This window comes from Castor canadensis, chromosome 8, assembly GCF_047511655.1.
Source record: "Castor canadensis chromosome 8, mCasCan1.hap1v2, whole genome shotgun sequence".
NCBI lineage: Eukaryota > Metazoa > Chordata > Mammalia > Rodentia > Castoridae > Castor > Castor canadensis.
In genome coordinates, this window is record NC_133393.1 from 21,954,732 (window position 1) to 22,076,050 (window position 121,319).

At 43.0% G+C, this 121,319-nt stretch overlaps 4 protein-coding genes, 1 long non-coding RNA gene, 1 other non-coding gene and 2 pseudogenes across 10 annotated transcripts; 5 read left to right on the top strand and 3 right to left on the bottom strand.

Moving 5' to 3' along the window:
* Positions 1 to 18,079: 18,079 nt before the first annotated feature.
* Positions 18,080 to 27,685, bottom strand: LOC109686704 (HLA class II histocompatibility antigen, DP beta 1 chain). Of its 2 annotated transcripts, none has more exons than XM_020164170.2 (6): positions 27,477 to 27,685; positions 23,187 to 23,450; positions 19,609 to 19,890; positions 18,942 to 19,052; positions 18,608 to 18,630; positions 18,080 to 18,246 (listed from the first exon to the last, which is right to left on the bottom strand). In XM_020164170.2, the coding sequence occupies exons 1-5, from the start codon at positions 27,562 to 27,564 to the stop codon at positions 18,611 to 18,613; spliced, it is 765 nt and encodes a 254-aa protein (XP_020019759.2). In that variant the 5' UTR covers positions 27,565 to 27,685; the 3' UTR covers positions 18,080 to 18,246; positions 18,608 to 18,610. The 2 variants fall into 2 exon arrangements, with proteins under 2 accessions (XP_020019759.2, XP_020019758.2); XM_020164169.2 differs by having other exon boundaries at positions 18,080 to 18,311.
* A 2,093-nt stretch (positions 27,686 to 29,778) lies between these two features.
* On the top strand, positions 29,779 to 44,713 carry LOC109686673 (HLA class II histocompatibility antigen, DP alpha 1 chain). Its single transcript, XM_020164115.2, has 5 exons — positions 29,779 to 29,982; positions 36,768 to 37,013; positions 37,323 to 37,604; positions 37,789 to 37,956; positions 44,383 to 44,713. The coding sequence occupies exons 1-4, from the start codon at positions 29,904 to 29,906 to the stop codon at positions 37,941 to 37,943; spliced, it is 762 nt and encodes a 253-aa protein (XP_020019704.1). The 5' UTR covers positions 29,779 to 29,903; the 3' UTR covers positions 37,944 to 37,956; positions 44,383 to 44,713.
* On the bottom strand, positions 43,280 to 75,586 carry LOC141425650 (uncharacterized). Its single transcript, XR_012450680.1, has 5 exons — positions 75,207 to 75,586; positions 74,747 to 74,882; positions 46,808 to 46,879; positions 46,057 to 46,170; positions 43,280 to 43,421 (listed from the first exon to the last, which is right to left on the bottom strand). It is a non-coding gene; the product is annotated as an uncharacterized lncRNA (long non-coding RNA).
* LOC109686674 (small ubiquitin-related modifier 2 pseudogene) lies at positions 49,450 to 50,409 on the top strand (annotated as a pseudogene).
* Positions 75,587 to 77,120: 1,534 nt separating the features above from the next.
* LOC109686713 (CCAAT/enhancer-binding protein gamma-like) lies at positions 77,121 to 77,743 on the top strand (annotated as a pseudogene).
* A 7,535-nt stretch (positions 77,744 to 85,278) lies between these two features.
* Positions 85,279 to 89,896, top strand: LOC109686705 (HLA class II histocompatibility antigen, DO alpha chain). Of its 3 annotated transcripts, XR_012450681.1 has the most exons (6): positions 85,279 to 85,437; positions 86,546 to 86,815; positions 87,200 to 87,481; positions 87,560 to 87,695; positions 87,944 to 88,030; positions 88,602 to 89,896. XR_012450681.1 is itself a non-coding variant. In XM_074082458.1 (5 exons), the coding sequence occupies exons 1-5, from the start codon at positions 85,356 to 85,358 to the stop codon at positions 87,945 to 87,947; spliced, it is 774 nt and encodes a 257-aa protein (XP_073938559.1). In that variant the 5' UTR covers positions 85,279 to 85,355; the 3' UTR covers positions 87,948 to 89,896. The 3 variants fall into 3 exon arrangements, 2 of the variants coding, with proteins under 2 accessions (XP_073938559.1, XP_073938558.1); XM_074082458.1 differs by having other exon boundaries at positions 87,944 to 89,896; XM_074082457.1 differs by lacking the exon at positions 87,944 to 88,030.
* A 5,790-nt stretch (positions 89,897 to 95,686) lies between these two features.
* Trnav-aac (transfer RNA valine (anticodon AAC)) lies at positions 95,687 to 95,758 on the top strand. Its single transcript has one exon. It is a non-coding gene; the product is annotated as a tRNA-Val (tRNA).
* Positions 95,759 to 101,651: 5,893 nt separating this feature from the next.
* Positions 101,652 to 109,943, bottom strand: Brd2 (bromodomain containing 2). 2 transcript variants are annotated; one of them, XM_020164173.2, is made up of 12 exons: positions 109,405 to 109,943; positions 107,662 to 107,965; positions 106,894 to 107,031; positions 106,234 to 106,372; positions 105,926 to 106,140; positions 105,456 to 105,830; positions 104,850 to 104,978; positions 104,423 to 104,674; positions 104,032 to 104,297; positions 103,189 to 103,493; positions 102,832 to 102,954; positions 101,652 to 102,424 (listed from the first exon to the last, which is right to left on the bottom strand). In XM_020164173.2, exons 1-12 carry the CDS (start codon positions 109,428 to 109,430, stop codon positions 102,288 to 102,290), a joined length of 2,409 nt encoding a protein of 802 aa, XP_020019762.1. In that variant the 5' UTR covers positions 109,431 to 109,943; the 3' UTR covers positions 101,652 to 102,287. The 2 variants fall into 2 exon arrangements, with proteins under 2 accessions (XP_020019762.1, XP_020019763.1); XM_020164174.2 differs by lacking the exon at positions 109,405 to 109,943 and adding an exon at positions 107,322 to 107,413 and having other exon boundaries at positions 107,662 to 107,708.
* Positions 109,944 to 121,319: the final 11,376 nt, after the last annotated feature.

The following is a 121,319-nucleotide window of genomic DNA, read 5'->3' on the forward strand; positions in this document are numbered from 1 at the left end:
AGGGAGACTGCAGTCCACTTCCAAGACAATGTTTACTGCGCCTGCACCTCTGTGACAATTCCCGCCCAGGCTTGGGAAGTTCTGGCAGGCTCTCCATACTCAGCAGCTTCATTTCCACTGGGTTAGGTATTGGGGTCAGCCCCTCAGTCCAGGGCAGCTCGGGTTTGGTTGACATCCCTAGCTAGCCTCTCAGTTTCTCTTGGGACCTCCCGTCCTCGTCCTCAAGCAGCGGTGCCTAGCTCTCACCAGTCCTGGTGACACTAAAAACTATCCCAGGGCCTCATCACAATTGGGATGCCCTTCCTCACTGACGGTAGAGGCGGGGAAGGTGACCGTGTACACGTGTGTGCGCATGTCCAGATTTCGCGTCTGCAATCCCCCGGTGGGCGGCTGGGCGATGCCTCGCCGCTCCAACCACAGCCCTGGTATGCGGGGGCCCCGCCTCCTGTTCAATTCCTGACAGCAATCCCTGTCCCCGAGGATGAAACCTGGGGCTTGGAGCCCACTCATTCTTGATTCCAGAAAGATCTCCCGGCGGCGTCTACAAGCCCAGCGCTCCTAGGCCAGCGAGCTGGAAACCCAGAGCAGGTGGAAACCCTCGGGGCTCCCCGCTTCTCTCCCCCTCTGTTGCCCCCGCTGCTGGCGCCGGGACCCCCGCTGGTGCAGGGCAAGGGGACTAATCCCAGTCCCTCACCTTGCCCCTCCTTCTTCATCTGTTGAGCCCTCATTTCCACTCCACCCAAATAGAAGGAGGCCAAATGGACGAAGAAGCTCCCATCTCATCTAGCTGGGGCAGTGGTGGACTGGGTTTCTGGGATTATCTACACCTTCAGTCTCCAACGCCAGGTCCTGAGGGATCATATGCCCTCCTTCATTCCTCTCAGGCCTCAGAACAACAGAAGATCAGACTTAACAGATGCTCCCATCCTCTTCGCCTGTACCAACTCCCTGCCAAGTTGGGCTAGAGCTGAGGTTTCTCTGGAGTTCTCCCTGCAGTTTGTGCAAAACCATGGAGGTCCCCCCCCAGAGCACAAAATGGAGTGTTCCCAAAGGTCACTTTTGGTCAGATGCTCTGAGCCCAGAAGACTTTTTTCTTTATGGAAACAATGCCATACAGTCACTGAAATAACATTTATATGTGGCGGTTAGGTCAGCAGGCCAGTCCACAAAAACCCGTTTAACTGTGTGCCAACCAACCCACCCCACAGTTTCTGAGTGACTCTGTGCCAAGTTGTAGCTGAGGATGACAGGACCATGGCCCTTTCCTTGTAGCTGACCTCACCTTCCACTCCCGAAACTTATGGCTCTAAAAAGAGATGGGAGAAAGTGAAGGGCAGAGCTCCTGAGGTGGGGCTGGGGCTGCATGTGGGTGGTGCAGGTGCCCTGGATCTGGGCATATCGATGCTGGCAGAGGCTCCAGTGGCTTGTGGGCAATGGAGGCTTCTTGATGGGGTGGGTGGGAGGAGATAAAGGAGAGGCAACAAACATAAGAAATGGAATGGGGGAACAGAGGAGAGAGAGAGAGGTTTTGGGGAAACTAGTTTGGGTTTGATTGGGGACAGCACATATAACCTCTTATTGGGAAAGGGCTGCATTCTGAAAAGTTCTGTCTGCCAGTAAAGGAGTTTAACTTAAACCCCCAAATAGAGGGAGTCATTGATGGTGTTGCAAGTGACAGCAAGCAAGATAGCAATCCCACACCTGCTTGGATTGTAGTGTGTGTGTGTGTGTGTGTGTGTGTGTGTGTGTAAGGGGAGGGCCAGAAAACAGTCACAGCCAATGGCCCTGTTAGTGGTGAGGAGAGGAGGACTTGGAAAGAGAAATTATAGAGGGAAGGCTCTCTGGCCTATCACACCTTTGAAGTTTCTTCTTAGCTTTGGGTTCCCATTTTTGGCATCCCTGGTTAAAAAAACAAAAACAAAACCAAAAAAGAACTTGGACCACTTAGGTCACTGTCCCTGAGTGCGCTACACATCCCAGAAGTCCATGGGCTACAGATCTGTTCTCACTTCCTTGGCTGTGTAGCATTTGTAGTTTTGGATGGACCAGGTTAGGTGGGAGAGGAGAGGAGATAGGGAAGGGAGGGTCAAAACAGGGCTCTTCGTGCTTCAGAAAGAAGATCCTGTGTGGTAGCAGGTGGAATCCTATATTTGTGGTGTTTAGCCTGTTCCTGCAAGTTTGGTGTGGGACTGTCAGAGACACATTCAAATTTTTTCCTGGACAGCTGTGCAGATTTCTAAGCCTTCAGAAAGTGAAGTGAGCAGATGTCACCCCTGAGTGCTTGCAATTGTTCTTCTGGTATCTTCTTTCTCATCTTCAGGGTAGTTTCATGGGAGCTGACACTGACAGGAGACTGCATCTCAGGAGGGAACACATGTCCCACTAATCCTTGAATGAGGAATAAGAACATCGGCAGGGGCACCCTGTTTAGGGTCATCCTGAACAGCTGGAGAGGTAGAATGAATATGGTTCTCAGCCTCAGTGAGTGGGTGGTAGAGCACCACCCACCTTCTCTGGATAGGCAGAGGCTGTCAGTCCATTTTGTTTACTCTGGCCTCTCTAATAGTAAAATCTTATTACTTTCAGGCCAAAGGTCTTTCAATTTCTGAGACATACATAGGTTTATGGTTTCCCAAAATATAGCGGATAAAGGCCATGTTGGATTTTCTGGCAGCCCTTGTACAGGTTCATCATTTCATCTGTGAAGAGCTCAGACTCCACAGAGCCAAAGTGTGTGGGTTCTAGAAACATGTTCTTATGCTGTGTTCATACTTTCCCAGGGAGATCAGGTAGAGGATAATTCTTCTCACTAAATAAGCTTTATCTCTATAATTAGTGCGGTAGAGATTTCTTATAAATCTGTAACTTTTCAGTTTTAACTATTGCATTAATATCTGTAGGTTTTTCTTACTTTTCAGATCTGTAAATCTATAGAAATAAACAAAATAAAACAAACAACCCCACTTCCCAACCAACAAACATGTCCTAGCGATATTAGGCTTAGGGAAGAGATGGAATCATGTTATTTGGGACCCTGAGGACAGAGGGACTCAGATACAAAACTCCAAGTGACAGGTAGTCTAGGTTTGGGTATGGCCGAGCCAATTTAGAACCAAGTGTGGCACTGACATTAGCTGGCAGGAGACCTCTCTGTGTTTCTAACATTTGTTTTGGTGGTACCCCAGTACCTCAGGCCTCACGGTTGCTAGGCAAGTGCTCTACCACTTGAGCCATGTCCCCAGCCTCTCTGTGTTTCTAACAAGGGCTTTTCCTTCACTGAGCTTGTCCAGGGTGCTTTGCTTCTAACTGTATTGTACATTAAACTCAAGCACCAGTTTTCTCACCTGCAAAGTGGGATGATACTTGTTCTGTAAGGGAATAACTCCTCCTTTAGTGACAGCTTTGTACTGGAAGGACTGAGGAGGGAAACTGGCCACATTCCCTAGTTTCCATTTCCATGCCTTGGTTATTGCTGACACACAGGGTCTGGGGCATGCTGCTGTCTCTTTATACTGCTGATGTTAATGCTGTCAAGACTTTATAGTGAGAAAGATTAGCGGGACCCATCTCTCCCTGGGACACTGGGGCAGGAGTTAAGCATTGTTAGCACACTGTTAAATACTGTGAAAGTTAATGATAGGTCTTTATTGGAAGCATCCCTTTTTAATGTTTATTTTTCCTTTAAACAAGCTAAGATGTTGAGACTAGGGCAATTTGACTCCCTAGCTGGCAGCTACTAGACCTTTCTCTGGTACTCTGGCTGCTTTGAGTGAAGAACTATCGGCCAAGTGCCAGCTTGACTGCCCTCATTGCCAGCACCAGCTGCTTTGCACACTCTACAGATGCCTTAAGGAAGCTACCCTGCAACCAGGGCTGCTTGCTGCCAAAGCACAGCTGTGTTTCTGGAAGGCGCTATCCCGTCCACCACTGTCTCATATAGCTTGCACTGGACTTTTTGCCAGCTCAAGCCTTGCTGAACTCTAGATGAGCCTGTAGCCATTTTTCACCTAGGCCAGAGGACCTGTGGTTGGTGCACATGTTGTTCTTCATTTGCATGAGGGACTGTGCCTTGATTGGTGCAAACACCTTTGCCACATACCCATTTTGGTGATATAAGTACACCGTTTAACACAGTTTGGGAGCCAGTGGGGAGACACACTCCAGTGATGTCCGCTGGTATTGCAACTTATGCTCAATAAAAGGCTTCTCTTGAGTGGTTGTTTGTTGTTTACTCTTGATCTTTTGTCATTAGTAAAGCAGGTTGAGCTGGTAACACAAAGGAAGGCAGTAGATGTGGCAGAGGTGGCTGAAAATTTCCAGAGAGGGCAGCTGAAGAGTTCTAGAGAGAGCTGAAGCAGAAATGGCAGGGAGCAAAGGTGCCAGAGATAAAGAGGGCTCTGAAGAGCTGAAGATGAGAAATTATGGGCCCTGGTCATGGGAAGAATTCCAGGAAGTTGCCAAAGGGCCAGGGTCTCAGACACCTAGACCTGACAGCCATAACACTTGATACTATAGAGCCCAGGGTCCCAGCATCTGAGGCCTGTATAAGAGCTATACTTCTAGAAGTTGCCATCTGCTGCTACCTGCTGGTGTCTGCCGCCTCCACTCACTGCTGCCAGAAATCAAAGATTACAAAAGCTGCCAAATGCTGGGGCCACTGGTAGTTTGAGCCCAAAGCAAAAAGCCTCCAATCTGAGTGCCTAGACCCATAAGTCTCTGCTTCTAAATCCTAGAGCAATAGGCCCCTAGCCTTCAGGGTTTGAAGCCTTATTCCTCTGGGTCTGTCAGTCCAGCTCCTAGGACTTGGGCATTCAAGGGTCCAGGATTGCCCTTGAGTGTCTCCTCATCTATCCAGACTCCTGTCTGGGTAAAGCAAAAGGATCCCCATCCAGTTGATTGGTAATAATACTTCTTAGATTTTTTTTGTTCCAAATAGCAAATTCTTAAACCTTACAGAGAATTTATTATAAAAATATTGGGGTTTCTCAGGATTTGAAATAAGGGTTGACTCAGTAGGGAAGATTGAGAACAATTCTGGGACCTCAGAGGTTCATAGACTTTGTCCCTGGAATGTAGTCATCAATGCTACTTGACAGAGATGCTCTCAGCCTCTGTATCTCTGGGTTCATGGTTCAGATTCCTACAGAGACGATCTGGATGACTTATCTTCTTCCATCTGTCTCCTTGAGAGCTAGTTTTCTATGGCTGGAGGCTTGGTGTAACAAAAATAGATATGTAGGAATCTTTTGCTGTGTGTGGAGGTTGTTTGGGGCACTGTTCCCAGATGTGCAGGATTACTGAGACATGCAGCAGGTACGTGTTTCCTTCCTTCCCTGACTGCTCTCTTTATTTCCTTTGTCCAGCCCAATTCAACCAGCCCTTCATGACCACACTTACACTCCCCCTCTCCCCCTTCTCTTGGAGGGGATGCTGTAAGTCACATCAGCTGTGTGGCGTGATGAGCTCTTTAACTGCAGAGTCCAGCATCTCTGCCAGTTGGTATTTTGCTATTTTGCTATTCTGCATATAAACTTTCATAAGCATTACATCCAGAGCTGTATTATGACTCCTGGGGGGCTCTAGGCACTTTTGCCTTTCTCGATCTTTCAAAAAATTTTTCAAAAATATATTTATGACTATGTTGGTAAGCAAGTATACATTATCATATATTAAGATATTTTCTTTAACCTAAAAGTTATTTTTTTCTATTTTAAAGGAAATGTAAATATTTTCATAGGCCTCCCAATATTGTGGGCCTTAGGCACTGTCTGCTGACTGTAATGGATAGGTTGTGTCTTCGTTAAAGATTGGACCTTCTAGCTGGACACTGGTGGCCCACGCCTGTGATCGCAGCTCTCAGGAGGCAGAGATCAGGAGGATCGCAGTTTGAATTCAGCCAGGGCAAACAGTCTGTGAGGCTCTATCTCAAAGAAATCCTTTACAAAAAAGGGCTGGTAGAGTGGCTCAAGGTGTAGGCTCTGAGTTCAAACCCCAGTACCACAAAAACAAAACAAAACAAAACAATAAAAAAAGCAAAAAAAAAAAAAAACCCTAAACCAAAACAAAAGATTTCACCTTTTATGAACAATTACATACCTTTTCCTGTTTAATGAATTCTGCCTTGCCTAACTTTAACTGCCTTTTTTCATTTGCATGATCTGCTTTATATATGCTTATTTATTTAAGAACTTTATATCATGGAAAATTTCATAAATCCAAAAGTATAGAAAATAGCAAAATGAATCTTCAGATACCTATTGGCCATGAATTGACACGTTTTCAACTTATTGCCAATCTTACTTCATTTCCGATTTACCTCTTTCGTCTGGATTATTTTGAAGTAATCCCAGATACCAGAAGATTTCATGTGTAAACTTTTCAGTATATTTATCACAGAAAGTAAGGACTCTTAAAAAAATAGGATTGCAAGTCTATTATCACATCTAAAATGTAGTAACCACTCCTGTTATCATCAGATTTCCACTCACTATTCAGAGTTTTCCAGATGGTTACATGATTTTTTTTGTATGTTTGTGTTTGTTTGAACCATGTTCCAAACAAAGGTCTTTTAAGTCCAAAAGTCTATTTTTTTTTTTTTTTGGTATTGGGGTTTGAACTCAGGGCTTCTTTCTTGTTATGCAGACACTACCTCTTGAGCCACTCTGCCAGGCCTTTTATGTGTTGGGTATTTTCTGAGGTGGAATCTCACTTTCATTTTACCCAGGCTGGCCTAGAACCTCAATCTTAAGTAGCTAGGATTACAGGTATGAGCTACCACTGCCTGGCCTATCTTCTTATTTAAACTATTTTTTTTTTTACCTTTTTTTGGTGGGACTGGGTTTGAACTCAGGGCTTTGCGCTTGCAAATCAAGAGCCCTACCACTTGAGCCACACCTCCAGTTCATTTTGCTCTGGTTATTATTTTTTTCTTCATAATGTTTTGTTTATTTTTATTTTTGCTCTGGTTATTTTTAGAGATGGGGAGGGGGCGTGTCTTACGAACTGTTATGGGGGCTGGCCTTGAATCTCCATCTCACCTATCTCAGCTTCCCAAGTAGCTAGGATCACAGCCATGAACCACCAGCACCTGGCTTGTTTACCTTTTTACTATGGAAAAATTTAGACATATATGAAAGTGGCTTATTATTGCTAGTTTGAAAAATAATAAGTTTTTCTAGTTTTAATTTTGAATATAGTAAATGTCAATGACATACATATATGCAAAGCTTTTTTGAGTTCTCAAAGAATTTTAAGTTTATAAAGTGATCCTGAGGTTTAAAAAAAAGTTTGAGAATCAGTAACCTAGATGAATGTGCTTGCCCAACTGTCCTCCACCTCAGCAATGTGGTTCTGTGCATGGGGGCTGGGGGCTGGCAAAGGTACTTTTGTAAGAGTTCCCCTAGTGATTCTAAAATGCACCTGGGATCACAGCCTCTGCCCCAAATTGGAAACACAGCAGAAATAAGAAAAGGAATAGAGTGGGAAAGGCAGCCATTTGCCCTTGGTCATTCAGGAGAAACACCCGAGTAACAACAGGGCTAAAACAAGTAGGAATTAATTTTTCTCACACAAGAAATTTGGGGAAGGCAGTTTCCAGCATTTGTGTGATCACTAAATGATGTCATTAGACTCTGCATATCTTTATGCTCTACTTACTTATAGTGTTACCCTTCCCTTCTCATGCCTGTCACCTCATGGCCTACAACTCCAGATATCACTCAACATTCAAGGCAGAAGAGGTATGTAATCAGCTGCATCTGTGCCTTCAGCAAACCTCTGCTTATTTATTTATTTATTACTTTGCTAGCGGTGCTATGTATTGAATTAGGGTCTGGCTCATGATAAGAACCATTGAGCTACACCACCAGCCTAAACTTCTGCTTCTGAGTCACTCATACAGCCAACCCTAACTGCAAAGAAGACTGAGAAAGAAAAAGGGGATCAGGATGGGTGTGAGTTCAACCAAATCACAGGGCTTGCCTCTTGCTAGTGGTGCCAGTACATAGGAAGTCAATGCCCAGCTTCCTTCCCTAGTAGAACCTACTAAGCTAAGCACTGTGTGTGTTAGAGTTGATTACCAAGTCAATGACATACAGCACCATAAAGAAAATCTTACATGTTTCCTTTGGTTAAACTATAGGCATATTTTTGGTTATAGCTGCTGTTCTGTTTATGTCACTGTTAAACATGACATTTGCCAGCAAAGAACAAATGTGTTTGCTATACCCAACAGCACTTAGCTGCAGAAATGCCTTTCATACTTTGCTGCTTCTTTAAAGAGTCATTTTTGGGCTATTACAATGCTTTGAAGATACTAAGTCTTGTACTCAGCAGAATTGGAGGCAACATGGGAACCTGATTGGTTTATTATGGAAAATAAATCTACACCTAATCATCATCTTTTCCATCTCTCTCTCTCTCTCTCTCTCTTTTTTGGTGGCACTGGAGTTTGGATTCAGGGCCTCATACTTGCTAGGCAGCCCCATTTTTTTTTTTTCGAGATGGGGTCTCCCAAACTATTTGCCAGGAGCTGGCTTCAAAACAAGATCTTCCTCATCTCTGCCTTCTGAGCAGCTAGGATCACAGGTGTGAGCTTCCAGTGCCCGGCTAGGTTCCATCTCTTAAAAAACAGTTGCTTTAAGTATTAAGTTTGCACATAGATCTACCATATGATCCAGCAATACCACTCTTGGGGATATACCCAAAAGACTGTGACACACGTTACTCCAGAGGCACCTGCACACCCATGTTTATTGCAGCACTATTCACAATAGCCAAGTTATGGAAACAGCCAAGATGCCCCACCACTGACGAATGGATCAAGAAAATGTCATATCTATACACAATGGAATTTTATGCAGCCATGAAGAAGAACGAAATGTTATTATTCGCTGGTAAATGGATGGAACTGGAGAACATTATTCTGAATGAGGTTAGCCTGGCCAAAAGACCAAAAATCGTATGTTCTCCCTCATATGTGGACATTAGATCAAGGGCAAACATAACAAAGGGATTGGACTTTGATCACAAGATAAAGCAAGAGCACACAAGGGAGATATGAGGATAGATAAGACACCCAAAAAACTAGATAGCATTTGTTGCCCTCAACACAGAGAAACTAATGCAGATACTTTAAAGCAACAGAGGCCAATAGGAGAAGGGGACCAGGAACTAGAGAAAAGGTTAGTTCGAGAAGAATTAACTTAGAAGGTAACACACATGTATAGGAAAGCAATGCGAGTCAACTTCCTGTATAGCTATCCTTATCTCAACCAGCAAAAACACTTGGTCCTTCCTATTATTGCTTATACTCTCTCTTCAACAAAATTAGAAATAAGGGCAAAATAGTTTCTGCCTGGAAGCGAGGGTGTGGGGGGGAGAGGGAAGGGGTGGGGTGGTTAAGGGAGGGGGCGGGGGGAAGGGGGAAGAAATGACCCAAACATTGTATGTACATATGAATAATAAAAAAAGTATTAAGTTTACACATGAACTTTGGAGGACAAATTCAAAGTATGGCACCACATCTCAGAACGATTTCTTGAGTAGGACCCAGATTTGAGGGGTTCTGTAGTGGGTGGTTTTACCAATGAAATAGTCCCATAATTTGCATAAAATATTTTTTCTTTGACAGGAGGGGATTTCAATGTAATCAAACTACCAGTGAGGCCAGTACTTCTAGGGAAAGTATTCTTATAGCAAGAGACCAAAACCAAATAGGCTATTTGTTTTGTTTTGTCCAACACCAGGGATTGTTAGAGGTATCTGCAAGCTGTTACAGGTGCCTAGCGCCTGTGCCTATGCAGCCGCCTCTGCTCCATGACTCTGCCACAGTTACCTGTGTTTATACGCCTGCCTCGGAGGTGTTAGGATGTCAGAGAGGTCACTGGGAAAGTTAGAGTACCACCAGGCTATATGTACACCACATATTGTCTGAAGCTAATTTTGGCTTGTTAGAAATGTCAGCCAATTGAATTCTCAGACACATATGTCATGTAATCTTGTATTTACTACTCAAATCACTGAACTGTAGTGTTCTATATGGAGTAATGTTCTGCATATCAATGTTTCAGTCAATGAAGAATGACATATTCGATGGAGGTCTCATAAGATTATATTATCTGACATTCTTAGTTTGGGTGAGCACGCCTCCATGCTGTTTGCACAACAGTGAGATCAACTAACAGTGTAGTTCTCTGGAGTGTATCCCCATTCCTCAGGGGCACAATTTGTTCAAATTACCACTCTGGTTAACATGTTGTGTCATTAGTGTGATGACCATTTTTCCTATTAATGTTGCATATCACATTTGTTGATGTATTAAATTGAATTGTCCTTGAATCTCAGAGATGCATCCATTTGATCACAGTGAACGATTCTTTTGATGTGTTGTTGAATTTGCCTGATTAATACTTTTTTATTGTTTTTGCATTTATTCATATGTGTGAACATTGCTTGGGCCACCTCTCCCCCTTGCTCCCCGCCCCCCTCCTCCCTCCCCACTTTCCTCCCAACCTCTCCCTCGCTTCCAGGCAGAACCTGTTCTGCCCTCTTGTTCTCCAATTTTATTGAAGAGAAAGCATAAGAGACAATAAGAACTGCGTATATTTTTTGCTAGCTTGAGATAAGGATATCTATGTAGAGAGATTCCTATAATTCCTCCCATGCAACGCATGTTGGTTCATCTCTACCAGATCTCTTTACTACTTCCTGGTCACCTTCCCATAGTGACCTTGGCCAGTTTAAGATTACTATATTTTCTCCTCTACAGTGAGAACATCAACCACTTTCAAGTTTTAGGTTTCCTTCCCTTTCCCTATTCATCCTGTGTGCATTCTCCCCTTAGTGTGTGACTCATGTCCAGTAATATTACTGCATTTGTTTTAGGTCTATAATCCACATATGAGGGAGAACATACGATTTTTGGCCTTCTGAGCCTGGCTAACTTCTCTTAAGGTGATGCTCTCCTGTTCCATCCATTTACTTGAGAATGTGGCGGAGTAAAATTCCATTGTGTAAAAATACCACATTTTCTTAATCCATTTGTTGGTAGTCGGGCATCTTGGCTGTTTTCATAGCTTGGCTATTGTGAATAGTGCTGCAATAAACATGGGTGTGCAGGTGTTTTTGTAATAACCTGAGTTGCATTCCTTCTGGTATATTCCTATGAGTGGGATTGCTGGATCGTATGGCAGATCTATGTTTAGTTTTTAAAAAAAGCCTCCATATTGTTTTCCAAAGTGGTTGTACTAGCTTACATTCCCACCGGCATCCTTGCCAACATTTGTTGTTGGTGGTGTTCTTGATGGTAGCTATTCTACCAGGAGTGAGGTGGAATCTTAGTGTGGTTTTGATTTGCATTTCATTTATGGCCAGGGACGGTGAGCTGAACATTTTTTTTTTGAGACAGAGTCTCACTGTGTTATCCAAGCTGGTCTCAAACTCTTGTGTTCAGCAATCCTCCTGACTCAGCTTCCTGAGTAGCTGGGACTATAGGCATGCACCACTGCTCCTGGTTTGAAATGAATAATTTTAATATTTGAATTAAGTCATCTGTTTAAATTTTGCTTATTGGATGGTGCTTCAGGATGGCAGTATGAACTGTGGCAAGATAGTAAAGGTGGCTTGTTGGGACTTCCAAGCAACAGCAGACTGTTGGTGAGTGTAACTGATTGGAATTGAAAAGAATATATCAACCAGGTGTATTTGCCAATCAAGGATTGATTAGCGAGATCTAAGGAATGATGTCAGGTGCAGTGCTAACCACATTGTATTTGTTCTTATATAAGGTGCATGTCAAGAATTTAGAACAATCCCTGCCATTTAGTAAGTAAATCCCTGCCAGATCATAGTTCACAACTAACTTCTAAGATCCACCTTCCATTTGACTTGCTAAAAGAGTGCTGTTTATGGGATGGGATTATCCTAAATTTCTCCAAATATTTTATCATACTTTTTATTTTCACGTTTTCCTTGGGACTTGACATTGTTTTATATTTACATTTTTTTTTGGTGGGAAGTGGAGTTCCAGAGGCTTATTTAAGTTAAGAACTTTTGTACTTCCTCAATTTCTGTATCATATCAAATTCAAATATCATCCAAGGGCAGGTGAAACCATCATTGAAACACTCTTGTTTTCTCTATCCCCCATTAATGTTATCACAACCTACCACCTTATGTACTTTCTCCTCCAATACCTCAACATTCAAAATAGTCCTTATTAGATTAGCCTTTCTTAGTTAAAAGATGCCATTGATCTTATATCCAATGTTTCTGGAATTCTTAAATACTGTTGTTTGTCCAAAATGTTTTAACTACAGTGTCTCCAGACACTAATGTGGCAACAGATCTAGAAGAGAGGACACTGGGCTATTTGTCCTGTTCTTTGAGAGGACTTCTCTTTGATTTTTTTTTTGCTACTGGGGTTTGAACTCAGGGCCCCACATTTGCTGGGCAGGTGCTCTACTACTTGAGTCACTCTACCAGCTCAGAGCAAAGCTCTCTGAACTCAGAGGATGAATCAAAGGTGTTGCTGAAGGGTTCATTTTTCTTATGTGCGGACAGAAGTAAAGCTTCTTCAGTCTGTCTCGCTGTTGCCTTGTGGCACTTTCAAACTGCGGCAGCTGAGGGTTTGCTGAGATTATTTCTGTGGCTGTGACTTCTGTGTCTGCTAGAGTGGGGCAGTTTTTGATGCTTCCTTCACTTTGTAATTTAATTAACTTGCTAATGGGCCAATTATGCTATTGGGATTCTAATTTCTTCAAATCTAATCAGTCATGACCAGATACTTTATCTCTACTGCCCTGGCTTCTCAAACTCTCTCCCTCCCTCCCTCCCTTCCTTCTTTGCTTTCAATTCTCTAACACTGTTTTTTTTTTTTTATTTTCCCCATTTCCATTTTTTTTTCATTTTTCTTTTATTATTCATATGTGCATACAAGGCTTGGTTCATTTCTCCCCCTTGCCCCCACCCCCTCCCTTACCACCCACTCCACCCCCTCCCGCTCCCCCTCTCAATACCCCGCAGAAACTATTTTGCCCTTATCTCTAATTTTGTTGTATCTAACACTGTTTTTTGCAGATAGTTCTCTTCCATTAGAAGTCACTGAGAAGGTTGGGGGCGCGGCTCAGGTGGTAAGTGCCTCCTAGCAGAACAAGGCCCTGAGTTCAAACCCTGGAAGAAGATCCCACTCAGAGAGCCTACTTTTTTTAGAGGAAGATTGTAAACTGTACTCTGCCTGTCCAATATGGCAGCCACTCGGCCCATGTGGCTCCAATCATTTAAATGTAAATAATTGAAAACTGAATTAAATAAAAACTTCTGAGCTGGGCATGGTGGTATATTCCTGTAATCCTAGATACTCAGGAGGTAGACCAGAGGATCAAGGTTCAAGGCCAGCTGAACCTTGATCAGTTAGAGTGAGAGCCTATCAGATATAGTGAGACCCTATCTGAAAAACAAAAACAAACTAAAAGCAAAAAGGACTGGGGGGGCCACGGCTCAAGTGGTAGAGTGTTTGCCTAGCAAGTGCCAGGTCTTCAGTTCAAAAACTTCAGCCCCTTAGAGTAGCAGCCACCAGCATATTAAGGCTCAAGAGCTACCTTTGGCCAGTGGCTACTCCATTAGATAGCCAGATATAGGACATATCCATGTTAGCAGAAATTTCTATTAGACAGTGTAATCCCAGTGTTCTCTAATGGTCATGCTCACTATTGTAGTTTGGATCTGGAATGTCCCCAGAGGCTCCTATGTTGGAGACTTGGTGCCCAATGCAGTATGGTCAGAGGTTATTGGATCATGAGGCCTCTAACCTCATCAGTCAATGCATTAATCTACTGATGGATTCAAAGTTCATAGACCATGGGGAAAGGGTGGAAACTGTAAGAGGTAGGTCCTAGTTGGAGGAAGCAGGTCACTGGTGGTGGGCTCTTGAAGGGTGTATCTTATTATCGTCTTTGCTCTTTCTTTCTCTTCCTGCTTCCTGGCCACTACGAAGTGAGCAGCCTTCCTTTGCCATGTTCTTCTTATGCATTGTCTCACCATGGGCCCAGAAACAATGGAGCCAAGTGACCATGGATTGAAACTGTGCCAGAATAAATCTTTCCTTCTTTTCTATTGCTTATCTCTGATATTTTTTCATACTAGCAAAAGATGACTTACACTCACTCTGTATAAGCCAGGACCCTTATGTACAATTTTTTCCTTCCAAAGTTGTTGAAGGCTAGGGGTGTGGATCAAGTGGTACAGCACCTGTCTAGGAAGAATGAGGCCCTGAGTTCAAATCCCCAGAACCACCAAAACCAACAAAGAAAGAAAATTGTGTTGAAGACTTGTCTTCTGTGGGTATGTATACAGTGGTTTTGCTTGTTTGTTTTTGCTTTTTACTTATTTTTGCAGTACTATGGATTAATTCCATAACCCTGGGCATACTAAGCAAGTGCTTTACCACTGAGCTGCATCCCCAAGCTCCTGTAGGAATGTTCAAAAAATATTTTAAAGTGCTTTATTGGGCTGGGGGCAAGGCTCAAGTAGTACAGTACCTGCCTAGCAAGTGCAAGGCCCTGAGTTCAAACCCCAGTATCACCAAAAAAAAAAAAAAAAAAAGAATCTTAAAGCGTTTTCTTGACTACACTCTTATACACTTTTACCACAAAATATGTATACCATTTTATTATTTGTTTTTAACTGACAAAATTATATCTCTATAGTGTATTACAGTGTGTGTGTGTATGCGTGTGTGTGTGTGTGTGTGTATCTCAATGGGTAAATGGATCTAGCTAATAAGTGCATTACTTTACACACTTGTCACTTTTTGTGTTAAAACACTTCAAATCTATTCTCTTAGAAATTTCCAAATATATAATACTGCTGTTATTAACGATCATCACCATGTTGTTCAGTATTTTTAAAAATATGATTGGAGTTATTTGTCTACAGAACATTTTTTCACAGCTGAATTAAAGGTGTAGCCAGGGCTGGGGTAGCTCAAAAAAAAAGGCACAGTCAAATCATGGACGCCTCGGTGCTGCCAAAGTCTAACTATCTTGTTATATTTATTTTGACCCATGTGTTTTCTTAGTCCTTTATCATCTGTTCCAAGTTTAGATTCCAGTACTGGCCACTAGGTGGAGACAGGACTCTACTTTATATTGTCTAGACGGAACTATTTCAATTCAGATCCTTTGCAATGGCTATTCTGGCAGTTTCCTAAAAAACTTTAACACATTTTTTATAAGAATTAAAAACAATCCATAATTTAAATTCCTTGAAATTGTCTAAAATTTGGACATCACATGATGAAATGACTTCCCTTTTGGTATAAAATGTCAATTAAAATGATTAACAAGCATAATCAACTATGTAGCTAGACCCTGACTTATTACAGTTTGACTTACAAGCTTTCAAAATTAGTGTGCATAAGCCATATGCATTCAGTATAAACCATATATATTTTTTGAAACAGAACTATGTAGCCAAGACTGGTCTCAAACTTGCAATCCTCCTGCCTCAACCTCTGGAGTAGCGGGATTACAGGCATGAATCACCACATCTGGCTCAGAAAACATACTTTGAATTTTGATGTCTTCTAGGACAGTGACATGCAATATAATACTCACCTGTGATGCTGGTCAGTTTCAGTGAGATGCTGCTCGCAGTCAGCCACACGATCACGAGTATAAACAACCAATACCCTGCAGTGTACTGTATTCAATAAATCACCTGAGATACTCATAAGCTGGTTATGTCAGAGATGTCTATCTCTGATGGTCCATCATGTTTGATGCCATTTTTCCTGCAACTCTGGGGCTTACCCTGTCTCCTATGCGCTCAGGCCCCCAGAAGCACATATTTTGGATCTGCAATGTGAGTGCAGGAACCACAGTTTCTTATCCCGGTAGGAGGTGGGTCTAAACTGTTTCCTCTGTCCTTGGTACTGCCTTAGCATATAAGGTGGAAGGCAGTAGGCAAGGATGGTTGGGAAAGACTGTGGTTGGATATCAGTTTTAATATTCAGTGCTTGAAGGCTGTAAGGGTGGAATTTATGTGCTCTTTGTCTGGGGATTTAATGTAGGCATATTTTAAGACTTTCCAGAATTCTCAAGACCCTTTTCCATATTTAAGTGACTGGATTATTTTTTCATATTTATTTTCTGTTGCATAGATTTTTTCATGTGTTGGCTCTGAATCCAAAAAGGAAAATGAGAAGGAAAAGGTTATTGCTTGCCTACTGGATACTGTCATCATGTCATTAAGAGACAGTTGAAATTGTTACACAAAGTAAGCAATAGCATTGTCACACATAGATTTAGAGGAAACGAAGCTTATCAGGATTATTATTTTTTTTTCAGTGCTGGGGTTTGAACTCAGAGCCTACACCAGCTCTATTTTTGTGATGGGTTTTTTCAAGATAGGGTCTTGAAAACTATAATGTCTGGGTTGGCTTTGAACCGGGATCCTCCTCATCTTTGTCTCCTGAGTAGCTAGGATTACAGGTGCGAGGCACTGGCGCTATGCTTGAGTATGGTGTTTTAACTGGACAAGGGCCATGTCTCCTCATGGGGTTTGGAAATGAATCTAAATTTGTGTCTTGCCTTGTGATAGCTGTGTGACCCTCCAACACTTAGTTTCCACATTTTGGGGGGATGTTGCTGAGGTTGGGTCTCACTGTGTACCCCAGGCTGGCCTGGTTTTCGAGATCTTCCTAGCCCAGCCTCTCCAGTACTGTGATTACAGGTGTGCACCTGCATGTCAGCTTATACTTCTAGATCAGTGATGTCTGTGTCTGTACCCTCAGCTCTTACTTCTCCTGGAAATGGGACAATCTGGTCTCCAGATGCAGGAGCAATCTGGAAGGGGAACTGTGCTACATGAGCACCTGTAGCTTGTGGGAACTGACCAGGGATCCACAGGCCCAGAAGTTGCTTCTGAGAAACCAGGCAGAGGGAAATCACCACCTTTTGTTAAGAGCCACAGAGCCCTCAGTATGTGCTTGAAGAGGAAATAATCTATATTCTCCACGAAAAGGACAGCTAAACTCGTTCTCCACCTAGACTTAAAGAAAACCTCATATGAAACTCAAAACCATAATCATTTTAGATTATGAAAAAAGACCTGTTTTTAGAAACTGCTACACATATTGCTTTGGTCTTTGAACAATGGAGATGCATTTCACGCTGTGTGAATTATTAGTACTGGAAGGAGGTCTGGGCAGGCTGATGATTACATCGGGTATCTTCTACCTGATGCATTCAAAAGGCTACACTGTATTTAGTCAAGTAGCATTTGATGTATGTGGTTTGTTTTTGTTTGCAGTATGAGGTTTGAACTCAGGGCCTCTCACTTATTAGGCAGGCAATCTACCACCTGAGCCACTCTGTCAGCCTTTTCTCCAGTTGGATAGGGTCTCATTTTATGGCCAGACCAGTCTCTTCTGCAATTCTCCTCTTTATGCTTCCCTGTGTAGCTGGAATGACAGGCACACATCACTGTATCTAGTCTTTGGTTGAGATGGGGTCTTGTGAATTTTTGCTTGGGCTGGCCTTACACCATGATCCTCCCAATCTCTGTCTCCCAAGTAGCTGGAATACAGGTTTAAGCCACCAGGCCCAGCTTAAGAAAATGTTTAAAGTTGATTACATAATATTTGTAATCTTTAATTCTGATATTCATAACACTTCTTTTTTTGTGGCACTCAGGGCCCCCGCTTGCTAGGGGGCCACTAGTGTGGCCACTTGAGCTACACCCCCAGTCCTTCATCACACTTCTTAATGCTAATTGTAAAATAAAGCATGCTCTTAACAAGTTATATGTTGAATCAGTGAATATGAGTCCTATAACTCCGATTCACAGTCTTCTCACCAATGAATATCTAAGAATACTGGTCCCAGACCTGTGTGGATGAAGGGAGCAAACATGACCAGTGACAGTCCAATGAACTGCAGTGAATTCAGAAGAGGTCACATCCAACTGCCAACTGTATGTGTTGTAAGGTTATCCCACTGCTCCACTAGCTCTGACTTTACCAAAACCTTAAAAGCAGCAGTGCAAGAGATGTGCATATGCTTAAAAAGAAGACAGACAATAACATTGGATTTTTATTATTTATGGAGCTAAGGAAAATGGAATTTGGTTGAAGGCCTCATGAAAGAAGCAGTGCATTGAAGCAAAGAGTAGAACTAGACAAACTAGTTTCAGGGCAGCAGCATCCCCTGGAAAGCTGGGGTTTCATGTCAGAACCAGACTCTGGAACTAAAGAAACACAGAAAAATCCTTGTTCCAAGACACATATAGTCTTTTGATTCAGATCAGGAACCCTAGGGAGGTAAAGAAAACGTTATTCCAAGCTGCTGATCCCTCTGCCTCTTAATCCCAGGACAGAAAAATTATGTTTTTTAGGACCGAGTCATGGTGTGGTGAAAAAGTCTCTGTTGGTTTCATTCTCAATGGAGTAAAGCAGTGAATGCTCTCTCTCCACACTCACCCAAGGGCTGAGGTTGAGAGGAAGTTCAGGCCTTCGACTCTTTTCCCCTACAGTCAGAGTCCCAATGCAAAGGACGCGCTTAACAACTTTCTGCAACCCACCCCCTCAAGAAAAACACAGGGATCTTACCGTTTATCTAGATCCTTGCTGAGCTGAAAAGATACGAGGAAAGGAATGTATTCAGTCATCAAAACCTTAGACAATAAGTGACACTTTCCATCCCATCTTCCATTGCCATAGTGACACGGACGCCGCAGGAACCCAAGCACCTGGCATCTGGTTGTGCCAAGACCCCAGCCTGGGCATTCCTCTTTCCCTCCAGGCCGACTTTGCTCTGACATTCTGATGTCAGTGGCCTCCACAGCCCTCCACCAGCATTACTTTTCTATCTCGGTCCCTCATTGTGGAGATGGACAGTATGACAGCGTACGGGGAGCCTCAGCCAGGTGGCAGGCTTGCTCACCTTTCTTGCTTCTCACATGCACGACAACGCCCACTACAAGGAAGATGAGCCCCAGCACGAAGCCCCCAACGCCAGTCAGCTTCTTGTTCCGGGCAGAATCAGACTGTGCCTCTGAGAAAACAGAATCCAGGGTTAATATCACTCCCACTGGCCACACCCCTTCTTGGGTCTTGTCTAAGATCCCGGAGTCAGATGTAAAATAATAGCATGGGGACAGTGAAAGAGATGCACTGTGGAGGAGTAAGTTTATTTTTTGAGATAGGGTCTCACTACATAGGCCAGGCTGGCCTGGAACTCAGGATCCTCCTGCATTCTTCTCCAAATGCTGCAATTCTAGGCATGTACCACACTATTCCCAGAGAGGAGTAGACTTACAAAGAGCCTCTAAGTTCTGTTTTTAAGCTGTCTCTCAAAATAAGGCAGAACAGATTAAAAGCTGGAGGAACAGAATGGTTCCCAAGTGTGAGAGCAATTCAAGAAAATGTGTGATCTGAGGGGGAGATCCTGAATTGTCAGGTCCCCCAGACCAGGGACAGGCCCATCTGTATTGCCTCCAGCTCAGAACCACACTCAGGGGCTTGTACAGGAAGACAAAGGGGCAGATCTGGTCCCAGTGTCCCTGCATTTCAGAGTGTGGGATTTAGAAGGGTCATTGGTGGTAACTCACTCCAGTCCACTGTGATGGGGCTCTGGAGGCTGGGGTGCTCCACATGGCAGGTGTAGACGTCTCCCTGCTGGGGCATCATTTCCAGCATCACCAGGATCTGGAAGGTCCAGTCCCCATCACGGATCAAGTTGGTGGACACCACCCCAGCTGTTTCCTCCTGTCCATTCAGGAACCACCGCACTTGAATGTTGCCTGGGTAGAAATCTGTCACGTGGCAGACAAGCAGGTCGTGGTGCTGCAGGGTCCCCTTCTTGGAGGGTGACACATGTACGTTAGGCTGGACTAGGAGACAGCAGGAAAAGGAGTGACATTTGAGATGGTTATTTCTTACATGCTTTCATTAGGAAAGTGTTTTCTAGATGTTTAAGCTGTAAATACCCTAATTAGGCTAGTGGATATGAGGTTATACTGAAAAAGATGGAGCTGGACCCTCAAATGGAATATACACGAGGTCTAATTACTTAATGAAGATTGGGAAGATTAGGAGTAACACAAAGCAGCACTTTGGGGCACATTTAGTAGAAATTTTCACTATAAACCATCAATTAATAGTCTTTTGACAAAGAATGGAACTACCTATGCTTTAATTGCTTCATCTTGAGAAGATGCAGTGTTTGCTGAAATGAGTTTTTTGCAGTATTGGTGATCAAAACCAGGGCCTTGCCCAGACTAGGCTCTACCACTGAGCTCCAGCTCCTGCCCTCAAATGATTTTTGAAGTTAAGATTAACAGAAAATGGCATTCTCTTAATCTACCAGTCTAATAATTGTATATCATAAAATTAAAAGTACATGAAACAAGTTTGACAATGACTTATTTTTCAAAAAATGTACATATTTTATGGCTTTCCTTACCCACGAAACCCCAGTATTTTCATATTAACAGCAACAGCCTCAAACTGAATATTCTAGCCCCATCTACTTGAGGAGTAGGAATTCCAGTCCATTCTCAAGTGCCTCCCCTGCAGTGCTGTCTGTACACCTTCACCTGTGTTTGATGTACCTTTCTGTCCTCCTTTCCCCACCCATCTGGAAATGCTGCTCAAAGTAAATTTCCATGCAGCTGCCTACCTCTGGTGACCTCCCCACCCTCCCCATAGATGCTACTTTTGAACATCTGTCAGCAGTACCTTCCTCCCCTCCAGAGGCCAGAAAAGATCTATCTGCCTCTAGAGAAAAGCCCATCCACAGGAATTTCCCTCATCAGGGCTTCTGTGTCCTTAATAATGTATTCTTTCTTGTCTATTTTGTACTTCCCAGAGAACACAAAAACCCTGGATGGGACAGGGTCAGCTAAAGCATATTCTTGAACAACACTTGGAACTGTTGTTTATTTTAACAAGTTGGCTTTGTGCCCGGACTTCTTCCACTCAAGGTAATTTATTTTAGGGATGGCTTTTACTTCAGCCAACTTTTCTAAGCTCAGAGTTTACCAGTCGTTCAACTCCTTTCTGAGTTGCATTGTGACTTAGGTTAAATTTCTCTCTGTTAGGATTCCTGGGTCTCAGGTAAATCAGGGCCTGTATCTGGTTGTCTTTTTTAAGGCCAGCACATTCCATAAGGTATTTTGCCTGGAGAATACAGCTGACTTCTAGGGGGCGCTAGAGCTGAGTCAACAGGCCCAGTGGCCTCATTTATCCAGATGAAAATACATTTCACAAAGGCAAAGGATTTCCATGTATTCTAAGGCTGCCTTGTTGAGTGGTCACAAAACATCTGTTCAGTTTCTTCTAGAATTTTGTCATCGATCCACATTAGAAATCCCACAGCTCTCTGTCACTCTCCCTTTCTCTGTTTTCTGCTCCCTTGTCACTCATGCCCTAATTTCCTTGACATATTCTTCTTAAAACACTGGGCATGGAGGCATAGGCCTATAATCCTGTGGAGGCTGAGGCAGGAGGATATGAGTTAGAGGCCAAACTGGGTTTCATAGTGACACACTATATTAACAACAGCAGCAACCATGACCACCACCACCGCAACCATTAGGGTCTGGCAACACTTAGCTGGTTATAGGGAATTTGTAACCATCTGGGGAGATAACTAAAAACATGCATTTCTAGATCTCACCACCTACTGAATGTGGATCTCTGGGCACTGATTTGGGGAATCTGTGCTTTTAAGAATGTCTCCAGGGCTGGGTGCTGGTGGCTCATGCCTGTAATCCTAGCTTCTCAGGAGGCACGGATCAGGAGGATTACAGCTCGAAGCCAGCCGAGGCAAATAGTTCTAGAGACCCTATCTTGAAAAAAGCCATCAGAAAAAGAGCTGGCGGAATGGCTCAAGGTGTAGGCTCTGAGTTCAAACCCCAGAACCAAAAACCAAAAACCAAAACAAAAAAACCTCCAGGGGATTTTTTGCTGAGCAGAGAGCTAGTTTGGGACCCACTAGCCTAGGTGATCTAACCCAAACTTCTCTTTCCAATCTGGCAAGATTAGGATGAAGGAAATGGTACCACATAGCAGATTTGTACCTGTTGTATATTATTAATACAGCCCTACAATCGTGGCCAATCCTATTTCTTGATTTCTTGCCTTTGGACATTGTCTCATCTAATTACTTTGGCAACTTTCTTAAACGCAGGTCACTTTCCTGATTTCTCTCCAATTTGATCTTTTTCTCACTCTTAGCAAATGACCTTGCTTCCTACTTTCTCAAAAAAAAAAAAAAAGAGGAATCAAAATTTTCCCTTCCCTGCCCCCGCCAACCCACAGTGTCTCCCTTTTCTTATTCTTCAGCCTTTTCCTTTTCCCTGTGATGTTTTCCCTCTCTCAGGATGGCATCAGGTCCTCCCACTCTCCAAGCTGAGAGGAAGAAGCCAGGGCTCTTCTGTCCTATCTTCCAAAGTCCTCGTGGTTCTGCACACCTCACCTCTCTTCTCTTTATACTTGGCCTTCCTGAAGGAAGACAATTCAGCTCAAACACTACATAACAGTGACCTGGAGTCCAAGACAAGGTACCACCTCAGTCCCTGAGAGTGGAGCTCCACCCTCAGCCTGGTTCCTGCCCTCGCCTCTCTGCCCATTTGGCCCAGGTCCTGCCTCCACCTGCGGGCAACCTGCCCTCCCTCCAAACCCACCTTTCAACCTCTGTTCACTATCTTTCAAGGTCATGGGTACCACCGTCTGCCGTTCCCATGTCACCTTCCCTCAGCTTCTTTCTATGACACTCTCTGCCCTGATTGTTCTAACACTGACTCTGCTTGCGGGTCACCTTCACAGGCTTTTCTCTTAGCCAGCACCACAAGCGCCCGCGATCCTAGGAGTCAGTCCGTCCGTCTCTCCTCCCTGGATCGGGTCTGCCCCTGTCTCATCAGACCCTGTCCACGAGGCCTCAGCTCTCCTCCGCGACGTCTCTGCCCGACCCCCGCCGGTCCCCTCGTCCCGCGGCCGGCCCGCACCAGGCCTGATGGGCGCCTGCCAGTTTCTCCCTCCACTGCGGGTTCCCTCACTTCACCCTCGCTGCCGTGGACAAATCTGCGGACCGACCCCAAACCCCATCACCCCCAGCTCTGCCGTCCCCTTCCCGGCCCAAGGCCGCCCGGCTGTCCCCGCGGCCCCGTGACCCGCCCGGCCTCACCTCGGCGCTTCAGGGTGAAGCCCTCGTCCAGCTCGTAGTTGTGTCTGCAGAAGGTGTCCACCGCGGCCCGCTCGTCCTCCAGGAGGTCCTTCTGGCTGTTCCAGTACTCGGCGATGGGCCGCCCCAGCTCGGTGACCGCGCGGTACTCCCCGACGTCGCTGTCGAAGCGCACGAACTCCTCCCGGTTGTAGATGTATCTCTCCACGAAGCGCTGCGTCCCGTTGAACGCGTAGCATTCCTGCAGTGCCTGGATCAGGTAATTCTCTGCGGGTGGAGAACTACCTGAGCCGGGGCGCGAACCCGCGACTCACCTCCTCCACCCCGTCCCCGCCCGCACTCGGGGCTCAGCGCCGCCGAGGCGCTCTTCACCCACCGCCCAGTGCAAGGCGGCCGCTGTTCCACCCAGTCCTCCCACTCAGGGCTGGACCTTGAGACACCATTCTCTCTAACAGAGTCTCTAGGCCGCCATTTCTCACTCGTGATGAGAGGGTGTACTGAATTTAATTTAAGGTGACGTTGCTGACCGCGTGACCGGGTGACCTTTGGAAAGGGACAGGCACACTGAGGAGGTCACCAGTTCTGGCAGAGGAGGGGCGACACTTCATGTGGGGTCACCAAAAGAAGCAGAATGTCACCAGAGCACAAAGTCCCCAGGGCAGAGAAACCGCGGGGGCAGGAACTGAGATGGAAAGAGATCCTGTTCTCTCTGTCTGGGTCCCTGTCTGACACTGCCATCCCTGAGGCAGTCTTGGCCCAAATGTCACCTCCTCCAGGAAGCCTTCCCTATTTCCTTCTCTTTCATGTACTTTCATGCTCTCTCTTCTGAGCCAGTGTATTGTTTTGCTTGCTGGAAATGTAAAAAGTTTCCTTAAACTTTGATATAAATAAAGGCTTCCTAGCCTGAAAGTTAATGTATCTTTTCACTTTTCAAACTTGGTGGTGGTCTGGGAATGTAGCTCACTGGCAGACCACCTCCCTAGCCTGGGCAAGGCCCTGGGCTTGATCCCCAGCACAGCAAAACAAACAAATGAACAAACAAACAGTCTCTCAAATTGGCTGTAGGAAGACTTGATCCAAAAGATGTGGAATATTCCTTAATCAGTGAAAATCACCCCAGCAATCAGAGACCTATGTGGGTGGACTCTGATGTTCCTAGAGGCACTGCTGGTGGAGTTTTTATGTAAAGAAACATGGCATGCTGCTCTTCCTACGGCAGGCCACCAGCAGCGTCTGACAAGCACATATCAACAAGGAACTGTGATCTTCCTTATTTATTTGCTTCTATTTGAGTCTGTTTGGGTCAGATCTGTTCTTGGTCACATTGAGGAAATTAGGGTGGTGTGGTTACTTTGCATGTCCGTTTCATCCTCTATAAATTAACATTTCAAGAAAAATAGTTGCTGTTTTCTTTTCATATACCTAACATAGCTCTCAGTAAATTTTTATTAGTCAATCAATGAATCAATAAATAAAATGAATGATGTGCCTGGACCATGAGAGGGAGCTCTAAGCATGTTTATTAAGTGTGTTTTTAAACTAGTAATCTGTTACTTTATTAAAAAGGAGCTGGTAGCTGGTAGCTCACACCTGTAATCCTAGCTACTTAGGAGGCAGAGATGAGGAGGGGTGAGGCTTGAAGCCAGTCTGGGCAAATAGTTCAAAAGACCCTACTTTGAAAAATTCCATCACAAAACAGGGCTGGTAGAGTGGCTCAAGTGGTAGAGCGCCTGCCTAGCAAGTGTGAGGCCATAAGTTCAAACCCCAGAACCATCAAAAACGCCCAAAAGATGTCAGAACTTTAAATGCCAGATGCACTCCATCACACAGCTTCTGAGACCACATTTAACGTATGAGTATGGTGGGGTTGCAAATTGGTTTTTATATATGATGCTTGCCTGCTTTTCACCATGCGAGGGGAAAGCTGAGAGGAACTAGGAAAGCCAAAGACGAGGAGCCCAGAGCCCCAGATGAAGCTGCACTGCCTCCTCCAGCTTCAAATATTGGAGAGCATTTCTTTTTTTTTTTTTTTGTCCTTTTTCTTTTATTATTCATATGTGCATACAAGTCTTGGTTCATTTCTCCCCCCTGCCCCCACCCCCTCCCTTACCACCCACTCCGTCCCCTCCCTCTCCCCCCCCCAATACCCAGCAGAAACTATTTTGCCCTTATTTCTAATTTTGTTGTAGAGAGAGTATAAGCAATAATAGGAAGGAACAAGGGGTTTTGCTGGTTGAGATAAGGATAGCTATACAGGGCATTGACTCACATTGATTTCCTGTGCGTGGGTGTTACCTTCTAGGTTAATTCTTTTTAATCTAACCTTTTCTCTAGTTCCTGGTCCCCTTTTCCTATTGGCCTCAGTTGCTTTAAGGTATCTGCTTTAGTTTCTCTGCGTTAAGGGCAACAAATGCTAGCTAGTTTTTTAGGTGTCTTACCTATCCTCACCCCTCCCTCGTGTGCTCTCGCTTTTATCATGTGCTCATAGTATTGGAGAGCATTTCTGACAACAGAATAGGCCTGAAGTTTCCAGGGGTGATTGTAGAGGTCACTGTAGGGGTGACATGACTGCTGTCTTTGTCCCCACAGTGATAGCTAGAATAACTGACTCATCTGGGGGTTTTGTCCCACCCAAGGCTCAGGAGAAGTTGCACAGGACAAAGGGGAGGGTGTGGCTGGCCTCAAAGGCACCATAAAGCCTTCAGTCCTCAGTGCCAGTGCTTGACTCAGATTCACAGTTGCCTCTTCTGCTGGTCCTCTCATCCTGAGGCCCCAACCCCCTTTCGTGCAGATTCTTGCTCCCTGGGGTGGTCTCAACAAACCTTGTCTTCCCCCAGCCCCCTAGGCTGCTCTTTCACACCTCTTCTGTTCTGGTTTTTTTTTTTGGCAGTACTGGGGTTTGAATTCGGGGCCTCATGCTTGCTAGGTAGGCACAATCCTCATGCCTTTTCTCTTCTGCCTCGTTTGAGGTTGGGGATCTGTGTGGAGTTGGAAGAGTATGAGGGGCATTGGGTAGTGACTACTGAACATTTCTCCAGGCAGGGTGCCCTAGGAACCCCCCTTCAATCCTGTTCACACAAATCTCGATCTCCCCTTTGCCCCTCACCCCCTCGTCATCACACGCATACCTCAGCTCTCTGCCCACCCCACTGCTGGCATTTCCTGACCACTTTCGTTGCCTATTATCCCATGAAGCAACTTCCTACGGTATGCTGGCACAGCCCCCTCACCAGCTGCTGGCCATTTTTCAGTGTCATCCAGATGCATTTCCTGGCTTCTCTTTCCTGCCCCTCTCCAGTTCCTGACACTTTGAAGACACAGTTCCCATGGCTGAGCTGTCCTGCTAGTTGGTTTCAACACCCTTTGTATCAACAAGAGCAAGTTCTCCCTCCCTCCTCAGCAAGTGGACCTGATGTAACAGGAGACGGCCCTGGGGTTTGAGGGTCTGGACTTTGTTCAATACAGTTACCCCAGGAAAATGAGGGAGTGAAATGAGGACAGTATATGAAGGGGTCTATGAAGGAAGGGTGAAAATTAGTGATAAACTAAGTAGCTACTTTATAGCCCTTCTTCTTACACTGTTGGGTATAAATTTGGAATAGACAATTAAGAAGCATCCTGGGAGAGGAAGGTTGGCTCTTAGAAGCCTGGATACTCCACTAGCCTCAGGGAGGTAACATGAGTAAGAGGTCTTTTCTTGGTCATCTCTTCTGTACTGTCTGACCATCTACACATCCTTTCCACATACCTACAGGTCCTCATCTCATCCTTTCCACGAGTCTCTAAGAATCTAGTGAAGATCTGGGAAAGCTGGAAGAATCACCTTCAACGAGAACGCTATCAGGTAGAGCCATAGCCTGTCCCATCTTTCTCTCAATCTCGCAGGCTCCCACCCTGCCCCGGGAGTAGAAGACACTCTCTTTGAGCACTGAGTTGGCAAGGTGATCTTCGTCCCCTTGAGGCTGTGATGCATATGTGAGGAAACCCAGGGGGCTGAACCTGTTTTTTTTTTTTTCTCTCTGAAAACCTTGTACCCCAGTTACTCCAGATCTCACAGCCTGTTGTCCACATGACACAAGCAGCCCACCCTGGGCACCTGGTGTCCTTGGGTAAGGGAACAGGTAGGCTGGATAGCAACCAGGAAGCGAGCCTGATTCTCTAGATGGGAGCCAAGGGCATGGTGATATGGCAGGCACCCCCACAGCCGCTCTCAAAATCTGGTCCCTAAAAGGAAAGGCCTCTAGGAATGGTTTCCTGAGCTAGGCCCTTCAGGAATAGCCGCTCTGCTCTTACCTGGAGTGGCCCTGCCCTGGACCACAGGGTTGCTCAGCACCATCAGCAACATGGTCAGAGCCACTGTCCTGGGGACCTCAGGGACCATCGTGGGGCTGGAAAAGCCTTCTGAGATGGAGAGAGTAGCAGTGAGGGAATGAAGGACTCGCTAAATGAGCTCCTTGATGAACTATCAGAGACCATGGCCAAAGTAGTCGCCTGTGTTCCTGGGATTAGATAGGCTCTGAGAAAACAACCAATGGGCATGGAGCTTTCTATGAGTCATCAGTCACTGAGCAGATGGCTAGTGTGAAAGGTCTGTTGATTTAGTGTATGATGCACTTAACTGTACAATGCAATTTAGTGTATTATAGAGGGAGGCTAGTGACACTTACCTTAACCAGCTGGATAAGTCACAAGGCTTGGGAGATTATGGGTTTTCTTTTCTCTGAACATGACCTCAAATATTTCTGCTGGCTCATCTATGGGGATTATTATTTCTGCAACCTTGCTGCTTCTCACACACCCTCACGATGTGGGATGTAGTAAATGCCATTTTAGTGTTTAAAAGGTTATTCAGTGGCATGATTTATAAATAGAGAGATTAAGTGTTTGTTTCAGAACTCAAAATGAGTCTTGGAGTTCATCTGCCTTGCTTTTGCTCAAGGGGGATGTTTAGGATTGTCGCCCATCCACATTTTCTTTCAGAGGTCTGTTAGTCCTGAGAGTCACAGAGGACCCAGGGTCCCTCCACAGGGCTCTGTCAGGGTCAGCGGGGCTCCTTCCAGAGCCATTGCACCTGGGAGCTGAACTACTAAATAAGCATGTCACTTGAAGAACACTGCCTGTTTTTGTAAAGTCCGTAAGGAATATAAATAGACCAGTGAATAAGGAAGAAAAAAAAATCATCAAAGACCCTATCTCTTTCAAAATACCTTACTCTGTCGTGTTCATTGTGAATATTTTTACATTCAAAGAACATTACTCTCTGTAACTTATAAATGCAATCTGCTGGACAACATACTGATAATGAAAATGTCAAGCTAACATCATTTCTTTATTCAGATATTAAAATGTAAATAAAATGGTACATATAGAATGGAAGAAAAGAAAAGAATTATATAGCATAAAGCATTTGTTGGAAATGAGAAGTCAGTATAGAATTGTGAAATAAAAGCTCAGATTCTTCAGTGAAACTACCTGGGTTGACTGTCTCTTTGTCACTGATCTGCTATAGGTAATCAGAGAAATATTAATTTCTCAATGTCTTTGGTAACATTTTTAGAATATATATTTATAATACTGGTCTGATGGGAGGATTAAATGACATAATGCTGGTTAAGTACTAAATATAGCCTCTCTCTGTACCAACCAGTTAATAATTATTATTTATATATGGCAAGGCTTCCACAAAAAGAGAATAACACTAAGATAACATGCTTCATTGTTATATTAAGTATCAAGTGCTTTGTAATCTTACTTATGGATACCAAAGGAATACTTCAAATAAAGATCTTTGTAATAAGACTAGAAAAGCAAGGCTTTATATGGCAAAGAAAATGTAAAATTAAAATTGAGATTACTTGTAATAGGAAAACATTAGGAAACTTCCTCTTAAAAACCAGATCAAAAAGGAGGGGGGTTTACTGTATATGGGTATTCTTGTGTGAAAATTAAATAAAATGGATAGTAACTTAAAGAGAAAAATATTATTTCAGATGGCTTATATATCGGGAAATTCAAGTAATAAGAAACCTAGTTAATAAGAATTATTTAGAAATCTCACTAACTAAGGTAAGCAGGAATAGGAAAATCCTTACAGATCAAGTTCATTCAAGTTCATGAAAACCTCTTGATAGAAACTATAAAACTTCCATATAAAATCAAATAGAAAGAAGATATCTCAGGTGGGTCTGAAGGAAATATTTTTTATTGGATAGTGCATTTATCCCTAAATAATAGCTGAATATTTTTGTAAACCTGATGAAATAATTTTAAAAATCTTTAAGAAAAATGTAGTAGACAAAATACCAAAGATAACCCTGCCTGGATACTTGTGTGGGAGTGGGTGTAGGAATGCAGGAAGACTAAGCCTATCACACAGCATGCAAGCATTTGCCGTCAGAAGCATGTTTGACTTATCTTTTTGGGTCTCTTTCTCTACCTGTGGAAATGCTCTGTGATTTGCGGTTCCCTTGGTTTCCTGGAAATGCTCTCCAGCCTCTTCCAGTTTTCTCTTTACCCAGCAACAGAGGGTGTCAGCTCTATTACTTGTGTGATTGGTTAAGCCTAGCCATGCTGATTCTTCCGACCCTTTTTGGTCATTGTCAGGCTATAGAAGCCCAGAATTTCCCAGCTCTTGTCTGTCCCCATCCTGCCTCAGTTCCTTATTCCCCTCTCTGTGCTCAAAGTCATCAATTGTACACTCCAACGTGTGTCCTGAAGAGAATGTTCCAGACTAAAGCTATGATCCTGAGAGCCCTTGCCCTGGCTTTCCTGAGTGTCCAAGGAGCTGGGGCCATCAAAGGTGAGTGCTCTGGAGGATGCCAGAGGGCCTTAGATAAGAGGTGGGGCAGGCAGCCAGCTAATGCTATAGGAATTTGAGATTTTAGGGACTCATCAGATCTGTTTTCCTCTGTGTCCTTTTCCTCTCTTACTAGCTTATGTGAAGTTCACCTTCATGCCCTCTTGCTCTTCTCTCCTCATGAGAACCTTCATTGAAGATATTGTTATCTCCATTTTAGAGATGAAATTGCTGAAGCTTAAAAAGACTAATACATTTTTCAAGGTTATTCATTAGGTCAAAGAGCCAGGCTTAAATCCAGACCTAGTTCTGATGATCACGCTCTGCAGTCCCCAGGCATCTGCACACAATGACTTTCTAACTGAACCCAGCGGGGACCTTCCTATGTCTCTTGGATCCCCAGCCCCTGCTTTGTGTGGAGACTTAAAGGGAGCTTGGTGTTGGAATCTGGGAGAGGAAGTGCTGAGAGTATTCCTGTATTCCTCTCTGTCTCCCAGGATCCTAAGACCCTTGTAGGATCTTTGTGAGTGGATCAAACCTTCCCTCCTCCTCACCTTTGGTGGTACTGGGGTTTGAACTCAGGGCCTCACGCTTGCTAGGCAGATGCTGTACCACTTGAGCCACTCCACCAGCGGGTCATTCTTCTCTCAGGGGAACAGTGTTTCATATTTTGTTCACGTCATGATTCAGGTCCTGATTTACCCATGGAAGTATAGCTTCATTGAGCGGTGTGGGCTTTGGATAAGCACAAGGACTCAGTGAGAGATGGTAAATTATGGTGAATGCCCTTTCTCCCTGCTGCTGGCATCGGGGAGCAGTGGTGTGAAGGACTAGAATTCGTAACGTAGGCTGGGCATGGATGCGCAGCCCTCAGGAGACTGAGGCGGGAGGATTGTGAGTTCCAGTTCAGCCTGGGCTACATAGTGAGACCTTGTCTCAAGAAACAATACACACAGGGCTGGCAGAATGGCTCATGTGGTAGAGCACCTGCCTAGAAAGCATGAGGTCCTGAGTTCAAACCCCATACCACCAAAAAAAAAAAAAGAAAAAAAAAGAAAATTATAAAGAAACAAAACACATGCCAGGCGCTGGTGGCTCACACCTGTAAGCTTAGCTACTTGGGAGGCAGAGATCAGGAGGATGGCAGTTTGAAGCCAGCCTCAGCAAATAGTTCAGGTGACCCTATCTTGAAAATACTCTAGGCTGGCAAGTGACTCAAGTGGTAGAGCATCTGCTTAGCAAGTGTGAGACCCTGACTTCAAACCCCAGTACTGTGAAAAACAAAACACAACACAAGCAAACAAAAACAAATTCATTATGTAAAAGATGCACCCTGGCCCCTAAATAGTTTAATTTGAGGTGAGGCGTCCAGGGGTGGGTAGAAGTGAACAGGAGGTGAGACTAGGGGGAAGCAGAAGTACCTAGTGCCCTGTTGATGGTCACTTGGGTTATTTTCAGTGATGTACCATACGAATGTATCTCCATATACTTTCGAAGACTTTTAGATTCTTGGTAGACATTATTAATAACTCAGAGCTGCCCTTCTAACTGGTGTCTTCCCTCTCGATATGTTTCTTTCCTTAAAAACACAAATATGAACTAAAAATAAAAATCAACCTTGCCTTCATTCATTGCCTAGAGATGCTGTCTGTGTCCTCACCCTCATAGCAAGGCTTCTGACTTTTGTCTCCAGTACATCCTGAGAAGACTCCCAACTTGGTCAACAGTAACCTCCACACAGGCTCAAACCAACGGGTGCTTTTCAGTGTTTTTCTGATTTGATTTTTGTTTGTTTATTTTTGAGACAGAATCTCACTATGTAACCCAGGCTGGTCTTGAACTCAAAACCATCCTCCCTCTGCCTCTTGAGTGCTGGGATTACAGGTGTGCACCATCATGCCAGGCTGATTAGAATTCTTGATAATATTTGCATTCTAATTCACTTTTTTTGCTTTGTAATTTCTTTTCTTTTCTTTTTTTGAGACAGAGTCTCACTATGTAGCCCAGGCTGGCCTTGAACTTGTGATCCCCTTGCCTCAGCCTCACCACCTGCTGGGATTACAGGCATGCATCACCATGCCTAGCTCACTTCTTTTGATTTATTATTGGAATCTTTTTTTTTTTTAAAGATCCTCCTTAATACACTGTGTCCTTATTTTCCTTTGTACTTCCATTATTCTCCTTTGATCTTGGATTTCTTTATTGATTTTTTTGTTTGGATGACCTATCTATTTATGATAATGGGATGTTAAAGTCTCCCACAACCACTGTGTTGGCGTTTATATATGCTTTTAGGTCCTTCAGGGTATGTTTGATGAAATTGGGTGAGTTGACATTGGGTGCATACAGGTTGATAATTATTATTTCCTTTTGGTCTCTTTCTCCTTTTATTAGTATGGAATGTCCTTCTTTATCTCATTTGATCAATGTAGGTTTGTAGTCTACTTTGTCAGAGTTAAGCATTGCTACTCCTGCCTGTTTTTGGGGGCCATTGGCTTGGTAAATTCTTCCAGCCTTTCATCCTAAGCCTATGCTTATTTCTGTCGGTGAGATGGGTCTCCTGTAAGCAACAAATTGTTGGATCTTCTTTTTTAATCCATTTCGTCAAGCGGTGCCTTTTGATGGGTGAATTAAGTCCATTAACATTAAGTGTTAGTACTGATAGGTATGTGGTGATTCCTGCCATTTAGTTGTCTTAGTTGTTTGAAGGTTTGATTGTGTGTACCTAAGTTGAGGTTACTCTCTGCTGTCTTGCTTTTTCTTTTCCTGTGGTTTGGTGCTGCCTGTCTTTTCATGGTTAAGTTGGGTTTCACTTTCTGTGTGCAGAATCCCTTGCAGAACCTTTTGTAGTGGTGGCTTTGTGGTCACATATTGTTTTAGTTTCTGCTTATCATGGAAGACTTTTATTGCTCCATCTATTTTGAATGATAGTTTTGCTGGGTAGAGTATCCTGGGGTTGAAGTTATTTTCATTCAGTGCCCAGAAGATCTCACCCCACGCTCTTCTTGCTTTTAATGTTTCTGTTGAGAAGTCTGCTGTGATTTTGATGGGTTTACCTTTGTATGTTACTTGTTTTTTCTCTCTTACAGCCTTCAATATTCTTTCCTTAGTTTCTGAACTTGTTGTTTTAATGATGATATGTCGTGGAGTAGTTCTATTTTGATCTGGTCTGTTTGGTGTCCTGGAGGCCTCTTGCATCTGTATGGGAATATTTTTCTCTAGATTTGGGAAATTTTCCGTTATTATTTTGTTGAATATATTACACATTCCCTTTGCTTGCACCTCTTCTCCTTCTTCGATGCCCATGATTCTCAAGTTTGGTCTTTTGATGGAGTTGGTGAGTTCTTGCATTTTCTTTTCACAGGTCTTGAGTTGTTTAATTAATAGTTTTTTGGTTTTTCCTTTAATTACCATTTCATCTTCAAGTTCTGAGATTCTGTCTTCTGTTTGTTCTATTCTGCTGTATTGGCCTTCTGTTTTGTTTTGCAGTTCTGTTTCATTCTTTTTTCTGAAGTTTTCCATATCTTGGGTGGTTTCCTCTTTAATGTTGTCAATTTTTGTCCTGAGTTCATTTATCTGTTTATTAATCTTGTTCTCTGTTTCACTTTGGTGTTTATACAGTGCTTCTATGGTTTCCTTTATTTCTTCTTTTGCTTTTTCAAATTCTCTATTTTTGTTGTCTTGGAATTTCTTGAGTGTCTCCTGTACATTTTGGTTGACCCTATCCAGTATCATCTCTACAAAATTCTCATTGAGTACCTGTAGTGTGTCTTCTTTTAAATTATTCTTGTGGGCTTCATTGGGTCCTTTGGCATAGTTTATCTTCATTTTGTTGGAGTCTGGATCTGAGTACCTGTTTTCTTCATTCCCCTCTGGTTCCTGTACTAATTTTTTGCTGTGAGGAAACTGGTTTCCCTGTTTTTTCTGTCTTCCCGTCATTGTCTTTGGTGTTGTTACTGTCCCTGTACTGTGTGCAATTAAGTATTTTCTAGTTTGAAGTAATAACAATGGTAATATTTAGAATGGAAGGGTGAGCTGAGATGGAAAGCAAGAAGTTAAAGAAAGGGGGAAAACAAATACACAGACAAGAAGGAGAAAATAGAACAAGGTATCAGACAAGAAAGTTTCAAAGGTATAAACAGGGAGCTTTAGTGTACTAATCGACAGTAAGCTGAACAGACATTAGAGAGACAGAGAGAGGATTGAAAATCAAAAATAAAAAAAAGATAAGAATAAAAATAAAAAATAAGTAAATGAAAGAAATATCTATACATAAAAATGAATTAAAATAAGATGAAAAATAGAAAATTAAAAAAAAAACAAACCAAAAAACCAAAAAACCTCCAAGTTCAAATGAAATGAAGTTTCTGTCTTAATAATTTGGGTGTCTGTCTCAGTCTCCAGTCCTGGAGCTGGTGCCTCAGATGTTGTTCTGTAGTTGTCTCATCAAAGGGGATGCATAAAATAGAACAAAACTACACACACACTCACAAAAACCCCACCAAGTGTCCCAAGTTCAAATGCAATACAGTTCAGTAAGTTTTTCAGCATGCAGGTGTAATTCGGTTGTTCTCTCATCAAAGGTAGGGAGAAAAAGAGAAAAAAAGAAAAATAAAACAAAAAAAAGAGTCTGGAGACAGTTCTGAGAATGGTATCTGCAGCTGTGGCTTGCCTGCCCGCTGCTGTCAGCCTGCTGTTGCTGGAGGCGTTATTTATGCAGATCTCTGGGGTGAGCTCAGCACTCAACTGGCCCTGCAGGCGTTGTTTACTCAAAGTTTTCCTGTGAGCCTCTGCTACAGGCTTTCCCCTTTCCAAGCACTGGGAAAGGTGACACTGCACCCTCATTATCAGGCCTGCGTGTTTATTTACAGTTCATGTGGGAGGTGGGTCTTCCCCCCTCTCCTGTGCAGTTCTCCTCCCACCTCCACTTTCACAAGCTTTCCTGCTCCTGATTACTGGGCGGTGCTGCTGCTCCTGCCAGCCACCATGTTTGTTTACAGCTCACATGGGAAGTGGGTCTTCCCTCCTCTCCTGTGGAGTTTTCCTCTCTCCGCCACTCTCACAAGCTTTCCAGCTCCTGGTTGCTGGGAGCGTGCCCGGCTCCCACCGGAGCCTCTCCGGCCAGGCCGGCTTGTTTATTTACAGTCCCAGGAAGGATTCCCTTCTCCCAATCTTTGGCGCTCAGTGTACCCCACCCTCTTTCCCACATGTCTTTATTGTTCTTATTGCTTATTACTCAGTTTCTCTTTTTTGCCCGGGTGGAGGTCAGTCTGTCTAGGGGGCTATGCTGCTCTGGCCCAAGCTTGTCTGTGGGAGTACCGTGGTACTGCGAAGCTCATCTTGTCCGCGTCTTTCCAAGCCGCGGCGACTGGCAGCCTGGGGGCCCTCCTTGTTTCTCCATTTAACGTGAGGTGGAGATTCTCTGTGCCAGCTGGAGGTGTGGAGGGGTCAAAGTTTTGCCTCTTCTCAGTGATTTTGCCTGCAAAATGTGTCTCCAGAGTCTCTCCAAGATTTCATTATAGGAGGCTCGCTTTCTGCTTCCTCCCTCTAGCCGCCATCTTTGAATCCCTCCCCATTATTCTCCTTTGAAATGAATTTTTTTTTTGGCAGCACTGGGGTTTGAAATCAGGGCCTCATGCTTGCTAGGCAAGCACTTTACCACTTGAGCCACTCCGCCAACCCTGAAGTTACTTCTTAATTGTCATGGTCCTCAGAGCTATGCCTTCACATCTCTGAAATTCTTATTTTATGTCCTCTTTCTAGAAAATGTCATGTAGTTTCTTACTTTTCTAGCCCAAATCCTTCTGCCAAGACCAACCATCATGAATGTTGATGGACCATTTCTATTCAGAATGACTTTAGATTTTCTAAATGCAATCTGTCCTATACTGAACACAGAAGCTTCTCTCAGACTGTCTTCCTGTACAATCAATGGAATCTAGACTTCTCACTGGTCCTCTTCCTGTGCTGTTCTTCCCTTATTTCTTTTTACATCTGCTGTGGTCAGTTCTGCATTATCTTCTTTTTGGTGTTATTGCATCTTCCCCTATCTTTCTTTTGATCTCTTCTTTCTTTCTTTCTTTCTTTTCTTTCTCCTTCCTTCCTTCCTTCCTTCCTTCCTTCCTTCCTTCCTTCCTTCTTTCCTTCCTTCCTTCCTTCCTTCTTTCTTTTCTTGACTTTTCATGTTAATACATCTTTTTTCATTCTTGTGCCTCCACTACTTATACATTTTGAACTCAGGGCCTCATGCTTGTTAGGCAGGTGCTCTATCCAACAGTCCTTTGTAGTTTGTTATTTTTCATATAAGGTCTTGCATATTTGGCCTGGGAAGGCCTTGGACTGATTGTCCTATGTTTGCCTCCCACATTGCTTAGATTATAGACATGTGCCATCATGGCCAGTGTAATTGTTGAGATGAGGTCTTGTTACCTTTTTTGCCCAGGCTGGCCTCAAACCGTGATCCTTCTGATCTTTGCCTCCTGAGTTTCTGGGATTACAGGTGTGCACTACCATGCTGGGATCATCCCCCTTTTTTGGGCAGTACTGGGGTTTGAACATGGGGCCTATGTTTGCTTGGCATGCACTCTACCACTTCAGCCACATCTTCGTCCCTTTTTGCTTTATTTTTCAGGTAGGGTCTTGAGTGTTTGCCCAGGTTGGCCTTAGACTGAGATCCTCCTATCTATGTCTCCCACATAGCAGGGATTACATACATGTACCACCATGCCTGGCCCTTACATGTATTCATTCTTACATTTTGTCTCATTTTCTCCACTTTCTTTATACAGCGGACCATGTATCAATTTATCTCGTATTAGCACAGACACACAGACCATCAGGGGAATTTATGTTTGAGCTTGATGAGGATGAGCAGTTCTACGTGGATATGGACAAGAAGGAGACGATATGGCACCTGCCGGAGTTTGGCCGAGCCTTTTCCTTTGACACTCAAGGCGGGTTGACTAACATTGCCATAATGAAGTCGAACTTGGATATCATGATCCGGCGTTCCAACCACACCCAGGCCCCCAGTGGTACAGCCTGTCTTTGCTTCTTCCTCTGCCACCAGATGGGAAGGGAGGGAGGGCCCCTATCCCACACGCAGGATGGGTGACTCAGATGCCCTCTGTTGGGTGTCCTCTTCCTTGGGTGGCCATAGGCTCACTCCAGCATAGCAAAGGGCATGTGTTCACCCTTCCCACTCAAGAGAGAGGTAGCTGAGTGAGGCTGTCAGAGGAATGGCAGTCTTGGCTCTGATTCAGGAGCCCAGAGCCTGAGGTAGAGGACACCCCCTTTGTATTTCAATCCAGAACTGGGCTCTCACAGGTTCTGTCCCCATCCAGAGCCTCCAGAGGTGACTGTGTTTCCCAAGGAGCCTGTGGAGCTGGGCCAGCCCAACGTCCTCATCTGCCACGTGGACAGGTTCTTCCCACCGGTGCTCAATGTCACATGGCTTCGCAATGGACAGCCGGTCACTGAAGGTGTTTCCGAGGGCATCTTTCTGCCCAGCAAAGACTTCAGATTCCACAAGTTCCACTACTTAGTCTTCCTTCCTTCGACTGAGGACGTCTATGACTGCAAGGTGGAGCACTGGGGGCTGGACGAGCCGCACCTCAAGCACTGGGGTATGGAGCCTCTTTCCCCTCCAGGACCTCCATGCACCCTGTGCTCCAGGACCTATTGCACCAACTCCCCACTGTCCTCATCCAAACATGCCATCAAATGGTCTATGACCTTCACCTCCACATTCCCCAGGGCAGCTCCACCCCTCACTGCAACTGCTCACCCCAAATCTTCATTCTCCCCCAGAGGTCCAGGAGCCGGTCCAGGTGACGGAGACGACTGAGACCGTGGTCTGTGCCCTGGGCCTGGTGGTCGGCCTGGTGGGCATCATCACTGGCACCATCCTCATCATAAGAGCTCTGCACTCCAAGCGCGATCCCCGGGCCCAGGGATCCCTGTGAGGTTATTGTGGAGGTGAGACCTCAGGTTCAGTGAGAGGAAAGGGGAGGGAGCCTCGTGCCTGTCGTACATAAAGAGTGGAGGAAAAGTCGGTTTGATTAAGTGTACATTGATCTCTTGATGGGTTAAAACACGGAGCTGCATAACAATAACAACACTGAAAATTTATTGAGAACTTGATATGGTCAGGCAGAGTTCTGGGTGTTTACAGTGATTACCTCATTTTATCGTCCCCAATGCTCTGTGAGGCAGGTATATGACAGTTATCACTTTACACAGGAGAGACACATCTTTTTATGTATGTGGGGGCACTGAGCAAGCTGGCCAAGGTCACACAGCAAGGAAGTGAGAAAGCTAGCACTCCAGTGCAGGAAGTCTGAATCCAAACTGTTTCTTAGCCACTGTTCTCTACACCCTGTTCTATGAAGAAAAAGACCAAGTCCAAACTCTCCAAGAGCCCTTAGTCTGGTAGTTGATCCAGATCCATATTTCCATGCATAATTGCAGCATGGAGTGATGAGGCCTAATAAACTATTTGCTTTCTCTACTCGGAATCAATGAACAGAAGCGTTTTATACATATATATATGGAATATATATTCCTTATTAAAGGGGTATAGGGTTATGTGGTACTGGGTTTCTTTTTTCTTAGGAGCCCATAATCTCTGGCTCCTTCTAGAATCTGAATGCCATGGTATTGCAGGAACATAAAGAGGCGTGCTTCCCACCTTCCCTTGAAGATATTTTTTACTTCTCCCAATCTCACAGAGCCTTTTGGGATGCAGTCAAATACCCTTTTCCTTTTACTTAACTGTGCCCTCAAAATTATGCCATCTGTCAGCACTCCAGATAAGGTGAGACAGAAACCAGGCCTTCAAGTGGCTAAAGGTATGCTCCACTCCTCATTGTCCCTCCTGGGGGACAGCCTCAGGCTCTATACCTTTCCAAATCTTGCAGGGCTGTGCCAGTCACCTCTCCTTGTTCTCATGACCCCCAGGCTTCCAATCTAGACTCTGAAAATTGGACTTTCCAAAAATGTGCTTTGTTCTGCACATCATTATTAAATTGGTGTCTGTAGGAGGCTGAGGGCTGGTTCCATCAGTGTTCTGTGTGAACGCACTGAAAGGCTGGGTTGGAGGCACACTAGACTTCACTCTCTCCCTCCTCGATGTGCACACTCTATCAATCCAGTCCTGCAGAGCTGCCTCTGGGAGGCACAGCAAGCTGCCTACCCCTTTCCTCTGTTCCTAACTTCTCCTAAGTGTCCTGACTATGCCACCAGTGCTCTGTGAGGCAATCTAGAAGTCAGTCTCCTTCCTGGGTAGTGCACTGAAGGGTCTGAATATTGTACCTGCTCTACTCTCTTTCCTCTAAGTGAGACCTTTTGGGCCAAGGAGATCTCTCTTGGTGTAATCTATGTTGGCCTGGGGAACGGGATTACATGGGTAAAGTGAAATTGCTAAACTTTGTAACTGTTTCGAGGTGGTTCTTCTCTGTTCTGTGCTTGTTTAGAGTACTGTAATTTTTTAACTGCTTTTTGGACTTTCCAAAAAAGTCTTTCGTCTTGTACATCATTAAATGAGTGTTGCTGTAGAAGGATGAGGGCTAGGGTGTCCTACTCTGCCATCTTGCTAATGTCACTCCCCAGCAGGTCTTTATTACTGTCTTGATATTATCCTGCCAAACCATGACTTCATGTTCTGCTGATTCTCTCTCACAAAGGCATTGAGGCAGGCGATGATTCTCTCAGGCCTCATGGGAGAGGGCAAAAGCAAAATATGAATGTTCAAGTTTTTCCATTCCTGTCTCTTGTCATGTGCCAAAGCAGGCTCCTCACCCCACCTCCTCCTGCCTCGTGAACTGTGATCATGACCCTTGTCCTAGTTCATAATGACTTTTGACCTCTCTAGTTATTTTTTCTGTAGTCTTTTTATTGGCATATGTTAACTGTACAAAGGGGTTGGTTTCTTGTGATTTCTTTTTTTTTTTTTTTTTTGCAGTACTGGGGTTTGAACTCAGGGCAAATCACGAGCCACTCCACCAGCCCTTTTTTGTGAAGAGTTTGAGATAGGGTGTCATGAACTATTAGCCTGGGCTGGCTTTGAACCATAATCCTCCTTTTCTCTGCCTCCTGAGTAGCTAGGATTACAGGCATGAACCACTGGCACTTGGATATTGTGTTATTTCTATACATGCATTTAATGTACTTTGATCAAATTAACCCCCCTTACTTTCTTATTCTCCCTCCCTGACGTTTAAGCAGTCTAACTGATTTGGTTATTCCATTTTCATACATTTGTATAAAGTACTTTGCTCATTTTCACTTCTGCTTCACCTTCTTCTTTTGCCCTGCCCCCTCCCACTGGTTCCCCCCTACACAAACAGTCTCCATCTTCTACTCATGTCATACATTTTTTTAAGACTAGATTCTGCATATAACAGAGAATGTATGATATATGCCTTTCTCAATCTGGTTTATTTCTATCTATTTTTCTGCAAACAACAAAATTTCATTCTTCTTTATGGCCAAATAATACTCTATCACATGTGTGTACACGCACACAAATACACACACACACACATGTCTCTTCACTCTGGCAATTGTTTCTTTTAATTTATAGAAGCCTTTTAATTTGATGCAATTCCATTTGTCAATTCTTGCTCTTCGTTCCTGAGCAATTGGAGTCCTATTCAGAAAGTCATTACTGTATCTATAGCTTCAAGTGTTTTCTTGTAGTACTTTCAAAGTTTTGGGTCTTATGCTAAGATCTTTCTTTCATTTAGAATTGATTTTTCTACAGGGTGGTATGAATCTAGTTTCAGACTCATACATGTGGATATTCAGTTTTCTCAACATCCTTTATTGGAGAGGCTGTCTTTTCTCTGACATATGTTTTTGGCACCTTTGTCAAAAACCAGATTGCTGTAGCTGTGTGAAGTTGTTTCTGGATCTTCTGTTCTATTCCATCGGTCTACGTCTGTTTTTGTGTCAGTGCATGCTGTTTTGGTACTATAGTTCTGTAATACAATTTGAAGTAAGGCATTGTGATGCCTCCACAATTGCTCATTTTTTCAGGATTGCTTTTGTTATTTGGGATCTTTTTGTGCTTGCATGTGAATTTTAGGATTGACTTTTCTATTTCTGTGAAAGATGACCTTGCAATTCTTATGGGGATTGTATTGAACCTATAGATTGTTTTCAGTAGCATAGCCACTTTCACAATAATAATTCTGCCAACCCATGAACATGGGAAGTCCTTCCATCATCTAATGTCTACTTGAATTTCTTTCTTCAAGGTTTTATAGTTTTCAGTGTAGAGGTCTTATACCTCCTTAGTTAGTTTTATTCCTAGGCATTTAATTTTTTGAGACTATTGTGAAATGGAATTATTTTCCTAAATTCTCTCTGTCTTTTGATTAGCATGATTTTCATATGTTGATTTTTTATACTTCAATTTTGATAAACCAGTGTTTATCAGCTCTAAGAGCTTTTTATGAAGTCTTTAGGACATTTGAAGTTTATGATCATATCTATAAATAGGGACGATCTGAATTCTTCATTTCCTATTTGTATCCCTTTTATTTCTTTCTCTTAACTTATTGTGCTGGCTAAGAATTCAGGTACTATTTTGAGTAGGAGTGGAGAGAGTGGAAACCCTTGTCTCATTCCTGATTTTAGAGGAAATAGTTTCATTTTTCCTCATTTAGGATGATGCGGGCTATAGGTTTATCATATATAGCTTAAGTTGAAGTATATTCTTTCTATTCCTAGTTTCTTCTGGGATTTTATCATGAAAAGGATGTTTAATTTTGTCAAAGGCTTTTTCTGCATCTATCGAGCCAATCATGTGATTTTTGTTTTTATTCTGTTTACGTGCTGAATTACAGCTATTGGTTTTCATATGTTGAACCATCCTTGCATTCCTGAAGTGAAACCAACTTGATCCTGGTGATGATCTTTTTAATGTGTTTAATGTGTTATTGAATTTTGTTTGCAAGTATTCTATTGAGAATTTTTGTGTCTATATGCATCATAGAGATTGGTTTGTAATATTGGCCTCAGTATAAGTTTGGTAGTTTGAGGAATATTGGTGTCACTTTTTTAAAGGTCTGGTAGAATTCAGTAGTGAATCCATCCAGTCCTTGGCTTTTCTTTATTGGGAGACTCTTTATTACTGCTTAAATTGTGTTGTGTTGTGTTGGTTATAGATATGTTTAGGTGATGTGTATCCAGTTGACTCAATTTTTATAAGTCATATACATCTAGAAATTTATTCATTTCCAGACTTTCCAGTCTATTAGAACATAGTTTTTCAAAGTATCCCCTAATGATCCTCTGGATTTAATTGGTGTTTGTTGTGATATCCCATTTCTCATCTTTAATTGTATTAATTTGGGTTTTCTGTCTCTTTATTTTGATTAGTTTAACTAAGGGTCTGTTAATCTCATTTATCTTTTCAAAGAATCAATATTTGTTTCATCAATTCCTGATATTGTTCTTTTTGTCTCCTTTTTGTTAATTTATGCCCTAATCTTTTTTCTTTCTTTCTTTGTTTCTTCCTTTTATCTTATCTTTTTACATTTTTTTGTATGTGTATACATTGTTTGGACCGCCTCACCCCCTCCCCTCTGTTATTTCTTTCTGTTTTGGGGTTTGGCTTGTTCTTGTTTTTCTAAGAGCTTGAGATGCATCATTAGGTTATTTATTTGAGATTGCTCTGATATTTTAATGTAGGTGCTCATAGCTATAAACTTTCCTCTTAGCACTCACTACCTTTGCTGTATCCCAAAAGTTCTGGTAAGTTGTATTTTCATTTAATATTTTTTTTGGCAGTACTCAAGGTCTTCACCTTGAGCCACTCCACCAGCCCTATTTTTGTGAAGGAGTTTTCAAGATAGGATCTCATGAACTATTTGCCTGGGCTGGCTTCCTCCTGAGTAGCTAGGATTAGTAGCAGCAATCCTCCTGATCTCTGCCTCCTGAGTAGCTAAGATTACAGGAGTGAGCCATTGGCACCTGGCATTTCATTTGATGCTAGGATTTCTTTCATTTCCCCTCTTATTTCTTGGATGACCAAGTGATTATTTAAAAGTGAATTGTTCAGTCTCCACGTGTTTGGATATATCCTGTAGGCTCTCTTGTTACTGGTTTCTAGTTTTATTCCATTGTTGTCTGATAAAATACAGGAAATTATCTCAATTATCTTGAATTTGTTAAGATTTGCTTTATGTCCTAAGATATTTATTTTAGAGAAAGTTCCAGATGCTTCTGTGTATTTTTTGCAGTTGTTGGATAGAATATTCTATAGATTTCTGTCAGGTCCATTTTATCTGTAGTGTTAATTAATACTGAGGTTTCCTTATTGACTCTTTGTCTGGATGATCTGTGTGTTGGTGACAGTGAATTGTTCAGTCTCCATGTGTTTGAGTATTTTCTGCAGTTTCTCTTGTTATTGATTTCTAGTTTTATTCCATTGTGGTCTATAAAATAGAAGAGGTTATTTCAATTTTCTTGAAGAGCTAGTTTTTGACTTGTTGACTCAGAGGTATCTGTGAGACAACTAAGTGGGAGGGGGGTCCAGTTAGCAGTTAGAAGTGGATATATGAAAGTAAGTGGAGAGGAGCAGTCTGGGGATTACTTTGGTGGCAATCATTGTGGAAGAGGAGGAGAGGATGAGATGGTCCAAGATGGTTGTTTATAATAAGAATAACATAATGAAGAGAAAGAAGAATTCCAGATGCTATAAGAAAGTATAGAAGTTAGGGCTGGGAGGACAGACAGGAGAGGGATGAACTTGACGTAGGGGTAAAATTTGAACTTGACTTAGGGATAAAGTTTAAGGGGGGAGTACCAAAAAACTCAATTATCAAAATAAATAATATTTTAATCAAATATCTTAAAAATAAAAATTAGTGTAAAATACAGAATTCATAAATGTCAAAAGAAAAGATTTCAAAGAAAATGGAGAAAAAAGACGAATGAGAATATGTAACACATAATCCACAGGAATAAAGAATTTCAGGAAGGAGGAAGTACTGAGGTGTTCTAAATGTTTCACACAGAGTATTTTTCATATGAAAAATATACATTGGTTTTGAAATCCTTTCAAAAATCACTTTTGTACCATGTGAGCCCTGATCGTTCATTGCCATCACTCCAGAGTAAAGCTTCTTCTCTGAACTCAGTAATATGACCCTTCTTCTCAGGATATTTTGGAGACTTGACCCCAAAGTCAACTGGGACTTGGGAGTGAAATTTATCACCTTAGGGTACCTATTGACTTTAACTGCTGCTAAGGTGGAGGACCAGGTCATGTACAGGGATAACCACATTCTCAATCGGCCCTGATAGGGCAGAAAAATGGGGGATCAGCTGTAAAGAGAATGGGGAAAGTGTGTCCTAAACTCAAGGATGTCAGTAACTGTGTGTGTCTTGCTGCAGGTGACAATGTTCCTGAAAAGAAGAGGACTTGGGAGAGCTCTGAATTACAACTGCCCTCCAAACTCTAGCCTCAGCTTCCCTTCTCTATTCCTGTGCTTTCTGTTCCATTGCCCGCCTTTATTGCTGGCCCTTCAAGAATTTATATGTGACCTTAAGGCATTCAGTCTAGTTCCCAACAAGTAGAAAGTAGTGAATATACATTAGTATTTTGTAGCACTAGCATGGAGATTATCCCTTCACTGAGCAGCTCATTCCCTGGTTTCCTTTGAACAACCCTTCACTGCTCCCTTCCTGAGTATCCCCCGAGATCAATAAATTCTTCTATCTTTTAGATTCTGAGTTCTTCTTGCTGGAAGTTGGGAACAAGATCACATATGACTAATAATTTATCTAAGTGTGGTTTCCAGTTGGGTTATGGATATAGTTACTGAAGGTTCTGACACCACCTGGGTGGAAGAATCTGAGAATTTTTGATTCAGCCCTGAGTTATTCATTAACCACAGGATAAGGTGGGGTGGAGAGAGGATAATGGGGAAATGTTGTTGAATGAAGGTTTGGTTGGATGTAGTTTGAAGACTGCAGTAATTGGAATCTCTAAGGGAAGAGATTTACTCTGTCTGGATCAAGATTTCAGGTAGACCTGAATTCTACCCACAACCCTCAGCTTCTTACTTATGGCCATATTATATCTATTGTGAAGTATGTTTTTTATATGATAAGAAAGAAAATAAGAAAGTATACTAATTAATTCCTGCTGTAGTCAGTCACTCCATGTGGGAGACCTTAAATTAAGATTAGCAGAATTTTCAGTTAAAGTTTTGAGGAGAACAGTGCTGAAAATGTAGAAAAGTCTCTTATTTGAGCAAAATTTTGTTACTTTATAGAATGTTCTGTATGTTAATATGAAAGAGTATGAGATAGTAAAAATGCAGATAAATATAAAAGCTTATTATCCTTTTTTTCTTACTTTTAATGCTTTTTAAAAAAATTATTTAAGTAAATTACAATGATATATTTTTGGGTTTATAACCCATAAGTAAAATGTATGAGAACAATAGCACAGATAGTAAGAGGGGATGGAAGTGTAGTGTTGTAAGGTTCTTTGTAAAATAGTATATTACTACTTGAAGGTAGAACATATTAACTTAAAGATAAAATTTCAAACACTGCAGACACTACTAAAAAAAGAGATATCACTAATAAGCCAATGGAGAAGGTAAAATGCAACAGTATGCATAGTTAATCCAAAATAAAGAAGCAAGAGGGAAAATGTGATAAAAGAGAAAACATATTATAAGGCAGTCAACAACAACCATGACAATTAATAAAATGCAGTCTTAACAGAAGTATCGTTAGAGTGCATACACAAAAAGTATAGGTCAACTATGTGCTGTATACATGGCGCTTGCTTTATATATGAAGACAAAGATAAGTAACGAATAAAAGGATGGACAAGAAATGCTAACCAGGGGAATGTTGGTGGCTGTATTAATGTCAGAAATATAGAAATTTTACCAGGAATAAAGAGGGATAGTTTAGCAAGGCATGGTGGCACACTCTTGCAATCCCAGCTGATTGGGAGGCAGAGTCAGGAGGATTGTGGTTTGAGGCCAGCCCAGGCAAAAAGTTAGTGAGACCCTATCTCGAAAACAAGCTGGGCATGGTGGTTCATACCTGTTGTCCAGCTACTCTGAAGGCACGGCAGGAGGGCTGCAGGACTCAGCATGAGACCCTCTCTGAGAAGCAAACTAAAGCCAAAGACCTGGGAGCATGGCGCGTGTTCTGTTCCTGGAACCACAAAAAAGGTGTGTGTGGGAATAATTCATGCTGATAAGAGGAACATATATATATCAAGAACATATAGCAATCCTGAATGTGTGTGCCCCTAATAAAAAGCTTCATCTCATCCATGTGATAAATTAAATGAAAGCAATAAAAGCATAAATAGACAGAGCCACACTTATGTTTTAATATCCCAGCACTATTCTTTCATTAAATAATAGAATAATTAAACAAAAAATCAGTACATATACTGGAATATTTGAATAACATTACCAACCAATCAACATGATCTAATAGACATCTATAGATTAGTCCACCCAATGGCACCAGAATACACATTATTTTCAAGTCCACATAAAATGTTGCAGATGGTAGGCTATATACTGAGTCACAGAAAGTCTCAGTAAGCTTAGGATGGTCAAAATCATGCAGAATACATTCTCTGATTGCAGTGGAATTAAATTAGAAAGCATAGCTAAAAATAGCTGGAAAATCTCAAGTATTTAGGAATTAAAAAACATACTTTTAAAAAGCACTTGTGTTAAAGAAGAGTCCAGAGAAAAATTAGAAAGTATTTTGAACAGGATGAATATGAAACCACTGCATCAAAACCTGTGTGGTGCCCAGGTATAGTGGTGCATACCTGTAATTCTGGCATGTTCACATGATCACATGAGCTACATAGTTGAGGTCATCCAGGATATATGGAGGGATCCTATCCAAAGAAAATAATAAAAGTCTGTGTGATACAGGAATAGAGAATAATTTGTATCTTTCATGATTAGAAAATAGGAAAACTCTAAATATCAATTATCTAAGTTCCATTCTTAAGATGCTAGAAGAAGAAGACAAATTAACCATAAATAATTTCTCTTTTATAACAAAACACCAGAGGCTGGATACTTTATAAAGAGGTTTATTTGCTCACAGTTTTGGAGGCTGAAGGTCTCAGTTTGGAGATCCCATCCGTTCAGTCTCTGATGAGGGCCCCTTGGCTGCATCACAACATGGTTGAGAAATGGAAAGGGAACTGGCTGTGTGTAGGAGGAATCTGTAGCAACGGGAAGCCAGACTAGGCAGGGGACAGTCTTACGCTTTTGATGACACCAATTTCATGAGAACTTACTCCATGAGACCAGCATTAATCCTTCCTGAAGGCAATTCCTTCAATAACCTACTCACCTCACACTAGGAGAGACAGTGTCCGTTTATGTAGCCCTGGCTGAGCTTGAACTCTCAACATAGCTCAGGCTGGTCTCAAACTTGTGATCCTCCTGCCTGCGTCTCCTGAGTGCTGGCATTAGAGGCCTGTGCCACCACAACTGGCTTCCATCCCTCTTAATAGCACCATAGTGGGGGCAAAACCACCAGGACATTTACCGAATTCAAAGCCATAGCAACCCAAGATTCGTAGTAAGAGCAAAAATAAGTGAAATAAAGAATGGACAAATGATAGAGAAAATTAACAAAATTGTGGATTTTTTTTTTGAGGCAGGGTCTCATTCTGTAGCCCAGGCTGGCCTCAAACTCATAACTCTCCTGTCTTAGCCTCTCAAGCATTGGAATTACAGGCATAAACCACCATGCCCAGCTTCCAAAACTGGTTCTTTAAAAAGCCAATGCATTGATAAAGCTTTGATTAGATAGTTTAAACAACAAAAAGTAAAGAAAAGATTCAAATCATAATATCAGGAACAAAAGTGGGGTATATAACAACAGATCATACAAATGTTAAAAAAAACCCAAAATGTGTTTATAAACTTTATAGCTCATATTGTCAAATTGAATTTGGCCTAAAGCTGCCTCCATATTTTGAGCTCTTCGATTGAAACCTAATTTAGCGATGTAAACAAACTGCAACTTAAGATTATATTCTTGTAATAAATACTTGAGTCTCAGCCAATCGGAGCAGTTGAGGTTCAATCAGTCACATTCTGACAACTGATCAGACCCCATTCATGTAAGGCAAATAGCTCATTACACTGTGCCCAAATAAGGCAAACACAGAGCTATAACCAATAAAGCTTTTCCTATATGTCACTTCCTATTTCTTTCCATAAATACTTACCCTCATTGCTGGGCAAACCTCTCCAGGTTTGGAGGGCTGTCTGATTCATGAATTGTTCCTCACTTAAATAAACTGTGCTAAATTAATTGTATGAAAGCTTTCTTTTAACAATACGAAACAGCATTCCTTTGAAGTTTTTAAATTACCAAAACTGACTGAAGAACCCTGAATCAATTTTCTTTTCTTGCTTTTTTTTTTTTTTTTTTTTTTGGCAGTATTGGGGTTTGAACTTAGGGCCTTACACTTGCTAGGCAAGTGACACTCAGTGTCTGAGCTATAGACTCGGCCAGCGAGAGGAACAAGTTTCTGGCCTTGGTAGAGATAGAAAATTCACTCCTCATTTCCTCATAAAAGAAGTGAAAAACTTGGTATGAGGATCTCTCATGGGTATCAGTTACTAATTTGAGGTGCATCAGAGTCCTGGGGTCAAGGCCCTTTTCATCTATCCTTACACTAATTATATGTCCCTGTTTTCAATTGGATGGCTTAAGTACAGTGAAATTTACAGGGTTACAGGTGCCAGGAGTGCAGTCAGGGGCAGCTGTCCCTTTGTGAGAGGGCCATGTGTTTTGCCCTTTGCCAGTAGCCCATGAAACACAGCCCAATACCAACAACAGTAGGAGCCCACATCATCACATCACTGTTATCCCACATCCTGGCAAAGAGTTGTCTCTCTGGCACATACACTTATCATTTGATGCATCAAAGCACATTGACACTGGTTTATCAGGGTTAAACACCTGGGTGCTGCTGACGAGGTTCCCAGGGTTGCGGTCGCTCAGGATCTCTAACCATTGCTCCCGAGGGTGTTAAGTGGGGTTGAAGCAGATATGCTGATTACCATGGGAGCACACTAGATAGGTGGTATGGTTGCAAGTGCATGACCTGATGATGGAGCCTGCACAGGAATAGTAAGTATGGAAAAGCAAAGTCCTGGTGACAACACTTCCTGCTTGAGTAGTACGCATACATAGGTCACAGGATGAGGGCTCTGGGACCACAAAGGGAAACCAGATCAGTAACAATAAATAGTAATTATATATACTGCCCAAAAGAGGTAGACAAGAGCTAATAAAAGCTTTTCATCATGGGTCCAGTTGGCTATGGTGGTTTCCACCAAACCTATGGTAAAAGTTAGGGTGAGAACTACAGCAATGGATACAGACAAGGGGTGACAATGCATTATAGTAAAATAACCAACAGGGTCCACCGCTGCCTCCTTCTGCCGCTGTGGTGCTGCTTGTGTGCTCGTTCAGTGTGGACCGGGTATCTCTTTTGTGAAGCAGCAGCTGAGGAGACTCTGGCGTTTGCCATGGCCGACGAAAAGCCCAAGGAAGGAGTCAAGACTGAGAACAACGATCATATTAATTTGAAGGTGGCGGGGCAGGATGGTTCTGTGGTGCAGTTTAAGATTAAGAGGCATACAACACTTAGTAAACTAATGAAAGCCTATTGTGAATGACAGGGTTTGTCAATGAGGCAGATCAGATTCCGATTTGATGGGCAGCCAATCAATGAAACAGACACACCTGCACAGTTGGAAATGGAGGATGAAGATACAATTGATGTGTTCCAGCAGCAGACAGAAGGTGTCTACTAAAAAGGGAACCTGCTACTTCAGAACTTTGTTGTTCTAATAGACCAAGAATACATTCTCAATTAGAAAACTGCAATTTGGTTCCACCACTTCCTGACTACTACAGTATAGTTTTCTCTATTCTTTCATTTTCCCCTTTCCCCATTCCTTTATTGTACATAAAGTAACTGGTGTATGTGCACAAGCATATTGCTTTTCTTTTTTTCTTTTTTCTTTTTTTACTAAATGGCCAATGGTATGTTTTGATAAACATCAAATGGAGTTGGAATGGGGAAAAATACTGGTTCTGTGAAAATATCCCCTTTCTCCATTAGTGGCATGCTCATTCAGCTTTTATCTTTATATTCCAGTAAGTTATTTTGCTTTCACTGTTTTAACAAAAAAACCCAACAACATAAAAATCCTTGCATACCTTGTTTGATTGGAGAATTTTAATGTTTTCATTTATCATTGTAAAACCAAGGACAATTTTATAACTTTTTTGTACGTAGCTGTTACATGTAGGGCAATCTGTCTTTAAGTAGGGGTAAATTACTCTTTAAAAAAAAAAAGTAGATAGTTTTCCCTTCAAGTCCAGCATCTTGTTGTTTAAATAAACTTCTTGTTTAAAAAAAAATAACTGACAGAAAACAACTAGCCTATCCCATTAGATGGTTGATTCCTCAAGCTTCTGCCATTCATAGACTAGAGTAGGGCTGTTATCTCATTGTTTGTGGTCCCCTGTTGTTTCCCAGGAAGCAGAGTCCTGCCGAGGAAGGGCACTGACATTCTGGAGGGTGATTCCACACCATTAATCCAGATAGGGGATGCATTCCCACTAGACAGAATCTGGCTTGACTCAGCTTTAGTGGATCCAAGGAGCAATCTCTGCTACTTTGACTGCAGTGGGGATAGACAAAATAATAACAGAAGGGGCTCTTCAACAAGGCTTTAATGGTTGGACATTCCATTCCTTTACCCAGATGGCATCCCCTGGCCTGTAAGGGTGTGTGGGAGTTGTTAGGCTGACAGAAAGTCTCTCCCAGACCCAGTCATTGATCTTTGAGAAAGTCAACCTGAGGGCCTGCATCTGCTGCCTCAAGGTGAGGTCACCTATTTTCTTCAGGCCCCCCCTTATGCTCTTGATTAAGGGGGATGGGTATCCATAAAGGATGTCAAAAGATGAGAGCACTGTCCACTTCATGGAACTAAATCTAATCCTTAGTAATACTATGGGCAGTAATTGATCCCACTGCAGATGGGTCTCCTAATACAGTTTTTCTAACTGTAATTTTAGGGTTCTATTCATGCACTCCACTTTCCCTGAACTCTGGGGGCAGCAGGCCATATGTAATTTTCAGGTGATTCCTAAGCCTTTAGCCATTAGCTGTACCACCTCTGCCAGAAAGGCTGGCCCATTATCCAACCAAATAGACACAGGCATTTCAAATCAAGGGATGATTTCCTTTAACAGACATCTGGCCACCTCCTGGGTCTTTTCCGTTCGTGTGGTGAAGGCTTCTACCCATCCTGAGAAGGTACAGGCAAACACCAACAGATATTTGCATCCTCAAGCTTGTGGCATTTCAGTGAAGTCCATGATCAAGTTTTCAGGAGGAGTTCCACCAACACTCTGCACCTGAAGGGGAGCTCTCAGCCTTTGTCTGGGGTTATTTTTAACACATAGGGTACATCTCTCACATACTGTCTTACTTATGCTAGACAGCTTAGGGACATAAAAATGCAGGGCCAGAGTGGTCTCAAGGGCTGTTCACCCTGAATGAGTTCCTTCTTGGAACTGTTTAACAAATGTAGGGGCCAGCAAATCAGGTATGGCAATGCAACCATCAGCAAACTTCCACCATCGTTTGGTAGAAAATTTCCCTCCTCAGTCTTAAACCAAGCCTGTTCTTGTGGTGTGTACCATGGTCCCATTCACCTAAGGGGCATAGGAACAAGGCAGCGGTCAGAACAGTTGGGGCTGGTCCCCTCATGAGGGCTGCTTTTTTGGCCTCTTTGTCAGCTTTTCAGTTTCCCTGGGCAATTGTATCTCTATTCTGGTGCCCTTGGTAATGTAAAACTGCCACTTATTTTGGGGCCCACACAGCATCTAGCAGTTTGAGGATTTCCTGCCTATACTTGATATTTTTCCTTTTGAGTTAATGAGTCTCCTCTTTTTACATAAGGTCCATGGACATGAATGGCTTTGAAGGCATATTTAGAGTCAGTGTAGATGTTTAGTTGTACTCCTCTAGGGAGCGGGAGTGCCTGAGTGAGGGTGACAAGTTCAGCCTTTTGTGCAAAGGTCCCAACTGCCAGCAGGCAAGCCTCAATAGCTGAGTCCAAAGTCACCACCACACACCCAGCAAAGTGTGTGCTGTCCCGGACAAAGCTGCTGCCATCTGTGAAATAGTCAATGTCCAGATTGCCAATAGGCTGATTGGTTAGATCTGGCCAGCTCGAGAAAACCTCATCCATAACCTCTAAGCAGTCATGCTCCAGGGAGCCCAAGTCAGTCGGCAGTAGAGTGGCGGGGCTTAGAGTCTTAACAACCTTCAGCCGATGTGTGGGTTTTCACATAGCATACTCTGGTATTTGACCATCCGAGAGTTGGTCAGCCAATAATTTCCCTCATATTCCATGAGTGTCAGGACGGAGTGGGGAACACAGACAGTGAGTTTTTGCCCTAGGGTAAGCTTGTCTGCTTCTGTCACCAGGGCAGTGGTGGATGCTAGGGCATGCAGGCAAGGCAGCCAGCCTTGGGAAACAACATCAAGTTGTTTTGACAAGTAAGCCACCAGACAGTGCCAGGAGCCCAGTAACTGAGTCAGGACCCCAATAGCTGTTCCCTTTTGCTCATGGACATACAGGAAAAAGGGCTCCATCACATCCATCAGGCCCAGAGCAGGGGCATTTGTGAGTATCTTCTTGATCTCTTTAAAGGCTTTCTCTTGCTCCTTCCCTCACACTAAAAACTCCTGTTCTCCACACTTTGTGGCTTCATAAGCCAAGGGGGGGAGTAGTTAGGGATCCAGACTCAGCAGAAACCTGCAGCTCCCCAAAACACTATTATTAGTGTTAGGGGCTGAAATGGAACATATAGCCTGATTCCTGTCAGGGCTGAGCCTGCATTGCCCCTGGGACAGGTGAAAGCTGATGTATTTGACAGTGTTTTGGCAAATCTGGGCCTTTTTCCTAGAGACTTTGTATCTTGCTTCTCATAAAAGAGAAAGGAGAAGGCGCATCCCTTCCATACAGTCCTCCTGAATTGGTCCAGCCAGCAGGAGGTCATCTACATACTGGAGGAGTGTGCAGCCATGCTGGTTGGCTGAGAAGGCTTTTAGGTTGGATGCCAAGGCAGTTCCAAAAATAGTGGGCGAATTTTTGAAACCTTGAGGCAACTGAGTCCAGGTTGATTGCCCCTTTTCCCCAGTGTTGGGATCTTCTCATTGGAAGGCAAAAATAGGCAGGCTCTGTGGGGCCAGCTGGATGCAGATGGATGTGTCTTTAAGATCTAGGCAGGTAAAAAAACTTTGCCTCAGCTGGAACAAGACCTAAAAGTGTGTACGGATTTGGGACTATGGGGTGCAAAGTAACAGTTGCTGAATTTACTGCCTGGAGGTCCTGAACTGGCCTAAAATCCTCAGTCCCCAGTTTCTGGACTAGTAATAAGGGGGTGTTCCAGGATGACTTAAAAGGTTGGAGGATCCCATATTTTAAGAGTCTGTCAAGGTGTTTTTTAATTCTTACCTGGGCCTTGCAAGGAATGAAGTACTGTTTCTGGCTCACAGGTGGCTCCCGGCTTTAGTTCCACCACTACTGGCAGCACATTTTGGGCCAGACTTGGGGAGTTGTCTTCAGCCCATACACCTGGAATCTTAAAGGGAAGTTTAGGAATCTCAAGCAGCCTTCCTTCAGGGACATAGAGTTGCCATTCCTCTTCTTGTTTAACTGTGAGGATTAGAGTCTTTGCCTCAGGTCCTCTCAAATTTAAGGTTGTTGTGCCATCTGAGTCAAAGGTTATCTGTGTCTCCAGTTTGCATAACAAGTCCCTGCCCATCAGGCACACAGGGCAGTCAGGGAGGTAGAGAAATTCATGCCTTACTTCATGACTCCTAAGATTGCATTGTCTGGACACTACGAAGGGGTGGAAGACTCGGTCCCCTGTAGCCCCAATAATAGTTGTATGCTTGTTGGAATGAGGACCCACTAGTTGGGTCACAACTGAATGTTTTGTTCCCATATCCACCGTGAGATCAATTGGATGGCCCCCTATTTTCATTCAGACCACAGGCTCCTGGGGGCTCAGTTGAATGGAGCCTGGTCTGTCCTAGTCTTCCTCATAGCCTTCCAGGCCTGCCAGACCAACAATGTTTTCCTCCCAGGGGGTGGCTCCCCTGTGGGTAGGCTGATATTTTTCTTTGACAACTTGGCCTCTTCCTCTGGTCTGGGGGGCATTTGGGAGTCCCTGGCCCATTGGGGACATTCATTCTTTCAGTGCTCTTCCTGATGACAGTAGGCACATTGATTTTGCCCTAGTTTCTCCCTAGGATGGGGATGTCCTGGAGGCATTTGTCACCATCCTCAGGGATTGCCTCTGCCTCTGCCTGGATTAGCTTGGTGAGGCCCATCTGACTGTCCAGCAAGGGCTGCTACAAGGAAGTCCAGTTGCTTTTTCATTTTCCTGTTGACATCCTGCCTAGCCTCCTGATCTACATTGGCAAAAACCTTTGTGGCCACCTCCAGAAACTGACTAGCATTCACTCCAGCAAATTCCTCCAATTTCTTCATGGGCCTGGCCAACAAAAGTGGCATTGATCATCCACTGGTTTTCAGTGGCCTCCAGGTCAAAGGGGTGTACAAATGGAAGGCCTCACATAAATGCTCATAGAATTGGCTTGCACTCTCATATGGTCCTTGGAGGACTTCTGATGTTTTGCTCATGTTCACAGCTTTTTTCTTCCTTTCTTCATGCCTCCCAATAAAGCCTCCTGATACCGTTCAAGTGGCTGGCAATCTTGGCCATTACTGGAGTCCCATTGGGGGTCTTCCTTGGGGAAATGGGCCTGAGCATATGCTTGGGTGTTTTGGGTGCCCTCAGCAGCTTGATATTCTAGACACTTTAGAGCTACCAGCATTATATGGTGTCACTTTTCAGTATTAAATAGAGTCAGAAGAAGCTGTTGACAGTCTGTCCAGGTGGGCTTGTGAGTCTGGATGATAGACTGCATCAAATCAATCAGAGCCTGAGGCATTTCCGTGAATGAGGGGGTGTGATGCTTCCAGTTGAGGAGGTCTGTGGTGGTAAATGACTGATAGATGAGTACCCATTCTCCTCCTTGTATTTGGCCCTGGTCATAACACATGGGGTTCTGGGCTTCCCTCAGGGGCATCTGCAGGGCAGTGGGTGTCTGAGGAGAGGCGGGGTCCTCACAAAGACTGGTTAGATGTTCCCAATTGAGTGGAGGATGTGGGGTGAGCACTGGCAGACTCAGAGTGGGTCTGGGGTCCATAGGACTCAGGGAGGTCAGGGGAGTTGAGGCCCCTGAGGCTTTTGAACCAGATTTTGCAGGTGTGACTGTCCCTTGAGCTTCTCCATCCAGTGTTAGAGGTGGGAGTGCAGAACTGGGCACTGGTGGCAGAGGTGGACAGAGTGGCACATAGGGTAGTAGTATTTCCTTGGGTTCCTCAGCCAGTGTAGGCTCCTTTGTTTTCTCTCTACACTTGGAAGTTGCAGCCACCCTAGCTACCATAATCCAAAATTCCTGACTTTCCCCACCACCTAGCCCCAGTCCAAATTTCCAGCCTCCTCTTCTTCCACTTCCATACACAAATATAATGTTCCTATCCTTTGTACTTCTTTCTGTCATCCCAAATCATTTTTACTTGTAAGTCTTTTCCATGTAGTTCATTTTACAGAGCATGCCTCCCTAAAATGTCCAGGGTCTCACAGGTCTCAGATTTGAAAGAATTTAAAAAGCAACACAGTTGTAAAAGCATTTCTCTAGCATATGCAAGGCCCTGGGTTTGATCCCTAGAACCTTAAAAACATTACATTAGCATCAGCTTTCTACTTTCCCTCCGTGTGGCCCATGGGCTTTTCCTTTCAAAATGTTAAGAGCTGGTGGCATACACTCATAGACTCTTAAAACATCTTCTTAAACCTTATCGAATAAGTACCCAACCTAACCAAGGTCAGTCTAGCTGGCTATACAACTGAGGTAACTAGCTTCTAAGATGGAACTCAATAATCCCCATATCTGATAGTCACACCTCTCTGTATCCCCCTCCCACATTATACCAATATAGGGCTGAGTGACCATCAGAATAACTTAGAAATGATAGCATGTCATTATCAAGACCAGGTTATAAATGACACTGCAGGCTCTTGAGCTACAGGTACTACTGTTAAGTCACCTTGCTCAGAGCCTACTCCTCCCTTCCTTGGGGAAGTGTACTTTCTTGCTTTCACTATCTCTCTCTGACTCTCAATAAAACTCTACTACTTTGAAAAAAAACTTAAAATAAATGGCACTGTAGTTTCTGACTTGGTTACTCTTTTTCTCGGATCATTCACTCTGGTGATATGAGCTGCTGTGTTATGAGTGCCCTAAGCAAGGACAATATGATGAGGACCCAAAGCTTCCATCTAATATCCAGATGGGTTGTGATGATTGCAAACAACCATGTGAGTAAACTCAGAAGCAGATTCCTAGCTCCAGGTAAGCCTTGATCAATGTTGACCACAACTCATTAACCATAACTAGCCCACTTAGCTGCTTTTATATTCTTGACCCTTAGAAAGTATTTGAGATAATGAACATCTAAGTTTGGAGTGATCTGTTATAAATCAATAGATAGTCAATATATGAAATTAAGTTAATTAATTTTTGAATGGTCCCCTTCAAAATTCCACCTCTGAACATCAGTTTGTGTACAATAAATACATATAGTTTTATTTGCCAATCATAACTTATTAAACCTGGTGGAGATTCCCTTGTTTGGCCTTCAGGCAACACACTGCTAATTGGATGATTATGTCAACTATTCCTTAGTTTCTTATAACATGGCCACTAGAAATCATGTCTGTCCTCTAGGCAGTCCTTATGCTTGTTACTAGGTGGTAGAATAGTTTTGATCTTTGCTCAAAGAGATTATTTTCCTTTGGAGATTCATATTGTGCTTTCCTAAGGAATGTATATTGGTGTTGGACCAGGAGTCTTTTCTCTTTTTAAAAGTTTGTTCATATGTTCAATGTACCTCCATTTTTTATTGTACAAAATAATGGGTTTCATTATGACATTTCCACACAAGTATATAATGTACTTTGAGCCTATTCACACCCTAACATCTTCCTTTGTCCCCTTCCCCTCTCCTGGCCCTTCTTCTCCAATTAGTCCTGTTTAGGTTCATGTCTTCGTGTTTGTGTGTGTGTATCTAGATTACACATATGAGAGAAATGTGACAATTGTCTTTCTGAGTGTCTTTTTTCACTTAGAAGTAGATGATTTCTACTTCTATCCATTTTCCTGCAAATGACATAATTTCATCCTTCTTTATGGCTGAATAATATATATGTATGTATCTCATACTTATTTATCAGTTAATGGACACCTAGGCTGATTCCCTAACTTGGCTTTTATGAATTGTGCCCAATAAGCACAAGTGTGCAGGTATCTCTGTTGTGACCTGACTTATATTCCTGCAGGTATATGCCCAGGAGTGGTATGGTAGAGTTATATGGTAGTTCTATTCTTAGTTTTTTTGAGGAATCTCTAAACTGATTTCCATAGTGGTTGCAGGAACTTACATCCCCCCAACAGTGACTAAGGATTGCTTTCTCTTCCTCCTATCCTCACCAACATTTGTTATTGTTTGTTTTCTTGATGATTGCAATTATGACTGGGGTGAGATGGAATCTCAGTATAGTTTTGATTTGTACTTCCCTCAGGGCTAAGGATGTTGAATGATTCTTCATGAGTTTATTGGTCATTTGTCCTTCTTTTGAAGACTGTTAGATTCATTTGCCCACTTATTAGCTAGATTATTTGGTTTTTTTGGTTATTAGTTGTTTTATTTGTTAATTTTTGGATCTCTTATGTACTCTGGATATTGGTCCCTTGTTAGATGAATAGCTTTCAAAGATTTTCTTTTACTATATAGGCTATCTCTTTACTGTAATAATTGTTCCCTTTAGTGTGCAGAAAGTTTTTAATTTGATGCAGCCCCATCTGTCAATTCTTTTTCTATGTATTCTTCTTTTGACTGTTCTGTATTTTGCTATACTTATTTTACCCTACTCTCTCTCACCATTATTCTAGTATTTCCCATACCTCTATCCATATTCTTTTCCTCTCTTTATTTTTCATCTTCTGCTCCCTCTTCCTTTCCCCGTCCATTCTTTTTTACAAACTTATAAATGTAGGTAAATAAATGCCTCTAGATGTAATAATTTTAAAACTCCTAGTGTATCCTCTAAGTAGTCCCTTTCTTTATTTTCTAACCTTATTGGGGGTGTAGTAATGTTTTCAACTGTTTTGTTTTTCAATATCTGCAATTAATATCTTAATTGTTATTTTTGTTACTGCTGTCTGCTTTCTCTCCTTTGAATGATAGTATGGAAAGTGACTCTAAGAGAAGACTCTCCACTAAGAAGATTCTGACAATAATAAATAAATAAATAATAACCTGTACCACAGCAGATGTGCAATCACAATATGGAATCACAAGAAATATGAAAAATCAAGGTTACATACTTCCTCCAAAAGTTTATAATTCCCCAATAACTAAATTGAGAGATACTGAAATGGTTAAAATGCCAAATAATTCAAAAGTCTACTTTTAGTGGTGCTGGGGTTTGAACCCAGAGCCTTGTGCTTGCTAGGCAGGTGCTGTACCACTTGAGCTATGTCCTCAGCCCTAAAAGTCTACTTTTTAAAAAATGAGCAATGACCCCACAGGAACTAGACAGCTGAATGAAGTAAGGAAGTCAACTCAAGGCCTGGAGAAGAAAGTCAGTGATATGGATGGGAAGTTCAGTAAGGGTATTGAGATTCTGAAAAACAAAATAAAGACAAAAAAACCCAAACCCAGATGTGTTGGAAGTGAAAAATTCAGCAAAACAAATCAAAAGCACAATGGAAAACAAACCTAATAGACTAAACCAGCAGAAGAAAGAATATTAGGGATGAAGGCAGGCCAAGGATATTTTACATTTAGATAGCAATAAAGGGAAAAAGAAAAAAAAAAAAACAAGCATGAATACAACTTTCCAAAAAATCTGGGAGATGATAAAGAGGCCAAACTTAAGAGCTCACAAGGTAGAGGGGGAGCTGAGGTACAAACTAAAGGCATAAGAAAGTTATTCAATGAAATTATTGCAGAAAATTCCCCAAATCTAGGAGAAGATACAAATACAGGAAGCAAAATAGACTGGACCGGAAAAGAACCTCTCCATACAACATTGTAGTTAAAATGCCAAGTTCAGGGAACAGAGAAAAGATATTGCAAGCAGAAAGAAAAATTTCAGCTTACTTACAAAGGCAAACCTCAGACCTCTTAGCAGAAACCTTAAAAGCCAGGAAAAGGTGGAATGACATATTTCAAGTCCTGAGTGTAAGTAACTGCAAACCAAGAACAGTCTACCCAGTTAAGTTATTCTTGAAAATCAATGGAGAAATAAAGAGCTTCCAAGATAAACTGCAGCAATGCATAACCTCTGGAGTCTTTTCTTTTATCCAGGTTACAGCTCTTAGGAACCTGTTCAGTTTCTCATGATCACAGTATTGATCAATGCTTAACTAGATCTACTGAGAAATTTAGCTTCCACATCTGTTTTTATAATTTAATATTGGATCAAAAAGACTGGTTGGCCTCCTAGAATCCTCTCTACCTTATACTGAGTAGGAACCTATTAGAGAGCTGGGGAGCCTTTCTGAATTACTTCTGTTTTTAAGAAGCTGTGATCAAGCCCTTCCAACTCAAGGTGCCAGCTGTATTCTGTCCTTGAAATGGACTGTGACTATGAACTCAGATGTGACTCTTCAACTGTCATTAGAGAACTGATGTGTTAGAATGATAGCTTTTCAAATAAAACCCAGAAATATTCAGAAATTTCTACCAAGGAAGAAGTTGTTGTAGCATTTACAAGGAAGAAGGAAGCAGGATTTCTGACTTGCTGATCTGAATTGCTTGATTCTGAAATTTCTAGGAGACAACTGGGCAAATCAGAAAAGATTGAGATTACGGAAAGTATATATTTAAAAACTATCAACTTCTACAGGGAGAGGCAGCAGGAAATGAGAAAAAGAATAGGGGTGATATCATTTGTACCTCTCACAATGATTTACTGGAAACGTCCTAAGGGTAAGTCCTATTAGTAGTAGGAAAAAAATCTTCCAAAACATGCAATTTACCTTTTGTTTTAGAAAAACAAGGTGTAATGAAATATTCACTTATATATTTTAAAAATTGAGAATTTAGAATATGGAATTTTATTATGTAAATAAACAAACTTACTAAAGCATTAAGTATTGTCTGTTTCTTAATTACAACCAGTTTGCAAACATGGAAAAAGAAATATGTGGAAAGACTGATAGAAAAAAGAAGATGAGAGAGGGCAAAGGCCAGAGAAAAGAGAGAAGAGAAAAAGGAGAGAGTACATGGATGAAATTGTCCCAGTGCAGACATTGACATACCATTGAGCTAAAGAAACTTAAAATCTAGGGCCCTTCTTGCAGGAGTCTTTCGACGTGATCATATGTTTTCATGTAATTTGCAAAATTGTGATAATTGAGGAGTGAATAATTAAGGCTGCTGTCTCTCTCCATTCTGACTGCTCTTCCATCATACTTTTCCTCTGGTGATGTAGCAATGAAGTGACCACAGACACTCTGGAGATTCAGACAAGGGGAAGTTAAACTGGAGTAACAAAAGAACAGTGACTTATTAGATGGTGTGTTTCTAGCATAGAACAATGAATGTGGCTGTTATCAACCAGGAGTCTTCAAAATCAGAAGACTAATGACCAAGGGAATCTGCTGAGTGGCTGTCCTGTCCCGTCTCCTCTTTCACTGAAAACAGGCTGGAGTGCAAATATTCATAAGCTCTTCTCCCATCCCCTAAGTGAGCTGTGCAGACAGGCATAGCTGCAGGTCTTACAGGAATTCCAAGCAAAAAGAAAAATCTATAATCAATGATCACCAGCAACAGAAGAAAAAAAATCCATAAGGCACAGCAAATTCAGTGGATAACAGAAGGTAGGTGTGCCCTTGCCTAATCATCCCAAGGCCTGCTTAGCCATTAAGGCATGGCCGGCAGAGTGCCTCAGATGATGTTTTTAGGAGCCCACGAAACACTTGAATTTTTTTAAAATTAGAAGAAAAGTTGACATAATCCAACTTGGATTATATTCTTCTTTGTGCCAATTAGTCACAAAACATAATTCTTTTGTGTTCTGGGAATTGAACACCCAGCCGTGTGTGTGTGCTAAGCACATGCTGTACTACTGAGCTTTAACCCAATCCCAAAATATAAGTTTTACTTTTATAGAGGAAGAAGCCCACAAAAACAAAGGTGCTTTAGCACGCAATGTGGCTCTGGCCATCCTTGGTTTAATTTTTACAAGGTATAAAATAAAAACTCATTAATTGGAGACTCTAGAGTATTCTATGCATATCTACTCCCTAGTAAAGATATATTCTACACCGAGTGCGAGGCATAAGCTTAACATTGTAATTGCTTTGTTTGCACCCCCCGTACTGAAATTGTAAGAGGGAAGAAAATTTGGCATATTTATTGTAGAAGCCTCCAAATTAGCACTTAAGTATTTATAGGGAAAGTTTAATGTACAAGAATAGAGTTATATTAAGTTAGAAGTATACTGTAGTATGGCAGGAATTCATATGTAAATGGATCAATGTACTGGTTATGATTGTGGGGAACAGGTGGAAGAACAGACTGACTGCGTGTATGAATGAACAGAAGAACACCCGTCGATCAGATGTACTGATAGAATGAGTCAGTGAGGGAGACTCCTTCATTGGAACATCATTCAGTGGTGGATATTCTGGGGGCAATTTCTAAGTCTTTAATGCAGCTGAAGGTAGTCTGGCATGGTGGCACATGTTTATAATTACAGCCTCTTGGGAGGTTGAGGCAGGAAAATTGTGTTAGAAACTACTCCTGGCAAAGAAAGTGGTGAGACTTGTCTTAAAAACATAAAAACAGAGACAAAAAGAAAAGGGCTGGAGGCATGGCTTGGGTGACAGAGTGCTTGTTTAAAGGCAGTAGAAGGTAGAGGACGATGGGAAAGAAGACACATATATAAAACTAAACCCAGGCAGCGGAGAGACTGGCAAAACCATTGCCAATCTGGGAGATAATTCTCCAGTGAAAGAGCAAATGGTAGATGTTTGGGATGATGTTGAGGTAGATGCTCCTGACAGCCAGTGTGGAGACTGAGATTAGTGTAGATGTGAAGGAAGCCACAGGCCTGCCTGAGTTCTTTAAAGCAGTGTGAGCAAAGAGAAGAGCAGAAGGCTGACGACTCAGCCGTAGGCGTGGTTTCAGGGCATGAGAAGAAGGGTAATTCAAGGAAGCCAGAAGCAGATGCCAGACCCAAGGAAGACCTCTGGAACACCCTCTAGCCTCCTCACCCCCACCTCCTCTTCCTCCCTTCTGTTCTCCAGTCTCTCTGGCTCCTTTGGTTGGGGAAGGGACACCTAGTGGATAGAGCTCAGGCAAGGTTTGTATTTCAGCTCCACCCTTTCTGGGCTGACCTAATTTCTCTGTCTTGGCAGTGACTCTTAACATCCTTCATTGAGTTCTTTTGAGGTTGAAGCATACAGGTGTTTGCCAAGTGCTTGGCTCTGAGAGGCCACCTCCCTCCTTTCCAGTCCTGTCAAGCTGATAGTTTGAGAGGTAGAGCACAAGTGACAAGGGTACATTCTGCAGGGAGGGAAGCCTTGACCTGCATCTTGCTCTTCTCACTGGCTCTGTGATCTCGGGCAAGATATTAACCTTTCTGTGTCTCATTTTTCTCACTTGTTAGATGGAGGAGAGAGAGAGAGAGAGAGAGAGAGAGAGAGAGAGAGAGAGAGAGAGAGAGTGTCTTGTTGTCATGAGGATTAAATGAGTTTGTCTGTGTAAAAAAAAAAAAAAAGAAGAAGGGTAATGAAGAGACTGCTGGTTTTCATTCCTGGGGTGACCACTAAGCACAGGCAGGTGCGAGGCCTGAGTGAGACAAACTGCCCCTTTTCCCCACAGCTTTATGGACTTCCTAGACTCCCTCCTTGGTATGTCCGCTTCAGATTGTCTCTTGAATGTGAGATTCCAGTCATCATGAGATACTTCTGTGATGGGACAGGTTGGGAGGGACTTCAGAGCAGATTGATAGCAGAGGGAGGGAGGGAAAGTGTTAGGGAAAGGATGAACCTCAATGTGTGCAGAGCTTTGAAGATGCTCTGTTCATGGAAAATTCTGGTAGACATTTCTCTCTATCCAATATACAGTGGGTGAAAGGCAGCATCACTAGTTTCTGGCAGACTAAGCCGCTGATAAGGTCCAGCTGCAAGGATGTGTGTAAGAGAAACTGTGTTCAGCATGCTTGGGACCCATACAGGCGTGGTGAGGACAGCAGGAACAAAGGAGTTTCACAGCAACAAGAGCGGAGGTGGTGGGTGGGGAGAGCCAGCCACGGAAGCCTGCATTTTCTGTGCAAATCTGGAAAAGTCCATGGCTGGCTCCAAAGGGCAGAATGTGACTGACTGCAGAGTCTGTTGTCAGGACAATGAGAATTGATAAGGAAGCTCATATTCAGACTTTTTGTCAGTTATGATGATGGAGGGCTAAGGAAGAACACAGTAAAAGGAAGAGATTTTAAAGTTAACTCTTAAAATACCATCTCCCTCTAAGCTTCCAGGTGAAGGGAGGGCATGTGGTGCATCTTTGCGCTCTTTTTTTTTGCAGTGGTGGTAATGGAACCCAGGATCTTGTGCATGCTAAGATGCACTTTACCACTGAGCTACATCCCCGGCTACTGTACTCATTCTTGATGGATTGTGATGGAAGACATTTATGGATAAATATGGAGAGGGAATTTGAATAAATCAACTAATTTGTGCAGAACTGGGCATATTTTAGAGATTTTTTGGGGGGCAGTACTAGGGTCTAGAGTTTGACTCAGGGCCTTGTGCTTGCTAGGCAGTTCTCTACCACTTGAGCCAGGCCTCCACCCCTTTTTGCTTTAGTTATTTTTTGAAAGGGTCTCTTGTGTTTTCCCTGGGTTGGCTTCTAATAGTGATCTCCTACCTATGCCTGTAGCATAACTGGGATTACAGATGTGTACCACCATGCCCTGCTTATTTGTTGCCTGGGTTTACCTGAAACCTTGATCCTCCCAGTCTCTGCCTCCCAAGTGACTGGAATTATAGGCATGAACCACTGCGCCTAGCTCTTTTGGGGGGTGGGGTTTAAGACAGGGTCTCAGTATGTAGCTCAGGCTGGCTTCAAACTTGCCTTAGCCTCCCAAGTTCTGGCATCCCAGGTCTGTATCAACTGCCCAGCTTCACTTTTTGGATTCCTTAGCTACTAAAACTCACAAATGATGGTGAGTAGGGCCTGAAGCAGAGGTGGACTTCAGGAGGTAAGATTCTTGCATAGGTCACTGGAGATTGTTAGAGAGGTCCTTGCCGGTCTGCCTGCTCTTGGAACAACCTCCACCACTCTTCCTTCCTGTCACTATCCCTGTCCCCAGTGCCGCACAGAGGATGGCACTGAAAAGCCGTTGTGGAAGAAGGAAGCTCATCGTCTACATCAGCAATTCCCCTAACTCCCACATTCTGGATCAATGCTCAGCGCCAAGAAAGAGGAAGAGGGAGACCAGGTAACGTGAAGATCTGACTCCGGGGAGACGTGGATGCCAATAGCAGAGCTTGCGGTGAGTGTCACTGCTGCTGACATCTCCTCACTGGCCCAGTGACAACATTTGGGTTAGGGAGATGAGAAGTGAAAGAAAACCCACGCTTAGAGGGATCACATTTCCTAAAAATAATTGAAGTAATAAAGCACACCTGAGAGTCTTAGAGTAAAAGTTATCACATGATCTGAGGGTCCTGGGAATGCCCTGCTTTCTAGCCACTCTCATCCTACAGTTGTGTTCTAGAATTTTCCAGTAGAAAGTCACTGCTTTGGGTAAATGTAGTTTGTTTATTGTTTATCTTAAAGTGCAATATCTTTTACATGTGTATATTTAGCCAGGCTTAGTGGTACATGCCTATAATCCCAGTACTTGGGAGGCTAAGGCAGGAGGATCACAAGTTTTAGGCCAGCCTGGGCTATCTAGTGAGACACTGTGTAAAAAAAAAAAAAAAAGCAACAAAAAACAAGTTTTGAGAATCGGAAAACCATCCCCAGACATTTAAGGGACCCTGACTAGCAAAAAGTAAATAAATAAAATAAAAAAACAAATGTTTGAGAACTTATACTTACTCATTTTAAACATATGATAAAGCTATATTAAAACAAAATGTGACACTAGTATTAGAAACATACAGATAAGGCCAGGCGCAGTGGCTTATACCTATAATCCCGCCCACTTGGACGGTGGAGATTTGAGGATTACTGTTTGAGGCCATCCCAGGCAAGCTGAGCATGGTGATGCCCACCTGTGATCTCAGCTATGTGGGAGGCCACAGGTAGGAGGATCGTGGTGTGAAGCAGGCCTAGGGTAAAAATGGGAAACCCTACCTGAAAAATAACTAAAGTATAAAAGGGCTGGGGGCATGGCTTAAGTGGTAGAGCATCTACCTAGCAAGCACAAGGCTCTGAGTTCAAACCTTAGTACCATCAAAAAACAAAAACAACAACAACATAACAAACCCTAAAACCAAAAAAGACTATTCAGATAGGCTTGTGGATCAGAGTAGAGAACCCAGAATCCTCACGTACACGACTAGGAATACACAATCAGAAAAAAGACAATCTGTTCCTTGGATGTGTGAAAGCAACTTAGGTTGGGTCTTTTCTGTCAAAGGATTTAATCAGTGATCGCTGCTGTTATAAACGTTAGTCTAACTCGCTTCCCATATACTTGCTTCATGGACTCAGCTTAACCTGATGAACGTTTCTATTAAGAACAAAGAGTTGTTATCCTCAGCTCTGCCAGGACAAGAATTCTGCTAGATGCCCTGGTTCCAGAGCTAATAACTCAAAAAGTTATTGCTTCTCTAAACTTTTAAACTTCTTTGTTCCCAAAGTCCCCTCCTCACCTGGCCCCTTTCTAATTAGCCAACCATGTAGGCTGTGATCCCCAAACCTGCCCAATCCAGGGGCAGGGAAGGGACAGCATGGTGTCAGATAAAACCCCGGAGGACCTCCTGCCTGGTGTGCATACCTCCCAGACTTCCTGGTGTGCACCCTTCTGCAGAAGTAAATTTTGCCTTGCCTACTGACTTCTGAGTAGTGTCATTTCTCTGTGACACTCTAATATCTTAAAGATATTTCCAACAGGCAGTACTAGGAAATCTAGATATTCACATACAACATAATGAAGTCAAGTCCTTATGTACAATCATCTATAAGAATTAACTCAGAGAAGATAAAAGAGCTAAATATAGCCAAAAATATTAAATTCTTAGAAGAAAACATAGAGGAAAGCTTCATGGCATTGACTCTCTTGGGAATGACGCCAGACAAAAGCAGAAATAACAAATGGAACTCCCAGTTCGTGAATTGTGTTTGTTTTTTGAGACAGGGTCTCATTATGTAGCCGGCCTCCAACTTGCAATCCTCTTGCCTCAGCCTCCCAAGTTCTGGGTTTACAGGCATACATGATCATGCCTGGTCAAATTCATAAATCTTTAACACTTCTGTAAATCAATGAGAACAATCAATAGAGTGAAAGACAACCCATAATATGGAAGGAAATATTTGCAGATTATCTTTCTAATAAGAGATTAATAAACAGAATATACAACACATATTCATCAACAAATATATACGCATGTATTTCAGCAACAAAACAAAAGACATAACCTGAATAAAATTCTCAACAAAACACTAGTAAACTAAATTCAACAGCACATTAAAAGGACCATTTAGCATGATCACTTGGGGTTTTCTGGGATATACAAGGTTTCAACATATTCAAATCTATAAATGTGACATACCATATTAACAGAATAAAGAATAAGAAACAAATGATCTTAACAGGTGCAGAAAAAGAATTTCTCAAAATTCAGCATTGTTTCATGATTTTAAGAAACCTCAGTGGATGAGATCTAGAAGGCAAGTAGCTCAACACAATAAAGGCCATATATGACAAACCCACACCTAACATCATACTCACTGGTGAAAAATTGAAAGCTTTTCCCCAAAGGAACCCTCTTACACTGCTGGTGGGAATGTAAACTAGTACAACCACTCTGGAAAAAAATTTGGAGGCTACTTAAAAATCTAAACATTGATCTACCATATGATCCAGCAATACCACTCTTGGGGATATACCCAAAGGAATGTGACACGGGTTACTCCAGAGGCACCTGCACACCCATGTTTATTGCAGCACTGTTCACAATAGCCAAGTTATGGAAACAGCCAAGATGCCCCACTACTGACGAATGGATTAAGAAATGTGGTATTTATACACAACGGAATTTTATGCAGCTATATAGAAGAACGAAATGTTATCTTTCACAGGTAAATGGATGGAATTGGAGAACATCATTCTGAATGAGGTTAGCCTGGCCCAAAAGACCAAAAATCGTATGTTCTCTCTCATATGCGGACATTAGATCAAGGGCAAACACAACAAGGGAATTGGACTTTGATCACATGATAAAGCGAGAACATACAAGGAAGGTATGAGGATAGGTAAGACATTCAAAAAACTAGATAGCATTTGTTGCCCTCAATGCAGAGAAACTAAAGCAGATACTTTAAAGCAACTGAGGCCAATAGGATAAGGGGACCAGGAACTACAGAAAAGGTTAGTTTGAGAAGAATTAACTTAGAAGGTAACACACATGTACAGGAAATCAATGCATGTCAACTCCCTGTATAGCTAGTCTTATCTCAACTAGCAAAAACCCTTGGTCCTTCCTATTATTGCTTATACTCTCTCTTCAACAAAATTAGAGATAAGGGCAAAATAGTTTCTGCCTGATAGCTAGGAGTAAGGGGGGGTAAGGAAGGGAGGAGGGTAAGGGACGGGATGGGGGGAAGAGGGGAGAAATACCCAAGCATTGTATGCACATATGAATAAAATAAAAATTAAAAATAAATAAATAAATAAATAAATAAATAAATAAATAAATAAATTTAGGGAGAACAGATCAACTGTTGATAAAAAAAAAAAAAAGAAAAAGAAAAAGAAAAAGAAAGCTTTTCCCCTAAGGTTAGGAACAAGACAAGGATGTCCACAACTTTTATTCAACATAATACTAGAAACCCTAGCCAAAGCCATTAGGTAAGACAAAGAATTAAAAGGCATCCAAGTTCAAAAGAAAGAAGTTAAATTGTCACTGTTTGTAGACATCATGATCACATATACATAGAAAACTGAAAGACACCAACAAAAGGTATAAACTAATAAAGCAATTCAGTAATGTTGCAAGATACAAAAATCACTACACAAAAATCAGCAGCACTTCTTTACCCCAATAATGAAATATCTTTGAAAAAGAAATTAAAGGAGGCTGGGAGTGTAGCTCAGTGGTAGAGCACTTGCCTAAGATGCATGGAATCCTGGGGTTCAATCCCCCCCAAAAAAATCAAGAAAAGAATCCTATGTATAATAACTGAAAATAAAGAAATAAATAAGTAAAATTCTCAGGAATAAATTTAAACAAAGAAGTGAAGAACTTACACACTGAAAACTAAAATATTAATGAATGAAACTTTCCATTTCTTTAATTTTTTTCTCTTGCCTAATAGCTTTGGCTATAGAAATGATGAGAGGGCATCTTTGTTGTGTCCTTAATCTCTCAGGAAAAGCTTCCAATTTTTCACCATTGAGTATGATGTTTGCTCTGGACTTGTCATATATGACACTTGCTGTGTTGAGCTATAGGCCTTCTACATCTTATAAATGAAATCTACACTAATAAATGAAAGGATATAAATGGAAATATATCCCACATTCATGAATTAGAAGAATTAATATTGTGAAAATGCCCATACTATCTAAACTAATTTTAGACTCAGTGCAACCTCCATCAAAACTCCACTAACCTGTTTTAAAGAAATACAAAAAAACTAAAATTCACATGGAACTACAAAAGACTGAATAGCCACAGCAATCTTGAGCAATAAGAACAAAGCTGGAAGCATCACACTATCTGACTTCAAAATATGCTAAAAAGCGATAGCAACCATAACAGTATGGTATTAGCATAAAAACAGACACATCAACAAATGGAACAGCATAGTTTCATTAAACAGTTGACCACTCGTTTCTGGTCAACTGATTTTCAACAAAGTTCCCAAGAAAAAACAACGGAGAAAGGACAGCATTTTCAATAATGTTGGGAGAAGTGTACATCCACATGCAGAAGAATGAAATTAGACCTCATAACATACGTACAAGTCAATTAACACAAAGACTTAAGCATAAGACCTGAATCTACAAAACCCACTAGAAGAAAACAGAAAGGAAAAGTTTCATGACCTTGGTCTGGGCAGGGATTTTTTTTTTATATGACTACAAAAACAGGCAACAAAAGCAAAAAGACAGATGAAATTTTATCAAAATAAAAGTCTCCTGTACAGCCAAAGAAACAATCAACAGGGTGAGTAGACAATTGCAGAATGGGAGGAAATATTTGCAAATATCTGATAAGGGATTAATATCTGAAATATATGAGGAACTCAAGCCACTCAATAGCAGATGAATCACTATGTGAAATGAAAGAAGTCAGTCACGTATTATATGATTCCATTCATATGAAATGTCTAGAGGGGAAATCTATAGAGACAAAAAATTGATTAGTGATTGTTTAGGGCTGGTGAGGATAAGGGGATAACAAAGGGTATGGGGTTTCCTTTTGGGGTGACAAAAATGTTCTAAAATGGACTGTGATGTGATTGCATGTATCTGTGAATACACTAAAAACCACTGAATTATACATTTTAAATGGATGAATTACATAGCATATGAATTATATCTCAATAAAGCCATTATAAAAGAAAATTAGTAAGTATAAAGTCGCAAAGTTATAGAAACTTCAAAATTCTTGCATAGGGACTGTTTGAATTTGCTGTGCTATAAATGGAGGAATTTAATCTTTTATTCCACTTTTGCTCTTTCCTAGTCTCTTTTAAAATTCTAATCCAATAATCTCTTGCTTCTACCAGTCAGATTGCATTTATTGGTGTCAAAACTCAACCCCTCCTGTGATGGGCAATCAATGGTAGCATTTGGGAAATGTGGGAATTTGTTTCCTTCATCCCATCTACTGGCCCCACATTTGTGTATCTGGCTCCAGTTCCCCAAATCCTTTCCTGTGTTCTGTTGCTGGTTCCTTACATCAAGGTAAGGGTCTGCAGCCAGCAGACAATTCTGTCCCAAGGAAAACTGGTTGAAAAGATGACTCCCCAAGGAGACCACAGAAGACAAGACTTGGAAGTCAGATAGACAAAGATGAAGCTGATAATTGCACAAATTCTCATTTTGCTCTTTAGACACCTTTCCCTCCAGTCAGTGAGAACTTAGTGAAAAGCAACATCACTCTTCTCTACCAGATAGAACTACTGTGCCTAAATAGTCTTGGGGGAAGGCTATATAGAAGAGGGAGAAAGTACAATGGAAGAGTTAGTGAAACTCATGGGTTCTTGAAGAGGGTGGATAGATGTCTGAAAAGAGGGTCTCTTGGATTTGAGGAAAATAGAATCTAAGGTTATGGAGAAATAGGGTCTTTTTTATGCAGACACAAAGCTAGGGAGAGAGAAGGGCCTAATTAGTATAACTAGGGAACCACCAGATGGGCCTAATGGGAAGGAGATGGTTTCTACAACTGGGGAAAAGAAAAGTAGACCTAAACTTAGACCTGCTGTATCACATAAGTGGTAAGTCAGTAAAGCAACAGGTAAGAAACATTACTACATGCCATCAGATAGATAAAAACAAAACAAAGTAAATCAAATGTCACAGCTCTTGTACTGAATGTGTATATCAGCATCCAGATACCAATGAAAATTTTTTGAGAGCGCAAGAGCTAAAAGGTAAGTGAGGGAGGGTGTGTTAGTTTTCCAGGGCTACCATAACAAAATATCATGAGTTGGATGGCTTAAACAATTATAGGGGCCAGAAGTCCAGGACGGAGGTACAGCAAAACAGACTTCATTGTTAGGCTGGTCCCCTTGGCTTCCAGATGGTCACCTTTTCACTGTGCCCACATGTGGCCTCTTCTCTGTCCACTTCCACTCATGCTATAGATTTTTCTTCTCATAAGAACACCAGTCTCATTGGACTGGGGACTCACATTTATGACCTCATTTAACCTTAATTACTTATTTATAGACCTTATGCCCAAATACAGTCACATTGGGGATTGAGGTTGCAACATATCTTATGAATTTGTGTGGGGGTAGAAGTGGGGGGACATAATTCAGTCCATAACAGAAAGGTAGTTCCTGGAATAAATAAATTTGCCAGCAGTAGTGACAGGGCTTTAAGACAGAGGCATGACCCTAAGTCAAGTTTTCTTAGCCTTGACACTATTGATATTTTGGGTTGAATAACTCTTTTGAACTCAGGGCTTTGTGCTTACTAGCTAGGTGCTCTACTGCTTTAGCCACACCTCTAACCTTTTTTGCTCTGGCTGTTTTTGAGATAGGGTTTGGCTTTTTACGCAGGCTGGCCTCCACTGAGATTCTCATATTTTATGCTTCCTGTCATTGCTGGGATGGCAGAAGCATGCCACTACATCCAGCTTTTTTCCATTGAGATGGAGTCTCACAAATTTATCCCTTTGCTGGCCTGGAGCCTTGATCCTCCTGATCTCAATCTCCTAAGTAGCTAGGATTACAGGTGTGAGCCATCTGTGCCTGGTTTTGAATCATTCTTTGTGATGGTGCTTAGGAGGAGAAGGGGCTGCCCTGTGCATTGCAGGATGTTTAGCAGCAAACTGGCCTCTGTCCACTAGAGCCCAGTAGTACTCCCCCCTCCCACTGTGACAACCAGAAATGCTTACAGACATTGTCAACTATCCCTTCTGGGGGAAAAAGAAAACCACTCTTAGTTGCTTTGCTTTCAGCACAAAGCTTCACTCTTTAAGTAAGAACAAAGCATAGAAGAGCAGATTTTCCTACAATAATTTCATAAGCTGAGCCCTGTGTGAGCTTTTGGAATTGCTCTGTTTGCTTCTCCTGCTCACTTTGCCTGGACTCATGGAATTTGCCCCATGCATGGACACCTGGCTCAGGTTTCTCAGACCTGTCCAGGTTGTTGGCAGCAACATTTCCCACTTAGTCACTAAGACTGACCCTCCCAGATCTTAAGTGAAGAAGCTGAGTCTCTAGAGACCTCACAGCCTGGTGGCCACCTGGGAGCTTGCCTGGCCTATGCTGTGCCACACACTGTGAGAGGGAAGATATGTAGTTCCATACAGTTAGAGAAATTGCACTAGCCGGGTGCCAGTGGCTTACTCCTATAATCCTAACTACTCGGGAGGCTGAGATCAGGAGGATTGTGGTTCCAGGCCAGCCCAGGCAAATAGTTCAAGAGACCCCATCTCTAAAATACCCAACACAAAAAAGGGCTGGTGGAGTGGCTCAAGCAGTAGAGTGCCAGCTTAGTAAGCCTGAGTTCAAACTCCAGTACCACTAAAAAAAAAATTGCTCTGCCTCTTAAATCCCACACACAAGGCCTCCCCTTTGATTCTGAGGGTCACCTCTGGATCACACTTCTTTTGCAGAGGACTAGCAATGGATTGTCACAGAATTTAATCAGTAATTGAAGCCCTCTTGGACAGGTCTGTCCCTTTTCCTTGATCTAGCTTTGATTATTTACAAATGTGTGGCTTTCTAGCCCCTCAGGGAGGTTATCTTTCAGAATGAAAGCTATAGGAATAAAAAAGTTTAAAAACTTAGAACAATAGAGATAATGTGTACCAGGAAAGGGGAGAGCCCTTTCCTCAGAAAACTTTCCAGTGAGCAGAAGACTCAGAGGCTGAGAAAGAGAGGAAGTAGTTTCAGGGAGCAGATGCTGTTGTCTGTTTGCATGTGACAGGAAAGCGAAAGCAGAACTGAGGCAACTTTATGGAAGGAGATTTCTGAGTAACCACTCACTTTTCCACGAAGAACTTTCTGTATTCCCTAATGGGCCAATGGGCAATGTGAATTGGGGAACGTCATTTGTGTCTGGCAGACTGAATTCCCACAGAGGGCCTGGCAGGAGGCAGGACACTGTGCTGGGGAGACTTTTTTGTGGAAGGAGATTGATTTTATTCTGGTTGCTTGTTTTCATCAAGCAAGCACCATATACAGGTAAAAAGCATTCTTAAATGAGCAGATTTTTGGTTAGAGAGGTCAAGCATGTAAAATATTTGTGAATGCACAATAAAGTTACACAGTTAAGAATATATAAATACTTTGTAATAGATGAGCTATTACACAAAGACACTGAAATATCTTTTAGTTTCTAATTATGATCAGATCAGGAGAGCCAAAACAGAAAAGTGAATGCATGTAAATTGAAAATGAAAACAAGGAAATATTAAAGAAAAAAGAGATACATAGAAGAATAAAATTATGGCATTAAAGAGGGGCGGGGCAAATGGTTAGCTTTTGCTCCCTATGAATAGCCGGAAGATCAAGTCAATGCACTCCAAGATTATGGACTTTTTGCTGGTGTCTTAGTTCATTTTCCATTGCTAAAGCAGAGTATCTGAGATTTAGTAATTTGTAAAGAATTTATAACTTATTTCGGCTCATGATTCTGGAGTCTGGGAAGTTCCAAAGCACAGTGCTAGTGGCTTCAGTGGCGCAATCGGTTAGCGTGCTTTACTTAGACAAAAACACAATGCTGGCAAGGGCTTGGTGTTGCTTCAACTCATGGCAGAAAATAGAAGGGCAATAAAGAAGAGGCAAAGCACAAGGAGGAGCCTTGCCTTATGACAACCTGCTCTCATGGTAACTAATCTGGTCCATGAGAGTGAGAAATCACTCCATTAAGAAAGGCATTAATCCCTCTCAATGGTCTAGTGACCTCTTAAAAGTCCATTGCTTGGTGATGCTCATTGGAAGTGAAAGTTCAACAAGAGTTTGGGACAAACCATAGCAGTAGGGTTGGAGAAAAGAAGGGATGTGAGTGCTATTTAGCACCTGCCAAGGATTATGTTAACTAACTATGTTAGATGAAACTGGATGACTGACCACTGAGGCAATCAGAGGGAAGTTTTGACCAAGGAGAAATTGTTAAACTGAGGATTGATCCCTGGAGAAAATGTGCATTTATGGGTTTTTGTGGAAGTCCTGGAATCAATTATCTGAATGGGATGAAGAAAACCAGAAGAATGTGAAATCTTAAAATCTGAATAAGGACAGAAGATAGAGTGGTCGACTCTGATGAAAGAGCAGGGAAATCCATCATGATGAAGATTTGTTGGCCTCAGTAATCCATAACTGTTCCATTGGGTAATGAATTAGGAAGTCAAGCTGTGATGGGGATGAGATGCTGAGGATGTGAGAAAGAGGAAATGTGGCATTTTCTTAAAGGAACATCAGCAGATTAAGGAAGAAATAGAGAGTAGAAGCTAGGAGATAAGAAAGTATTTAGGACAGGAAGATTTGAGCCTAAATTTTAAAGGGAGGAGAAGGATCCACAGAGAGAGACTAATTAGAGACGTTGGAGATAGAAGGAAGAATGTTTGAGATAAGGTCCCAGTGGAGGCAGGAGGGGGGTATCAAGGGTGCAGGTGTAGGGTTAGGGGTAGACTTACTTGGCCTAGAGCAGGAAAAGCTTCCACCTCTGAGTCTTGAGGGAAAGGCAGAAGTCAGGATCTCAGAATGGTCAGGATGCTCCTCACAGAGGACGTGCCCAAGCAATTTCCTTGTTGAAGTAGGAGGCAAGGATTTCTGAGGATGTGTGGGGTGTGAGGAAAATGATAAGGTTTGGGACAGTGACAAGGAGACTGGAGTAATTAATTAACCCACCCCTTAATCAATTAAATGGTCTGTTAACCTTTTTCTCAATCAATTCAGTATCCATCTTGCTTTTGCCTAGCTCCAAATCAAAAACTGTGCCTGCTTCCCATTACTTTTGGTTATGACTTCCTAAGTTATAAATTAGGAATACATCAGAGGCGCCTCACAATTTCACACTAGGCAGTTTTTCAAGCCTAGTCTCCGCTCTTCATTTCCCTTGGCTATGGAATAGCTCCTACCCCACCATGTGCTCACCTCTCTTGCCTATGCCCAGCCTGTCTTCTCTCTTTGCAGTGTGTTCTTCCTGTTTTCTGCATCTGTAAATTCTTATTTATCTTCCAAGCCACAGTTTAAAGGTCATCTTCTCCCACTAACTTCTCCTGTCTAGAGCAAAATTAATCATCAAGTTTTCTATGTTATGTAACAATCTTATACTTCTTAGAGAAAACATGGAGAATTGCTGTTTCAAATACACAGTATTGGAAGATACTTTCATATTCAAGAGATGCAATTATTATTGTCAAGGAGAAAACTGGACTTTGAAATACCCAAAGCTAATAGTAGAGTTAATGCTTCTATGGAGCATATGAAGAATGTATTTTATTATAAAATTTTAAATTTACTAAAGGCCTTAATGTTTCCCTTTCACACTTCTTTGGATGTTACCTCATATCTGTTCACCCAGAGATGTTCACGTCTTGAGAAAAATTGGAGTTTTTATCATTAAACTGTAAAGAAAAATAATATTCTGAAACAGAATATTGGCAGTTTTAGCAAAATCATGGTTTTGAAAGTCAGACATTGGCAAGAGAAGAAAGGGTTTCTGAAATTCTGAAAGGTTTGGTTCCTACAGCTACTCCCTGAGGATTCTTTTGAGATGGCAGTGGATATTCATTGACTATTGTGTGTTTCTAAAAAAAAGAAAAGAAAAGAAAAACCAGACATCTTCTTTTCCCCGTACCCTCCTTCCCCACAGCACTAGAATCCCCAGGATCCTGTGAGGTTGGTGGGACCTTCCCACCCATTTCTAGAACTTCAGCAGACGCTTTGGCCATAGTGAGGCGAAGAAGCTGATTATGGCTGTTTTCCTCTGCTATTCCATTTGCTCGCTCTGTTTTTGTGAGACACTTGGGAGATTAAAAACTATTATCCATCATTTTGCATTCTTAACACCTGAAGGAGAAGGAAAACCAAGTTAACGAAAATGTTTCCAAATCTTCAAAAACTAAAACCATTCAATATAATATGACAAAAACTTTATGAAGAGTCAAGTTTTTGGTAAATTGGAAAATTGATGATTTGGTGAATTAATTTCTGATTAGTTGGCCCTTTGGTGGATTGGTTTTTGTGAGTTGCTCCTCAGTAAATTGATTCAGAGTGGCTATGGAGAAGGGAGAACTGACCTGGAGCCGAGGGCCACAGTCCCTACCATGCACCCTTGCAGATGCCGCAAGAGCTAAGGTGTGAGGCAAGAGTAGAGCCATGTGGGGCCCAGGGACAGGGAAAGTAGATGAGCTCTGCTGCCTTTGCAGGTAAGAATCCGGCCACAAATTGTGCCAGCCACAGAAAACTGGGCAATTGAAGGAAAGAGGGCTGAGGCCAAGGACCAATGTGGAGCTGGAAACAGGAAAGGAAAAAGTGCCAGCCAGACACGTGTCCCACAGCTATGGTATTCTCTAAATTTACCCTCTGCCTCAGGATGTCATTCCTAAAAGAGGGAAGGAAAAGGGGGGAAGAAACCTTGAAAGACTCTGCCTTTCCCCAAAGAGAGACCATTCTATCCCCCCCGCAATTGCCTCTTTAAAAAAAAAAGAGCTGTATCTATACGTTCAAATGCCCAGTGTCCCAGTTTTCTTACCACTGTTTGGGATTATGGTTCCATGGTGTACATATTTTTCAAGTTACTTTTTCACGTTTGAATTTTAATATGTCAATTTAAAACTATCTGCAGATACCAAGGAAGAGTGATTTCTAGCTTATAATTTTCAGTTTCTTCCCAGGAGATAGAAGTCAGAATACTGAAGAAGAAAGTTCTAGAAGTGAGCAGCTTCCAGCATACAACAATGTCCGGAGCCTGAAAAGTGATGACCATGGTCGGTAAGAAACATGCTATGGTGAGAGCAGCCTCAAAGTGACCACAACAGGCTGACTCTCAGACTGTGAGAGTCCATGGGCTATACCTCCTGCAAGGGGTGTTCTGAGTGGGGGCAGCCTAATGGTGGGCGGGGTGGGTTGGAGGTGCAGATACATGTGAAGATGTTTTGGCAGTTTAGTATGGAAACCATTGACCACCTTCCTCTGGTTTCTACCTGTTCTGTGTTGGCAAGGGAGAGTGCCCAAATGAGCAAACAGTATCACAGGCAAACAGTACTCCAGGGGTGAATGGAGTGGTATTCATTCTCAGGCACATACCAGTGGCTTGTAGCTGGTTCTTCAGTTGGTGCCTGCTGGGTCTGGAGGAGGAGGAGTAGGTAAAGCTGTGCCTCCAAGCAAGCAAAGCAAACAGAGTTCACCCATGGATGGAAATAGTGATGAATATTGTCAATGCAGAGAGAGGGAGCAAAATAACTGTGAAAAAAAGCCACTTGAAAAGCAAGCAGAAAGCCACTGCAAAAAGTGAATCAGCTCAAAGAAGAGAATGAATGGTTGGAAGCAAAAATTAAATTGCTGACAAAGGAATTAAGTGTACTGAAAGATTTTCTTTTTCCTGAGCACTCACACATCCTTGTAGACAAAATGCAATCTATTAGCATTGAAAATATGCAACAAATTCTGATAACTCAGGACAGTAGACCTCACCCTTTCCAGATTTTACAACTGTAGCTTGAACATTAAAGGTGGGACCACCTCCATCACTCATCAATGGCTGAATGGTGTCTCGTTCCACAATGCAAAGATCCATTGGAGGTTATTGTTTGGGATCAGCATTGAAGAGTTGACTAGCCAGGCAATTTAAAAATCTAGTCTTAGTACAACCACTCTGGAAAAAAATTTGGAGGCTACTTAAAAAGCTGGACATCGATCTACCATTTGATCCAGCAATACCACTCTTGGGGATATACCCAAAAGACTGTTACTCTAGAGGCACCTGCACACCCATGTTTATTGCGGCACTATTCACAATAGCCAAGTTATGGAAACAGCCAAGATGCCCCAGCACTGACGAATGGATTAAGAAAATGTGGTATCTATACACAATGGAATTTTATGCAGCCATGAAGAAGAATGAAATGTTATCATTCGCTGGTAAATGGATGGAATTGGAGAACATCATTCTGAGTGACGTTAGCCTGGCCCAAAAGACCAAAAATCGTATGTTCTCCCTCATATGTGGACATTAGATCAAGGGCAAACACAACAAGGGGATTGGACTATGAGCACATGATAAAAGCGAGAGCACACAAGGGAGGGGTGAGGATAGGTAAGACACCTAAAAAACTAGCTAGCATTTGTTGCCCTTAATGCAGAGAAACTAAAGCAGATACCTTAAAGCAACTGAGGCCAATAGGAAAAGGGGACCAGGAACTAGAGAAAAGGTGAGATCAAAAAGAATTAACCTAGAAGGTAACACCCACGCACAGGAAATCAATGTGAGTCAATGCCCTGTATAGCTATCCTTATCTCAACCAGCAAAACCCCTTGTTCCTTCCTATTATTGCTTATACTCTCTCTACAACAAAATTAGAGATAAGGGCAAAATAGTTTCTGCTGGGTATTGAGGGGGGGAGTGGGAGGGGGTGGAGTGGGTGGTAAGGGAGGGGGTGGGGGCAGGGGGGAGAAATGAACCAAGCCTTGTATGCACATATGAATAATAAAAGAAAAATGAAAAAAAAAAATAAATAAAATAAAAATCTAGTCTTAAATGAATTTTTGTAGGGATCAAAAAAAATTAAGGTACTTGGTAAAAAAAAAATACTGGACTTTGATGTTCTTAATAAATTCTGACTTCCCCAGGAATACTTCTTTTTTAGGTCCACAAAAGGAATGGGAAGATTCCTTCTGGCAGATCATGCAGAAGGTTCTTGATTTTAATGGCTATGATTAGTTGAGTTCCATCTAGGTTAATCTACTGTGACTAAATTATGCATTATAAATCCTAGAGCTATGGAAACCAATCACTCTACTTGAGCTCAATCTTATGTACAGAATAAGTCTTGTTTTAGCATAATTAGTACTTTCCCCCCCAATAAGAACAAGTTTTGAATAGTGATGTCAGGTTAAGAAAAGAAACCCTATCACATCTTAAAGATAGTCTTTGGCTAATTTACTTAAAATACAAATAATATATAGGAAGCAAAGAGATTTTTTTAAGAAGCATGGCATATTAGAATCATGCTTTTGGGATATCTTTGGGTTATTGAATTGGCATTTTTGTGTACAAATAACAACAGCCTCACTGTGTGCCAAAATTTTAGTTTCTGCAAAGCAAATAAACATTTTAAAATAACATTTTCACAGCTAATATCCTAACAGTTTGATGACATAATCTACTGATTAGGATTTGGAATATCAGTGCAGCTGGTAGTTTCTTCTGTGTTCAAAATAACTGCCATAGGCATGGTTTTGAAAGGCAAAAGTACTTGTGAACGAACATCTTGGTATTTGATCTTAACCAAGTAATTTTTAGAAAAATATATCAATTCTATGTCATCTCCCAAAAGAATGGTGTAAGAAAACTCGAAAGTGTAAGGTTAAACTTTAACTTATTTCACTTTAAATATACCTTTTTATATTGCTTTTTGTGACATGCACAATTCTAGCTCAAATTTTTTGGCTTCTGTAAATTATTTTGTGCCTAGGATGGTGACTAGCCATGAGTCAAGTCTGATTAAAGTTTGTTATGGGTTTTTTTTTTAATGAAGCCAGGAGTAGTGGTACACACTTGCTATCCCTGCACTTAGGAGGCTGATGCAGGAGGATCACAAGTTCAAGGCCAACCTGGGCTGCATAGTGAGACTCTGTCTCAAAAAAACACCACAACCACTATCATCAACAACAAAAGACCGTAACAAGTGATGACATCAACCACTTGGCATATACATGCCTCACTTACCAGAAATTCTCAGAAATTCTGGGGTGAGCACTGGACCTCTTGGCATCCTGCAGTGATGTGTGTTGGGCACTTGAAACCTCTTAATGAATTACTAAGGAAGGATAGACCCTGGAAAATTGGAGACATGCAAACATTTGTATTGTACATTAATGTAATGGGCTTTCTTCTTTTTTTCACACCATAATTAGTTTTTTGTACAGATGTTCATGACAGGGTGAAGGTTCCTTGATGGCAGCAACCATAATGATGGTCTCAGAGCCCAGCATGTACTTAGAGCAAGCATAGTAGAAGTAGATACATACATGCACTACAGAATAATTGGATCTAAGGTAGAGAACTGAAACATTGAAAGGTAAGATTGTCCTCTAGTGGAATCTGTAGGTAGTAACAGGAAAGAACCCCAGACACTCTGGCAAGCTGGCTGCTTAAATTGAAGACTCTCAGGAAAGAAGTGAATGAACAAGAGGTAGCCAGCCAATAAGTAACCAGAGCAGCACTGTCCAACAGGAATACTACGGGAGTCACACAGTACCACATTTTTAAAAAGTAAGAAACAGGCCAGGCACCATTGACTCATGCCTGTAATTCTAGCTACTGGGGAGACCGTGATAGGGAATATCGTGATTCTAGGCCAGCCTTAGCAAATAATTCATGAGACACCATCTCCAAAAGAATCAGAGAAAAATGGACTGAAGGCGTGGCTCAACTGGTAGAGCACCTGATTTGCAAGCTTAAAGCCCTGGGTTCAAACTCCAGTCCCACCAAAAAAAAAAAAAAAAAGCTAAGAAACAGGTGAAATTAATGTTATATGTATAACATACAATTACATAATATGCATTATATAATATGTATCCAATACTTCCAAAATATTATTAACCATTAATCAATATGCAAGTTCTTAATGATATTTTATAGATACCCCATTTAAATTCGAGTGTATTTTATGCTTATAGAGCATTTTGATTTGGACTACCTACTTTGCAAGTGGTCCAAAACCCACACCTGGCTGCACTGGAGAGTGCAGCCCTAGAGGGAAGGGGTTGTGTCCTGCAGAACCCAGTGCCCAAATCATATAATTATTCTATAAATATTTATTTAATGAATGATATCTCCTATTAAAGGATATCTCCATTAAAGATCCAGCTTTACCTCAAAATCAGCATTTTAGAAAAGTTAGAGTCACTGAATTTTCAGAAAGTAGAAACATTGATCACGTTTTTGTTGAACCCGTGTTTGCCCTAGTATTGGAAAGTCTCTCCCTAGAACTACCAATATTCACTCTACTTACTTGTTGTTCTATTTGTTTATTTAATAAACACTTATTAAATAACATGTTAGCACTTAAGGGGAGATTGTGTAATAAAGATCCAATAAACCATGACCTCTTCTCACAAGACTTTCTCTAGGAGGGAATGTAGGTCATACACAAATGCTCCAAGAAAACTTTGCTTTATGACAGATGAATTAGTATGTATTATTGGTTTCCAGCCCTACACAGCAATCTTGGAGAAACCATAGAGGGCAAATAGTGGGATCCCCCCTGGTGAGACTGAGAGGCATTTTGAATTGGTAGATGGATGGGTGGCTGTGGGTGTGACAAGCTTTATTAGAGGCGGTCTGCCCTTGCCTCTCCCAGCCCTGGCCTTGACAAGCATTGCCTGCTTCATGCTGCAAAAATCAATGGCAAGATGCTGATTGCTTGTACTGCTGTTGAGGGTTGGGGAGGAAATTAAGGCTGAAATTCCTGCTGGAGGAGAGAGGAAATAGGGACAGCCAGTCACATCTGTTGTAGTCGTTTGCTCTTATACTGCTCCAGCTGCCAGCTCCAGGGGTGGGAGACTAAGATCAAGGCTGGTCATTCCCAATGCTCCTTATCCTAAGTATTGAGCCCATGTTTCTTGGTGAGATGCCACCAAAGGGGCAGTAACTGATTTTTTGCCAGCCTAGGACTCTAGCCAGTCCGCCACTTCCACATAATATTGACAGGGATGAAAAGAAAGCCAACAAACTGGACCATGTGGGTCCTCAAAGGAAGGACTAGAAAATACAAACTATCCTTTAAAATGACATAAAAAATAAGGGAAGCTATTATGTTATGAAGAAACACAGGAAATACTGGAAAAACTATATAGAAATTCTAGGTGTGAAAAATACAAAGGTCAAAATAAAAACCACACCAATGGGCAAGAGATAATCAAAATAAGTTAGTAAGCTGAGGACTACACTGAAGAATTGTCCCAGAATAAAAGATGTAAGAATAAAGAAGTTGAAAATAGAGAAGAAAGGTCAAGAGAGACGATTTGAGACATATCCAAATATGGATGAATTTCAAAAAAAAGAGAGAACTATTTAAAGAAATAAGAGATCAATCACCAGAACTGAAAGATAGAGATGACTTATAATATTCTATAGAGAGAAGAAAAAAAACCACTCTCTACACAATATAGCAAAAATTGAAAATGTCAAAAGACAATGAGATGATTCTAAAAGATTCCAGCATGAAAGACTGACATCTGATTTCCTAACTGCAACACTGGACATGACAAAAAAATTGGGCTGATATTATTTAAGATATTAAAGAACTATCCAGTGAGAGCCTGTCTCCAAAAAATTATAGAGATACTTTCAAAGTTAGGATTTCATATACAACTGAACTTTATTCAAAGTAATGGTATAATCTGATTTGATCATTACACATTGTATATGCACACTGAATTATCACACTGAGCCCCATAATTATGGACAATTATTATGTGTCAGTTAAAAAATCATGGAGAGTAGTATAATGAAATATTCTTGCACATACAAGGCTTCAGAAGGTTTGCTATATAAATACCCCCATTTAAAACATTTCTGGAAGAAGTATTATGATCAGAGAGAAAAATCTCAGGAGTCGTGGCTCACACCTGTAATCCTGGCTACTGTGGAGGCTGAAGTTCAGAAGATTGTGGCTCTAGGCCAGCCAGGGAAAATAGTTTGTGAGACCACATCTCCAAAATAACCAAAGCAAAATGGACTAGAGGCATGGCTTAAGTGGTAGAGTGCCTGCTTTGTAAGCATGAGGCCCTGAGTTCAAACCCTAGTCCCCCCACCCCAAAAATCAGGAGTAAAGTTAACCAAACACTTTGGTGAAGGAGAAAGCATATGACATACTAAAGTTCTTATCTGGTTAGAGGGAAGATAGTTAAGGTACAGATAACACTTTAAAAAAGATAAAGTCTTCAAAGGGAAGAAAACAGAAATGTCAAAATAAAGCATTAGAAACAAATCGAAATATATCAGCAATCACAATAAATGTAAGGGGAGTGGGGTAAAGACAATGCTATGTGCTCCCCAAGCCATCATACTTTCCTAAACACACGACTAAACTACATTTTCCTTGTGTATTTGGTGGAGGGCACTGTTTATTTCTTGCAGATGGAACCATGAACAGAGACAGCATGTCATTTCTGGTCCAAAGCCATAGGCACAAATGTGCCTTTCCCCAAGCTTTCTTTCCTAGCTGCAGAACTGGAAGCAAAGTTCTTTTTAGTCCTGGAGATTCAAGGTGGGGCTAACCTGGTGCATGAGGAATGCTACTGAGTATAAAATCTACCTTGAACTACACATGGGTGAAAAATAAACCCATGTTTTTTTAAACCACTGAGGGTTCAAGAATTTTTGCAGAATCAAATTTGCTTACATTGAGAACAAATGGATTGAATTACCAATTGGAAGATAAGAGATTATCAAATAGAATCAAAAGCAAAATCTGTCCTTATGAGATTTACAGGGGCTACATTTAAAGCATAAGTGCACAGAAAGAATACCGGGGGACAGAAACAAAAAGAACTAAGATTAGGCTTCTCATAAAGTGTGCCACCCAAACCCATTATTGGCTGAAATGTGCTTAATTTGAAGTCAACAGTCATGTTCTTCTCACTCCAGTGCAAGAACCCCTTAAGCCTAGAGGAAGGGTCATTAGAGTGGTTTTTAACCAGAAGGTCGACTACAGGCTGCCCAAGAAACACCCAGGGAGCATGCTAAAAACACAGGTCCCTGGCCCTACCTTTGGAGAGGGTAATGTCACTTATTAGGACAGGATGGAATTCAAGAATTTGCATTTTTGAAAAGCAGATAAATTGAATTAAGGAATAGATTCTTTGAAAAGAAAACATTTAATTGACACATAATACTTGTACACATTTATGGGGTACAGTGTGATACTTTGATATGTCGTATATAATATATAATGATCAAATCAAGGTAATTAGTATATCCATCTCCTCAAACATTTGTCATTTCTTTGTGTTGGAAACATTCAGAATCCTCACTAGTAGCTATTTTGAAATATACAATTAATTGTTATCAGCCATGCTGTTATAGAATATTAGAAGTTTTTATTCATCCATCCATTGATGAACACTTAAGTTAATTAGAAATCTATAATTTTAAGAAACTCCCCAGGTGATTCTTATGTGTAACCAGGTTTGGAACCACAGAGCCAGGTGATTTCTCAGACCCCTTTCAAGTTGAAAATTATTTATTTCAGGATTTTTGGAAAATAGCCTCCAGATATGCGGTTAGACTTCTCTTTACCTGGATAGACAGACAACTCTATATTTTTTTAATATTGCATGAAGTCCTTCAATGCTACCCATTGGCAGAGCCCAGGCAAAAGGCCAGGGGGATGCAGACCATATGGGTCAGCCTCCAGGCAGCATGAAGGACCAGGAGGGACAAACAGAGATCACCAGCACCCTCTGCCTGCTCACGACAGTCCATGGGAGCTCCTTACAGCTCTTCTTTAGATGAAGCACCTCCAGTAATTATACATTCTTCATTACAGAATGAAATAATATTTTGGAAAACAATTTAAAGTTTTAAAGGATTTTTATTCTACTGTGTATCCATTATTTCCCTTTAAAAGTTTCTAATTTCATTTATTAACTCCAAATTTGCCTACAGAAACGTACAGGAAATGTAGGATTCCCTATATCATGGATCAGATATAGAGAGGCTTTGTCCCAGCTCAGTTATTTGGTGCTCTTTTTTCTCCCTCCATAGGCCCCTTCTTGGAGGAGGTAGTAACAGTGATCACAGCCTCCCATGCCCCAAAGCAAAAACTTCTTCTCAACTCCCCTGTAGATAAAACCTCCAGTGCATGAGGCCCACTGATTTCCTCCACCTTCTCACCCAGGCACTTTACTTCTTTACCTAGCAACAGATTCATTAATGCAGAGAACTGCTCTGATTGGCTGCATAGAATGAGGGTCGCCCCTTAACCTAGGATCTGTTTCTATCTTACCTCCACGTTGTGCCTTTACTCCCCACACAGACTAAGACTTATCTGGTTAAAGCCCTGGAGGACAATGGTCCTCTGTATGGGGCTGGTCCTGGGACTCCACACACTGATGACTCTCCTGAGCCCCCAGGAAGCAGGAGCCATCACTGGTGAGTGCTGAGGACCCTGGGGGAGGAGAGGGACATAGAGGATGAGTGCTCCTCTCCCTCTCTGGTTTATGGGCAACTTGCTCCACCTAGAGACCCCCAAATCCCTCCTACCTCTACCACACCCATTCTAAACCTAATTATAGGTTTGGCTCAGTGTAGCTGAGCCAAGGTCTTTTTATCATGCTCAGATTCTTTCCCATTCCTTCCTCCTTTCTGAGACCCAAACCTCTTACTGCTGCGCAGCACCTGATTTCTCTCCCACTTGAAATGTCCCGCTTGGACTTGCTTGGAATGGCCGCATTCTAGTCCAGCTCCATTGCAGCATTTGCTACTGTGTCTTGACATGAGCTCCAGGTATGGATGTCCATGGCTGGCTTGTTTTTATCTCTTATGTTTTGTTGGCCTGGCATTGTGCTGGACACACAGTAGTTACTCTGCATTGAAGAAATGATTGCAGAGTTCCAAATGAATTTGACCACTGGAAATCTAGTCCTTGATTTCCAGGGAACGAGGCATTCACTTATAGGATGAAACATGTTCAGTCATCATGCTAAGATGGAAGACTGGGGACATAAGCTTTAAATTCCTGACCTTTTGTCCCCCATACTTCATGGTGCCTCAGGCTACTTTTTCCTATATCACAGTCTCTGTGTCACAAATCTTAATTCATGCTTCTGTCCATCAACCATTTTCCCCTAGTCCTTCCTACACGGCATCTCTGTGCTAAAAGATCCACTTATGTGCCTGTCCTTAACCATTTCCTCCTCAAATCCTCCAAACTCACCACCTCACTCATGGCCAGAGCAGATGATCATGGCCAAGATCTTACACTGGGAACTCTAGGCACCATTATTAGGCAGCCTCTCCTCTTCCCAGCCTGTACTGCCACACTCTATGCATACGTGTGCTGGTCATAGTGTGTTGGGTGGGAGCCTGTTCCTGCCATCCTTTCCATTCCATCCTGCTGTACCCCTTCTGCTCTCCAAGAGCCAGTTCAGTGTCAGAACAGGGCTCTCCCCCACCACATAACCCAGGATTTGGCCCAGGCTGAGACTCAACACATTACATATCATGGATGAGACTGATACCTTTTCTATTTTCTCCACAGCCCTGCCCTTACCCAACACAGCTGACCACATGGGCTCCTATGGACCAGCCTTCTATCAATCTTACTGTGCCTCAGGCCAGTTCACCCATGAATTTGACGGGGATCAACTGTTCTCTGTTGAGCTGAAGAACAGGGAGGTTGTGTGGCGTCTGCCTGAGTTTGGTGACTTCACGCACTTCGACCTACAGGGTGGGCTGTCCAGCATTGCCATGATCAAAGTCCATCTGGATGTCTTGGTGGAACGCTCCAACCGAACCAGGGCGACCAGTGGTACTTGCGCTCCTTCTGCCCCACCCAGCCAGGCAGTGGAGGTTCAGAGATGCTCCCCCTGTCCCAATACCTGGCCTTGTTCACTCTGACACATACCCTTTCTCCAGAGGCTCTAGGTCTCCCCAGGCCCATCAGGACCCCCTTTATCCTTGAGAAAAGATCCCTTTCACCTGGATACTCCCCCCAGGGACTGGGCAGTGTTGCCATTCTGTCCCCAATCTCTTTTCCCTCTATCTCCCTCCTTTCCTGCCTCAGTGGTTACCATCCCACAGCACCCCCCACCCCAAGATAGCTAAATAGGAGGAAGTATCCCTTAATCCTTGTCCTCATAAGGCCCAGATATACGGGATGAGACTTTGGAATTCAGGACCTTGTTCCTCCTAGTGCCTCCCAGGGTGACCGTTCTCCCCAAGTCTCGAGTGGAACTGGGAGAGCCCAACATCCTCATCTGCATCGTGGATAACATCTTCCCCCCTGTGATCAATGTTAGCTGGTTGCGCAATGGTCAAACCATCACAGAGGGAGTGGCCCAGACAAGCTTCTATTCCCAGCCTGACCACTTGTTCCGCAAGTTCCACTACCTGACCTTTGTGCCCTCAGCCGAGGATGTCTATGACTGCAAGGTGGAGCACTGGGGCCTGGAAGGGCCACTCCTCAAGCACTGGGGTATGAAGCCCTTTCCCCCAGCCCACCTGCTCAGGCCCATTTCCTTTCTGGGCCCCCAACCTTTCCTTTCTCTTCCAGAGCTCCAGGGGCCTACCCCACCACCGGACACCATAGACACCATAGTCTATGTCGTGGGCTTGGCCATTGGCTTGGTGGGCTTCCTCGTGGGCACCATCCTCATCATCACAGGCACAGTCATGTCCAGGGCTCACAGGTGCAGAAGCCCCAGAAGTCTGGGGGTGGAGGGTAGAAGGTGGGCCATTTAGAACAAGATAGAGGTGGAGAATCAGAGATTCTATGGGGACAGAGCCTTGGGGAAGAGTGACACACACAAGCAGTAGATTGGGAATAGAAAAGCAAAAGTGGGTATGGGAGTGAGGTCTGGGGGAAGTGGGCACTCAGAGATAGGATATAGAATTATGAGCTTGAACAACCTTGATCATATGGTTTTTGCTACTTTAGGTAATGACACTTCTGAGAGAAACAGATGGTGGGAGATGTCCTATGGATTCCTCAAGCCTTTGCATGCTCAGCACCTGAGTCAACTAAGTACATCCCCACTATTCTGACTTTGAATAGCATCAACCTCCATCCCTGTACTTATGGTAGTGCCTGTTCGGGTACAGCCAGCTCCCCTTCTATCCCAAATCCCCAAATGTTCTTGCTCTGTCCTAAGCTCTGGCTGGCAGCACTCAATTCTTTAGTGGTGTTTGCACTGTATTTTTTTCTTTTAAAAAAAACAAACCAGGTCTGGGTCGGTACTCCTAGGTGTGAGAGATGCTGGTACCTGAAGAGGAGCTCTGGGTGATGACCACTGAGCATGACCACATTGGCAGCCATCCTTGGGCTGGACCTGCTGTGTCTTGCTCCATTTGGCACATTGTATGTTACTTTGTCCATAGGCCATTTTACAAGGATTTAATGAAATTTGTCTCCTGAATTCAGATTCCCCAGAAAGGATGTTTATTACAATTCCCTCAACCAATGACATTTCTGTAGGGGACTGGGAGAGGACAGGCTCATGGGGAATTCTACCCCTGTCTATGTGTGCTTTAAATGAGGAGGCCACTGGTATCCAGTTATGATCTAAAAAGCCATCTCCTTTTTCTCTATTTCCAAGAGTCCCATGATGCCAAAGAGACCAGGACTTAGATAAGAAGGCTGCTTCTCTCGATGGAGTCAACGTAATGGCGGGAGGTAGTAGAGTAGACCTGCACGATTTCTTGTGAGAGGAGTTCTAACACATCTGCTTGGGCACGCTCTAAAATGTGGACTGGACGATTTTTATTTAACTGTGAACAAAATTAAAAACACACAAAGAGAAAAGTAGCCATACAGGGTAGTTTGTGTCAATTACCAAGAGTGACACAGATGAGTGATTTCCAGGATGGAATATACTGATGGAATCTTTTTAAAGTACTGAATTAGGGAGGAGTGATGACAGAGACACTGCTTTTTAACATGCTCCAGATGAGTCTGAAACTGACCTACGTTGTGGTCTGTAAATAGTACCCGTGACATAGTCTGGTTCTACTGAAGGTCATTGGCAGGGGAAAATTCCAAGTTTGAACCAGGAAGGCTTTCTAGAGAACCTGGGTCTATCAGTGCATCAAAATTGATCAAGATATAATTAAATAGGGGCAAGATGGGGGTTTGAATTGTGAACATTTGGACCTGGAAATGAAACACACCAAGAGTTGATGGGGACTTGGTGGCCTTCCCAAGAGAGAACAAGTTGGAAGAAATCAATGCCCAGAGAACTCTTATGAAAGTGAGGAAGATTGTCTTAAATCCAAGGTTTTGTTTGCCAGTAACAGAAAGCCTCTAAAAAGGATCACATGTAAAGTAGAAGGTATTTAACATAAAAACACAGAAGTGGTGCATAGAACCCAAGGGTAGGTTTAGCTAGGAACATAAGTGGAAGCTGAAAAGCCAGCAGAACCCAAACAGCCTGTCTTGTACTCTCACTAGGCCACACAATCTGCCCATTAGCCACATTTTCTCTGTGGACTTACTGCTGCATCAGCTAAGATGTCCAGTGACAGCTCCTCAACTTATATCACCTCAGCTCTCACCACCCATACAGACTGTATCTCCCGCTCACAATTTCAAGTTCCTAGAAAAATTAATGAGTGGCCAAATTTGGTGCAGGTTTCCATCCTTTTCTGATGTACTCAGAGCAGGGGACAAGATCCCACAGCACGGCTATCTGAGGTAAAGGATTCATTGTGCTCAGAGAAAGAATAATTTGGTTCTCAGAAGACATCACAGATGTGTCTGCTGTCAGCATGCCCTGATCTCTGCTGGTCTTTTGCTTGAAAGTTAATTTGATGCATCATTGGAAAGTGTTTCTTTCATCTCTGTCGTAAAGCTTAATAAAGTCATTGAAAGTGTCCTCTTTTGATCAAGAGGTGTGCTTTTTTCACTTTGCAGATTACCCAGTCATTGGAACTTCTAGGAACATTTCCAAATCTTTTACATGTATCTGTCCTATACTCACGTTTTTCCCTTCTAATCTTGAAGCAACTAGTCCTTAATTTAAGAAAAAAAATGAAATGGTCTCTTGCATTCATGAGCTGACTCCCTCCAGTCTCTTTTAGAGGAAACCTTCAATAGTCACCTCCTCTTCTATATAGTTCAAACTCTTTCTCTCAGGGTTTTCTCCTGTTAGATAATAAACATGTCATCTCTCCTATATAATAACTCCTTTTTCTGTCCTATAACCTACCTCCCCCAGCTACTCCCAGTCACACTCGGAATGTTCCATGTGAGCTGCCCCAGATTCCTTTTTCCAAGCCACAATCTCTATCAATTTTAATTTTTAACAAAGTTTTGTTATGAGCATAGTTTACAAGTCAAATAGCTCTACAGGATTTGCCACAAAAATGCCAGCTTCTAGCCCCTTTCCTACTGTGCCATCCTCAGAGACAATAGTTTTATGATGTCCTCATCCTCAGAAGCAATAACTTTGTTTCTAAGCTTCTGTTGGCACTGTGGTTTGTCCCGCTATGGTTCATGTTGTTGGAAGCTTAGTCCTCAGTGTGGTGATGTTGACTTAGTGAGACCTTTAAGAGGTGGGGCTTGGTGGAAGATCCTTCGTCATTGGAGGCACTTCCCTCAGAAGGGAGTAAGGTAGGGTTTTTTTTTTTAATGGGACCCTGAGTTAGTTCCCATGAATGTGAATTGTAAGAGCTGGCAATGTGATTTCTCCTTCTCTCATATACTTCTGTCATTGTAATGTCATCAGTTTTGAAGTCCTCACTAGAGCCAAGCATACCCTTGAATCTCCATAGCTATGAAGTAAACAAACCACTTTTCTTTTAAAGTAGCTTGCCTCAAGTGTCTCATTATAGTTATGAAAAATGGGCTAAAATAGTTGGTATTAATCTCCCATCTCTAAAGAACATGTTTGTGTTGCAATATTTTGATTTTTTTACCTTTAGGTTTTACTTCCCATTGTGAAAGAGGATATGGATTTTTTTCTTCCTCAAAGAACGTAATACCTCCCTTCTTATACCCCCTTTCTTTAATACAGTTATATTGTCATTTTTACCTAGAACAATGTGAACTATATTATTATGACCATATAAGACAAATCATAGAATAAACTATGTCAGCTCTTCTTTTCTTAGATGACTTTTTGGTTTCCATGGAGTTAATAATTGTCCTGTTCTCCGTTTGCTTGGTTTTAGTCACACCTATGATTAATGAATCATAAATTTCCTTACAATACACATTAGGTATCCTATCAATTTTATGGCCATATAAAACTGTTTTCTATCTGCTTTAGAATTAACTAGTTGTCCTCGGTGACACAGCCATCATCCGAGGATCACCCTTCTCCATCCTTGTCAGGACTTATCTGTCCTCTGTGTCGGATCTTCTGTTTCTTGAACCCAGTACTTACCCTTCTGTGGTCTGATGTCTTACTTTAGTGACGCACACATTCTTTATTAGCTTCCTGAGAGAATGCATATGAAATAAGTATTTTATGCTGTGCATTTCAGAACATGTTTTTATTCTATCTAGCAGTTGAACAACAGCATGTACAGGTATAAAGCTCAAGGTTGGAAATAATTTCCATCAGAACTTCCAAGTCATTTCTCCAATCTCTGAGTTTCCAGCATTATTGTTGACAAGTTGAAGTATATTCAGAGTCCTGAAACTGAGAATGAATCTCTCTCTCTCTCTCTGTCTCTCCCCTCTGTTTTATATGGGCTCCATTACCTTCAGGTTGAAAATCTTTCTTAAACTGTCCCCAGTGTCCTATTTTAACCTTATTTCTAATGGCACCCCTCAAAACAGTCAATTCTTAAGTCACATCAAACTTTCCATCCATGTTTACCCCTCCCATCTAAAACATTTGGCCCATTCTCTTGCTGTGGAACATACCACATTCTGCAATGCATCAGAGCTGTCTATGTGACTGCCTTTAATACTCATTACTCCTCCAACATGGGAGGTCTGTGACTTATATTTCCAAAACCTGACATATTCTATTTAATTCAGTTTTATTTGCTTCAAATCCAGCCTTCTCCCACTGGCCTATAGCTGTTTTTAATAACATTGGCTACAGTTTACTGCACACATACAATATACCAGGCCCTGTGGCAAATGCTTTTCATGTGTAGCAGGTTTGTATCTTGGATCACAAAAATCAAGAGTATTGTGTACCAAGTGCAAGAAATAGTTTAACTATTTTTTTTTTTTTGGTGGTATTGGGGTTTGAACTCAGGGCTTTGTGCTTGGTAGGAAGGTACTGTAACATTTGTTACACCTCCAGTCCTTTTTGCTTTAGTTATTTTGGAGTTTTGCTTTAGCTATTTTGGAGATAGAATCTTGCTTTTTGTCCAGGCTGGCCTGGATCATGTTCCTCTTATTTTAAGCTTCCTACCATCACCGGGATGATTGGTGTGCCACCAAACCTAGCCTTTTCCCCCCATTGAAGTAGTGCTTGCAAACTCTCCCCCCCCACCCCCGACTCCTAGGCTGGCCTCAAACCACTGTCTTCCTGATCTTAGCCTCCCAAGTAGCTAGGATTACAGGTACAAGCCACCAGTGTCTGGCTCTTTAAATAATCTTAAAACTGACTCAAAACCTATTTCCCACCCTTGCAATGAGACTGATTTCAGTTCGAGCTCAGTCGTTATTGAGGCTTGTCTTTCTTAAGGTTGTTCAAAGGGTCTCTGCCCTGACACAATGCTAAGGACTTGGAGAAGTCCTTTTCTTTTTGCCTCTGTCTGGTCTGGTTACTCAAGCATGTGGATGATTACGCTAAGCAAGAAGCATGCTGGGTCTTAACCTGTATGGTTCTTTCTAAATGGCAGTATGACTGCTTCGGTCCCAGGCTTGGGGAAGGGCAGTCTTCAGTGAGGGGCAATTCCCAGTGCCTACAAAGAAGCACCACAGAGCCTCCTTCCTAGGATGCCTCCCTATCTTTTTTTTCTTTGGGTGTTGTGAAGGAGCAGGACTGTCTTAGGACCTGTAGACCACAATGCCCCCTTCAGTATGGGAGGACCTCCCCCTCTCTCTGCTTTGCTTTATTGCATTCCAAGGCATACCACTCCTCTTCCAGGTATAATATTTGGACATAATGTCAAGCATGCACCAGGCTTTGGGAAATTCAGAGCAGAAGAGGAAGGGTCTCATAGGTGACATTTGCTATTGTCTTGTGTCACAACCCTAAATACAAGGGAAGATAAAAGAAAAAGCATTATTCTGGCACAGTTGCAATATTTCCTTTTTTCCTTACAACCAGTCTGCAAGTTTAATATAATTATCCTCATTTTATGGAGGTAGAAACTGGGATTCAAATTACTCAACATGCCCAAGGTCAGACAACTGGGATGATCTGTCTGATGCTAAAGCCCACACTGCTCACAGCAAATGGAGACTATTTTGTAAACAAGGGGCAGACATCAGCACTGCTAGGAAAGGTATGAGGAGGTTTTACCCTTTTTTGGAAACCAACTTCTATTGAGGCTTCAGCAAGGACAGCAGGGAATGGGGTGAAATTTGAAAAATGGACAGGTTCTGGAATAACTGAAGAGATGCTACTTTCAACCTGTATTACTCATGTCATTCACCTTGTTCATACATCTTGCTTATAATCTAAATGCCATCCTGGTTCTGTACGTCTTGTCCTACCTCACCTTCTTCCATTCTTTCTTTTCTTCCTTCCTCTTTCTCTCTTCCTTCCTCCCCCTTCCCTTCCACATGTCATTCATTTTACCCTTCCTCCCTCCCCCCTTCCCTACCTCCCTCTTTTCCTTCCCTCCTGGTCCTGAGCTTGAACTCAGGATTCCTGGAATCCTGTTTAGTATCTTAACATTAATGCCTCATCATCAACTTACACTCCTGTGGGACCAATTCTGAGAGGCTTCCCTGACCAATTTTGTTAAACAAACCACCTGCTTCCAGTCTCTTTTCTCTTATGCTACCCAATTTATCTTTGTACACAGATGCCTCTCTTTGATGGGGTCCCTCTTCTCAGGCTTTCCTTCCAGGGAGATCAAGCGTGTGGAGAAGAATCACCTTGGCTTAGAAAATTGCTACCAGTGGTTTATGATTTGGCTCCATCTTGTGGCTTGAGTCCACTTTATATGGAGGCTCCAAATCCTAATAAGCCTTGATTTCAAGGATAGGACTCCTTGGCATTTCTGCCTCCTGGCTGCCTCTTCCTTGAAGTCCCCACACCGCTCCTGAGACCTGCTAGATTCCCAGTTGCCTTTTATTTCTTCCCTCAGGCCTTTGGCATATGGACTGCTCCAGGTACAAATTCTTACTACAGTGTCTGGAAATTGGAAGTTATTCAATAAATATTTAAAGAACTGACTAAATAATAAAATGTAGTCAGTTCACTCTCAAATTCCTTGATAACATGTCTAAATAAAGAAAAATAAATCACAGGGTACAGTGGCTCACACCTGTAGTCCCTGCTATACCAGAGGCTGAGACTGGGAGGATAGTGTTTAAGGCTACTCCAGGCAAAGAGTAAGACCCGATCTTCGTCAATAAGCCTTGTATTGTGAGATGCACTTGTCATCTCAGCTATGTGGGAGGCTGTAGGTAGAAGGATTTCAGTCTGAGCTACCCTGAGCAAAAACATAAGGCCCTACCTGAAAAATAACTAAAAGGGCTGGGGTGTGGCTCAAGTGGTAGAGCACCTGCCTAGTAAGCTCGAGTTCCAAACCCTAGTACTGCCAAAAAAAAAAAAAAAAAGAGAGAGAAATTGAACATTTTTTTGCACAATGGATTTTTATGCAGCCATGAAGAAGAACGAAATGTTATCATTCACTGGTAAATGGATGGAATTGGAGAACATCATTCTGAGTGAGGTTAGCCTGGCTCAAAAAACCAAAAATCGTATGTTCTCCCTCATATGTGGACATTAGATCAAGGGCAAACACAACAAGGGGATTGGACTATGAGCACATGATAAAAGCGAGAGCACACAAGGGAGGGATGAGGATAGGTAAGACACCTAAAAAACTAGCTAGCATTTGTTGCCCTTAACGCAGAGAAACTAAAGCAGATACCTTAAAGCAACTGAGGCCAATAGGAAAAGGGGAACAGGTACTAGAGAAAAGGTTAGATCAAAAAGAATTAACCTAGAAGGTAACACCCACGCACAGGAAATCAATGTGAGTCAATGCCCTGTATAGCTATCCTTATCTCAACCAGCAAAAACCCTTGTTCCTTCCTATTATTGCTTATACTCTCTCTACAACAAAATTAGAAATAAGGGCAAAATAGTTTCTGCTGGGTATTGAGGGGGGGGGAGAGGGAGGGGGTGGAGTGGGTGGTAAGGGAGGGGGTGGGGGCAGTGGGGAGAAATGAACCAATCTTTGTATGCACATATGAATAATAAAAGAAAAATGGAAAAAAAAATTAACATTATTGCTTTTATCATTTCTATTATCTTGCATTTATTGTCACCTTACATTGTCAAACCTAGCAGTTTGCACACTCACCTGGTGGTTTCTTAAATTGCTTCATGAAACTTGAATGTTCAGAAGGGTTAACAACTTAATTAAGAAAAATCAATACAAGTAATATTTTCCTAAAACATTTTGGCATGTGTAAGAAAGTGCCAAACATACATATGTATCTTTATTATATAGCAATCTGCCTTCTAAAAATGATATACCATTATTTAATAGCAAAAGATTGGAAAAGTGCCCAAAAAGAGTAGAATAGTTAGATTGGGGTGTAGCTCAGTGGTAGAGCACTTGACTAACATGCAGAAGGCCCTGGGTTCAATCCCCAGCACTGTAAGACAACAAAAGAGTGGAATAGTTGAAACACTAAGGTAGATATACCTTATGGAGTACGGCAGAGCTGTTAAAAAGAATGAGAATGATCTCTTGGACCTGATTTGAAAAATCCCTAAGATATAGTGGGAAATACATGATGGAAAAGAATGACTATACTTTGGGCTACTTTGGGGGTGAGAGAGGGGGAATATATATATATATATATATATATATATATATATATATATATATATATATATATTGCAAAATACCACACTAGGACAAACCAGAAATTGATAAAAATGGCTACCTATGGAGGTAGGTAGAGAATAGAGGTGAATGAATGGGACAATAGGAGTACAAGTAAATACTGACTTTCAAAACATGTAAATGCTTTATAGTTTTTATAATTTAAAAGAAAACCTAAAATCTGAAACAAATGGAAACTGAACTGCACACAAAAAAAAAAATTCAAGCAGGGTGCTGGTGGCTCATACCTGTAAACCCTAGCTGCTCAGGAGGTAGAGATCAGGAGGATTGTGTTTTGAAGCCAAATAGTTCAGGAGACCTTATCTTGAAAAAACCCATCACAAAAAAAAAAAAAAAAAGAAAAAAAAAAAGGACAGGTAGAGTGGTTCAAGGTATAGGCCCTGAGTTCAAGGCCCAGTATTGAAAAAAAAAAAAAATTCAATGAATTGGAAGACAGTACTTTGTCTTTTTAGTGGAAAATATTCTAGGACAAAAAGAACTACCAAAAACCTTTAGTCGTTTTATTGTTAAGAAATATTGTATTATTACTTGAAAGTATATTATGCATACAATAAAACCAACTTTTACATTACTATAAATAGGAACAAAATTTTTAATGTATGTAAAAGGAATTAAAAGCAGCTGAATTAAAGCTTTAATATTAAATTTGAATCAGCAATGTCAATATCAATTAATGACATATATACGAAAGAGTCTGATGATAGCTCAGTACTAACAATCATTCTTAAAAATTTAAACACTGATTTCTAAACACTGTTTCCCAACGGATTAAAAATAAGTGATGGATAAGTGATGGGTATCTTATTGTTTTGGGATACAATAGTGTTCAGATTAATAGAATCGTAAAAAAAAGGCTAGATTTAAACATAATGAGTATATAAAAATCTGAGTCCCTATTAATAATAAAATATCCTTTTTTCTATCACCATTGGATGTGATATTCTAACACAGAAAATTGGTACTTAAGGAAAATGAGCATATGTTCTGCCATTTCAGAAGGAATTATAGTTCTAATCATGAGAAAAGCTGTTCCTTTCGTGAGTGCCAGAACTAACAGAATTAGAAAGTCAGCATTTTGTAAACATAATATGACTGTTGCTTCAGGGAAGATATCATAGGTATTAAAGCCACTAGGATAGATGATGGGGAACTAGAGGGTCATATCATACCTAACCTGTCCAGACTAGTAACTGACAAATGGGGAACTACTTTTACAGAGAGATCTGGGTGTCACAACCTCAACTCAGTGATCAAACTTAACCTCAGTGATAATGGGACAGCAAGACATTGGTCACATGCTTCTTGGCGAAATAAAGTATTGAGTACACGGCACACTTTATACTATGCTTTACTGGCATGACGGGGAAAGGACAGAGCATGAAAGAAGTGGTTGATGGACCCTCAGACATGGTGTAGCTGGTAGACTTGGGCCAGTAAAGAGTCAAGGGTAGACTTATGGGGTACACAAATAGGAGAGTAGTAACAGGGTCTCAACAGACCTCAGAGGCTGAACAGGGAGAGGAAGGAAAGTGAGAGTGAGTGGCAGAAAACTAGGCTGAATCATCAGGCTGTGCTCCCCTGACTGGGGGAGTGATGATACATCACTGTTGTGTTTGTGGATCTATTACTAAATGTCTCTCAGACTCAGTTTCCTCATCTATGGGCTGGAGACGTAGCTCAGTTGGTAGAGTACTTGTCCAGCATGCAAAGCCCTGAGTTTGATCCCCAGCAGAGGAAAAACCTGCTGGGAGTTTGAGGGAAAAGGTAGAATTTTTTCTGGACATGTTTAGTGGGGTCTCAATATAGATTTTATGGGTGGGAATTGTCCAGAGAAATGGGTAGAATTGCTTAGAAATACTACACAAATAAGAGGACCAAGGAAGGTATGAAGGACAACAGCCTATGGAAGGGTGAGGCCTACACTTTAGAGCAGACTAAGACTTGCCAGGCAGGTGGCACTAGGTCAACAAACTATCCTGCTTCCACTGCTGGAATTGTGCTAGGTCCTAAAGTAAGGGGTGTGTTTATCTACACATAGAGAATCTGCTTCTGTAGTGATTTAAAATAACCTTTTAACTGTGACACAGGTTACTCCAGAGGCACCTGCACACCCATGTTTATTGCAGCACTATTCACAATAGCCAAGTTATGGAAACAGCCAAGATGCCCCACCACTGACGAATGGATTAAGAAAATGTGGTCACAATGGAATTTTATGCAGCCATAAAGAAAAACAAAATGTTATCATTCGCTGGTAACGGATGGAATTGGAGAACATCATTCTGAGTGAGGTTAGCCTGGCCAAAAAGACCAAAAATCGTATGTTCTCCCTCATATGTGGACATTAGATCAAGGGCAAACACAACAATGGGATTGGACTTTGAGCACATGATAAAAGCGAGAGCACACAAGGGAGGGGTGAGGATAGGTAAGACACCTAAAAAATAAGCATTTGTTCCCCTTAACGCAGAGAAACTAAAGCAGATACCTTAAAAGCAACTGAGGCCAATAGGAAAAGGGGAACAGGAACTAGAGAAAAGGTTAGATCAAAAAGAATTAACCTAGAAGGTAACACCCACGCACAGGAAATCAATGTGAGTCAACTCCCTGTATAGCTATCCTTATCTCAACTAGCAAAAACACTTGTTCCTTCCTATATTGCTTATACTCGCTCTTCAGCAAAATTAGAGATAAGGGCAAAATAGTTTCTGCCAGGTATAGAGGGAGTGGGGGGGAGAGGGAGGGAGTAGAGTGGGTGGTAAGGGAGGGGGTGGAGGTAGTGGGGAGAAATGACCCAAGCATTGAATACACATAAGAATAATTAAAAAAAGATAACCTTTTATCTCCTACATAGCTTTCTCTGTCAAGGGCCTTTCATCTACATTGCTGTCTCTTCATTTCCAAACCACTATTCTCACTTGCTTGGACTATCTAACGGTTCAAACTGCTTTCTGTATTATCCGTTCTCAATCTGATTCTCTCTAATGCAATTATTCTGTTGGTGGTACTGGGGTTTGAACTCAGGGCCTTGTACTTGCAAGGCAGGCCCTCTACCACTTGAGCCAAGTCTCTAGCCCTAGAACAATTTTTTTGAGATGGGAGTCTAACTGTTGCACAGGCTGGTCTCAAGTACCCTCCCTAGTAGCTGGGACTGGAGACCCGCTCTAGACTTCTCTAAAGCATGTCCATCTCTTTGCTCCCTACCAGCTCACAGAATTGTTCAATGCAGCAGTTACAAATGTGGATCCTGAAGCCAGTACTCAGGTTCAAGTCCCACTTCCACCAATTCCTGTTGATTTGGGCAAGTACAATTGACCAAAAGGAAGTTTGGCACAGTGCTTGGCACACTGCAAATGTGATCTATCAGTATTTAAAATAAAAATCAAAATCCTGCCTGGAGGAGTGGCTCAAATGGTAGAGCACCTACCTAGTAAGTCTGAGGCCCAGAGTTCAAATCCTGGTACCACAAAAAAAAAACTAAACCCTTGTCTTGAACCTGGGTAAAATGCCCTCCTTGATGGAGCTTTCTGGCCTTATTTGGAACCCCTCCTCCTCCACTCTTCCTGCACCACCTGCATTCAGGTAAATTATCCTTTGTAATATTCACTTCCTATCTTCCTGATTACAAAACTTCTGCTGGAGACTAGTAATAGGGATTTTATACAGCTTGTACTAAGAGGATGATCCAGAAAAGTGCAGACCTGCATGAGACCTTAGAGAGAACTACTACTATTCCCATGTTCCCAGTTTTCTATCACAGCTGCTCTCCTTGCTCAAGTAGATCTCCTTTTGGTTATTGTGCACAGCTCGATTCCTTGTCCTGTCAGTCCTGAGTCCTGTCAGTCATGAGTGCTGGCCACTCATGGAAGCCTTTCAATCAAGGCAGTCTTAAGGGAATTCAAGAGTACCAGTTGGGGCTGGGGCCCACAGGGGTGCACCAAACATGCACAGTGTTAAGATGGAATACCCTTAAGTTAATCAGTATCACCAAACTAGGAAGTAATAAATAATTGTGCTCTATTAATGGAGAACAAACTCTAAGGCTTGGTCTTCATATCCTCACCTCATTCTCCTTAGCTTGGCAGTGTCCAGATCTACTGACTTAACTGTTGAAAAAAATGAAAGGCAATCAGAGAACTGAGCAAACGTGTTGACTGAGTAATTCCCTCCTACCACCTTTCTAGCAGATAAAAAAGGCTTCCTAGGGAAGCATTAAATGGAGCAAATGGCATTGGGGGGTGGGGCAGGGGCGGAAAAACAGTCCTTCTAGCTGTGCTGAATAAAGACGTTTGTTACTTCAGAAATAACTTTGGCAACCAAGATGGAACTTAATCCAATACCTGAAACTATTATAATACCTAAGGGACAGAGCTGGAGCTTGTACTACTTAATTTAACTAGGAAGAGAATTGAATTCGAAGACTGGTATGACATAGGCATGGAGACTTTTTCCAATCTGGCCTGCAGTCACTCCACGGGATAAGCCAGTTACATCTCTTCAAGCTTTTAGGGCTGTCTGGACTCAATTTTTTAAGGAAAATTGTAAGGTGCCCCTAAAGGTATGCCAGAAAATTTGAGACAGAGCTTCACTATATAGCCCAGGGTTGCCTTGAACTCATGAAAATGCCTTCCTGTTGTTGAGTGCTGGGATTAGATGTACACTACCACAATAGCCAGAAACCTTTTAATAAAAGTACAAAACTGTCTTGAAAGTACATGAGCCTTAGACGGTCCTGCTGTTGACACCACTCTAAGATTCTACTAGTAGCCTACTAAGACTAACCAACTCAAACCTTAAATTCCCTCTGACGAGTCCTAGACATGTATTTAATGAAATCTTAACTTCAATGTTCATTGTATCTTTTTAGCCTTTTTAATAATCCCTCTCATCAACCTCTATTAAGTACTTCTGAATTTAGCATCTTTTCTAATTCAAGAGGACCAGAAAGGGGTGGGGGTAGGGGGGAGAAATGACGCAAGCATATTAAAAAAAAAAAAAGGGGGGGACCACAGGTTAAAGGGAGCTGATGAGTTTATATGCCAGCCTACGATTAAGTTAGTCAAAACCCCTTAAGGGCTGTGTAAACACTAACAAGGTAGGTAGTTCTCAGGCCACATGCTTCAACATTTCCAAAGCTTTGGTAAATTGCTGCCCAGGATTCAATTTAACCAGATTTCCTAAAGATAGTTACAGTTGAGTCTCAGAAGCCAATCTTCACTTGCATGGTCCACCCTATGCTTTACTCCTGGCAACATCATTTTATAGCAGAATAAACCATTTTCTTCATGATTCCCACATTTTTTTTTTTTTCTCTAAACCAGAACAAATCACACTTTAAAGGTGATTTCAGATTAGTTATATAAAGGGCCGGTAATATTTACAACACAACAGTGTACCAACTTAAAAACTTAAGACAACCCAACCATAGGTGGCTATTTCCACTCTTACCTCAGACTCCCGAAACCTTTCAGACAGCAGGCCTGAAAGTATGGCTCAGTGGTAGAGCAACTACCTAGCATGCCTGAGATCCCAGCATTGCAACCCCTCCCAAAACCAAACCAAAAAATCCCACATTAAAACTCAGACACTTATACTCATGTTCTTTTTAAAGCATCATAGGGACAAATGCCACTAAGATAACTAACTCAAAACTTGAATAATATTTTCTTTATTTACAAGTTAGAATCAAGAGACAAAGACAGTCCAGAGGACCAAATGGGGAGATGACTAAAACCCCCAGGGCCCCAAATGGAGTGAGTGGAAGGAAAACAGTAGGGGAAAAAAAAAAAAAAAAAAAAAAAAAAAATCAACGTTAAAAAAAAAAAAAGTGCTCCCCCCTTTTCCCTCCCCATGGAGGCTGAGGGGACCATGGCCCTACCCCTCCCCAAGCCTCATCTAGCTTAAATAAATTAGAACAACCAACCTCAACACAGGGCCCTTTAGAAGTGAACAGGGCAGCTATGGCCTCCAGTAACCTTGTATCAGGGCCTTTGCCCACTCCCACCCTGTATCCCCTGCCCTAAGTCTTATTATTCTGAACAGGGCTCTCTATGCCCAAGAGGTCATTCCCAATGGGGCTGGGAACTCAAGTCTTATTTTGTCCATGTTCCTCCTTCAGAATGTCCCTGCATTCCTCCCCCCTGCAGAGCCAGCTCTCCTTCAGTGTGGGGGAGGGGGGCGGGTGAGATGAAGAAGTGTCACAGAAAGGGGAGAAGGGGTGAGGCAGGGTGGTATATGGGTCCGGTCCTGCGGAGCCTTCCTGCCCCATCTGGCCTAGCCCCTTAGCCTGAGTCTGAATCACTGGTATCTGAAGAAGAGGAAGATGAAGAGGAGGAGCTGGAATCTGAGCTGGAGCTGGAAGCACTGAGGCGTGACACTGCTACTTGCTGTGCAGACGATGACTCAGTTTTCTCACTCACTGCAGAACAAAGTTGAAGGTTAAGGAAGTTAAATAGTCTTATTGTGTCTTCCTTAGAAGAGTATAGCTCAAGTAGAGGCCATATTCCATCTCCAATAACCACATACACACCACACAGAAGTGGGGAGGGCAAGCACTGGTGGCTCAAAGTCTGTAATCCTAGCTACCTACTTGGGAGGCTGAAATTCAGGAAGACTGCCATTTGAGATCAGCCTCAGCAAATAGTTTACGAGACCCCATCCTCAAAATAACCACAGCAAAATGTACCGAGCTTAAGCAGTATAGAGTGCCTGGTATGCAAGCTCAAAGCCCTGAGTTCAAACCCCCACCCACCACCAACAAAAAAGAAAAAGAGGTGTGTAGGAGGTGGATACATTAAATTTACAGCAACCTGGAAGAATACTCACCTTTCTTGGGGGGCTTTTTGGTAGAATTGAGCTGCCCACTAACATCCTGTAAACGCTTTTCTAACTCCCGCTTCTTCTCCAAAGCGAGTTCCTCCTTTGTTTTTCCGACAGGTTTCTTAATGGCTAGGGCAAAAAAATAGGACTCAGGTACCTAAGTTGTCTTTTATAAGCATGCTGAAGTTATGGTTGCCAAGTTCCATTTTATCACGTATCAAAGAAGCAACCAATGCACCCCGTCACCGGGAAGATGACAATCTTGTGAGCATTATTATACATATCCTACTTCTCTCTCCTAAACTGTCCTCAGAACCACATGAGGACTTCTGGATTAATTGGCAGACCCCATCTGATACTTACTGTAGGGCTTCCGGGGTTTCTTTCGTAGGCAGGATAGGACGTAGCGCTCAAGTTCTCTAAGTGTAGATGGTTTAAGTGTTTCAAAATCAATCTCAATTTCTTCTGGATTTGAGTCACGTAAAGAGGGTTCCCTGGCTTGGATTATATGTACAACTCGACCCAGCTTCTCCCCAGGTAATTTATTGATATCCAGGCTCAGTTGCCGCTTCTCATCATAACTCATGGGCCTGCTCTCTTCTTCCTCTTCTGAATCATAACCAGTAGGCAGGGAAGTTGGAGCTGTCTTTGTGGTCTTTTTGGGTAGCCTATAGGCAACAAAAAATTATCAACAAAAGAAACATAAACCTCTGAATACATTTCCACTGTTCAACCCAGTTAGTAATCCTTAATTCTTGCCTGTAGTGAATCTTCTGATTTTCCAACAAGCAAATGGCTGAGTTAGAGGTAGGCTACTGGGACACTACATTAAAGAAGCAGAGCATTTTACAGCTCTTACATGCCAAGCGGCACTGATAGTGGCAGTTCTTTTGCCTTTTGAAGCACTACTAAACCAAACAAAAAATACACAAAATCTAGATTCACTATGCCTCAGGTAACACATCTTTTTATAAAGTTACTTGTTTTTCTAGAGTTTTATTGGAATACATCTCAAATTACCTATGGCTCTTAAAAACTTGTCACCTAATCATTTACAGTAGGTTTGCTGACCCATTAAACTCTGCAAGGAGTGGTAGATACGGTACCCAAGAGACAAAAACCAAACTAGTCTCTGCTTCCTGTTAGAATTCACTTGTTGCTGGGCAGCCTGAATCACATAGGGAAAAACCAAAAAATCCCACTAACTTGTTGCCACTTGCTCCAGAAGTTCCAAAGCCAGGAGGGCCTAGTGTAGCAGCACTGCCACCCCCACTGCCACTTGCTTTCTTGGATTTTTTGGGCTGTGGTGGGCGCGGTGCCCGAGGCCCCTTCTCATCTTCATCAACTCCAGCTCTGCCTCGATGCTTCTCTGCCTTCCGTTTCTTCTTTTTCTCTTTTTTCTCTCTCTTCCGTTTGGGCTTAGATATTGGGCCCTGAGATAGGGCAGCCAGTTGTTCATGTACTGCCCGAAGCTAGAGAGAGAAAAGTCAGATGTGAAGTGGTCCAAGTAAATTAAGTAACACCAAGGGAAAAAAAATGAGGTTCAAGATAGGGCATGAACCTCTTACCCAGTAAAGACTGAGGAGTGACAAAGTACCTGTTCCTGTAGTTCTGCCAAGCGATGAGCCCTTTCTTCCTCGGAGTCTGAACTTTCACTCTCTTCTTCCTCCTCCTCCTCCTCTTCATCTTCCTCCTCCTCTTCCTCAGAGGAGCTCTCGCTGCTACTTTCCTCACTGGAGGACTCTGAAGATGACTTGGCCAGCCCAGGGGGCAAGGCAGTGGAGACTGGTAAAGGTCCTGGTTCCTGTGGTTCATCTGGCATCTTAGCATAACGGAACTCAAATACATCCTAGAAAAACAGGTATATTTAAAAACATAGGAGTGCCCTGACTATACCCAATTACCCAATGCTATAATTTACAACAGTTAAGTATGGGAAGAGCCTCATGTTAACATGTATGCACAGAAGACATCCTCTCCTCTTACACTCAATTTATTGTCAAAACTTCAACCTTTACACTCACCTGTAGCTTTCGTGCCATAGCCACAACATCATGGTCTGGGGGATTGTACTTATAGCAGTTGGAGAACATAAGCCGCACATCAGCAGCAAACTCCTGTGCATCCCGGTAATCGCGATTCTCCATCTTCCGCTGCAGAAGGAGGCAGCATCAGAAGCTGCACAGGCAGAGAGACTCACCTTTCCCTGCCAACCCCAGACACCACAAAAGCACAGTGGGGAATGACTTAAGAACCTGTGCCCTGGGGTTCAAGTTAGAAGTCAAAGGAATTTAGGAGGGTTGAAGAAATATCTATGTCTAGAAAAAGAAATGATTTCTAAGTGATAGGGTAAGTAGCTTCTGATTATCCTTTGTTTCTTTGACCCAACACTCTCATTAAGTAGTACTTAATTGTAAACAGGTATGTTGCTCTGAAAAAAGCCCATCCTTACTGTAGGAAATACAAAATTCAAAGTACTTGACCTTCTGCCTTATTACAAATTTATCAAAAAAAAAAAAACCAAGAATAAAAGACTGCTATATACCCATAAGAAGACATGAATATTGTTTTATTGATCCCTAGGCTCCAATCACTGCCTGAGCATCCCATCTGCCCCATGCAGTGGGTACCTTGACAGTGCTGAGGTCCATGGGGTGCTTAATGATGTCATGGTAGTCATGCAGGCCAAGGGCAGAAGCATCCACTGGTTTATAGAAAGGCCAGGCATAGGCAGCATGCTTCTTAGAGAGTAACTCCTTCAAAATGCCATTGCAATGCTTTAACTGTTCTGATAGCTTTCCTTTCTTAGAACTCTGGTGCTGTTGTTGAGAGTCAGGCAAGTCTTTTCGTGGGGGCTTGATGGGGCGGCCACTCTCTCTACGCACAGGGGGAAGCCGTGCTGCTTTTGGCTCAAGACTCCCAGGAGGGCTAGCTGGGGAACCAGGAGCGAGGATGGCTGTAGGCGTAGGGGTGGTAGTATCTGCTTTCCGCTTAACCCCTTTTTTCTGTAGAAAAAAACATCAGGAACCCATTAATTCGGGTCCACTTCATTTACAACCCTTTTCTCCCCCATTACTGCAACAAATCTATTCATCTATACCTTGGCAAGGGGCTGAGCTGGGGGAGGTACAGACACAGCAAGGAGTGGTGGTCCAGCAGAATGCAGGGACTTGAGAAGGGGAGAAGAGATGACAGATGGATGGGGAATGTTGAGGACAGTGGTAGGTATCTCAGGTGGTGGTGTATACAGAGCTGTGTGTGACACAGAAGAGACAGCAGGCACCTGATGGGCACTGGTAATACTGCCTTGGAGAGCTAGGGAAAAAAAAAAAAAAAAACAAAATTTAAGTCGATTTGCTTTTTTCTCATTTTTGAGGTCCCCATTTGCAAAACTCCTATTTTTCCTACCTGCCAACTTGGCCCCCTTCTTATGGCTGTTCTTAGGGATAGTCACCACAAGTTCTTGCTCCTCTTGTGGCATTGATGCCACTTTCTGTAGGAAGATCTTTTCCAGTGTTTGTGCCATCAAGACAATATCGTCAGTGGGCTACCAAGCAAACACAAATCAAGGTTTCAATGGCCAGCAGAAAATGGATACCATCTCTCAGAAATCCTCAGCGCAACACCAGCTTTCATCACATAGGTACTGTGTCATCAAGTGCTGAAAATTAACCACACCAGGCCACTATTTCTGCTTTTTTTTCCCCAATCATCTCAAAATTCAACCTTAAAAAGTAAAATGGTCTCTTAATATTCACAGTTTAGAAGAGTTAAGAACTGATGAGGAAAGTAGAGCCTGCTCTCCTCAGGTCTCTGGAGCTTTCTGCAAAACAGGGCCACCATCCCCAGGTATGAAATGTGTTCTACTTAAATAACCTTTAGCTATAGAGCTCTGTAGTCGCATTACTATTCAGTAGTACCATTTGGAGCTCAGGTTTTAGACCCCGACTAACGTAACAATACATTTGATAATTAGAAAAAAAAAAAAATTTAAAAACTTATGTAGCCAAAAACGTTTAGCTGTAACACAAGTACTGTCTAGCCAGCTGATGAATACAGAGAACTCACCTTGTTGTAAATATAACAGTTGGTGAACATAGTATTGAAATCCTGCATACATTCAGAGGCAGCCCAATAGTAACTGTTTTCGAGTCTCCTCTTAATTGTACCCATGTCCATAGGCTGTTTAATAATCTTGTGATAATCCTAAAAAACAAAACAAAACAAAACAAAAAACCCCAAACCCCACCCCCAGATCAGAGCCATGAAAAATTAAATTCCTATTCTCCTATGGAAACTACTGACCCCAACACACACACACACACTCTCTCTCTAATCATCAAAGGAGTGTAGTTCCCTACACTGCGGCCCCAATAAAACTACAGGATAGGGGAAAATGGAATAGGATTCTTAACACCCACTGGGAGGTCCCTGCTGCCTTTCCCTAACCACCCACCTCCCACCCACTATGCAAACTACCCATCCTGTGACATTACCTCTGGGGCTGGCTATCCATGGGCTGCATGAGGGAAAGGAAGAAGCTAAGAATTTTGGCCACCGTGGTCCTCTCCCAACCCGGGGTGGGAATCTGTAAAATGGAGCCAGGGCACAAAAGTTAAGGACACGTGGAGGGTAGTCAGAGATGCCAAAGTAGATATCAAAGGTTGGAACAATCACAAAGGACCAAGAACCCAGAACTGGTGGCTATCTGCCCTACAGAGGATGGATAAATGGGAACTCCCTAGGGGCCGCAGTACCTATACTAGCAAACCCACCCCATTTACACACATTCTTGCTCATTCCCACACCTCCCCCAACTCCAGTTACTCTACTCACCGGAAGACCCAGTTTGACAGCATCCACAGGCTGCCGGAATGGCCAAGCAAACTGATGTTTCCATAGAGCCTTCATCACCACCTTGTGTAGGTATTGCAGCTGGTTGGTTACCCGTCCTGGCTTTTTAGGATTGGATACTTCAGGGGGCGGTGGGTTGGCAGGGGTCAGTTGCAAAGCCGGCACTGAAGCCATTGTGGGGCTTTCAAATCCCTCATACAACAGAGAAGGCTTTCGAATCCTTTTCCCTGGTGCAGCTGCCTCTGGGCCCAGCCCCAGTAACCCTGCATTCCCTTCCCCAGGGAGCCTGTGAAGATAGCACACAAAATTAGATGTGGTAATCCCGAAATCGTAAAAAGTGTAGTATGTGCTATGCATCCAATAAACCCAGGCTTTTGGACCTAATGAGGTGACTGAGCTTATGCAGGTGGTTCTCACCTAGACCCAATATCCAAATAATCTGTGGAGTTTTGTAATTGCCCACCACCTCCCTTGTCACTTCACCGAAGGGTCTGATGAGCTGCTCAGTTAAATAAAAAGATTCAATATGGCACAACATTGAGAACTACAGCCCTACAAGGATAAATCTTAAGCAAAATGGGTGGAACAGAGAAACTTAAGCGTCTTCCTCACTAGGAGTTTGGTTGTTGTCATGGTGGTTGAGCCTGAGGAAAGCCAGCAAAAAAGAGGAAGGGAACAAAACTAGGGAGAAAAACTTCATAAAAGCTGATGGAGACACCTAGGAATCCATCTGGGTAGAAGAAATCAGTATCCTTCACAAGCTGAGGCGTTAGAGCGACAGTAGATGGACTTAAAATCTAACCAAGAACCATACTAGCCAGACTAAACTCGAAAATGCAAACAAGGAAACATTTGTCAGACTCGAGTCTGGAATATCTGCCAACCCTCCAAAATCATTCACACCAAACCGAAAGTCTTCTGCCTTCAAAAACAATTTAAAAACAGCCAACAGTCTAAGTCAGCAACTCGATTCCCTTTATTGTGGCAGCACCACCTACCCCACACAACCGGTAGGAAAATACGATCCTACTAACAGTTCCCACTGTAGCATCTACTCCAGCCCATAGGCCCACTGTGATTCAAGTTCACGTCCCTCGGGTACTCCTCCAGACCAGGTGTTTCCCACCACCTGAGATTTAAGACATTACACTGAGATCTCATTGTTTACATCCGCTAAGCTTAACTGATACTTAGGCTCCACCCTCCTGCTCTGAATGAACTCCAAAGGCTATCAAAAAACAAAACAAAAAACGAAAAAAAAACAAACCAGTCCCCTAAGCCCGTCACTGAAAGACAAACAAATTTAGTGACAGATCGTCGACATTAGGAACCGATAGGCTGGGAGAGTGATCTTTCTACCCTAGTCTGGGAATCCCCGCTGCCAATCCCTAAAGCTGTCACCATGGCAACTCTACGCGGCACTGGAGGTAGCCGCGACCCCTCTCCCCGCCAAAAACCACCAAGACAAACCATGGTTTGTCCCGCTATCCCTAAGACCTGCTTGCCCACCCCCATCTGGCTCTGCCTCAGCTACAGCTGGGCCTTGACTAATACACAAACTGACAACCTGCAGGGCGCCCATACGCAGTCCCTGGGCCGCCGCCACCGTTCCAAAACGGTCACGGAACCCCTCCGCGAGCGCCGTCAACAGCTGCGGCACGAAAGAGCTACGCGCCGGAGCCGCCCCGCAGCGCCCCCTCCCCACCGCGGCTCGCGGAGACGTACTTGTGAGGAGTCACGTTTTGCAACATCTTGACACGGGGAACGGGCGCTGCACTCGGCCGGGTCAAGTCCGGGTGGCCTCGGCTCCCCTCACCGCCCGGCCCAGCATAACCCGGGAAGTGGGGGGAGGCCGCTGCCCTTGGCCCTCCAGGCGACAACCTCCCCGCCGGGCGGCACGAAGCGGTCTCCTCGGCGAACTCCCGGCAGCCCGGCGCGCTCCGCAGGCGGACTGCAAGAAAATGGCGGCGGCTCCAGCTGAGACGGAGAACCGGAGGAATCCCACTCTTCACACCCAGCCAGTCCCGATCCTGGGCGCCGTCGTCAATACGGCCCGCGCCCGGTCTGCGGGAGTCCCCTCCTCCTGTCGGGACCGCCGGGGCGGGCGACGTCCCCTTTCGACCTCGGATGGAGGCGGATGAACACGGAAAGTGGTTTAGGGAGCCGCCACCTCCATCTTTGAAATCCTCTTGAGGGCGGAGTACAGGGGGTGGACAGACTCCGAGAATTGGGCGGGGCCCGAAAAAGGGGAGCTCCGGGGGCTTCTATGGGGTCTGTACTGTCCGCCGGGACTGGTCATAGGCCGAGACGAAGGCCATTTCCAAGCGGATGGACGTGGATTGTAATGGCGGACCCGGACGACTCCAAGACTGTATCGGTAGGCAGAACGCTCCTGCTCGTTCTAGAGGCCGCTCCACTCCAGCGCGAAATGGCGCCGCCGAGCCCCGCGCCAGCCCTTTATATATAGGCGGGGGGGAGGAGCTTCGCTGCTCATGCGCGCCACCCAGCTCCAGATTTCCCCCACCCCCTCCGCGCGCGCTCGCTCGCTCACGCGCGTGAAGAAGCAGAGTCTACGGGGGAGGGCCGCCTCTCCGCGGGAGCTTTTTCTATTGGCCAGTCGCGATGATGACGTCACAAACTTCATTTCCAAGGCGTCAGTCACCAGGCAGAAGAGTGCTGCATAGACCCACAGAGAAGGGGCAGCCCGCCATTATCTGAGCCAGTTGGCTGCGCTGTGGTTCGGCGACTGCAGGGCAAGGAGGTTGGAAGGGGTGCAAAAGCCATCTCCCCAGAGCCTCCAGCGCCATTGCCCCTCCTCCCTTTCCAACGAAGTACTCCCAGGAGGCTCCCAAGAAAGGTGCAAGTGGCGACCGCCAGCCTCGGGCAGGTCGTGCCATCCGTGGTTCCTCCTTCGGCCAGCCCGGCGGGGACACGGGAGGGGTCGCGTGGGCGTAGCCAGCCGCGGCGCCAGGGGTGTGGCTGGGCATAGCGGGCGGGCTGTTCTTGGCAGTAAGGCCTCTGCGGTGGAGAACCTGAAACAGGAAAAAGACGCCATCTTAGAAGCCTCGGCCTTCTCTTTGGAAGTAGCGGCGAAGGGATCTAACGTTCTTAGACTCGCAAGGCGAAGGATGGCTCGCCAGGGTCTCAAATCCTCTTACCCCGTCCCCAGCCAAGTCCAAAGGCTTAACAAGGCACCGAACCCGCAGTGCGCCCCGCCACCTCCACTCCCTGCTCACTCGCACCTTCGGCTTCCAACACGAACACCTGCTGCTCGAGAAAACCTCGACAGCCTACGGCGGGAGCGAAACCGCCAAACGCGCCCATATACCCACGAAACGCACCTCCACTGCGAACTTCCTTCCCGCGCGTGGCTCAGGGCGGACGAGGGGACACCTCCCCCCACCGGCTCGGGCCGTTCCCCCGCTGTCCCCGCCGCGGGGGCGGGCGGACGCCCCATCCCCCACCGGGTCCGGAGTCCTCCCCACGGAGCGGCTCGTCCACCGGTCAGCGCCAGGGAGGAGGGCGAGCGGAGGCGGCGGCGGCTGCGGCTCCACTAGCCCTCCCCCTCCTCGCTCCCCTCCCCCCGGCCGTCCGCCTCCGAGGAGGGGCAGGAGCCATTTTGGGAGCTCGGCTTGTCCCCCTCCCCCACCCACTGTCCAGGCCGCGCACAGGTCGAGTATCTGAGTGGGGAAAGGACGGCGTGCGCACAGGGCCAGGGCCCAAGGTCAGGCTCTCCAAGGCCCCTCTGGGGCTGTTCCCGCTCCTTCCCCGCCAGAGAATGCCCTTTCCCTCGCCGCCAAGAAACAAGACTGTGTGCGGGTCTGGACACTAAGTAATGTCGGCTGGCGGATAAAAGGACAATTTCCCGAGCAGGGCTTCTAAGGGCCTAGGTCCTCGAGCTGCAAGCAGGCCACCCTCCCTCCGCGAGAAGCCCTTGAGCTCGAACCTTGGTTACTGCATGTGGCATGGCGGCCAGCCTCCCGTCTCCTGCAGCACCCGAGTAGGACAAACCCCGCGGGCTGTGCGCCTGGGGACCCAGACCCCGGGCCCGCCGGGGGTCAGGCCCCAGCCCCCCAGCACGCGCGCCCCGCCCGGTGGCCGCGGCGGGGATGGCGATGACACAGCAACTTTGCAGAGGCCTCCGCCCTTCCCCCCGGCGGCCCAGCCTCCCACGTCGGAGTTCCACCCGCGCCCGGGGTCAGGGCTGAGGCCCACGGGGCTGGCCGGGGAGAAAAACCAAGACAGCTGAGAAAATGCTGGGCCTCAGACAGGGCAAGGGCAGCCAGCCATTGCTCTCAGTCCCCTCCCTGCATTCCGGCAAGTCACTGCTCCCCGGGCTTCCGAGCCTCCCTTCCCCCACCTGAGTCACGGGGAGGCGACCGCGCCGCAGCAATTTGGAAAAGCAACCCTCCCCTCCTTCCCGTTCCTCCCCCGCAGCACTCCAGGCCAGATTGTGCAGGCCCGGGGGAGGGGACCGCGGAGAACCCGAAATCCCAGCACCCACTCAGCCTGGCTTCAGCTCCCATGCGGACCCCCGCTCTCAGCTGGGAGCCCCCGCCTAAGACCCTGGAGGGGACAGGGACGGCTTGTGCACGAGCCCCACAGCAGGCCGTGTCCACGTGAACGCACAGTCGGCGGAGGCACGCCATGTGATGCCTGTGAGCCTCCCACCCTTGACACAAAGAGGGCAGACATGCTCCTCCGGTCTCGGGGGACGAGGGGGCTGGCGCGGGGAACCGCCCGGGCTGCCAACTCCAAAGGCACTCACGCCGTGGGTACAACTACAGCCACCGCTCCTACTAGGTCACCCTTTCCTCGGCCGCCAAGAAGGATCCCTTCTCACCTGGCTCCAGGCTGCTGCACCCCAGGGGACGAGTGCAAGGGGGAGCACGCCGCCCCTCGCCCCTTTGCCCTCCAACTGGTGGAGGGACCCGAGGTTGGCCATTCCCCTCCCCCATCAGTGGCCCTTGGCTGCTGGAGCCCCTCCACACTCCCATTGGCTGTAAAGTGTTTGAAGGACAAGCCCTCCCCCTCAGGATTCTTTTCTGAACCCCAAGAATTACCCCCCTCGGACCCCCCACCATTGATTAAACATTTGAACGACTGACAACATCCCCGCCCCAAGGGCCCCTTCTCACCTGGATCCTTGGAACCATGGGGGGGGCGCGCCAATGTTGCCCTCGCCTTGGTGCGGGGGGAGGATGTAATCCGGGGTGTCAACTCCCCCCACCCCCCCGGAAACTGAAGCAGTGTTGGGGGAGGGGGCGTAGCCCCAGCCCCTCCCTTCCCGACCGGGTTGGGGGGTGGGGAGAGCGTTTGGGACGCGCCGCCACGTCAGCAGCACCCAGATTGGCTGGCCCGGGTCACGTGCCCGCCCCCCTACTCTTCTTCCCCCCCACCCCCGCGATGAAGGCCAGTTTTCCAAACGTTCCTGGGGGTCTTGTGAGGGGCCAAGGGAGCCACGTGGCCCAGGCCTATCCGCCGAGTCCCAGAGCGCGTTAATGTTGCTGCTTCTCCATAGCCCCAGCTTCCTATAGCGCTGTCGTCCACCCTCTCCCCCCCAACTCGCCTCGGTACGGGTTCAGCATGGCTGTCGCAGCCCCGAAACGTGCACAGCGCAGGCGCGAGGGTGCTACCGGACTGGGGGAGGGGAGAGGTGTGCCGGAGGCCGCCGGGAGGGCGGCGGTGCGCAAGCGCTTGAGCCCAACCACAGCTCCCGCGGCGGGGCTCCGAGCTAGCGCGGTGGGTGGGGCGGCAGCAGCGCGCGGGCCTCCCGCCTCGGCGGCCCTTCCCTCACTGTCCCGGGCCTCGAGGGGCGGCCTGAGGCAGCCGCAGTTGGTTTCTCCTGGTCTTGTGTGAGGTCGGCTAGGTGCGTCCTGGCCTGAGCCCGGAAGCGCGCGGAGCCCAAGGGCTGTCAGTGAAGGCGAGTGGGGCCTGGCTGCAGAGGAGGGTGTGCGTGGCGAGGTTAAGGCCGCGCGCGGGCTGTCGATGGCCCTGCCTTGGCTGCCGCGGGCAGATGAGGTGCGCACTGTAGATTTGGACGTTTTATTCGTTTAGGTCTTAGTCTTAGGCAGTTTGTAGACTTACTCAATGAGAGTTCCAAGTTCCTGAACTACTCTGCCTTCTACAAAGTTTACCTGCTGGTCATTTTTCCTTCTGTCCTGATGAACCATTTGAAAACTCACACCCCTAAAACTTTCTCCTCTGCCCTCTCAATCTTGAGTTACTTCCATAAAAATTTACGGATTTGTAACTTAATGCATGATTCAGTTGCCACCAAAGCAGTCCTTTAATTTGTCCCTAGTCTATTTCCTCTCCCGTTGTCACTCAAAATGTGGTCTAGATTTCCTCTGGGCATCCTCTAATCTCTCTACTAACCGACAGGTAACACCTCTCAGAACAAAAAGGACAACTTTTAGAACTACATCCTCCACCTGTAAACTGGGCCATGTTTGTATCCCATTCCCATTTTATTAGTTTTGACCTGGACACTTCCTGTTACCTGAGGCTACCCTCCATTCTGCGCCCTTTGTTTTTAACTTTTCTCTTTTCTTGGATAAAAATAAAAAAACAACCCTCTCAATAAGGAACTTACTAAAACAAACATCTCTCGGCTCCGTTGCACAGAGCCAGGACCTAAAATTAAAATTTATAGTTAACATTTTCTCTCCGTCTCTCTTTTCTGCCTCTCTTTTCTTCCTCCTTCACATTCCTGCCCTTAACTCATATCTGTCAGGCCCCCACCACAAAAACTGTTCTGGCAAATATTACCAAGAACCTAATTGGCAAAGTGAAGAATCACTTTTTTCTAACCTTATTTGTCCTTCCTGGAGCACTTGACATTTGATCATGATTCCTTCCTGATATTCTCTAAATACCCTTGGTTTTTGTAAAAATCTCATCAGTTTCCTTTACTACTTGTCCAACTGTTCCAGTCTCTTTTCTGGACTCTTCCTTAGCCCCTTCCTTTTCTGAGTTCCAGCTTGCTAGGATTATGCCTGTCTGCTTTAGTTCTGTTCATCTTCTCTAGTTCATCCTTTTCAGATCTGTATCTTCCCTTCAGGCAGTTCTCCTGAGCTATGCTTCCTACTAAATATTCCTATTTAGAGAACCCTCATACTCTGCGATTTGTTCAGAGTTGATGTAATTTGTATGCGCTCTGCACCTGCTCCTCTTGTGTCACCTTAAGTGTTAGGATTTACTCAGTCACAAAGCTGGAGTCTAGGAGTCCCTCCTTGATTCCCTTTTCTCACAACTTTACATCCACCAGAATCTCATTGTTTTGCCTCTTAAATCTCCTTTAGCTCACACTTTGTGAGCTCTAAATGTTCATTGAGCCACACTTTTGTCTTAGTCCTATCACCTGGGCTGTGTTTACAGTCTCCTAAATGATTCCTTGTCTCTATAGCTGCATTGCCCAGTACAGTAATTACTAGCCATATGTGGCAATTTAAATTTAAATCAATAATAAATACAAATTTAAATTTATTTTCTCAGTGGCACTAGCCACATTTTGGGTTCTCAATTAGCCACATATGTAACTGTTGTATGGGACAGCATAGATTATAGAACATTCTGTCACTGCAAAAAAGGTCTTTTGTTACTACATTTTTTTTTTCAGTGCCAGGGAACAAAAAAATCCAGGATCTTGCACACACTAGACAAGCATTCTGCCACTGAGCTATATCCACAGCCTCCAAAAGGTCTTTTGGGCAGGGCTAGGCTTTCCTCTTGGCATTTGCCAAGAGTAAGCTTTCCAAATTTAGCTATTCAAAATGGACTGGAGGTGTAGCTCCAGCTGTAGAGTACCAGCTTTGCAAGCTTGAAGCCCTGAGTTCAACCCTCAGTCCCACCCCCCCCAAAAAATATATATAGCTATGGCTGTATATTATTGTTAAGCCCTATCTACCCCATTGCCTGTATGATAAATCTAAATTCCTGTGCTTGCCAGACTAGCCACTTCCTCTTGGCAGTATACTGCAGTCATATTGAACTGTTTTCCAGACATGCCATTTTGTTTTGTGCCTCAGTATTTTTACACATATGTTCCCACTATATGGAATAGAGTGTTCTCTAATTTATGTAAGCCCAAATACCAAAAACCTATTCTTGTCTCTGAAATGCTCATTCCTTGATGTCCCTTCCTTCTATGATTGTACTTTTTACAGTGAATGCCATTTATGTGATTATTTGTTTCTCTTTACTACTAGATTTTGATCTTGAGAGCAAGGCTTATGTTATCTTTTTTATATTTTAAATACCCACAAGTCCTGGCACAGTACTTAGGCAACATGAAGTGCTCACAAAAGGAGCAAATGTTGAAGGGAATTGATATTTGAATATGTGACTTAGGTAAAATTGTGGTGTATATGTACTGTGGGGCACCATGTAACATACTGGGGAATAATCACAGACAAGATCATTGCCTTCAGGTACATATGTGAGGCATTAGAATGGTGTGGAGAAAGATGGAAACAGAACCGGACAACTTATTTTCACAGAGCAGTGTGATCTGTGAATTCTGGTTTGTTCAGAATATAAGAGATAAGTAGATCAGGAGAATGAGAAAATCAAGGTAAATTTGTTTGTGGAGGCCTTATTATAGAGGGTTTCCAGAGTTAAGTATGGACCCAGTTGGGAGCCACTGAAAGTTTTTGACCAATGACTTCATCAGAATTACATCATTAAGTAGGAGCTCTTGTCCAGTGCTAGCACTATACATGTTAATTAACATAAAATAAAAATGTCAGTGGTTAGAAGGAGATGCATTTGATGATAGCTAACATTTATTGAGTATTTAAAATGTGTCTGGCACTGTTACACATGCCTTACTCATACTATCTCTTTTAATTCTTATAACCCTATAAAGTGAATACTAATTATTACCACCCCCGTTTTTCAGATGAAATAACTGAAGCAAAAGATGTTAAATCATTTACCTAAGGTCAAACTTTTGATAAATAGCAGAACTGGTATTTGAATCCAGGCAGTTTGCCTCTGAACGTGTTATTTAGGTTGTAAGGCACAGCAGGGAGTTTCAAATCTAGGATTGAAGTTGGAGGAAAAAAAAAAAAAAAAAGGAAAGGCTTATTTGAGAGTTAGCTTGGAGGTGATGTTTGAATCAGCCATAAAAGTAGGTAAGATTTATAAGGAAGGAAATATAAAGCAGTTTGATTTAGGGTTATGGATTGAACTTTGGGTGAGATCCACACGTAGGAAACAAAAACAGAAAGTGGAACCAGTGGAAGAGCATCAAACCAAGAGAAGAAGCACAGCAACATGATGTGTGGGAGGCAGAACAAGACACGGCTCCAGTGAAAGTTGTGTATGTATTGAATAAATGACTAAATCAGAAGTTCTTAAGCCTGGACTGGGGGCTTGATTCAAGCGGTTGAGCACTTACCAAGCCCTGGGTTCAATCTCCAGTACCACAAAAAAAGTTTCTAAACTTTTTTTGTGCCACAGACTTTTGTTTAGCAGTTTGAAGAAGCATTTGGACCTTACCTGGCAATATTTATAAATGCGTAAAATATAATTATCCAATTATTTTTTTGAAATGTCCTAGCTTGTAGTATGTGTTTCTGTATTAATAGTACAATTCAGTGTTTCTTTACTTTAATACATTAAGTAACATGATTTATTGGTGGGTTTAACAACTCCCAGATTATAGAGATATTTTGAGGTGTCCATAATGCTATAATGTGATATGAAAATATTGATAGTGATTTCTGTTAATGACAATTGTGCAAATACTGCTAATAATTCAAAGATTTCTATGTACACTCATTAAATTTCAGTTCAAGTTTATTGAAAATAAAGGTGACTTTTAAAAATTCCACACAAGTTCATGGACCACTCTGAATTCTGTTACAAGTAGACTACAGTTAGATGCCCCTGTTCTGATTGAATACAAAGTAAGATTCTGTAGATCAATATAAGGGATGAAGAAGAAAGGAAAACTCGAATTAATGCTACAGTTTGAAGATCCCTACCAAAACTCCTATTGAAGTTTCAGCTTCATTGTGAAGTGCTAGAGGAGTTTATGAAGGCTCTGTCCTCAGGGATGAATTAATTCATGAATTGTGGATTAATGGATTATCATGGAAGCAGCACTATTACAAAAGCAAGCTCTCTCCTTGCCACCTTGCTCTGTCTTCCATGTGGTGTCCACCACCATGTCATGAGTCAGTGAAAGAAAGGCCTTCGGGCCAGATACGGAGCAGATGCCAGTGTGATGCTCTTGGACTTCCCAGACTCCTGAACTGTGATCTAAACAAACCTCTATTCTTTATAAATTGGCTAGTCTTGGCTATTCAGTTATAGCAACAGGAAACAGATTAGGATAGTTGATAAACTGGGCATGGTGGTGCATGGCTACAGTCCCAGAAGTAGGGAGGCTAAGGTAGGAGGATTATGAGTTCAAATCCAGCCTGGGGTGTATAATGAACTCCTGGCCAGACTTGGTTACATAGAAGACTCTGTCTCAAAAAACAGCAATAAAAAATGAAACAAAACCAAAATAAAACAAAACCAAAAAAGCCCAGCCCACAAGACAATTGATATTGGGAGTCATTACTGATATTAAAGAGCAGGTTCCATAGTCTGGAGATGCAGTCCAGAGCTGTAAGCTCCTGTAAACCAGAGCAAGTAATTCAGATTTTATACAGTTGAAGGGAAAGAGGCATTTAAGTTTTTTAAGAGGGGGGATGAAAGATACCTTTGTAGAAAGATTTATTTATAGTATTTATTTACTTGGTGACTATGGAGTGGCTTTAGAGAGATTGGAGATAGATCAGTTAGGAACCTAACACACACCCATATGTGTGTGAATAAAGTAGTCACAGCATCAGAACTAATTGTACTTAGAAAAAAGCCCATACTTCTCAGTGTTGTTCACAAGGTCTCACATGTTCTTGCTCTCGCCTGCCTGTGGCTTCATCTGTTGTCCTTTCTTACTCACTAAGTATGGCTTAGCCGCATTGGCCTTCCTTCGTTTCCTTGAAGGAACTAGTCCATTGCCTGCCTCAGGGCTTCACACATGCTGTTCCCTCTGCCAGGACACTCTGCTTTCCACTCTCCACCTGGCTAAACTCTATTTACCATTCAGATCTTATCTGAATTCCAGTTAGTCTTTGCTTAAGGATTTTTTTTTTCTTTTTGAGACAGGGTCTCATATAGCCCAGGCTGGCCTAAAATTCTCCATCTTCCTCCTGCCTCAGCCTCCCAAGTGCTGGGATTACACGTGTGCACCCCACCCCCTGCCCCAGTGCATGCCACTGCTTTTTGTTTGAAACTTCCTACTCAAGAATTTTCTAGATAATTGGGAAAAATGAACACAGATTGGTTAAATGAAGTTAAGCAATTGCTTTTAATTTTGTTGGTTGAAGTGATAGTATTATAATTATGTTGAAAGAAAGATTTATCTATTAGAGATATACTTTAGTCATAGAGCCACAGGAAATTAGTGGAATATAAAATTTTTAATTAACAAATGAACATTGAATCCTATGATGAATATAATTTGAATATGTGGTAAGATGTGACAGGCCAGAGATCACCAAATAGATGACTACATACATCACCTAAGTAGTTAGTTGGGAAGTGCTGTCTGAGCTTTAATAAACAGATTTGACCTCACCTGTGTGCCCCAGCTGATCTCAAGCAGATGTCTGAGATACCATATGTGGAAGATAGCTGTACTGAGGTGGTTTCTTAGTTCAGGATGATTTTCCCTTCTCCAGAAAGAGCTCTTAATATGTACAGGTGATGTTGTGCCTGATGACAGCTGTTGGGTCCAGTGGTATACACCTAACAAAAGCTCAGCCAATCAAATTGTCTCTCCCAAAAGTGTGAAACTTGAAAGAGAGGCTGGAGGTCTTTACAGGTGAGCATATTAATGGCAACTGAACCCCCACTGCTAAGGTATCCTTCCTGAGGCTAGCTTATTCAACTGCTCTGAGCTAGATCAGTAGTTTTCCAATAACTCTCCATTTTAAAATGTAAGTTAGAATTTGTTTCTATTGTTTGTAGATAAAATAGCCTTATTAAATGTAATGTAATAAATTGTTACATAATACAAATTATTTTATAAGCATATTTAGTGTTATGTGTATTGAAATAAATTAAAAAATAAAAAACTTGCTGGATATATATATGTATATATTTGGTGGTACTGGGATTTGAACTCAGGGCTTTGTGCTTCCAAAGCAGGAGCTCTACCACTTAACCCATACCTCCAGTCTGAGGGACACTGTTGTCTTGTGGAGAATCCAGTTTGTGAACTGCTGTTGCACAACATCCAAATGAAGGGGTCCACAAGCAATTTGATAAATGCGTAGTGTGGATCTCAGAGCAAGACCTGAGTTGAAGAAGTGAATCTTTAAGACATCAGCAAATGGGTGGTAAGTGAAGGCATATGGGAGTAAATGAAACTGTCCAGGGAAAGTATATAGTTAAGAAGGGTAAAGGTTGAGAACAAAACACAAGGGGACACCAATATTTAAATGTAGCTGAAAGAAAAGAATTCATGAAGAAGACTGAAAAGGGAATGCCAGAGAAGTAGGAAGAAAAACTAGGAAAGAGTTCCATTAGGGATGCCAAAAAATAGATCACTTTAGGAGAGAGGGCATGGTCAATTGTGCCCATTTGTGTTGAAGAGACTGCAAAGGATCCATTTGATTGAGCAACACAAAAATATCGGCGAATGATTTCATTGTTGAGGGTTAAGGATTAAATAGCCAGTATGAAAATAGGGATACAGTTGCCCATAGCTTTTTCAAAAAATTTGGTTGGGCAGGGAATGAGGCAATGCTAGCAAAGGGTGGGAGAATTGAGCTTTAGAACAACACGACGACTTCTTAGATTTATGGGTGCTGTGCCATATTGTCAGAGGCATTCATATCTAATGGCAAAGTAGACTGAGTCACTACGATGCAGAATGGCTGCCTGGCTCTTCTTGCCTACGGTTATCACTTCCTCATACTGATTAGAGGTTATTCTGAGATATCTTTGATGGAGGTTGTTGGGAGGTCCTGGCAGGAAGAAGGGTTACATAGAGGGAAGAGTAATTAGTAATGTTCCAGCTTGTTACCATTTATATTGGATTATAGAAGAGAAAGGATTTAATCATCCCTAACCATTGTCTGGTGATGGGTGGTTACATTTCTCTGTTCTTGTGCATACTCTGTTGTCTCTTAACTGGTACCCCTTTGCTTTACTCTTCCTACCCAGAGTCGGCTATATCTGTTCCTAATCCTTCCCACCCAGCCCAGTTTCTTCTGTTCTTCCCCAGATCTCCTCCAAATAATCTGCTGTCACTGGGACATACTGTTCGTTAGCTGATTACCATCCCCATAAATAAGGGAGAATGGGGCGCTCTTTTGAAAGGTAGGTTTAGTTTGGATTCCCATTCCAATTCTGACCACACACAGAACAGCATTCAGCAAAATATGGGCCTGTGAGCAAAATTCAACCCACTGCTTGTTTTCATATGGCCTAAGTGCCAAGAATGGTTTTACATTTTTAAATGGTTGGGGGAAAAAAAAAAGCAAAAGAGTGTTTCGTGCACATGGGAATTATGTGAAATTCACATTTTAGTGTTCATAAATTAAAAAAAGGGTTGAGGACAAAGCTCCAGAGAA

What these genes read in the sequence shown, in the direction of transcription:
- LOC109686705 (XM_074082457.1), top strand. Translation starts at nt 85,356, where the DNA reads ATGGTCCTCTGTATGGGGCTGGTCCTGGGACTCCACACACTGATGACT. An exon ending in CCGAACCAGGGCGACCAGTG is followed by an intron (nt 86,816 to 87,199) that starts GTACTTGCGCTC and finishes TGTTCCTCCTAG; the next exon opens with TGCCTCCCAGGGTGACCGTT. An exon ending in GCCACTCCTCAAGCACTGGG is followed by an intron (nt 87,482 to 87,559) that starts GTATGAAGCCCT and finishes TTTCTCTTCCAG; the next exon opens with AGCTCCAGGGGCCTACCCCA.
- LOC109686673 (XM_020164115.2), top strand. Translation starts at nt 29,904, where the DNA reads ATGTTCCAGACTAAAGCTATGATCCTGAGAGCCCTTGCCCTGGCTTTC. An exon ending in CCACACCCAGGCCCCCAGTG is followed by an intron (nt 37,014 to 37,322) that starts GTACAGCCTGTC and finishes GTCCCCATCCAG; the next exon opens with AGCCTCCAGAGGTGACTGTG. An exon ending in GCCGCACCTCAAGCACTGGG is followed by an intron (nt 37,605 to 37,788) that starts GTATGGAGCCTC and finishes ATTCTCCCCCAG; the next exon opens with AGGTCCAGGAGCCGGTCCAG.
- LOC109686704 (XM_020164170.2), bottom strand. Translation starts at nt 27,564, where the DNA reads ATGGTCCCTGAGGTCCCCAGGACAGTGGCTCTGACCATGTTGCTGATG. An exon ending in CCAGGGCAGGGCCACTCCAG is followed by an intron (nt 23,451 to 27,476) that starts GTAAGAGCAGAG and finishes CTCCACCCGCAG; the next exon opens with AGAATTACCTGATCCAGGCA. An exon ending in GCATGTGAGAAGCAAGAAAG is followed by an intron (nt 18,631 to 18,941) that starts GTGAGCAAGCCT and finishes GTATCTTTTCAG; the next exon opens with CTCAGCAAGGATCTAGATAA.
- Brd2 (XM_020164173.2), bottom strand. Translation starts at nt 109,430, where the DNA reads ATGTTGCAAAACGTGACTCCTCACAA. An exon ending in CTGTCAAACTGGGTCTTCCG is followed by an intron (nt 107,032 to 107,661) that starts GTGAGTAGAGTA and finishes TTTGTTTTTTAG; the next exon opens with GATTATCACAAGATTATTAA. An exon ending in GAAGGGGGCCAAGTTGGCAG is followed by an intron (nt 106,141 to 106,233) that starts GTAGGAAAAATA and finishes TTTTTTCCCTAG; the next exon opens with CTCTCCAAGGCAGTATTACC.